Source organism: Melopsittacus undulatus, chromosome 4 (assembly GCF_012275295.1).
Source record: "Melopsittacus undulatus isolate bMelUnd1 chromosome 4, bMelUnd1.mat.Z, whole genome shotgun sequence".
Lineage (NCBI taxonomy): Eukaryota > Metazoa > Chordata > Aves > Psittaciformes > Psittaculidae > Melopsittacus > Melopsittacus undulatus.
This window is the reverse complement of record NC_047530.1, coordinates 28,854,205-28,959,539: the sequence shown is the minus strand read 5'-3', so window position 1 is coordinate 28,959,539 and position 105,335 is coordinate 28,854,205. Positions and strand designations below refer to the sequence as shown.

The 105,335-nt window shown below is 38.0% G+C and overlaps 4 protein-coding genes across 7 annotated transcripts; 1 reads left to right on the top strand and 3 right to left on the bottom strand.

Moving 5' to 3' along the window:
• Window positions 1-10,273: 10,273 nt before the first annotated feature.
• TRIP11 (thyroid hormone receptor interactor 11) lies at window positions 10,274-45,206 on the bottom strand. The gene is made up of 20 exons (XM_031049323.2): window positions 44,465-45,206; window positions 42,039-42,115; window positions 40,853-40,963; window positions 39,502-39,777; window positions 38,196-38,264; window positions 37,312-37,477; window positions 35,263-35,628; window positions 34,601-34,641; window positions 33,377-33,583; window positions 29,266-32,295; window positions 27,716-27,856; window positions 27,326-27,519; window positions 25,639-25,802; window positions 25,210-25,313; window positions 24,772-24,871; window positions 18,666-18,747; window positions 17,741-17,855; window positions 17,089-17,211; window positions 15,649-15,796; window positions 10,274-14,153 (listed from the first exon to the last, which is right to left on the bottom strand). The coding sequence occupies exons 1-20, from the start codon at window positions 44,601-44,603 to the stop codon at window positions 13,945-13,947; spliced, it is 5,862 nt and encodes a 1,953-aa protein (XP_030905183.1). The 5' UTR covers window positions 44,604-45,206; the 3' UTR covers window positions 10,274-13,944.
• Window positions 45,207-54,150: 8,944 nt separating this feature from the next.
• Window positions 54,151-73,377, bottom strand: ATXN3 (ataxin 3). 3 transcript variants are annotated; one of them, XM_005149509.3, is made up of 11 exons: window positions 73,327-73,377; window positions 70,273-70,437; window positions 69,684-69,728; window positions 68,189-68,274; window positions 67,723-67,789; window positions 65,216-65,303; window positions 64,829-64,961; window positions 63,566-63,741; window positions 63,019-63,142; window positions 60,900-60,988; window positions 54,151-60,255 (listed from the first exon to the last, which is right to left on the bottom strand). In XM_005149509.3, exons 1-11 carry the CDS (start codon window positions 73,348-73,350, stop codon window positions 60,161-60,163), a joined length of 1,092 nt encoding a protein of 363 aa, XP_005149566.1. In that variant the 5' UTR covers window positions 73,351-73,377; the 3' UTR covers window positions 54,151-60,160. The 3 variants fall into 3 exon arrangements, with proteins under 3 accessions (XP_005149566.1, XP_030905186.1, XP_030905187.1); XM_031049326.2 differs by having other exon boundaries at window positions 70,273-70,433; window positions 73,327-73,345; XM_031049327.2 differs by lacking the exons at window positions 67,723-67,789; window positions 69,684-69,728; window positions 70,273-70,437; window positions 73,327-73,377 and having other exon boundaries at window positions 68,189-68,271.
• A 494-nt stretch (window positions 73,378-73,871) lies between these two features.
• NDUFB1 (NADH:ubiquinone oxidoreductase subunit B1) lies at window positions 73,872-76,458 on the bottom strand. Of its 2 annotated transcripts, none has more exons than XM_031049298.2 (3): window positions 76,321-76,458; window positions 75,216-75,357; window positions 73,872-74,209 (listed from the first exon to the last, which is right to left on the bottom strand). In XM_031049298.2, exons 1-3 carry the CDS (start codon window positions 76,352-76,354, stop codon window positions 74,173-74,175), a joined length of 213 nt encoding a protein of 70 aa, XP_030905158.1. In that variant the 5' UTR covers window positions 76,355-76,458; the 3' UTR covers window positions 73,872-74,172. The 2 variants fall into 2 exon arrangements, with proteins under 2 accessions (XP_030905158.1, XP_005149567.1); XM_005149510.3 differs by having other exon boundaries at window positions 76,202-76,335.
• On the top strand, window positions 76,408-95,561 carry CPSF2 (cleavage and polyadenylation specific factor 2). Its single transcript, XM_031049297.2, has 15 exons — window positions 76,408-76,631; window positions 77,199-77,385; window positions 78,809-78,968; window positions 79,057-79,162; window positions 80,700-80,829; window positions 81,173-81,288; window positions 81,878-82,065; window positions 82,477-82,767; window positions 84,491-84,591; window positions 84,928-85,128; window positions 85,726-85,878; window positions 86,441-86,666; window positions 87,471-87,770; window positions 88,724-88,858; window positions 88,958-95,561. Exons 2-15 carry the CDS (start codon window positions 77,237-77,239, stop codon window positions 89,048-89,050), a joined length of 2,349 nt encoding a protein of 782 aa, XP_030905157.1. The 5' UTR covers window positions 76,408-76,631; window positions 77,199-77,236; the 3' UTR covers window positions 89,051-95,561.
• The last annotated feature ends 9,774 nt before the right edge of the window (window positions 95,562-105,335 follow it).

Below are 105,335 nucleotides of genomic sequence, written 5' to 3'. Positions count from 1 at the left end.
AAAGCAGGCAAGAAATACATAGCAAAGACTGGGCAAATTTACGTTGTGGCAAAAGGCTAACAGAGAGTGATCTCATTACTCCATAACTCCAGTGTTTCTCAATACAGTCAGTGATCTGGAGAGCTAACAAGCTGAAAAGTAGCAGGGCTTGCTCTATATTAGGTGTGTGAAGCTCAACTGAAACTATAGGAAACAGCTCTACAGCAAAACACATGCTCTGAGCATCCATTTGCGTAGATGAAGAGCTTGCTGCACATACTTGTTGATATTTCACTTGTTGATCCATTGAACATTTCTCACCATTGCATAGAAAAATCATTGTACACATGCCAGAAACACTGCAAGAATGCAGTACCAGTTTGCTCCCAAAGAATTGCCTCAGTCTAAAGATCTGTGATTCATCAGCCAACTGGCAGAGGTGTTCCAGCACTGGAATCAGAAGCTGAATCCAGACCTGACCACCTAAGGGGCTCCCTTAAGAAAGAATACTATATAAATGTTTTGATTTTTCCTGTCTCCATCTGACAGCTGGGGTGAATAAAAAGACAGAGTACAAGAAGTGTACCAAACCACAGCTTGGGCTAGTTTACAGTGTGGTGACTGGTTTTGTTCCTAAATAAAAAGATTTGATGTTATGGCTAACTCGAATTTCTGCAGCACCTTTCTGCAACTACCATCAGCCACTAAGTAATGAGATACAGCCACATCCTTCTCACAACTCTCTTTGACAGGAAGAGTTGCATAAAGGAAAAAGTTTGTGGTACATAAACCCCCTTTTGTTCACCCTATATAAACATGGACAAATCAATGTACCTTTCAGCACTATGTTCTGACACCTTCACCATTTATGCTTAAAATGTTGGATAAACTTCACTTCTAGCAGCACTCTAGCTTCAGGGATCTCAAATATCCCCCCCATGTTATAAAATCTATTACTTCATTTAGATGACCTTGACATTTTCTTTGTCTTCATGAGGAGGTGTGGAACAGTCCCCTGTATAAAAGGGGTAAAAGTAACTATGTTCTTAACCATTTGCTTTGTGCATAGCTAGGGTTGAAACTATGCCTTTAATTATGTTTAAGAGTTGGATTTCAAAAATTGTGTAATAAATAATCATAAGGGGCACATAAGCTCTGTCATGTAACCTTAACTCTACCCTCCCTGGATGATACAACTGAGTGTATGAATTGTTCTATGCTCCTGCAGATAATGCACAGTGCTGGATTAAAAAGGACCCTCAGCACTGGAGAACATAATCCAATGGCTTCTGAACGCTAAGACAAAAGCTGTATATAGGTCAGGGAACTCAGTAAGAGTTAATTACACTCGGCACTCCTGAACAAAGCAACTGTATCACAAAACCAAGTCCTCATATACTAACTTTCACAACACTTCATCTATGTTTTTTTAATTCTGATATTATACTTCTCCAGAGCTACATTGTCAAACACCTTCTTAGATGTTCTCGTCATTTTTTAAAGTTCACCCTTTCTGAACATTCTCAAGGACACTGTCAAACTGTAGGAGTGGAGTGAAATCACACAGATCTGTATGGCAGTAGGGGTACAAGCCCAAAGTTTGAGTGACAAGTCTTAGGTATCTTTTACACAGCCATACAGACTTGAATTCATTAAAGGAATTTGGCAATAACTGACACTTCAAGGCCATATATGTCCAAACTTTAGATGCTTAAAACCTCCATTCTGCTCCTCTCATACCTTATAGAATCAAATTTTCTACTAGCAAAACTGGTAAAGCACTTTGAGCAAAACTGCTGGGTATTTACTGGAATTATTGCATTTTGATAGTACCTAAGCTCCATGAGAAAGTTGGGTTTTGCTTGTGGAAAACAGTCTAAATGATCATAGAGACTGACAAATTAGCAAGCTTTTGTGTTGTCACATGCTGGTACAACACAAGGCATGCAGCAATTTGAAACACATCTCACCCTACCACCACATGAATAGCACTAAGCACATGGGAAACTTGGTCTCAAACCCTAATTCTGCCTGAAAAAGAGTAGGTCTTGTTTCTTCCACCTCCTGGGAAAGAATCTGAATTTCAAACTGCTGGTGTTTGCAGAGGGTTACCTCTCCTTTTTCAAAGGTGGACTACATAACATTATTACCTGAGGCCTGCTTCAGTTACTGTCTGAATTACAAATGCTATCTCATAACATCAATGCTATACTAACCTGTTCCAGATGGCTCAGACCAGAAATCAAAAGCACAGTCCCACACATATTTTCCTTTCCGAGCCAAACACAACACAAGCAAGAATTAACAGGAAAAATTAACATAATACATAATGGTAGAAACATCACTAGTGTTAACTAAAACATACTGGGAACGTAGAGTCTCTGAGATGGTGTGTTGATCTGCAGCTCACACTACTGTTTTAGGGAGGAGAAAGGGAACAGTTCCTGCTGTGCTGCTGTCTCCTGGGGCTTAGTTGCCTCAACATGGTACAGTTGAGGCACACATCACCTGTGTGTGATATCCATAGAAAAAAGGGCCAATACAGCATCCCTTCCTTACCTCCCAGATGGGGATGTCACCCATGTGCCTGCAGCATACATTCCCTTGAGATGACAATACTGCTGATGATATCACTGCTTCCCAAGAACTGTAAGCAAGAACCCTTGTGATGTTGTAGCAGATGGTCTCAGAGTTCCCTACCAGGTGAGCCACATAATTGAAAGTTTATATTTCACCTTATCCAACTCTACATCTTACAGGTGTTACTATCTCACAGGTCTGTGCTCACTCTGGTACTGGCTCCTAACAGCATAATTTCTTTTAGGAAAAAAGTTATCAGTGGAAAGACAGGCACTACTGGATCCATTCTGAAATATAACATCACTAAACATGGACAAATACCACTTTATTGCTTTGAAAACATATTAATCATCCTATTACATAAAGAATAGGAGAATCTAGCAAGTACTGAAAACCAAACAGCTTAAATTTATGCCAAATGAGCTGCACCTGCTGTAAGACAAAACTGTTTCAGGTGTATTACATGCAGAAGGATCAAGCTTGATGTTCATGATCACCTGCTTAGCTGTAGTATTTTCATGGAAAGTCTAGGAAACCCACCTGAGGCAAAAAACAAAAGAGTAATGTTCTTGGAAGAATGCTTCAGTATGATTCAGTTCTGGTTTTTTGCTTGCTTGGTTTTGTTTTGTTCTGTTTTTCCCCAACAAAAAAAAAGGAAAGCAAGCAAACTAAGTCTTTTTGTAAGTTTTCCAGGAAAAATACAGAATCTTTCACAGCGCTTTTGGTGCACGCAAGAACTTTCAGCAAGAACTTTCAGCAAGACCTTTCCTATTACTATTAATTTGCATCAGTATACAACATTCTTCTTGATTTGTTGATCCTTAAATGACTGGCATTTATGCTTTTAAACCTGTTTTCCTGTAAAAAGCATATGGAACACCATCCTGTACCTAAAGACAAAAGATCTCAAGAACTTACACCTTTCCCTTGGGCAGTTGTGAGTATCCAAGAACATGATGCCCCAGCCACTGTTCATACTTCTTTTTTCCTGTTGAATCTCCTCCTTGAGCATAGATCTGGTAACTGCAATTCACATTCTGCCTGAAACTAGAAAGCTCCTTTAGTCTTTGTTTATAAGATTGACATGTACATAAGCTAGGCTGAAGTCTTCTCCTCTCCATTTTTTTGTCAAATGATCGAGACAGTGTGGTTGAAAACAATGTTCTTTAATCTCATGACAAAATGTTTACCAGACTCTTTCAATAACAAACATAAATCCTTTATGGCCAGTTTGAGCTAATAATGAGCTTCCATAAAGAAAGACCTAAAACTCTTAATACTTCTGGACCAAGACTAAAGTATATTTCACCATCTGAACAAGCCAAAATTTAGTCTTCACAAGTGCCTGGGATACATAAACCACTGGTCTCCAATTATGACCAGACAGTTAGAAGTATGTACTAAGGCCTCCCTTAGAAATACTCAAGACCAATTTATTTTATGCTTAAAAGCCTCAAGGATTCAGTGTCTTTTGCAGTTTCTCAAGTTCTTTACTATCTCATACACCACTGCACCACACTGTATGCATTGGGCACATCTGGCACAACAGCATCAGGCTACATGTTACAGCAGCTTACTGGAGACAGTAGCTCACCCTTCCAAGTTAATATGGCAGCATTCCCTGTCTGCTGGGACATATGCGTAGTAAAACATCAGCTTCACCTGTGCTTCCTCCTCTCCCAGGTATTTTATTTTCATCACATGGGATTTACATTTTGGATGTTGTTTTTTTTTTTTTTTGTCCCCTTCAGATTTAGTTGAGCATCTCTTTCTCTTTTGTTAAATATTTCTTTCAGTCTGTTCAGGCAATTCACTTTGTTTTTACCCAGAGCAGATTACCCTCCATAGCATCGAGCCCATTCTGCATTTTCCATTAAAACACTTCAGGTTCCAAGCAAACCCAAACAAGTCTGTGGAAATGCCATCTCTCAGTGGGGATGTTTGAGTGTTCATAAATGTGTGTGCTATTTTTCTAGGGGCACCTGCCAGAACCCTGCTGACAAATCCAGAGTAGAAAAATATTTGATATCAGCCCTCGCCTTCCAGAGCTTCTCTCTTTCCAAGTGATGGAAAACATTCCCTTTTTCAACATGTATCACTGGATAGGTGCACATATAAGAAAAGACTTCCAGTTTCTTTGTCCAGTGACACAACCGGCAAAGATGCCCATGTTTTTGGCTCTTTATTTTATGATTTCTAGAGTTACATGTTAGACAAATATACGAATCACGGAAGGTTTCTTTATGAGGAGAGGGATCGTTTTGCCTGTTTTGTATTTAACTGTTTTCCTAACCTCAGAAGACATTTATAAACTTTTCTTCAGTTTAAAAACTACTGCACTTAATTTACTTATTCCCATAGCAGGGATTACACTGTTTCACAATTTACCTGTTTATTTTGGCAGTTCTGTAAGTTACCCATACTGTTTGGAAATAAATTGGCTATGGAAGCAGGTGATAAAAATGGAGTGTGTTGTCTGCTTGTTTTCAGAGTCAGCATTCACTGTTCTGCAGCAATGAGGGCTGCTGTAAGGAAGCAATTGAGAATGCTATAGGTATCCACGTCACTGAGCCGGGGATGTACTCCTGTTTGCTAACTGTTCTACACACACTGCAGTGCTTACAAAAGTTTTGCAAAAGGACAAAGTTTGCAGCAGAGACGGTTTCTTTCTTTTCATTTAATCAGCTAGCCTTTGCTTTGACATGCACTGGTTGTCACAGCTGAAGGGGCTGAGCAGTACCAGGGGCTCCCCCTGCAGCAGTAGCTCGACTGTTCCCAGGGCTCCAGTTCAGGTGCTGGGAGGGGAACAGAACCTTAAGCAGCCATGCAAAGACAGTGGAACTGGACCCTTCCCCCAGCAGAGGCACTCGTATTGCTAACAGAGCCCACAGCTGGAGCCTGATAAAGCCATCAGTCCCCATTTTGTCCACTGTTTCAGAGCAAAATTCAAGAAGCTGAAGTTGTTCCAGGTGAAAATACAAAGGAACAAAAACTGCCAGATGAAATGTAAAAAACAGAAAAGCAGGCCAAGAAAGTTTGAGAAACAAATTGTAAGAGGCATAAAAGCTAATAATAACACCAAGAGCAGGAAAACTGCCAGGCAGTCTGCAAAGCCAACAGATGAGCAAGGTATAAAAATAGTGCTTAGAAAAGATAAAATCACAGTAGAAAGTGAAACGATTTCTTCTTTATCTGCATTTGCTCAAGAAACTTCAACAGGCTCTCAAAGTGGGACATAAAGTAAAGAAACAAAAAGTCATACTTGAGAGGATCTGCCTCAAATTGCAGTGCCAGCAGAAGAGGCTGTAGAACAAATCAAGAAAATTAAGAGTAATAATTCATTAGAGCTCACTTGACATTTAGAAATTAAGTGTTGTAACTGAATTAAATGTGAAGGTATTTGACAGCTGAATTATTTACCTAAAGTGTAACCTCTCACAAAATTGCCTTTGTGCTGGAAGAGAAGGTATCAAATAAGATACTGTATTTAATAGGTTTCCATATAATAAAACACAGAACAATAAATCCAGGTTATGAAGCAAGTCAGTAGCACAACACTGGAGACAGTGTTGATCTTTCAGGCTTAGATTTCCTTGGAGACATCTTTAACTACTATATATGTCAGGAAACTAGCTCTGATCCATGGCATGTGGATTTATTTTTACATTTACTCTGTTACTCCATGCAACTGAAACTGGCTCCAGCCAGCCAGCTCCTAACTGACTGGCACCTGTAAATAGCAAACATGAACATTTCCCAGCAAAAACTTAAGAATTTGAGTAAAATAGTTGTAATTTCTTTCCAAATCTAGGATTTAACTTTCAGGCTTTGTAGCCACCCTTGATAGCTCAAGAGAGGGACCGTGACATGGGCACTGAAACCAAGTTCCATGTGATAAAACTCCCAAGAGGTCTTGGCATTGGAACATACTGTCAGAAGACCACGGAGAGGGGGAAAAAAGGAAGGACTCAAGAAGGTAAGTCCAACTGCTTACTGAAGTGGAACTTCTCAGCCCATCTCCTCTCCTCCACACTCTATTTTTGGCAGCTCTTGTTGCTGAATCAGCACCCTGGGCAACTGCGGCATTCAAGTGTCAAGCACAAAGATAAGACAACGTCACTGTGGCAGAGTACACATAACCTTCTTCCAGTGAGTTACAAGCATAATTCAGTCTCAGTTTGGCCTCTCACTAGGGTTATCTCCAGGAGTGAAAGAAAGGTAGGCCCTTCAGGTTTTGATCAATTGCAATGACTTCTGATGTTTCCCTATTCCATTGTAGTTTCTAATGAAAATATTTTCTTTCATGAACTAGATTTACTAACCATATTTGACCAGGGCAGTGCAGGCTTCAGATTGCCTATTAAAAGTACCAGTACAAGGAAGCTGGAGCCACTTACTGAGTTCAGAAGAACATCACAAGAGTACTGAGGGGTCCCTTGAAGTCCAAGGAGGCAGGTTCTGGGCAGTACACCATAGCCATTGATCTGTCAACAGTTCAGCAAAGACAGAGGTACTATCTACAAGACCTTGCTTGCAGATGCCTCTCTGCAGGCCCTCGCTCCTGAATACTCTGCAGACAATGTGCTATTCAGTCTGGGTTTGGGTCCAGACAGATCTGGCAAACCTAGCTATGACTCATTGGTTTTCTTTAGAATCCTGTACTCCTCAAATTTTTGTAGTTTCATAATAAGCCTCCTCTAAGCTAGCTGAAAACTGTTAAACATGTGTTCCTGTTCCTATTGTCAAAAATAAGGCAGTCTTCTGTTTGCCTTCATTATAATTGGCACCCACTACTTGGGAATACAGAACAAAGTGCAGTCTAAATATTTTCCAATTCTATTTCCAGAGAAAGTTTCAGTTTTGATCACTATTTTTCACTGCTCCAGTTCACCATTCATGCCACTTCCTTTACTATATTTTTTACTCCTGGTAAAATTTAGTGTTGCATCCATGGTATGGCAGATAAACCAAAGCATATGAATGAATCAGAATCAACTCAGTGATTTTCTTGCAATTCTGAAAACACACGTTTATTACAACCAAAGTATTGCCCAAGTATTTTAATACCTTATAACAATAAAGAAAACTGCTGCAGGAGATAAGTAAAACATTTGTGCATAAAGGTTAATTTTACAAACAACATTTCATCTGGTTGGCTCCCCCCCCCATGGCTAGCTGAACGTTCAATCTTTTATCTCCCTTTCTAAATACAGTTATCTCAGACACCCACACCTGAAAGCGTTCAGGATCACTCCCATGGTGACTATTTATTCTCCTGCAAAATGTTTGCTGCTCTCATTGTTTACATGTTTCCAATTAGTAACTAATATTTTTATTCAACTCACCTTACTTGCTTGCAACTGCTAGTACACCTTACTGTTGCACTATTTACATCCAGGGGCCCTTTGTTGCTTAGGCTAAATATATTTTTATTGGTAATACTCTACTTATGCTCAGGAAGCACATGGATTCAGGGTACCCAAGTTGTATAAATCAGGTTACCTCCAGTTGTGTAAATGCAGTTGCCTTTGCCAAACCTAACATGGGCTTCTGACTCTCTGGGCAGCAACAAAAGGTCATATTCTCAAAATCTTAGCATGTCCTTAGCTGCCTACTCCCTACTTCACAAAACTTCAATTTGAAGCATTATAACTCTTGACTTCCTGTTCTCGGTGGGTTATGTTTAGCAGTGCTTCCTGTTCCAGAGAATCAGGAGCTCCCACCCATCTGCCTTTATTAGGTCAAGATCAATCATCCAACTTTGTTTGTCTGATACAATAGCTTTTGCAGAAAGCTGCCAAAAGATAAAACATACACCATTTTTAGTGTATTATGTGCTTTTTTTCCCCGACCCCTATTAATTATTCTATCAACAAACATTAGATACAAAGTGGCTTTGCTACAGTGACGGCTATTACTAGTTTATTGGTTTAGGGCAAAATTCCAGCAAAGCAGAGCACTGCTGTAAAGCTTCCTGCAGCTGCTATCACTAGTGACCAGAAACTGCCACTGAAAAGGCAATTATCTTGGTTGCTCTCAGTTTCTGGGTCTCAGCTCAGTTGGTGTGTGGCTGATCAGTCTTGAGGCACAGCCTTAGCTGTGAAGTTCCCTCATTTGTGTATTCAGCAAAGTTCCTTTGAGCTTGAGATGATGTTGAGTTTGACCTTTTTTAGATGTGGCAAAGCTCCAATCCCTACCACCAGACACCATATCTTTAAAATAGGAATTATTCTTTCATCTTATAAGCATAATGAATGGTTTTGAATTTGTCAGGGTAATCAATGTTAAATTTGATCAAGAGGTACATGTATTAGATTTATCAGATTTTTTTCTCACTTCACCCAAAACTAAGTCTTCTGGGACCACGCTACTAGTTTAATGGTTTTCTTGACTGCTGCATTTTTCTAGTCCACCTGATAAATGACAACAGAAATACGGCAAGAGAGAGTCATCTGGCATATCCCATCCCTCTTTGTTGTTTTTTTTTTTATTACCTTGAACTTTCCATGTGAATCTGTATCTCCTTTTTAGCAGTTCAAGATTTCACTCTGTATTTAGCTTTGAACTCCACAGCTACATTGTTATCACTAGTTAGGGAATCTAGTAACACAGAAGCTCAGCTTCTCTAGCCACAAGAGCCATCCCAGCTGCGGAACTACAATATTCGCAAGAAGGTACTCTTAGATAGTGTACATTCAATAGTGTACATTACTGTGGTAATAGGAGTCAAACAGAATTGCAGAAGCAGACTGAAAAAAAAGTGGCATTTTCTTTCTGGGTGGAACATTCCACATAGCTGGACCTACCAGTAGCAAGGAGCTGCATTTTATTTCCTCAAAACAGAAAATGTCTGAGTATGGCTCCCACCAAGAACAAAACAAAAAACACCTCTCCAAAACAACCCAAGGCGTGAAAGAACTTAAATCAAAATGGCTACAATAGAGAAAATTGGGCATTTTCAGTCTGCTTAAGAGGCTTGTGAAATGTTTTTGGTGCTACTGTAGTATTTATGGGCTGACTCATCACAGACCAAGAAAGGTCAACCTTTTCAAAGGCAGTTTGTCACAGACTAATAGAAACTTGAGCACAAACAATACTGATTTTAAAATCTTACCTACAAGAAGCTGTCTAATGGATATCTTAACACAAGATTAGAGAAAGATTAATTCACTATCAGTGCTCAAGGATGATATGCAACATCTGTGAACATTTTAAAAGAAATTAGTTTTAACCAGCAATGCTACAAGCTCAGTATGAAGGCACAAAACAACATCAAATTCCTTGATACAGGCACTTACTGCATGAGAACTGTTCCATTTTATGTATGAAAAAAATTCAAGTTATCTTCCAATTGTTATCTACAACAAATAAAATAAGCTTTTAATCACTTGATACAATTTTTTCCATTTGGCAAAGAGTTTTGACTTTTTGCAGCATGGCTGAACTCCAATTGGGAATAAATTTGTCCAAATTAGCCTTTCAACAGATGTACCACCACCTGCAAACAGGCACATTTCTTGCACGCTCCCGCCGATAATATGCTTTAAGACTACTTGCTACAAAATGCCTTTGAGTTACTACAGGTGATGCTTTCAGGTACTTCTCAGCTTCTGTAAGCTCAAGATGAATCCAGCTAAGAGTCAGTGTTGCTATTGCTGTGAACAACATGCCATGTACAAATTATTTTTTCCTTTAAACAGAATGCCAGCAGTTGTGTAGTCCTCAATTTTTTTATTGAAGGCTGGTTTCCACATTAAAGCTTTGCAGGGCTGCAAATGAATTCAGCAGTATATAATGGCACAACAGAAGAGAACAAAAAACATAGGCTGGTAGTTCTTATATATTATTTTCTAAGAAAATTAATTACAAACTTTCCACCTGAAAGACACCTACTCAAGACAACAAACTATTCAATTTACTGAAAGGGGGGAAAGAAGAGCCAGAATAAAACAAATGCATGCAATGTTTTTAATTCCGTAAGCCCTACTGCTAACCACTACCAGATCTCTATTAAAACACTGACAAAAGCATATCAACACAAACACTAGTTTGGTTTGATGTCTAGATAATTGAAGACCTCTCTGAAACAATGCATGAAACTTATTTTTGTTATTTCTATGGTATAACAATGTCTCTCCATGTTAAATAAATATTTGTATTTTTTCTTCAATAAAAATTTTTTAATTTTATTCTGGTAGCATCAAGTTTACAAGTATGCCTCATTAAACAAGTTGAGAAAGTTATTCTTGATCTTTTAGATTACATGCCAGTAATCAAAACTGGCAACAAGATGACATCAAGGATTAAAATTGTGAAGCTTTCATGATGCCTGTGATAATGTTACATTCTTAAGAGGCAAGCATCTTCTATTCCATTTCTTTCACTCTATCAATCACTGCTAGATGTGTTCCAGGTAGCCTGCCTTGTTGGTAACCATTTATGCAAAATGGGTCAGGAAAATGAGTAAGAAGCAATGACAAAATGCAGGCTGGGAACTAATATTTGGTTAAAAACATTTTTTCTACACTGGTCACTATAATGTGACAAATTATATGGCTGTAGCTACCTGGTTTAATGCAAAGAGTTTAATTTCAAACACCCAAAAAATAAAACCAACACACAGCAATTGTGTGTTCTCCTACAGTAACAACTGGAAGGATTAACCAGTTACTTCCTTCTCTTTGGATAGAAGGCAGGATGAACAAAGAACAGCAAAATACAAGAGTCTAGAGAGGAGTACAGAAAATCCTAATCTTATTATTTCCCTTTATATCAAGTTTGCAAAATTAATTCCTTACTAGAATTCTGTTACCTTATCACTGAAGATAACTGACAGCTTGTTAGACCAAAACTAGGAGGACCATACTCTTTTTCCCCTGCAAAAAGCAAGGTGAAAGAGAAAAATCAAGTCAAACGAAGAACAAAGATTTTCAACTACTGCACCTGCTCAAATTCCAGAGAGAATTTCCATCCACACATAGTCTGTGTGAAAGACCCACACAATTAACAGGATAGACTACATGAGTCACATACTTAAATGTGGGAAACTGGCAAGGTAAATACATATGAAACAGTTATCAAACACAAAGTAAACACATAAGAAAAATTAGAGGAAAAAATACATCTGCTAATCTTTCAATACAAACAAATCTTGAAAGTTTAGAATAATCTGTGACACAGTCTAAGGACCAACAAGGCACTGAAGTTGTTCTACACTTTTCAATGCAAAAGTACTGCCTGGAACACAGAGCACATTTGATTTCTAACAAAGCAACAAGACCTAGCTACTTAGTTGTAACATAAGCATCCCTAGAACAGAAACCTCTTAAGCCATGGGAATTTTCCCCATAGCTCAACAGACATCCTAGGACTTAAGGAAGCAGCTTAATGAGTAACTGAAGTTCTTCAGTACCTTCCTTGGTTTTAAATTTCCCTCCTCAAACTCATAGCTTACTATATAGATGGAGCAGATTTACAGCAGGCAGAAAAAAAAAAAGGAGGTCTACGTTTCATTTATTGGCATTTCTAGAGCTTCCTGGAAGAGAAACTTGTACATATCAAATCCTCTGCAACTAAAGAAAAAACCTGCACAATAAAGATCTGCTCAGTTAGTACATTCAGAGGATAGTGAGCAGCATGAGTCCATATGTAATTCATACTGTACGTCACATAGTTCTTAAAAACTAAACATTTCCTTCTGCTTTGGCTCACCAAAAGGTGATTTTATTCTGAAGCTGTAATATATATATATATATATCTTTAAACAGACATGATTACAAAACAAGAGATACTGCACAAAAGCCATCAGATTTCAGTTTTCTTTGTATTTGTTACAGAAAAAAAAACCAACAAACAAGTACCTACACCATTCCAGTTTAAATGATGAGGTACATCTTAAGTACCAAACTGGAATGTTCTCAGCCAAGGTAATTTCAAATCTGCATTACATTTATTACATAATTCAGAACTTACTTTGGTATACCATAGGCAGCTGCTATCCTTCCAGAAATTTAACTGCCAAACTGCCTATAATGAAGTAAAAACTTTCAAATGAAAATTCAATATGGTCAATCCACTTCCAACTTCATGTAGTTTTCCGTGAAACACTTGACACACTGAAGAAAAGCAACTCAAGCAGTTCTTAAGGTAAACACAGTAATTAAAAATCTCTGCTAGATTTCAGGGCAGCAAAAGAAAACCACCATTTGACCTCTACATAAATGAAAAGACTTCCTGCATTATTTTGGTTGATTCTGTACAAGTTTCAGTAATTGATTTTATTTAAATATAACTCTTACAACTATTTAATCCAGAATCTTAATGAAAACAAGAAGTTTGACAGTTCTAATATAGAACTTGCACAACAGTTACCTTAACACTGACTGAACAAGGAATGACATATAAAAAGATTTAGAAATTACACATTTTAAATGGAAGATGGTGTATTCCAGATTCACTTTGAAGATTACTTTTATCCTTTAGTATGCAACTTAATTCTTTGCCTGCCAAACAGAGTATACAAGTGGTCACAGCAAAATTTACAGAATAATTGACTTTGGTCTTGGTCTTACAAAGACCTATTTACACATTTGAGATAAGTAAGCATCTTCTTCCCTTTAAGTTCTATATATGTGTTCAAGCTTTAAGCCTATACTTGGATTTACAAAATCCTGCAAGATAAAAAGTTTTTCAAATATACATCTCAGATTATTACAGTACAATGTCTTTATATATGTGAACCTATCTTTCGCTAAATTACCCACTCTTCATCACATGGACACCTCTAGAAAATGAAGCAGTCACTTCCACAGTTAACTCCTTGGTGCTGATGAGATTGACTGCTGAAAGCAGCCATTTGTCTGGGGTGGGGGAAAGGTGAGGAGGAATTAAATAGTTGTGCAAAAAGAGATTAAGATGTCTCAAACTGCCCTCAAATGTGACGAATTTATGTTGGATGAAGACTTTTTTTTTTAATTGTGGTCTTGAAGGCCACTGTCAGTGGCAAATCATTTTAATGGAAAAATTAATCTCAACACCAAAGAGTTAACGCTGTCTATGCGTAACTGAAAGAACTCAGAGTATAATTAAGGTTTAAATGTCCTTCTATTTGTCTTCTGACAATCTAGCAACAAGATGGATTTTTTTTTCTCATTTTAACATTTAACCCACATCCAAAATGAACTCCTACTATAAAGAAGGCAGCTAATTCATGCCACCATCAGAATTTCCAAAACACTGGTTAGTTTGTAATTAAAAGAAAAGCTAGGTACAGTTGCAAAGAAGTATGTGACTTTTTACAGAAGGCCTCATTGTGGTAAATTATATACATCATAGTGTTCTCATTTTCCTTAAAGTGCTACTATCATCATACTGGTACAAGATTATCTACTGTTTCAGGAGGTCTTTTAGTACAGCACCAGCACTGGCATCAGGGGACACTGGCAGTGGTGTGAAAGTGGGCAGTGCATCAGAAATAGGTTTCATAAGCAGATGTCCAGAACTGCTGGCAGGTGTTATGAGAGGCACTGCTGCAGATCGAGGTGCTAAAAATGGATTTGTGTCTGGTCTCCTGCCCATTACCGAGACTGCAGAATCTGAAATATAAAAACGAAACCCAACAATGAAAACACTTTGTTAGAAAGCATTCATAACTCTACCCACTTTTACAGGATTTCTTCACAAACAAACTCTAAAATTGTCTATTACTTTTGCAACAACAAAATCCTATCTTCTTGCTATAGACTGTAAGCACTCTCAAGGACTTTCATTCTCTCTATGCTCTCTTATCTTGGATCTCATCTGCCACTGCTTCTTTTACTGAAAAATTCCTATGTCTACACTTCAGGCCATGAGTTACAAGACTAACTGCATTTTTGTGTGGATATTCTACTGACATTTATGTCCAGCACTTAAAAACTGCTACCATACGGTTTATTTCCAGAAACAAAAAACTTAAAACACCCAGAAATTTAGCTCCTGTATAGACAAAAGGAACCAAGAATTTAGTTCTTCCAGACAAGGAAACTGGCTTTTTTCTTTCCTTTTTGGTTCTGCGAAGTAAACCAGGTACTTTACCTATTGTATTACTGTTACAGTACAAGGAAAAAAGAGTAAAAAGAAAATTAAACTTGATTTAGGCTTATTAAGAAAATAAATACATACTGCTTTCAGAGATGAATTAGTATTTTACACTGAAATACTAATTCATAATTCAGAAATATAACAATTCATAATAGAAATATCTAATCCACATTATGAATTAAATATTTATATTTTGTAATATACAGCTATTTTAAGCAAATTCAAAGTGGGTGTTTAGCTTATCTCTCTAGAGTTATACAACTTACAGGGTTTTGGGGTTGTAGGGTTTTGGGTTTTTTTTTTTTTTTTTCAATTCACTGGTAAAAGTTTGAATCAAAACAAACTTCTGCAAACCAGCAGGACTGCATTAAAGTCAAGTCTTAAATGCACATGAAAAATTTTAGCTCTTGCATTACTTAGACAAAAACACATTCATTTCAACAAGCATAAGAATAATTCTTCTTTGCCATAGGAAAAAGTCAAAGTTTACACTCATGCACAGATTATGGAGATTTCACATCAGGCCAGATACTTAATTGATTTTATGTCCATCCTCCCTGAGGAACCAGATTCTATGTAACAGACAGGCATTATCAGGTTGCTATTACTTGCATTCTTCACTCTGTAAGACCCAAGCTGATAAACAAGGATGCCAAAAATCAGAACTGGGTTCAGTGATACACCATATGGAGTTGTTTGCACAGCATCTGTTTGGCTCTAACAGGTGCTGTTAAAGCTTCTCCATATCAAAGGGAATTTGATCTCTATGATCTTCTGTATTGAGATTTCAGGAAGTGGGGTACAGAAAGAGTGGGAAGAAGGGATGGGGGAAGGACAAAAAGAAACAGAAGAGAAAGTATGAAACTGCAGGCAGGGAGCTGGGGGGAAGGGAGAAATCAAATTTCTAGCTCACAAGAGAAGGCACAGAATCACTGAAATGCCCCTGAAAATTCTACCTTTAGTTATTTATGTTCTGTGCACGAATTCAAGTTTTGCTTCAAATGTTACCTTGCATTTGAATGTTAGATGGAGTGCTGATAGTTTTACCAGTTCCTGCTGCTCCTAAAGGTTTCATATCATGAACAGAGAGCTTCGGTGGAGGAAGGCTTGGGCAAGATTCTGTTTCAAGGAATTTCACAAACAATTCTGAAAAAGACTACAAGAGGCTACCAGTTAGCACATTTTACTGAAGCTCTGTTGAAAAGTATGTAAGTTAAAAACACAAACATACATACACCAAGAAGGCATCAACAGCCTCCCAAAAATTTTGTGTGGGTACTTAGTACTAAGTATGTGGTACTAAGTAGTCCTTACTGAGTGACAATGAAATTTATTAACAAAATACACAGGGTTTTGTGATCTCAGGAAGTAGTATTTTTGTGAAATTGATAAAATTCTAAAGATAATACACATACTTCGACCATAGTTCCATTATGGATTTAAAGTGTTCCATGCTGCTAATGACTGATATCACAGTATTTATTTCCTGTGATCATGCTCAAGCAAGTCACTACTCCAGAAACATAAATCTGCAACTTTTCCCTCAAAACCCATTACTTTATTTGGCAAAAAGTCTTGAATAAAGAAACAATTAAGGCATCAGTAGCATCACAAAAAAAAGTTTTGGCTTAATAAAGCATTTATTTTCATCTTTTACATCTGTAGTTAATCAGACCAGAGACTTCTGGTGGCTTAAGTGCCTATATTATTCTAGTGGTCAAAAACCAACCCCTACACTTTTTATGATATTTTACAGGACTCAATTCTCAACATACTCTTCTAGCTCAGCAAGAAAAATACCTAAGGTTCATCCAAAAAGCCCAGTCCCTCAGTGTTTTATCCTTAAGTGCATTATTTACTGGTCTGCAAAATGGAAAGTTCAATGGACAAACTGCTCCCACAGATCACTCTATGAGAACTGTTGCTTTACAGTATTTGAAAGCTTAAAATATCAACTTTATAAGCTGCATGTAAAAGGGACTAGCTGCAGCAGCTATGAAAACCTTTCAAATGAAATTTCAAGCACACATGGAAACACAGTCATCAAAATAGGATGTTATGGCTGAGTATTACAGAATTCCAGACCCCCACATATATTTAACCTCCATCACTGTCAACTTGCAAGTTAAAGTACATACCGTAAGAAGTCAGTGATCCCAGGAACCAGTGGAACAGTAACTGTATTTCTGTATTAGCCCAACACTTAAAATTGTAGTTGTCATCAATGCCTATTTATTTACTTAGAAAAACAAACCACCGAACAACACCCCAAACAAACCCAAACCAAAAAACCCCAAACCCTTATGCCAAAGCAATTGTACAAAGCAAATAGTGCAAGATACAGTAACATCAGTAACTCAATATACTGATGAATCAAAGATCAGCATTAATACGCAACTGCCTCATTTTTTTCCACTCAAGCATAGAGAATGCAAAATTAATTCTTACACTGTTAAAAATGTTCTGATGAGTTGGCCTCACAGGTGTACTAGGGACGCTCTTTGACCCAGCTCCTCCACCAAGCCACCCAGTGACCCATCTTGTAACTCCTCTTTGGTCTTCAGATAATAACTAGAAAGTATTAAAAAAATAATAAAATAATTTGGAAACCAAAAATAAAGCAGCAGGTAAAGGAAACTGCAACAATGTGCTAACTATATTTATTCACCATGACTATGTGGGAATCCTACAAATAAATACTTTAATTACTGTTAAAACTTTCTTCTCTGCCTCCCGAAGACTGGCAATCTAAAACCATGGCTTTTTATTTAAAACATAAGCCCCACATTTTTCACAATACCTAGTGGTACATACAAAACTGGCTTACTTTTCTGTAACAGACATATTCCAGCTATTATACACAACAGCACAAAGTTAAATCCCTTTCTTTCTGCATTAGCATTCCTCAGCAAAATCAGATCCATTCTACCAAAATAATGTTATCAGAAGATTCCATTAAGATCAGCATGTCCCACATAAAAAAAACCCACACTTTCCCCACAGGATGTGCAGGGGCATTTAGTTTAGCAGCAAGTCATTCTATTTTCAGATAAAAATACTGCACACAAAAAAGGAAGTTTACTTTTCTGCAAAGCATTACCTGATCAAGTTCTTCCCTTTTTATTCCCAAGATGCTGCCCATTAACCTTAGCACTTCAGGACGCTTATTTTTTGGAGTATGAAAATGTCCGACAAAGAGATTTCTCATCAGGAGCCTGCAGAACAAAGGAAGGTTGGTATACAGTCTGCTCTTACATAACAGTTGATACCGTAATACTGATGCACTTATTCTTCATACTCTTGCCTAACTTACAATAATCCAAATAAACAAATCTAATACAAGGAACTAAAAGGGTAACTCACTCACTTCCCTCCCCTACAAATTACAACATTTCTTATAATATAGTAGATGTCAATTTGGACAGCACTAGAAATACTGTATGCAAAAAGATGAAACTACATTGTACATGCACTAACCTTGATGGAAGTACTACAATCAGGCAAAGAGTTTATTCTAAGATCTTGATTCAAGAGAGCATTAAAAAAAATACTTATGCATATTCACAGATCAAAATGTAAATGAAGAGGGCAGGGAAACCAACTTGCCTATTGCCCATTTCAGTTGTAATTGGTAAAGAGAAGGGAAAAAAAATTACTAAAGAGAGATTTACACAACATCCAGGTATTGCTAGCTACATGAAAGGGCTTGCTGTTCACACCTTAAACATTATAACAGATGTTTATCAAGAACTTTAATCTCCATTTGCAGAGCTCATGCTATTGAGGAGCACTTTGACTTAAGGAGCACATCAGTAATCAAAATTTACACTGCTATTTTACTAATCAAAATTACTATTTACAACCACCAAGCAATTGAAAAATGTCAAAATAATCAAAGGCTAATTACGAGGTCACACACAGAAGCACAGTATTGCGCTGTTCTTGCATCTGTGCTAGTAATGTATCTGTACACTGTGAGAAATAAAAACCAAAAGTGTATACCAAATCTTTCATTAAAGACTTACTTGTCCACTTTTCCTTCTGTGCTGTTCATAAGATTCATTAGTTTATTCTGTACATCTTCTAACATTTCCCTTCTGATCTCACCTAAAAAATGGCACACCAAATAAAACAAAAATTTAAACTCTGTTGCAAAACTTACTAATAATGATGGTGTTTTAAAAAACCAAACAAACCCCAAACCAACAAAATTAGCTTGCTTTTCTGAAAAAAAAGTCAACTTAAGCGATCATTATTTGAAATCATAAACTAAAATTTTCAGAATTTACAGGAATACACAGAAAATAGATCATTTGCAGAAGATGTGATGAACTGCTCTATTCCACCTAGATAATACAGAACTGGAAAGAAACTCTTGATCAAGGTCGATAGTGCTGTGCTGGCAATCCTTCTGACCAAACTGAATGTTGGCATCAGGTATTTTGACCTCAGTACTTAACCTCAACTATTTCCTAAACTTGCATACTCCACTATCAAGTTGCTAGAGCCTTGAAGTACTAAGAGTTCTCCAGTCTCCCAGGAGAATTACCAGCTAGCAGGGCAATATCAGTTACTTGTTGTGGTTCTCTTCTGTTAGGACCTTTCCTGCTCCTGATAAGTGATGTAAGCTCTTGAAACAGCATGCTGTGACACACTAATGCATCCTAGAATGAGTGCTGTTCTTCACGATTCAGTATGCTGGCAAGAAAGGCTTTCCTTTCTTGCCAGATTTCCTGTACATCTGGGAATACAAGCATTCAGTTAAAAATGGCACAGCTACCATGAACCAAGGACAAAACTGAGAGGAAAGTGGCAAACACTTTCAGTGAGGCATCACTGCCTGCAAATTAAGTGAATAGTCCAGTATTACAAGTTAATTAACATGAGCTTGTGTAGCAGTGTGCTGCGAGCCACTTCACAAATTTTCTGCCCTTTTTTGTTTTTGTCAAGCTGACCTCAAGTTCTGATACTATTCTGTAGTGGCTGCACTGAAATCAGTTCATCTAGGGTAACACAATACTGATCATGACATTCTTGGCCCACACAAAGGACTATACTTCCTCACAACAAACCTGAAAAAGGAACTATTAGAGGAGTTTCAATCCTGCATTCACTAGTGCTATAACTTTTCAGCTTTCTGAAATTCCTGACCTTCAACAATTTGTCTGCTATCTACATACTTGAGCCCGACATCATTCCGGAAGTCCACAGACACAAGTTACTGGTTAGGTCAAATACAAAATAGACTTAACTACCCCAGTCATTCTGTGTCAGTAACTCAGGCTTCCTCTGACTTCTCACAAAACTCAAAAATAAAGCCCATAATAAAGAAAAAAAAAAAAACAAAAAACTCCAGAAAGCTTTACTTGCTGTAAGCATTTTACAACATGCTGACTGTAAGGAAGCAAGGCACAAAAATTTCTCTTTATGAAAAATCAAATATACTAGAAACTGGATAAAAGCATCTGATGTTCAGGTCTATGTAAGCTTGTACAAAAAAAGCCAGAGCAGAAGTGCTAGAAAAACTTATTTCATTTAAATCCCTAAACACAGGATTCAAGAACACTGGCAATGTAACATTCTCAGACAAGAAAACAAATTATTACAGGATACAAAGTATCCTTAGAAGATAAACTACAAATTACCAAAAGACAGCAAAAATACAATTTTTCATCACACTGTGGTTCTGCAAAATACTCCTTTTTTTTTCCTTCTAACAGACGTGCAAAAGTACATGTATATTATAACATGGACTGCCCATGTGAAGACCAACTCTACCCTACAGTTGTATCAACAGAGTACAAAATCTCCCTCTATAAGGTTGAATTACCTTCAAATCTTATGGCAAGTGTGCTAAATTTCTCTACCATTTTAACACTTCTTGAGCTTGTGCCAATCAGAAATGCTTCATTTAAAAACAAAACCCACAAAAAGATACACTTTTCTTGGATCTATTTTGTAGTTAATTTCCACAAAGCATCAATAACTTTGTAAGAAAAGTGACTTTCATAGAATCATAGAATAGTTAGGGTTGGAAAGGACCTCAAGATTATCTAGTTCCAACCCCCTGCCATGGGCAGGGACACCTCATACTAAACCATGTCACCCAAGGCTCTGTCCAACCTGGCCTTGAACACTGCCAGGGATGGAGCATTCACTACCTCCCTGGGCGACCCATTCCAGTACCTCACCACCCTAACAGTAAAGAATTTCTTCCTCATATCCAATCTAAACCTCCCCTGTTTAAGTTTTAACCCATTACCCCTTGTCCTATCACTACAGTCCCTAATGAATAGTCCCTCCCCAGCATCCCTATAGGCCCTCTTCAGATACTGGAAGGCTGCTATGAGGTCTCCATGCAGCCTTCTCTTCCCCAGGCTGAACAGCCCCAACTTTCTCAGCCTGTCTCCATACTGTTCATAAAGTTTTATACCCTTCAAATCATCTGGGATGCATGAAAAACATTCCACTTTAGCTTCCACATGACTTTCAATTTTAATAAATGCATGCCACAACTATGCTGACGCAACATGGATCTCAACTAACACCAATAACTAAATTAGAACCTGCACAGAGTTTTCATGGGTCTACATGAAAGAGCTCAACTGTGAAATGGATACTACCTAGTTCAGATGCTCCACATCTTTATACAGACATTTTACTTCACAAATACAAATTTTAGAGAGTACGGAGTAGAACAAACTAACTAGTATCATGCTGGGAAAATTCTTATTCAAGTAACGTAAGGATTAAGCTCCTTATGCAAAACCAGTTAAAAACCAAACAAATATATACATATTATACAACAATATATATTTAACAACAACATCCACATGCACTGAAATCCATTCCAATAATATGACTGCCCTTCAGCATTCCCCTCTCTCAAAACAGCAGGGTGAGAGGCACAAGAGAATTAATCTATGCTTTCAAGGTTTCAGGTTACTTAAAATTATGCTACTTTGTAAATGTGGTTAAATAGGACCACAAAAACATTTGCAATATAATTATGGGATATTAACAGTAGTAGGAGCGTATATGGAAGTTCAGTTCTTATTTGGGTCTCCACAGGGTAAAAGTGCCTTAAAAAATTAAACTACTTATGTCTCAGAAAGATACAAAAACCAAAATCTGAAAATAAGTTTCAAGTAAATCCTGTGCTGTTGCTATTGCTGCTCTAACAAAGCAAGATAATCACAAGTTTACTTTTCAATTTTTATTCACATGATAAACTTTAGAACAAACTTATCAATAATTTAGATGAAATGTCACTGCTGTCTTCTATTTTTCTATTTTTTCCTGGCAAAAAAATTTCATAAGAGGACCAACTTTTATGGACAGCTATACAGCTATATTCCATCCACAGTGGCTACGTAACTTCATCATTAAACATATTTTTAAAATGGAATATTTCCTTCTAAAATAGAGTCTTAAGAGTTGAAAAGGACTCAAACACGTACTTCGTGTTATGTGAAAAGACTGAATAACAAAAAAGACCTGAGCCAAAATTCAGTATGGACTGCTGTAAACCAGACATTTACAACAGCCTCCAATATTTTGTTAACCATTTATGGTAATCCAGAAAACTGCATCTGGTACATCTTATACTTTTCCACTAAACTTCTCCTGCCAAAAAAATCCATAAAGAAATCCTTCAAAAGATTTGGCCAACAAAACAGTGTCTGGGAATGTGTTTGGACAATTTTCAATAAGCTATTATATGTTTTCTTGTGTAAATAGAGAAAATTGAGTGGTCTTCTTTTTCCTCAATAAAAATTATGATTTATTCTACAACTGCATTAAAGTGCTGTTTCCTTTATAAAACCATTCTGTCAACTTTTTTTTAAACAAGTAAATCACTTGCCAATACAACATAGCTTGATAAAATACTGAGATTCCATTTCCCCTTAAAGTTCAAATCCCTCCTGCTTTCATACGCAAAGGTTTGCAATCAAAATTAACCAGTAATAAAGAGCTTCCCAATTGAGAGTACTAGATTTGCCTATGCCAAAGTTAATTTCCATCCATAGTGTTTGAAAATTTCTGCTGTGAATGTCTGTGGCAAGGCAAAAAGATACAGATACATCAATTTAAAACCAAATGTGTTTAGCTGTACATTCATGCAGCAGCTTGAAATTTAATTTAGCTTGTAAAATTAATATGTGAACTCAGGAAGCATTCCTATTTGGATGCCAAATTGTACTTAGACACAACTAATTTTGAGTACTTAACTTATTCATTCAACTATATAGTAGAGAAGTCATAACTTTTTAGTAGTTTGTGCTCCAGTTGTGAAGACTTTCAAATGACTTTACACACCAATTACATGATCATAAGCAAGTATGCTTAAAAAATATTATTTCTCTCAAGAGTAAGATAAATCATTATTTAAAAATAAAAAGCAATTATTAGTTCTGTATGTTCAGGGCAAGAGCTACCACCACACCCAGCAGATACATTCCAGGTCTTGCCCCAGCAAACCTGAACTAAAGTCATCCATTCAAAATTCCCCAGACATGGAGGAAAAAACCCAAGAAAGTAAAATCTGTTAAGTAATCATAGAGAATAAGCAAATCTTTGCTCTTCAAACTCCTTTTCTAGAGATGCGTCAGGGACCAACCACAAGTTTTCCTCTGGTTTTAGACTTATCCCGTGTGCTCAGTGAAAGTCTGACCATAGCAGAGGATGCTGCAGTAATAGCAAAATATGGTGACCCACACAATAAAGAGTGAAAAACGAAGTAGAGCTCATTTGGGAAAACAGAGAAGGGAAAGATACATGAAGACAATAACAAAAAAAGAAAAAAGCCTAATATTCCTCTCAGCAGTCAGTACTGTTAATAAGTCCACCTATAGCAGAACCGTCATGGAACTAGATAAAGAGAAGTTAACTTTCTCTCTTGGTTTAATGGAACACTGCAGACAAAATTACATGTCAGAGCTAAGATGTAAGTACAGAAATCCAGAACTATTATTAGTTCTAAATCCTACTTTAGCTAATGCTATGACACTTTTCTCATGAAAACTAAAATGAATGCAGTAGTGGGAAAAAAAATTGACCTTATGTTACTCATATAACTATGTTGTCATCTCAAAGTGAATGTCTCAGTTTATAAATCTTACTGATGTTTGATATTCAAATACACTGTACAGAAGCTACCCTCCATTTTTTCCATTTGATTACACTAAATAGTGAAAGGCTATAAAAGAGAAATACACTGAAGTGGCACTGTTTTTTAGTAAAAGATTACTGTGTCTTTTTAGGCTTTCCTATAATTTTAATGCTCAACATGAAAAAACCCAAACACAAAACCATACCTCAAAATATTCACAGAATCACAAAATCAAATAAATTTATGTTGGAAGGGACCTCTAGTCTGAAACCCTCTGCTCAAGAAGGATCATCTACAGCAGCCTGTCCTGGACCATGGCCAGTTGCATTTTGAGTATCTTTCTGGATAGACAGTCCATGACTCTGGGTAACCTAGTCTAACATTTGACCACCCTCACTATAAATACTCTTCAAAACTTTCTTCAGGCAAACTCCGCCATCTAGCCAAATTTTGTAATGACATTCACCAAATATTAGAGTACAGAGAGCAATGCAGAAGGTATCTTTCAAAATATCAGAAATGAGGAAGTTTATTTTGAAAGAGAGCTAAAAATACAATCTAAAGATATGTCCAAGATCTTCCACATAATCTCTTCAGTCTCACATCTGTGCAAGAACTGCTCCCTCTACATCTCTTGCCAACAGCACACCCTTTCTCTCTACCCGATTGTATTCCCGTGTCTACGTCAAACAAGGTAGTTAGTTACTGGGGAAAGTCTGGCAACATTTGGTACTATACACATATTAAAATGACATTTTTTTCATTGCTATATTAAGGGTGTTAGTACTGGGGAGGAGGAGACAGGAGAGGAACAAAAAACCCCACAACTATATGGGACTTTTGTTTGAGAAAGGTCCCTAACAAGGTAAACGTTCTTCTTCAACTTTGCTTTATAACCAGCGAAAACCTCTAAAGATGGCACAGAATTACTCTTTTCCTCATAGGAGATGAATTTCAGTAAGTTTCTAGAAATACTATACTGTCACCAGAGCTGACTGGAATGTAAAAGAAGTAGTTACCTTCTTTCTTAAGTTCTTCGATCTCCTCCTCTTTGATGTCAAGCTGCTCAGTAAGCCTTGATGCTGCATCCAGTGCAGCATTTGCCTCTCCTAAACTTTCCTGAATAGAGGTCAGGAAAGAGACAAAAAGAGAAACAAGGGAGTCCATTACCACAATTATGCTAATACAACATAGATCAAACATAACAGATGTAGAGACTTACATCATCTGTTCTTTAGAATAACTGGGTTGTAAATATCCTTAGTAAACTGATGGTCAGCAGAGGAATGTTACTTAGCTAACCTTTTAGTGCCCCCCTCTCTTCCAAGGAAGAGAGAATAATTACGTAACTTAATGCATTCTTAGACAGTTACACTCAACACAGTGGTTAAAAACAAAAAATTCATTCAAGAATTACCATTCAGTTTCATACAGTTCAATTTCATTATTCAGCCCACCTGTAGTGATACAACTTTTTCTTCTAAGTTCTCCGCTTTTTTCCTCCATTCTTCAGCCTGTTTTTTGTGTTTCTCCAGCTCTGCTGAATACATAGCTTTTTCTTCTAAGGGTTAAAAATACAAAGCCAAACAAAACCTTAATTCACAGCACATAACTCCGAGACACATGACTGCAAAAACCTCAGAATTATCAAATCTGGCCTTCATGAGGTAGAAGTGGAACTCAAATTTCTTAAATGGGACATTGAACATCAGTTTTGACAGGGCCAGAATTGTTTCCTTATAATTTTTTGACAGACATCAGATTCTGAAATTCAAGATACCAAAAAGGAAACCAGATAACTAATATTTAAAAAGCACCACAATATGGTAACTATGCCAGCTGAAAAATACTTGCTGCAATCTTTGCTATTTCTTGTCAAAACTTACCCTGTTGGAATTGCTCTAGTACCATCTGCAGGTTGCCTAGTGACAATGCATACTGCTTCACTTGGTCTTGTGAGATGGTGAGCTGTAGCATAGTTTCATCTCTCTGCTTGGAAACCAGGTTTAATTGCTCTTGCAAAGATTCAACTTGCAGACTAGCTTGATGACTTCATGAAAATAAAATATTTATTTAATAAAATATTTATTAAGACAACAGAAGTAGTCACAGAGAAAATTAAATCCCAGCAAAAATACCCTACCTTTAATTTTTCAGCTCAATTTATAAAAACGAAGGCAAATTTTGTTCACCAGTCCCTCTTTGGAACAAAGCGAAAAAACAACCACAAAATCAAACCAACCAAAAGATAAAAATCCCACCTACTAACAAAAGATTTTAAGTAAGTCTGATAATAAATTTTTTTTACAATAAAGCCCCCCTAGTTTTGTTCGAAGTGCATTAGAAAAAGAAAAACCTACTCTTTGTTATTCATTATTGTAACATTATCTTAAATAAAAAAACCCTTTGTATCTTGCCAATTATCTGCTTCAATTTCTAGATGAATCAATAGGTATTTCTACCATTTTTTACTTTTAAAGCCAGGCTCCAAGAACTCAGTATATTTTGCTCCATACTGACCACTGAATGCTCCATTTCACTTCCTCTTATGCAAAAGTATTATGAACCTGACTTACTCCTATGCCAGTCTTTTGAAAGAGTACCTACCAGGTGGCACACAGGCTATTTTTCTTAAAAGTTATTTGACAAGTTTGATGAAGAATTAAGAAACCTTCTGATGCACGGTTTTTACACAGCCTTCTCTCAACTCTTCCATTTCTCCACAATTTTTCACAACAAATTCTACACAACTCAGAATCTCTTTACTGAGAATGTTAAGAGTGGAATCCATCTTTAGTACATGAAGACTTCAGCTACATACATACTTTTTTTTACTTTTTGATTAAAAAAACTGTTCATTTTGACAAGATCAAAAAAGCATTCTAGCGCCTGAAGTAACCAACAGTCTGTTAAATAAAATAGTATTAAAACAGTCAAGATAAGCATTCGTGAATTTTAATACCTGGGTTTTCATTGTTCTGGATGAAAATTCTGGTGTTTTACTTATTTACCATAATCACAATTGGCTCTAGCCTCCCAGGTTTTACCTGTGAGAACTTCAATGCATCTTACTTTACACAGGCTAAAAAGAAAAAATCTTACAGCAGTATATACCTTCCATGGTATCAGGTATAAAGTATGTGTACTTGTCTCAAAAGCAATTCACAAACCATGACAGTCATATCTGTGCACTGAAGTGCATAAAATAAAACTAGTTCAAATTGAATGAAGCCTTGACTTGAAAAAGAAAGTTAAGTTCATCTTCTTTAACAGACAACTGGATTGATGGGTTGAGGAATTTTTGCTGTTTCTAGTTCTAAGCACAGTCATACATGTGAGATTTCAATAGTTGCTACTAAAAGGACAAGTATTTCCTTAAATTCTCAATTGCAGTCAAGTAGATTTCATATCACCTTTCTGATTTAGAGTAATGAAAGTTCTTATCTTTTTGTTTTCTCAAGTATTTAGCATGCTATAGAATGGTAATTCTGTAAAAAAACAGCCATCAAGTACCAGTCTAGCTAACTGCGGTATCTAGAGCTAATGCTACTGCTGTACAAATTAGAAAACTACCTGGCATTCTCCACTGCAGTAGATGAGGACACAAGTTTTTCTTCCAAAGTCAAAACTTTCTTTCTTAGCTTGACCTCTCTGTCTTCCGCAGCTAAAGCTTCTCGCGTGTAGGAGTCTTCCATCTCTAGAAGGTGATTGCGTAACCTCTCCAGCTCCTGATTTAGGCGCTGCTCTTTCTCACGCAAATGCTGTAACTGTGCACAACATACCTTAAGTTGCTTGTACTATCACCTTTCATAACAGTAATTTAAGGAAATTTAAAACATGTTAATGGAAGCACACTGCACGTGGATAGATTTTAAATTATTTTTACAAGTGATTGTTATCAAAAATAATACGGAAAATATTTTTCTTTTATTTCTTGCAACTGTAAATTATTTGGTGTTGTACCTCACTCTGCAGGGCACTGCTCTCCATTTGCTTCTGTTTGAGTGCTACCATAACTTGGTCTCTTTCTTGCTGAAAAGTAACAGCCTTTTCCTGCATTGATTTAACTTCATTTAACAGTTGATTCAGTTCTCCCGTCTTGCCCTGTTGAAGACACAATATGCATTTCAAGCATGGCAAACAGTTTTACCAAAGGAGATACAGTCTTTGCCCAAAAGAGCTTAAAGACAATACTGATCTAACAAGGAAAAGGGCAAGACGCTCATGGCCTTACAACACAAAACAACATCTGGGGAAAATATTATTTTGAAGTTATTTCACATATTACAAGACAAAGTTATCATTAAAAGACACTATACAGAAGCATTGTCTTAACTGACTGCTGCAAACAAATGGATACCTATCTTTAGATGAGATATGTATTATGTACATAGTGTTTCAGCCACTTGTATACTTGAAAACTTCACTTTTCCCCCTGGTGTTTGAAATCTCTTAGTTGTGATAGCCATTTATTAGGCCATGCATATGTAAAGCATCAGGCTAGGCAGGTCAACTTGCCTGTACTTAACACAACTTAACACATAAAGAAATCTTAAAAAAATAAACTATAGGGTGACCTCACTCCTGAAGATTAGCTTTTAATGAATCACAACAAAAAAAAAAAAGAAAATTATGTGTTTGGAATTAATTACCAGAAAAGTCTCCCACCAAGACATACTCACTCTCAGAGCACCTACATCCTGGAGTTCTGCTGTCAAGTGTTTGTTAAACTATAGAAAGACTTTGGCACTGTACTTAATACCTATTTCTCAAAAAGAAATGGCAATTGACAAATTACTTGTTAACTCCAGCAGCAGTAAATCATACAACATGCTGTTGACCTGTGTATCAATGATGCCACATAATTCTTGCCTCTTTTAAAACTGATGCTTCTTCAAATTACATACAAGGTAATTTACAAGCCACTGCAACTTTTCTCTGAATACACATTTTGAAAAAAGTGGCAATATTTCCATTTGTCAAATTGTATAGAAGAAACCACGAATTGAGCTTATCCGATCTTTCATCTTTTTTTTTTTTTTTTCTCTGGAGTTTCTGTAACTATAAAAGTAAGACACGGAAGTCCATTCACCTCACAGTGATGTTGTGAAGCAACCACATTGGAATAGCAAACACTAGAGGAAAGCACACTGGAAAATCAGTTCTGCTGGACAACTCTGCAGAAGTTTGAGCACCATATAGTAAAAATAATATAAGGCACTTCATGAACAGGGCCAAAGCATAATATTAAGCAGCTGCATAGTAAATGAGCAATTACCAAGCAAATGAAATAAAAGTTGTTTATAGCTGCACAATTAACAGGTAACATTGTAAACCACTCACCTGCGGACTTTTAATTTCTTAACTTTGCAGAGGTAGGATTTTTGTTGTAGTGTAACGCAGTAGGGAGTCACAAACAGATTTCAGGCAAATACTTGATGACTACATATACACAAAAATGCATTACCATGTCACTAATTTTGAAAAACATTCATAAATATGAAGGCACATACCTGTTCTTTTTCTTTCAGCAGCTTCTCAAAAGCAAGAGCTTTTTCCTTCATTGAGTGAGACTCAAACTCTTTCTCTTTCAGCATCATTGAAAATTGCATATTAGTCTCCTGAAGTGCTCGGAATTCTGTTTCTTTTTCCCTAGACTGTGTAACTATTTTTTCATTTTCTTCTTTCAGTTTTCTAATATCCATTTCTAAAATCAAATTTCGTTCTTTAAGATTAGTTACAGCTTGCTTCAAAAGCTCATTTTCATTCTCTTTATTACTAAGATTTTCACTGACAGAAAGTAACTGGTCACTTTTAGATTTAATTAATATGTCTTTTTCCCTAAGTGATTTCTGTAAGATATCATGTTTTTCTTTGATCTGCTTCATCTCCGACTCAGTTCCTTCTTGATTCTTTCTTTCAATCTCTGATGCTGTAGCCACAGAGTCAGATAGTCTTTGATTGTTTTCTTGAAGAGTTCTAATAGTTGAATCTTTCTCTTGCAGCTTTTTTTTCAGTTGTTCCAACTCATTTTGAAGGAGTTTAGCCTCGTCACTGAGTAGTTCCGGAGCACTGTGCTGTATGCCTGAAAGCTGTGAAACAGTGGAAGCCATCGTCACAGATGGTGTTACCAGATCAAGTTTACTCAAGAGAAGATCCTTGGTGTTATAAAGCTGTCCTATGCTGTGTTGAACTTGTGCTAATTCCTGACTAAAACTTTTCAGCTTTTTCTCATTCTGTTCATAACTCTGAATTAAGCCATTATAATCCACCTGCAACTTTGAATTACTGTCACTTTCAACTGAAATTTGTGCTTGAAGCTTGTGTAACTCTTCTTGGAGATGAGCTGACTCATGCTGCATGTTCTGAACTGTGGTTATTACTTGTTGCTTCCACTCCTCCATCTTCTTTACTTGCTGCTTTAAATTATCACGTTCTTGTAAAAGTTCCTCAAACTGGTTACTGTTAACACCTCCTGGTCCGTTATCAGTACCTGTACTGGATGTCTGCAAGACAGTCAATAAGGTTTGACATTTTTGACTTAGAGCATCTATTTCAATATCTTTTTCTCGAATGATACGGGATAAATTCTGAATAGTTTCTCTAGACATGTCTTGACTGCTGTTTTCAGATCTATCAGACAACTTTTTATTCTCCTCTTGCAACCTTACCAACGCTGCTTCTTTAGCAGCAACCATATCCATGATATTACGATACTCTGTTTTTAACTGGCTGTTTTCTCTTGTCTTTTCACTTAGAACCGCTAGTACTTGTTCTCTTTCCAGAACATAAGCTTGCAGCTGCTGCTGAAGACAAAGAACATCCTGTCTAGAGGAAGCTGAGGAAACTCTAGCATTGAGAGCTTGTATTTCCAAATCTTTCTCTTGAATGATACGAGTAAGTTTGCCAACTTCATCCTTAGACAACTGATCAATTCGTTGACTTAGAGAAACATTCTTTTCATTTAGAAGCTTAATCTCCATCTCCCTTTCTTTGATACCTTTTACCAGTCTTTCAATTTCAGCTTTAGATAAGTCATGCTTTTCATTTCCATTTTCTCCATTAAGAGTCTGAACTTTGGTTTCCTGAAAGAGATCAGAGGAATCAGTCTGAATAATTTGTCTCTCTTTGTGCAACTGAGTTCTAATTTGTTCAATTGTTTTCTGTAAATTTTTAATTTCCTCATCTTTCTCTAAAGAAAGCCTTTCGTGTGTGACATTCATTTGCTCACACTGAAATTTAGACTCATCTATTTCCTTTCTTTGCTCCTGCAAAGACTCCTGAAGTTGCACTGTTGTTTGATTCTGATCTTCTATTGTTTTTTTGAGAATTTCTATTTCTTCTTCAAGATTATTCTTTATTACTTTTAACTGTGTTACCTCACTTTCAAGTTCAATAATAATATCTAAAGTTTTAGGCTCAACCACAGGCATAGATCTGCTTTGCTGATCCTTAAGGCGTTCAAGTTCTTCTTTCAAATGGTTATTTTCCTCCTTCATGACTGCAAGACTTCTGTCTTTTTCCTCCAAGTTGTGTTTTAAGACATCCTGCTTTTTTGAAACTTTCATACATTCCTCAAGTTCCTGCTTCACTTGTAAGGCTTGATTTTTTAATTTTTCAATAAATATCTCCTTTTCTTTAAGGAGTTCTGTCAACTGCTTTTGTCCTCCTAAACTAGTAGTCAACATTTCTTTTGTTTCTTGATGGTCAATTTCCATCTGCTCAATGCTCCTTTTAAGTTCAGCAATCTTGAAGTCTTTCTCTTGATTGCATTTAACTAGGCGCTCATGTTCAAGCTGCAAGGAACTGGTATCCATACTCCGTGCTTGTGATAATTCCTCAATAGTCTGCTTATACTTATGTGCTTGTTCCAAAAGCCTCTTCTCTGCCTGGTTTAATTCACTCTCCAACTGTCTTTTTTCCATTTTCAAAGCCTCCACAACAGTGTCTTTTTCCAAGTAAACTTTATTTTTCTCAGAAATGGCACTATTTAACTCCTGTTTTAGCTCTTCAGTGGCTGCCATAAGCTTTCCATTTTCTGCTCTGAGATCTGACAGAGATTTCTTTAATTCTTCATTCAGTTGTTTATTTTCTGAAATGTCACTCTGTAGTTTTGCAATTTCTACTTCTCTTTCTTTCAGAATCAGATCTTGACAAGTGTAGTTGGATTCCTGATTCCTTTTTTCTGTTAACTTGCTCAAGGATACAGAAAGTTCCTCCTCTCTTTCTTTTAGTCTCTGCTGCAATTCTCCGACCTCTTTTTTGTGATGAAAATTACAGTCCTGGGCTTTCCTTAATTGTTCCTGAAGATCTTTAATATTATCTTGAAGCTGCTGCTTACTTATATGCAAATCATTAAGTGCATATGAACATTGGCTTAGTTTTTCTTTCTGAATATCCAGCTCCTTAATAGTTTCCATCTTCTCCATTTCTAATACTGATAATTTATTTCTCTCAAATTCTAAGTCAAATTTCAGCTGGTTGATGACACTATCAGTTTCCATGTGGTGCTTTGACAGCTGCTCTTTCAGTGTAATCACATGCTGAAATGTACATAAACAAGAATTCATTAGGAAAGGAGAACCAGCTGAAGCATGTATGCATTTTTATCCTCTGAACAATAAAAGAAAAAAAACAGACCTAAACCAACCCTCGAGCAACAACAACAACAAAAAAAACCAAACCCAAAACAAAAAACCCACACCTGAGAGGAAGCAAAACTGTTTCCTAGTTGCCAAGGTCAGGTGGCAAGTATGATCAACTAGTCTATGCTAACTTAATTCAAAACACATATCAAATAATCAAATAGGAATAGATTACACTTCGAGAATAAAAATCATAACTACTTAAATCAAGGAACAAAAAGACAGTTACCTAAGAAAAAGAACCATCAGAATTTGCCAGGACAGTTGGAATGGGTATACATCATATATCCATTCCTTAAAACCAGGGTGGCACTAAATTTAAAATAACAAATTATGGAAGAGAATGCCTATTCCTATATTCCATTTTCAATTTCTTATTCATGCTTAATTTTAAACACATTTGCTGAGATACATTTCATAGGAAAAAAAATTTACGTTTAATTCCCTAAAGTAAACCAGTACTAAAACACATGGCTTGCAACTGGATGTTTACAGATCCTATATATCAGAAGAGTGACAAAAAGGTTATCATCCATTTTGGTTATAGTCAGTGACCTTTTTTGCCCCACACATGCTCGTATTTGAAAGAACCTGTAATAAAGCAACTTAATTATTCAATATGATTAAAAATAATACAAGGAAAAAGTTTTAAAAAATAACTCATGCACAATGTCATAAGACGGAGGTCTAAATATTAGCAGGATAAGATCTGTCAAAAGTGTCAAGGAGTAAAAAATTAAGTAATATTTAACTGGACTTCAGGAAGCGACATCCGTTATGAACAGCCGACACAACATATTATTTCTTCATCCATAATAAGTGGGTGTCCTGCACTTTAGAATTTTGCACTAAGATGGTCCCAATATTTTTTTTGAGCCTCGGAGGATAACTTCTATTTCCCTGTTATCTACATTCAAAGATCAACATGCACAAATCTAAATATTTTAGCAGTTCAATAAATAGTTGCAGTGTTTATTACCTGAGTAGCTTCTTGATTCTGCTTGTCTAGTTCTTCCAGCTCGACTATTAATGTTTCTCTTTCAGCAATACTTTCATTTAATTCATGTTCTTTCCTTTCCAAATCTTGTCTTAACTGACTTAATTCTGAATTCTGATCGTCAGCATATGCAGAAAGAATATTCTCATTTTTATGTTGTGAACTTGTCAGCTCCTTCTCAAGTCCTTCCTTAAGTTAAAAAAAAAAATCTAAATATTAGACTTTATCTTGGTGAAACTTATAACCTCTTCAGATCTGAAATAGTTTATTTCCCCCCTTCAACAATTAAAAGTAAAATATGCCCTTTTTTTGTTAGAATCTTTAGACCTACATTAATATTATGCCACTTAAAAATTCTTCATCAGGAAGTATTTGTCTCTACCATTCACACATAGACATTTATTTTCTCATCACTAAGTACAGGACTGTAATTTACAAGCCTCTGCACAAAAAGCCACCATGTGGCAAACAAGGTTATATCCACCCCTGAGGCATGGATCCACAGCTGGGATAAATTATTATGCATCCAAGAGATACTCTAAACGTGTAGTATGCTGCATAGTGAGACAGGAAGTTTTTATAAAGGACACCTGAATAACAGGCTTATGAAAAATGCCATGGGAACTCTTCAACAGATGCAAAACACAAGACCCCAGCCGAGAAATGCTACTGGATACAAAGTAAACTAAGCCAAATCTCTCAAGCCTGAGTTTATAAAACACAAAGTCAATGTTGCCAGGCTCTAAAGGTGTGCTCCAGAGACTGTTCCACTCATTAACTTGATCAGTAAAACTGAATGTACTATTATTAGAGTACTACATGTAAGGAGAGAAGTATTTTACAGCTGACAACAGCTTTTTAAAGCTGATAGTATCAAAACTGAATGGGCCAAACAGGTCAAAAGTGACAAATTTTACAGAATATACTATTAATACTTTCAAAATTTATGTTACAGCAGCTTAAGTATCAATGGATATGTGGAAATCTAGTTCTTTAACAGAGAAACTATGGCGTTTCAGAAGTCAAAACGTGTCATTTGTCTCAATTCCACATGTAATTCCAGAATTAATCTACAATTATTTCCTTGATTACAAGGTTATTAATGTAGAAGTGTATATGCTCCCAAAAATGTAGAGTGCCAGAACATGCTTTCCATCAGTTACTGTTTACACAAACTTTATTGGCTTAATTTAGAAATTGCTTTACCTGATTTAAACTTGAAAGTCTTGCTATTTCATTTTCTGCTTCTATAAAGGAAAAAAAAAAAACAGAATTTTACCACTTTCCAAATAACAACAAAAATAATTCTCCCACTTTGCTCCAGCAACACTCTGCTGCTCAGAAGGAAATAGTTTCATAGTATTTTGAGATTATACTCATCAGTGCTGTAGACTGAAATGCACCATCAACCACCACCACAAAGTAGAGCATTGCTTTTACTACTGAGTCCACATTAGGAAGACTTTGGCACTACAGTGTTATCAATTATGCAATATTAAAAGATTTTCTACATACAGATACACTTCTTAAACAGGGAAGTTTGTGTTACTTTAGGGAGAAGATATTAGCAATAGATTGTATTTACCAAAATTGTACTTCTAGAATTTAAACAAGAAACTTCTTATTGTTACTTACCTAATCAGAAAGCCCTATGATAATCAATCATGCTAGTTCCAGTTATGTCTCCTTTTCAGCTTAGCCTTACCTCAACAGAAAACCCTGTTCTAAAGCAGTAACTTTCAAAAGATATGCATTCTCATACTAAGTTCCAAATTCTTAAAGTAAAATCTGAGCTTTAAAAGTGAAAACCTGTGAAGGTTTACTAAAAATTATTAAATTAAAAAATAAAATAATCATCATCTTAGTACCTAACAGTGCTTGCTGTAGTCTGACAATATCCTCTGGTAATGATGTTTTTGATTGGAGCTTCTTGTTCTGTTCTTTCAGGAGGGCATCTTGCTCTGCAACAGCACTTTGAAGCTTGCTAAATTCAGACTTAAGATTTTCATATTCTTGCATTATTTGGATCTTTTCTACTTTTGCCAATTCTTGCTCTTTCAGAAGAATTTTGTTTTCTTCTTTAGCAGAAGACAATTTGTGATTTAAGTTTCTTATTTCATCCTCTTGGTCCTTTACAACCTCCAACTCTTCTATTTTCCCTCCTCCTAAACTCCGAGCATTTTTTTTCTGTTCACTAATTTTAGAGCCACCCATGGCATTACTGCTCACACCATCTAAAAAGCAAAAAAAGATTGTTAGCAATTTTAACTATTAACCAAAATGGGCAGCACTGCAGATCTTTTGCTTGAGTTTCTTCTTCTACCCCTTCTTCTGACAGAGGGAGATATCTAAACCAAAGACTTGATAATCATCATCAACAGAAAGCTTACATAAATAGAATTAAAATTTGAAGCAGGGCTATACATACAACTGGCTTGATATGCAGCTTTTCAAATACTTACACATCCTTGTGCAGTATTTATTGCTGAAATAATTTTAAAACTGAAAGTGTTGTGAACAGTGTATGTTTTGACATTTAAATAAAATAAACTTGACCCCTATCCCTCTGGTGGGGAGATGACGCAATCTAGTATACCATGATTCGGAATCCCTTAATTTTCTAAGAATAATTTAATCAAACCCCATCTAATTCAGCCCGATGCAAAATCTCTGTTAAAATTTTAATTAAATTTCAAAGGTCTGTTGAATGGTTGTTATAGAGAACTATTTGCTACATATTAGTATATCATTTGCTAAATGAACACAGAGGTATTTATTTAAAAAAAAAAATCTCATTTTGCAGAATTGATGTTTTCAGTCATCTACCATATTATCACAATGTAACTTCTAGAAAAGTCGGGAGTATAAAAAGGCATAATCAGAAATTACAGGAAAAAAAAAGCTAAATGAAAGCATGCTGCTTATGAATTCACTTCAGCACAAGTTCAAACATTTCCTCCTGACCCAGTCTGTATAATGTTGTCAAAGAGACAAACAAAAAAAAAAATTAAATACTCTTAAGTCTTCAAAAGCTTTAAGCAGTATTTATTTTACAGATTACTTGTAATGAAAAAGATACAGGATTCCTCCCTTTAACTTCACTAAATTAGTTCTGCTGGTGTATGTACATACAGTAAAAGATTACATCTTAACAGGCACCTGATTTTAAGAAATAAATTCTCTAACAGTACTACTTTAGGGATTAAGAGGCTGTGAAAATATTTCCCTTCTTTCCAAGAAGGGAATGGATCTCTCTTTCCAAAATGAGAATATATACTCTTTAGAATTCCAATTTTTAACACATAATAAAACAGATGTTTCCAGGAAAACCTTACATATTCATGCAAGGAAGCCTCTAAAGGAAATCTTACATAACTATTTTTATAGAATATGAAATTACCTACAAGACAATAAAAAGCATATTGTGAGAACTACTAAGCTTCTCCTACAATCTAGTTACACTGCAGACTGAAGTGTGGTCCTTATGTCAATCTTGAACTTTTGTCAATTAACTGAATTGGCATATAGTACTTCCCATCAAAATTACTCCTGTGCTAAGATTTTCTTATTTTCAACTTTGTCTGTCTTGTCCACATATACATTCAAGTGTAAGGTTAAAAAATAACAAAAACCCAAAACAGGAAGTGTAGGATTTGGAGCACATTTGATATGTATAGAAAATGACCCTCTAGACTGGTATATATCAGAAGATAAAATGCCATCATTCCAGTGTTCAAGCCAGCAAGAGTGAATATAAGATACTAGGACACATGCCTTAAACATCAAGATGAAATCAAGTTGAAAATCAAATTCCTGAACATCTTGTATTTGATACCTATTACACCATTACATACATATGTGACGCTTTAACCAAAATTCACTGTACATTATAAAAGAAAGTATGTGGTAAGAAAGACCTTGCTGTAACTGATTCTCAAGTTCCTCAATTCGCTCTTCATATTCACTTAGCTCTTCTCGGTGTCGACGAGTTATGTCTACTAGCTTTTGCTTGTGTGCATCCTGCAACACTGAAAGTTCATGTTGATGTTCATCTATTTCTTGACTTAAATTCCGTTTGAGCTCCTAAAAGTATAATTAGAAAAACAGAATAGTAAAATACAGTACAGAAGCTTAAAAAAGAAAAACAAATTTAAAGAAATAAAAACATTTTCCATAGTAAAATTAAAGATTTATTAAAGTATTCCTCATAGAAGTCACATTTCTTGTCTTTCGACATGTTAAAAAAAAAAAACAAACCAACAAAACATTCCCTTTAAAAACACATTTACACAACAGTATGCTCCACACAACAGCATGCTCCACACCACAGCAAATACTAAAGTAGAGAGATTACAACTGTGGATACAGTAGGACACATTTCTAGCAACTTTTAAGGATGACAGGCAAATGCATATTCTGCATCTTCAATGATAAAAAGTAAGATGTTTCTGAGAACGGAGAAGAAATTATTTTGTGTATCTAAAATTCAGTCTCATAAGTCAGTCATCAACAGCTTCCAAAAGTGATTTGCCCTCATAAATACCAATGTAATTCTTTTACGCTTACGTACTACATTGAACAAGTTCACATAAATACCCTTTCTCAGAATAACTTTTTAAATATTGTATTGCTGACTGAAATATTACTGTGATATTACAAGCCCACAGATGTTTTTAATTGAGAAAATTTAAGTGCGCATGTTGTAAACATTTTAACTGTATTCGTAAGTCATGTGATCATATGCAAAACCATCAAGAATAAAGTGTAAGAGGAGACTAGCTTGTCAAAGTTGTCATATTACCTTAACAATATTTTGCAGTTTGCATATTTCACTTTGTTCAGCATCATTTGTCCCTTGCACTTTGGAAGACTGAGAAAAGAAGAAAACCACATATCCATGTGAAAATTGTGATAAAGAGGTGTATTTTTCATGTGTTTCCTCTATTGATACTCGAAGTAGAAAAACAAAGGGAATGTGAAGAAAAATTAAAATTTACTATAAATTTGATTTAAAAAAGACATTTTAATTGAAAGGTTTTTATTTTCCACTGATTTTTTAAAATTATTATTATATGGAAAAATGTGAGAGTTTGTGGTAGTGGGTGTTATTGCACGTAATAATACAACAGGGTTTCTTAATTTTACTTGAATATTTCTAATTGAGAAAAGTATACCTCTGAAATCAGGCTATAGCTTGAAAAACAATGACTCATACGAACAACAGCTTGAAAGACTATTATTTCTTGTCTCAGCAGATCATGAAACAACTGACATAACAAGGACTAAGAGAAGAGTAAGTAAAACCAGTATGCAAATATTCAACTATCACAGTATTATACTGTCAATAAACAGTCAGCATCAGAGCCAGGGAGAAGAAAATTATTTTCTGAAAGGCTGCATGGAAATTAAACCCTGAAGTAGCACAGGCTAATGTTTATAAAGCCCTTTCCCTAATGTGTGAATTCTTAAAGAGCCAAGGCCACGTAGTGAGCGATCCCGATACCCTGAGCCTTGTTACTGTAATGTAAGAAGATTTTTGGCAGGCATAAGCAACGTCAATTGTCTTGTTAGGCCTCTGTAATTTTCCACTGAAAACGTGCAGAGAATGATCTCTGACAAGGTTGTAGTTTCCCACTGTATTTTTAGAGTAAGGTATTTAACCGCAATTATAACAAGTTATAAACATTAGCTTTGTAAACATTAGTAACCTTTAGACTAACCAATTAGAGCTCAGTATCCAAGGCTGTTACATAAGGGTGTAAGGGTATAAGAAGAGCACTGTATCTAATAAAGTTTGGCAATCGTTTGATCACATTGATCGTCTCCGCGTTGTCCGTGACTCCTGCGTTGACACCCTAACTTGACAAATTATGCATAAAAGCATCATGAAGCACTTGGAAGTTAGTCAGTGGATGTTATTAACTGAATGTTAGTCATATGACAGCATCAAAATGATGAAAACGTAATTAAGTTTCAGCTTTTTCATCAAATCATGTTGCTTCTAGACATTGTACAACATGAACTTTCAGAAGACCCATTCCAAACCCACCAAATTCAATGAAAACACTAGTTTGGAGTGGAGAGTAAGAAAAAGAGGAAATACTCACTAGTGCAATCTGCTTCCAGTGGTCAACCTCAGATTCAAGCCTAGAAACTTCATTGGACAATCTGTTTATTTCTTGCTGTGACCAGATTATATCTCCAAAATCCATGTCATATCCTTCAAACCCTGAGGAATGTCTGGCCACTGGAACAAACGAAGCTGAGGTAGTGGCTGGTGGTACAACACCAGCTCCTGACTGTGCAGACTGAGCAGCCGTCTGTACTTTCTGCAGCTGCTCCTGCAGCACATTCTGTCTAGCTTTTAGATGGCTGATTTCCACCTGAAAATACAGAATAAAACGTATCGTTTCAGGAAGAACAACAATAAACACTCTGTCTCTTGTAATCTTATGAAATATGAACAAACCAGACAATTTGTCTCCAGCACAAATAACTGACTGCTTCCACTAAAGCAAAAATGAAAAAAACAAAACCAAACTCTCTCCTAAAGGAGAAGTCTTAGCTGATGTTTACAAAGTATCCCCCACATGGATACATACTACAAGTTTTAACAGTTAAGTGAGGTTTCAGTAAAAGTGATGATTTTTTTTTTCAGCAGCCAAGGTACTTCGGTACTATAGCAAGAGTCAGGCTGAAAAAAAAATTAACGAGGTTATTCAAATATGAAAATTAACCAATATATGATGCTCCCACATTTATATTACATTCAATTTCTTTTACACTTAATGTTTTGGAAAATTTAGTTATTTACAACAAACTGAAATTAGCTGCATGCAATTTTCTCGTAACAACTCTGCTACTGTATTTAATATGCAGAATTCTATACATCTCAGAATTCTTCTTCCTCTAGTTCCCACACGCATTTATAAATACAGCAGAAATAAAACTTTTTTTGTGTAATTCTAGGCATACTGGCAACTGTCTTCATTTAAAATGTTATGAAATCTCACGGTACACAATAGACTATACAGCTGATGTTTCCATCACACAGGGACACTTCTCAGATCATGAAACTGTATACATTAAGATAAATAAATATGGTATCTACAGACAATATAACTGCTTCAAATAAGAATTTGCTCCTATTGCCTTCCTTAAAGATAACTAAATCAGAAATACAAAGTAGTTTAAGTGTTCTTTCTCACATAAAAAAACCCAGAAATTGATACATGCATGACATTCCTGGAGTTTCCTCATCTCAACTTTCTCCTGGCAGCTCTGCTTACATTACAGAAGTCAACAATATATGTCTTAAATATCCCAGTGTCTACATTAACAAACCAAGAAACTGAAACTGTGACCAATACTTCCACTGAAAGAGAACAGATATCATAACAAAGAGATTAAACAAGTTTATTTGGCATATTTACTCAAATATTTCACTCTGTATCCTACCTCTTTCTGTTGAAGCTGATTTCGGTACTCTATAGATAGCTGCTTTATTTGAAGTTCTGCTGCTTCATGCTTTTCTTCTAAATCACTACAAACTTTTTTCAATCTCTCATTCTAGCAAAGATGAGAAATTAATGTTGGTAAATTTGGAACAGTTGTTACAGAATAAGAAAAGCACGAATCTGCTGGACAGTAAAGAAATCAAATTATACACATTTCTCATGTTATTTTACTCAAACCACACAACAAACAACAGTAACTTCCAAGTGTGGTCCAAAATCACATTCATGACAAAGCTTTCCATTTTTATACGGCATTTCAGAAAAAGGTTTTTGGTAAATGCAAGAAAAATTCAAGGCTGAATTACATCTTAGCATGACGCATCAGTAGAATTTAAGAACAACCACAAACACAAATCAGAGCTAATATCCACACAATCATGTATTCTCTCTCTGACACTCTTCAAGAGCAGATGGCAAGAATCTAAAAAAGGACAAGTAGGAACAGTTACTTCCCCAAAACATTATCTTAACTTCTCAATGCTCTTGAGGGCTGAGGATATACATGGAAGTTGTTGGTCTTACGACTTTATTTATGGCTGTAAACCAACAAGTCATTTGTAAAAGTACACTAAGTCGCTTTCCTCAAGGGCACATGGGATTTTTAAGCAGTTTTGGGAGAGCACATGCATCCACAGTTACGTCAAAACCAACATACAGTAGGGCAACACAGGCATAGAACTGCATCAGAGAGCACACATGGTCTGTCTTCTGCCTGCTGCAGGAGACATGCTGTCCAGCATAACCAGGCATTCTAGATCTGATTTTATATATGATCACCTATAAAATGCCAAAATTTATGGAAACTTAAGACTATCACATTTACAAGCTTTTCAGAGCCAAGACTATTGCTGCAGTCCAAGCCCATGTGGTAAGTAGGCACAGCTGCAGGACACAGCACTTAGTGAAAAATGAAAACATGCACCACACACATACTCCAATAAACAAATGTGCCCCCAACTGTGATGTCTCCCCCCACCCACAAAAAAAAGTAAATAAAAAGCCACATTCTAACACTGACATTCTTCTAGATTTACCCAGACAAGCACATTCAGTGCTATATTTCAACTTTACAAGGAACAAATTTTATTTATTGTTTTTAATTACAGTAGTGTTCCAAAATTTCTTACTTCAAGCTTTTGTGCTGCATTAATACTTTCTATTTCTCTGAGTCTAGAATTGGACACATGGAGTTCTGTTGCTGCATCTGAAAGAAAGTGAACATTTTCATTTTTATTAAACTACTTTTAGTCTGTTAAATAGATATCAATTAAGACCACAGTTATTAACAAGTGTCTTACTTTACACTGCTTTGATGTTCATTCTTAGGTAAATATCAAAAGCTGCTCTTATCAGAACACCGTCAGAATTATTTTTCACAAGCCCAAGTCTTTTTGAGTGTAATTTAGTTCTCTCTTACCTAGACTTTAAGTCAGATCACAAGGATATAGAAAAACAGAGTTAAGCTTTAAAAGAAGGGAAATTAAAAGTCTTTGCTTGACTATTTCATGTCACCGAACTGTTTTTCACATAGGACTTTGCTCCTGATATGACAGTTGTGTATTTCCCAGTATTCTCATGTGAAGTTTCAAAACAAGAATTAGTTCCACAAAACAGACACAACAGTAACTAAATTTTCAGAAAACAAAACAAAAAGAAAATCAAAAAACTGTAATACCCAATCCCAAACCTAACAAAATCTACAAAACAACCTACACAACAAAACACCCTCCCTGCCTCCCTCATGAAGGCACAAACCCCCCACAGGACTCACTTTCATTTACAGAGGTGACACTATCTATCATATCAGTGTGCCTAACTAAAAAACCACATAATTCTGTCCTGGGACACTCTCCCGTTAATGATCAACAATCCTCAAATAGGAAATGTTTACTTCTCCCATGCACATCTTTCAATGCCTAGAAACACTACATTTCATTTTCTTAAAGAGAAATCACCCTTGACTGACTATAAAACAAGCTTGACAGTTACTTGAAATAAATATAATTTTCAAGTAAATACAGTATTTCATAATTTCCTACATGCTACTTAAAACTGATGCAGCTCAAGTGCTGCAGAAGCAACAATCCCCCCATGAAAACTGCTAAATGGAAGATGTTAAAAGCCTATAACCAACAAACACTATCATCAGTTCAGATGGCAGTCAAAGCAGTGGATGTAAGGGATAATATTAAAAAATAGGAAACATTAGAAAATTAAAACTAAGAATGTAAGGAACTGCTTGAAGTGCTCTCTAGGCCACACAATATGTAAAGGTCTTTATGGAAGAGCACTTAAATGCCACTAGATTTTTACACCTTAAAGGCTAGTAGCCCATAAAAATGTACTACTCTAAAATTTTTAGTAAACAGAAGTCATTTACAGCAGTATCTAGCAGTCAAGTACATCTGGAAGTAACTAATGAACATCAGCATATGCCTCTTAAACAAACTAAAGCACAAATGTGTGTATCAGAATCTCAATTTCTCTTTTAAAAGGGCAAAGTAAACACAATAGATGACTACACAGCTTCCAAACTAAACTAATATGGAATTTTGAAGTTTAAAACAATTCTCAGCAAGTATTTCAGAAAAGTGGAAAAAAGATAACCTTGCAGTTATCCAAAAAAATATCTCCCTTTGTATCATTTCACCTGTACACCAAAAAACCCTATCAATAAGACCAGTAGCATCAGCTTGCCAACAAGACTGCTACAATACTTGGGCAATCATAGAATAGTTAGGGTTGGAAAGGACCTTAAGATTATCTAGTTCCAACCTCCCTGCCATGGGCAGGGACACCTCACACTAAACCATACCACCCAAGGCTTTGTCCAACTTGGCTTGAACACTGCCAGGGATGGAGCATTCACAACCTCCCTGGGCAACCCATTCCAGTGCCTCAGCACCTTAACAGTAAAGAATTTCTTCCTTATATTCAATCTAAACCTCCCCTGTTTAAGTTTTAACCTATTATCCCTTGTCCTATCACTGCAGTCCCTAATGAATTCCCTCCCCAGCATCCCTATGGGCCCCCTTCAGATACTGGAGAGCTGCTATGACGTCTCCACACAGCCTTCTCTTCTTCATAGTTGTGAATCATAGAATGGTTAAGGATGGAAAGGACCTTAAGATCATCTAGTTTTATTCAACAACTTGTAACAAAAAAGTTTCTTTTTTGAAACTTCCAAATAATAAACCTAGGAAAGGTTAACCTTTGCTATTATAGGCTGGGAATATGTTTGTCTATTCACCAGATCCTGAGATCAACAGGAACTGACTAAGAACGAAAACACAGCCAGCAAAACCAGCAACTCTCCCGTAAAGAGCCAAGCCGCGTACCGGGACGGCTCAGTTCGCTCCCGGCAGGACGTCAGGTGCAGGCTCCGCCACTGCCGAGCCCTGGGCAAACCGGCGGCCGGAGCAAAAGCTCCCTCCAGAAACCGGGCCTGTCCTAGCGAGTATACACTAAACAGGGCCTGCCCCAGCAACCACACACAAACACACGGACACCCCCCGCCCCACTGCTCCCTGGCCCACACCTCAGCCGCACTTACCGCCCACCTCCTCGGCGCCCTCCAGAAGAATGTCCTTGGTGAAGCTGGAGATCTGGCCGGTGAGCGAAGACAGGCTGCCCCCCACCTGCCCCAGGGACTGACCAAGCCCCGAACCCAGCCCGCCGAACCACGACGCCATCACCACCGCTCAGTTAGCCCCGCGCCGGGCAGGCGGCCCTCACAGCTAGCAGCTGGCTCCCGCGGAAACAGGGGCGATCACCTCCTCCTGTTCCCTTCTCCTCTCTAGGGAGGGTCAAGGCTCCTGCTGCCAACTCAGCAAAGTGGTCTCATTGACACCTCCGCAGCGCCGCAAGCATCCTCCCAGCACTAGCCGGCTCAGGGGCTCGTTCCCCCGGCTCCTGTTTTTGCCACCTCGGCGGCAGCCATGACACCCCCACCAGAACACCATCAAAAGCGACAGCCGGCTAGAGCGCCCGCGCGCCTGCGATGACGCTTGCGAGGCAGCGGAGGATGCCGGGATAGAGGTGGAGTAGCTGCGGTGTTTTCTCTCTGGTAGGCGGAGGGGGAGGCTGGGTCGCCGGCGTGTAGAGGGGCTGGCGACGGGTGGGGTTGGAGCGTGTCTGCTTTTAGAGGGACAAACACAGAGCCGTGTGGTTGAGTTCGAGCTTATGCCGCTGGGCTCACCCTTCCAACAGGCACGGCCGGCGCGACTTTTGCGCGTAGTAGATCAGTCAATCCTCGTATGTGTAAAAGGCTGGGAGAACCGCGGAGCTACCGCCGGGCTCTGTGCCGGTTTGTCCTGTGGAAGGACACGTCAGCCGAGCTTGGAGCTCGGCTTGCAACGCCCTGTGACTAACACAAACACTAATGTACACATACTTGGGCCATGTGTCATTAACAAAATACAATACTCAACTGCTACTGATACGCGGATAGACTCCACAACTAGTTAAAGTTGTAAAGTAGGTATGCTTTTATTCAGCGCTGAGGTGCATGGGGATAGCTCCTGCAAAGCATGCACACCTCAGGGTTGTTGTCCCTTTACATTTATTCTCTTAAGGTATACATAGACATGAGGTTGCTCAATCCGCCTATACATATGTATTATCTACCCCCGCTTCGTATTATAATGAGCCAGAAGGTCCTTTGCACTTGCGCAGTGCCCCTTCTGGTCATGGGCAGGGGTCTCAGGATGAAGTAAATGAGTCTTCCTCCTGTGGGCAGGGGTCTTCAAGATGAAGTAAATGAGTCTTCCTCTTCTTAACCTTTACACCTTTTAATCTTCAGACATGGACTTAGGGTTAGTTGGCGCCCAGTCTGCTTCTCCTGCCGCTTATCAGTAGGAACAAACATCTGTGTTTTTGTCATGGTCTTAAGGCTTGGTCACCCAGTCTGCCTCTCCTGCCGCCTATCAGCAGGACCTTTCATCTGCTTTTGTCAGTAGAATTAGCATCTGTTTCTTCCCCTCCAGCAGTAATCACTGCCTTGGCAAGATGGCAATGGCAGGTACTTAAGACAGACAACACTTTTGTTTAAGCAAAGGAATTCCTTTAACTCCCTTGTACAATTTTTCTGTATTACCCCCCTGTACATTGGTTACCCGTGTATCAGTCCCCCCTTTTTCTATAAAGTGAGTAAATTCTTTTACTCTATTATTTAGGACAGACCTATCTATGTTAAAATTATACCTGGAGAAGGCCTTGGTTAAGTATATCTCTGAACCATTCAGTAACTCCTCATCCAATCCACTTCCAACAATTTTAAGCTTTTGCATATTCCCCTGCAGTTTTCCCAGCTTAGCATGGATTGATTCAGAATGGTCAGATTACATTCATGCAGCACATACCTTTGAAATCCTCAAAACCTTTTCTACAAGACACCCACTGTATCTTGCAGGACTCAAACCACCAGATGCCTGCTGCCTAAAAAACAAAACTTTTTCTACAAGACACCCACTGTGTCTTGCAGGACCCTAACCACAAGATGCCCACTGCCTCCTGTGATTGTAAACCATAGGACGCCCGCTGCCTCTTGTTTTACACCTAAAACCTTTTTGTACAAGACATCCACTGTGTCTTGCAGGACCCTAACCACAAGATGCCCACTGCCTCCTGTGATTGTAAACCATAGGACGCCCGCTGCCTCTCGTGCGTAAAACCTTTTGTACAAGACATCCACTGTGTCTTGCGGACCCAAACCACAAGATGCTCACTGTCCCCTGTGACTGTAAACCACAGGATGCCTGTTGCCTCTTGTGGGTGTACACCAAACGGACACTAGCAGCCGGGTATACACCTAATTAGGCCAAGCTTCATGTAGTATGTGCAGCACTTGTACTGCCCTTCTGTTATTACCGTTCGATGTGATTTTCCAGGGAGCTTTTGGAGCCTTTTTGAATCCAGACGCTTTGTTCTCTAATTTTGATAGTAGTGAAAGTTGTGAGTAATACTTGGAACGGCCCCTTCTACCTTGGTTCGAGATCTTCTTCCTCTGTGGTCTGAAAGATTTTATGTATACATAATCTCCAGGTTGTATATTATGTACTGGACTCTCCAGTCCTCTGCTTCGAGTTCCAGCCACATGGTTTTCTTCTCCCACTTGGAGAGGCACTCCCTGTTGGACCCCATATGGTCTTCCATATAAAATTTTACATGGTCTAGCCTTTTCTTTCGACCGAGGTTTAGTTCAAAGCCTTAATAGAGCCAGTGGTAAGGCTTGGTATCAATATTAATTTATTTCCTGACATATTTTACCAGTCTGATGTTTTGATCAGATGAATCATCTTTTCTACTTGCCCACTGACCTGGGGCCTGTATGGTACATGTAGTTGCCAATCAGCTTCTAATTTTTGCTAGTTTCTTGTAACTATTTTGCTCTAAAGTGCGAGCCTCGGTCGGAAGAAATTGCCTCTGGTACTCCAAAACAAGGTATATCATACAACGATGTTCCAATTACTTGTCTTACATTATTTATTCTACAAGGGAATGCTTCTGACCACCCTGAAAAAGTATCGGTTAACACCAACAAATATTGGTAACCTGTTCTCGGTAACTCAGGAAAATTTATTTGCCCTCCTGAAGTATCTTCCAGAATTGATTACAGGGAATTAAAATTCGCCCATCATGTATCTGAACCCAACCCCCTTTTTCCTGTCCTTTGAGATCTTCAATCAATTTTCTATCCTCCTTTGAATATCTAGGTTTAGATTTCTCAATTGTTAGTTTGCCATCAGGGATTCAGCTTCTTGTTTGGCTTCAATATTGGCCAAATTATTTCCAGTTTCCTGATCAGAGTCACCAGCTTAAATTTAAAAACCAAAAAAAAAACCATGAAGGAGATAACCAGTGGGCTTCTTTCTGTTCCAGAACTGCTAATACAACATGAGACACTAGTACAGTAATCTTTTGTCCCAAGGTAAATTTGCAAGCCTCTTCAATGTTCATGACAACTGTAGCCACAGCTCTTGGGCATCTGGGCTATCCTTTGCTTGCTTCATCCAGCTGTTTTGAAAAATGCACCACTGTCTTCTTATAGGGTCCTAGTTTCTGAGCAAGGACCAAAGCTATTCCCTCTTCATAGGAATATAGCCAAAATGATTTAGTCACATCTGGAAGTCACAGAGCTGCAGTTCTCATTAGCTCTGTTTTAAAGCCCTCCTCTACAGAATCAGTCTATTCCAAAGAGAGAGGTTTCTTTTAACAGTTCATATAGTGGTCTTACCAGAACACCATAATCATGTATCCATGTCTGCATCATCCAGTCATTCCCAGGTACGTACTCCTTGATGGCTGATGGTCGTGGTGTTTGATAAATGGCTTCTTTTCTAGCAGTTCCAACTTCTATGTTCTCCTGTTGTTTCATATCCTAGGTAGGAAACTCAGGTTTGAATTAGTTTGGCCTTTTGTCTGGATACCTGATAATCATTCAGTCCCAGAAAATTCAACAATCCCACCATTAACGAGACATATTCTTCCTTTGTTCCTGTAGCAATTAATAGGTCATTCACATATTGTAAGAGAGTCCCTCTGAGTGGTGGATTCCATGTTTCTAGTTCCAGTGTTAACTGATTTCAAAACTCGTCGGACTGGTTTTAAACCCTTCAGGTAATACTGTCCAAATTAGTTGAGTTTTCCTTACAGTGCCAGGATTTTCCTTATTCAAAAGCCAATAAATTCTGGTTTTCTTTGGCCAATATTAAGCAAAGAAAGAGTCCTTTAAATCCAAGACAGCAAACCATTTGATTATTATTCAATTTAGTAACAAATGCCTGTACCCCCCTTCCTTGGCAGTTCTGTAAAGTCAATCTGCCATTGTTGGCCTGGTCCATTTGTTCCCTTTTAGATTTTTCCAGACTGCAGGGTCACTTATATTACTCTCCATTGCCTCCCAGGGCCATCTCTCTCCCCGGTTAGTTCCCCCAAAAACACAACAGTTATATTCAATGCTTTACAAAGAGATTTTTTTAGCAACTGTGGGAATTTCATATTGGACTCCAGTTTAATACATGATGTTGTATTGACTCTTTATATTTTTCTTTGATCCTAATACTAATAATCACATTTGGGTCTTCTCCAGTTTAAGTCCAATTTTAGTTACTTTTTTTTTTCTGTTTCCAATTTTTCAGTTAAATTTCAGTTAAATTTACTGGCTTGCAGGCACGGGTTGTACAGCTATTCCTGCTATTAAATTTCATAGAGTCTTACATTGATAGTCATATCTCCAGCCTGCAGTATTCCAGCATACACAAGACCATCCTTTTCTTCCACAGAGGTGTGATGACTGATATCTAGCCGTTTGACTAGGTACATCATCAGGATTTATGTGACATTGGTATCCACCTGGGCAAATATATTTTGGTTGGCTACTATAGTACCACCTCCACTCTAAACTTCCACAATTAGTATCTAAATTATCATCTATAATATCACATGCATCAAAAATTATTGACAGTGAGGTACTCAAATTGGCTATAACTTCATTATAACTTATTCCAATTAACCTTCTTTCTTCTGAATTTGTTCTCACTGAGTTTGATTATATATGCAACTGCCTATCTTTGTTCCTTTGCATTCAATAAACAGTGTGATAGACCAAGGTTTTAGAGGTTATCCTCCTTCTTCTAGTTGTGGTAATGCATTCAACTACAGTTGTTGTGAATGTTTTTAAAAGCCACGGCATTTTCCCATATGGTTCCTATCAGAACCGACACCAAAAGAGGTCCAGTCAGGATCATAGTGCTCAGCGGTCACAGCCCCAGGGGTTGCAGCCCTCGGCAGACCTTTTCAGCTGCAGCACCGACTCCCTCCGGTCTTGCCCTCTCTGGTAGGTTAAAGGTATACCCCACAACAACTATTCCAACGAGGTGGTAATTTCACACCGAATGCAAAAAGAACTGTAATTGATTTCTCAAAAACTATTCGTGGTCTCCCCTACCAGTAATAATATACTTCAAACAACTGTGACACTTGGCTCTTAAAATAATTTCAACTATATCTGCATTTCCCATATCAAATTTACAGGAGTCAATATGAATTCTCTCAGTTACTTATCCAAGTCCTCTTGAGGGTCAGCTTGGTGTCTCCGGGTTCAGTCACAACTTTCCATTCTTTTATGGATCCTTTTATCCATGACGCATGTGTCCACCTTTTTCAGCAGTTCTTATCGCCGTTTCTGTAGTTAAAAGAACAAGAAATGGTCCCTCCCAATGAGGGGGTAAACTCTCTTCTTTCCAGCTTTTATGTCATTCTTGTTCTACTTCATTCACTGGAGCTGCCCCATGGCATCCCCCTCCAGGGCAGTCTCACTTCCAGGGTCCAAACTCCCCATAGCACACACACAGATCCGGTTCCACAGAAGAGCCTACTCCCCCACCTCTGCTCAACATTCCTTCTCCACCAGTTTCAAAGCAACCGCTTTCTTTTTATCCACTTTCCATGCGTCCTCCTTTACTCCCAGTCCGCATTTATCAACATGTCTGTTTCCACTTGTTTGTCAATCCCGGCACCCATCCCATACTCAAACACAGGAGCTGCTCGAGCTCCCTCCTTAACTTTAAACATCTTTCCCCAGTATCACAATCTGAACAACATTTCTTTAGCTTTTAGTTTTTCCTGTTCTTTTCCAAAGCAAAAATTAAGGGATCAGGAAGAGGTATATTAATTTTGCACTGTCACATCTGCATACATTCCATTTTCCTTGTCACCTCAAAACAACATTAATTATAACAATGTATCATAATTCAAAGTTCCATTTTTGGGCCATTTTCCTTCATCTTCCAAAGTATATGAAGGTCAGCATTGGTTACAATATTTTACCAACGTTTTCTTGTTTACAGAGGCCCCAGAAGATCCTCTCAGTTCTTTCTAATGAGCCAAAATGTAACCCAATGGGCTTTTCCTCAGAATTTCCTTGTTTTGACCGGCTCCCATTTCAGTCAATCTTTTACAGATCTCTATAGCTTCTCAGTGCTCTGCAAATGCACTTATGAAAATATGAGAGCACCTACACAAGTTTCAGTTACAGAAAACCTTTGCAATCATGCCTCTTAAATTTTTTTTTTTTTACATTTTTTTACAATTTTTTTTTCCAGTTTGTGTTTTTTCTCTCTTTTTTTTTCTTTTAATCTTATACACAGGACAGAGACAGGACCACAAAACACAGACACTTCGTCCGTCTCCGGCCGCTCTCCTCGCGGAGACACGGAACCGCGGATTGGGACTCCACACTCGCTTCGTAGCTATGCTACGTCTCAGTCACACAGAAACACAAAGTTACACATGGGATCCCCCACTCATACTATGGTTCCGCTTACCATCCTCACGGTTCTCAGAATTTGAGATACAGCAGAAACCTGGTGGGTTCGCTTACCCTTCACCTGCCCCCCTAGCAGGTCCGTCCTGGCTCCCAAAACTTGGGATACAGCGAAAACCCGGGCTCACCCGATCCGCTCCCAGGATCGCTAGCAGCCGCTCTATCGGTCGGCGAGCCCCCTGCTTGCAAGCCATACCAACCAAGGGGAACTTCGCTGTGCGCCAGACGTCTCTGCGCGCCTTACCAGCCGCCCCGGGCCACGCGTACGCCTTACAGGCCACCTAAATTACCAAAACCTAAATTACCAAAACCCAAATTACCAAAACCCAAGCATACCGTTTCTCCGCAGCCGGCACAGGTTGTTGTCTGTCCCCGCAGTGAGCAGACGAGAAGTGGAGGTCCTCCAGGCAAACAGCCTGTGGCGCCGAGGATGTCCACCCCTTGGCCGATCCTGCAGCCGGACAGAGGCCTCCTGCCTGGCTCGCCAAATTGATACGCGGATAGACTCCACAACTAGTTAAAGTTGTAAAGTAGGTATGCTTTTATTCAGCGCTGAGGTGCATGGGGATAGCTCCTGCAAAGCATGCACACCTCAGGGTTGTTGTCCCTTTACATTTATTCTCTTAAGGTATACATAGACATGAGGTTGCTCAATCCGCCTATACATATGTATTATCTACCCCCGCTTCGTATTATAATGAGCCAGAAGGTCCTTTGCACTTGCGCAGTGCCCCTTCTGGTCATGGGCAGGGGTCTCAGGATGAAGTAAATGAGTCTTCCTCCTGTGGGCAGGGGTCTTCAAGATGAAGTAAATGAGTCTTCCTCTTCTTAACCTTTACACCTTTTAATCTTCAGACATGGACTTAGGGTTAGTTGGCGCCCAGTCTGCTTCTCCTGCCGCTTATCAGTAGGAACAAACATCTGTGTTTTTGTCATGGTCTTAAGGCTTGGTCACCCAGTCTGCCTCTCCTGCCGCCTATCAGCAGGACCTTTCATCTGCTTTTGTCAGTAGAATTAGCATCTGTTTCTTCCCCTCCAGCAGTAATCACTGCCTTGGCAAGATGGCAATGGCAGGTACTTAAGACAGACAACACTTTTGTTTAAGCAAAGGAATTCCTTTAACTCCCTTGTACAATTTTTCTGTATTACCCCCCTGTACATTGGTTACCCGTGTATCACTACAAGAGTAGAGATGTGTTTGAACATGTGTTTTAGGCAAGTTCCTGAGATACCCGGCCCCTGCTACTTTGGATTAGAACAAACTTCCAGCCACAACCCCGACACTGGTTTGATTCAAAATTCCTTTCCCTGTGAAGTTTTTCCATCAGGTTTATACATTACCAAATGTTAGATAGTATACTTACTGCCCTTAAAATTATCAGTGATAAAATCATACACTACTTCAAGTCCATTCCTAGCTCAAAAAAGAAACTCTAACAAACAACAAATCAAAACCAATCCAACCAAACCCTTCCAAAACCCAAAACAAAAATCCATGCAGGACAATTACAGGAAATACTAGTGCTGTGATACAGCACAGAATGTAAATGTGCATCTTCAATGATTTTGTTAATTTCAAACATTGGGTTTAATGGAGAGGAAAAGTTTACAATGCTTCAAACACCCTATTCCATGGTGTCCTGGTTTGAGCAGTAGCAGTCATTTATCTCCTTCTTGGTAGCTGGTGCAGTGCTGTGTTTTGACTTTCGGGCTGGGAACGGTTGCTGATAGCAAGTATGTTTTGAGTTACTGCTCAAATGTTTGGTTTTGTCCAAGGCCTTTTCTGAGCTCATGCTCTGCCAGGGAGGAGGGGAGGTCGGGAGGAAGGAGAGACAGGACACCTGACCCAGGCTAGCCAAAGAGGTATTCCATACCATAGCACGTCATAACCAGGATGTAATGGGGAGAAACCCGGAAGGGCTGGAGCTCTGGAGGGATGGAGGAGGTATCGCTCGGTGCTCGGTTGGGCAGGGTGGGGTGAGTTATGGGTCGGTGGCTGGTGAGGTGTTGTATTCTCTTCACTTGTTACTGGCTTTATCATTATTATTTGTAGTAGTAGTAGTGATTTATGTTATACCTTAGCTATTAAAACGTTCTTATCGCAACCCATGGGGGCTACATTCTTTGGATTCTCCTTCCTAACTCTCTGGGAGTCGGGGGAGCAAGGGGGGGGAGTGAGTGAATGAGCTGTGCAGTTTGGTTTTAAACCACGACACATGGCTTAACATAGGAGATAAAAGACAAGTCATCTTTTCCAATAGTGTTTGATTAATTCATTTATATGGGAAACATGTCTTAACATTTTCAAGTAAGATCAGGGATCTCTAATATATAGAAATTATAAAAATGTCTCATATTGTGGTTCATTTTATAATGCCAAGTAAGACAAGAAGTTAATAGAGTAGCACAGAAAGCTTTCTTTCCCTACTTTAATTAGTCCTCTTGAAAAATGAAAATCCAACTATTTAGCATTGCAGCTCTTTTTTAGTGGACTGACTTCATCACTGTTAATAAAGGTACACAGAGATCATCCAGTCTAGTCTGTGGATTGACAAAGCTACAAAACCAGTGCATTGTGTCACAAAAAGAATGTGTATTCTGGTAGCAAAACAGGAAACACTAACTTATTTTAAAATAGAAAGCATACAATTTGTAAAGATGTAGGATAACTATAATTGGCACCAACTCCCTCACAAGACTGTCTTTTACATAAATTCTGGAGTATCAACAGATCAAGTGATATCAGAGATGATAAAATGTCAGTTATTAGCAACAGAAAATTGCTCCACTGCTCATGTGTGTACACATGCGGTGCAAGGCCCATTGTTAGCAAAAATGCAGTTTTAATGTTTGACGGTTCTGTGCCAAATTCACACATAAGGGAAAGCACATACATAAATGTCAAGAGAGAAATGTTAGAAGCTATAATAATATTTATTAAAAAAAGTGATATCAAATACAACCATATATATTCATGCCTATTTCGAAAGCATTTTCAAAATATCAGACAGCACTGCCATTTTCCAGTCAAAACAGTGACAAAGCATTTCAGCTTTCCCTTTTTTAATCTTCCCAGTGTTATATGCTTTATATACACAAAATAGAGACAAAATTGTTTAGGAATCCAGAGCTGAAGGCATGATACCAAAAGCAGAGTCTCAAGATGAAAAATTTGTTACTGAAAATGATTTCTAAAGTACACAGCCATTAGGCAAGAGATGAAAAATAAAATATTCTCTGACAAAATCGTAACTCTACACTGTTCTGTACATGTAGAATTTCATGTAGCAAAAAATAAAGTTTTATCAGTGCTTGCATGCTTTGAAGACAATATCAAGGGTTTTATCCTTTTTTTGCTCAGTGGCATTTAAATATTACATCCCTTTCTGTCCAAACCGTTTTACAAGTTTCCTTTCCTGAATTCACACAGTGGCTACAAATGGGGGGAAGGGGGTATTAGGAATAAAAAAAAAAAATCCTCTAAGTGTAGTAACAATTATTTGCTTTTCTTAACCAAGAAAATAAAGGAAAAATATTTTGTTTTGATAAAAGCAGATGAAAAGTCAAATGTACTTCACTATTGTGAAGAACTGCAGTTGAGGAAGGAGGTGACTATAGCAGGCTAAATACTGAAGCATTCCCTCCATGTCCAAAATACAAATAAGGCAAAATGTGTGTATGCAGGTTAAAAGTTTATTGCAAAAGAGCTCATGCTTTTCAGATGCGAACCTGGATACAACACAAAGAAGCTACTAATTTGAAGAATCAAGTATTGGAATAGGGCCAGTTTGTAAATATTATATTAAGCATTGTTCCCACTTGGACAACTAATTATGTGGGAAATTAGTTTGTATCATTTATATCTATTACCTGTAGGGTTTTTTTGTTTGTTTGGGGTTTTTTTAATGATTTTTAAGTAACTATGAAGATTTTCCAGGCGTTAAGTTTGGTTTAGTCAAGACAGTAATGGCTTACTCAGTGAGAAACACAATTTTATACCTAACCCCTTAAAGTCTCCTCTTCAAATTTTCTTTTCCTTGGATTTTTTTTTTTTTTTATTCTGTTAAAAGTATGCCCTGGTAAAATGAGTTGTACAATCATACGCCTTTGTAAGTCTGAGTAACTAGAGCTCTCCAATCCCATTCCCCAATAAAAAGGCCACCATTTGTATGTTTTCATCAATTTTTGAAACAGTAAATTCTAGGAAATTTCACAGACATTTTAGAACTGTAACATGTTGTTGGTAATTTTTAAAAGCCTAATTTTCAGTTTTGTAATAAAGCAGGTTGCAAATAATAATATTAGTCTTGAGATACAGAGATACAATTCTTTACTAGACATGTGCAGAAGACATTTTAAACTGCCCACAATTTTACAGATTTGCAATAGTAATAATAGTCCAACATTAAAACACATTGGAAATTTAACTTTTTATGGTTATTTTTAAGTAGTCTGCAAAGTAATGAAGTATGAAAAATAGTACCTTATCTGAAAATTAATTTAAACTCTCTGAAGCTATTTAAAGGGCACAAGGAGCCTGAATGTTGGAGAGTAAGCCAGTATTGTACCAGATTACTTTCAAGACCAGAAAAATTAGAATTTTTAAATAACTCATACCTGCTGTGCCATCAAGAATTGCATTCAAGCATGATTACATTACAAATGAATGCATTTATGTTCCATCCCTGGTGGTGTTCAAGGCCAGGTTGGACAGAGCCTTGGGTGACATGGTTAAGTGTGAGATGTCCCTGCCCATAGCAGGGGGGTTGGACCTAGATGATCTTAAGGTACTTTCCAACCGTAACTATTCTATGATTCTATGACTCTACAACACTTTTTCTTCCCATCCTCATTACAAGACCATGAAAACAGTTTACAGCTTATACTTACAGAAGTAATTCTGAAAGATATTTAATATATGTATCACTCATTTTGCCTACCCCTTCGGTGTCTATAGGCAGGAAAACATGAATTACACAGCAGTCACATAGACCGCTCACTGCGAGGAAGACAGTAAAATGTGTTGGCTGAAAGAAGTCTAAAATTCCCTCATATGTCATACTGTAATTTAAAAAAAAAAATCAGTTTCTACTCCTTTACAATGGACTTTGGCCTAAAGCTACAACATGCAAAAAATACTTCAGCTTGACAGAACAGATAACAGTAGGAATAGGCTCTATATTAGTAAATGCTTTATGAGCATAGTTCAGCCACGTTGAGAACTGTTTATCACCACAAGAATGCACACCAAAAAATGAAACTGGCTTTTTATTGACAGCTTCTTGGCACGTCCACACATTTTGAACTTTAGGTCTGGGTTATAAAATGTATACTGTAACCAATTAGTATTAGTCTTTTCCTTTGGTGCAATTAATGCATGTAGCTTAAATTGCCACCCTACTAGCTACTTGACTAGGCTGATACACCTACTTAATGAAACTTGACATACCTCTGAAAATTAAATTGGTATTTGCAGAGTGAGAGTGTTTCTGCACATAAAGGAATATGGTTAGCCCTGTAACGATTGACACAGATGTGCTTTTCAGGCGTTGTTTATATTCCTTACATATTAAAACACTTGGGTGATAAAGTAATTTACGAAGTGGCATGAAAGTTCAAATGCAAACCTGCATGCTTTAGTGATTATAAAAACCATGTAATTGTCACAGGTTACAGTTACTGCAATTCAAGGGGCTTTTTTTTTCTTATATATTTAATATAAGGCTGCCACACTAAGAGCTATAGAAATAATATATTTTTATATAATAGGGAATAAAAGGTCCAGGGTCCAAGTACTGGTATCAAATTGTCAGCCTATACCTATTTATAAAACTGAGAGTCTTATTTCAGAATCAGTTCATGGCACAACAAAAGACAGGAAATTAAAGCTGTGGATTTACAGACAAGCAAGGAAACAATTCAGTGCTTTAGAGACTTCTTTCCTGTTTTCAGTTTCATGTCAATTTTAAACTGAAAGCAGAAATTTTCATCCTGAAAAACATACACAGCATTTCAAAATGGCATATGCACACATGGACTTTTAAAGCCATTGTTTAGATGTATTAATTTGAGACATTGCAGCTATTAATTATAATGTGCATGACAGGGTTGTTTAAAAAAAGACAAAATTTAAAATGAGCTTTTAAAAAGTAGCTCTGTAGCATGCCAAAATCCATACTGTCTAGCACATACAGTGGTTCTGGTGACATTGGTGGAAATTCAGCACACAGCTAAGAAAAACAGAATTAGGTCCAATTATGTGTAACATAATAATATCCTAAGATATCAAGAAAGCAATGTTGTAAACAAATCTTTACTGAGAGGTAAAAGCCCTTTCATGTACAGTACCACTTGATGCTGAATGTGTATTTCCATCTAGATACCATTAATTTCATATTAATTTTAATTAAATGTTACTATTGTGCAATGATCTAACTTTAGAATATTTTGATAATGAAATTTAGGGTTATCTTCAAAAGATTCTCAGAATGCCTGTGCTAACAATGCATTACGTGGACTACAGCTTACATACTCTATCTACAACATACTTCCATTTAATTTATACGTAAACAGAATTTGTGTTTCAAGCACCATTTACGAAAATGTAACATATTTCAATTGCTGCACTGAAGTTGAAAGTCAGGTTTGGTCACCCTCTTACACATTCATCCTGGATATCAAAGCAACTGTCTTACAACCAATAGCTTAAGCTACTCACATACTTTGCTCCCCAGTTTTTCTCAGGATCAGAAAAAGCATGATAAAAAATTGTAAGGTGCATGAATAAAGGCCATTCCTGAAAAGGCTGCAACATTCTGACAGACACTCATGAAAAGCATTTCAGAAAGAACATCCACACAGATATAAATATTCATTCTTAAATGAGTGATTTGCACAGGGGTCATTTCAGACTGCAAGAATGCACCTTATTTGTGTGGCACTGACTTCATGGCACATAAATCCCCTCCTCCTTTCTCCTAGACTCAGTTGCACCTATTCCCTAATGAAAGACTGGAAAAGTTGAGCTTGGAGAGGAAAAAAAAGGATTACAGAAGAGGTAGAAAATAAAACTTGTTTAACCCAACTGATTATATGCTACTTTTGTAGTAAAGACAGTGGCATAACTGGAAAGAACCTAAGAAAACAAAAAGAAATTAAAAACCAAAAACAAACCCAAAAAACCCAAAAAAACAAAGGTGTCAAGTGTACCTGCTAAAAGATAATAGGGCAATGCAAAAATCCTACTTTAATCATGGATCTGAAAATTTTAGAGTTGTAACTCAAAGTAAAACCAGAAAGTGTTAAAAGGCTAGAGGTCACTGACTCAGGAGTAACATCATTATCAACAACACACTGATGACTATCTCTTGCAGAACTCATGTTCTCAGGGGTCTGTACGGGGACCAGTACTCTAGAATCTTCATCAGCCACACACACTGTGGGACTGAATGCATCACCATCAAGTCTGCAGACAACACAAAGCTGCATGGTACAGCTGACACACCTGAGCGATAGGAAGCTATTCAGAGGGATTTGGACAGGCTTGAGAGGTGGGCCTGTACAAACCTCATGAGGTTCAATGGGGCCAAGTGCAGGGTCCTACACCTAGTTCAGAACAACCCCTGGTATCAATACAGCCTGGGGGATAAGGGACTGAGAGTACCCCAGGACTTGGACTGGGAGTTACCCAGGACTTGGGGGTAGTTGTGGATTAAAGATTGGATATGAGATAGCAATGTGCACTTGCAGCCCAGGCCAATCATATCTTGGACTTCATTCAAAGGAGCATGGCCAGCAGGTCAAGGGAGGTGATTCTGCCTCTCCACTCTGCCCTGGTGAGATCCCACCTGGATTGTTGTGTCCAGCTTTGGAGTCCTCGGTACAGGAAAGATATGAACCTGTTAGAGAGGGTCCATGGAAGGGCCACAAAAGTGGTCAGAGGGATGGAGCATCTCTGCTTTGCGGAACAGCTAAAAAAAATCGGGGTTGTTCAGCCTGGAGAAGACTGGGGAGACCTTACTGCAGTCTTTCAGTACTTAAAAAGGGCCTATAAGAAAGATGGGGAGAGAATTCTTAGCAGGACCTCTTGTGATGAGGAGTAATGGTTTAAACTAAAGGAGGGGAGATTCAGACTCAATATAAAGAAAAAATTCTTAACAATGAGGGTGGTAAAATACTGGCACAGGTTGCCCAGAGAGGTGGTGGATGTGCCATCTCCGGAGACATGGAAGGCCAGACACAACGTGGTTCTGGGCAGCCTGATCTAGTTGAAGATATCCCAGCTCATTGCAGGGGGATTGGACTACATGACTTTTGAAGGTCCCTTCTAACCCAAACTATTCTATGATTCTATGTCTCTCCTGCAAAATGGGTCATTTCAGAAGTGGACAGCAGGATTAAAAAGTTGACATTAAGTCATCCACAATAAACAATCACAAAACAAATTATCTAAGATAAACATAATTCTTTTTCCCATTTTAAGGGATTCCTTACAAAGGAATTTGTCATTTATGAGTACAGTTTATTACTTGTATCTGTTTTTCCATTGATACTGAAGGAAATCAGTTGATGGCTACCTTTCAGTACCTTCTGTATTTCTTTAAAATTTTTCAATACAATTTAAACTTGCTTTTTAAATGCAAGTTCCTTCTGCTACACATGTCTAACTTGGTTCCTGTGAACAGTTTAAGTAATTTTAATACAGCTACTCTTGCGAACAAAGGTTCTGTAGTAGGAGTGCTAAAGTTTTGTAAATTAGTGCAATCTTTTTTGTAACTGCAGATTCCCTCCACACCAACTTCCAGTCCCCCTTTCAATTCCTGCTTCCAGAACTCTAAAATGAACCCTGCTTGTGCAACATCCACACAGAAAAATTATAATGGAGACTTAAGTGTTTTGACAATAAGAGGAAAAAAAATAGCTAATTCATTTCTCCTCTTCTGTATTCAAGTTGTTTCTAACAGATTCCAGAGACATATTCATAGCTGCCTGAAGCATGTCTTCTTCACTCATATCACCTCCTAAAGAAAACAAATGCATGTAAGTTGTAATAAATGCACAGAGCTGATTCTCAACTGTAGTTAAATGCTACCATTGTTCCCTTTGTCCACACTCTCCTGTTTCCTCCCCACTCCTAAGAGTGGCTTTGTTATGTAAAATCATTGAACATTTTGCACTTCGCTTTCTATCCACAACCGTTTGTAAGAAGCAATACATATTAATTTTGGATCACCAATACTTGACATTAGTAAGGCCTACACACTTACATTCTACTGAAAACTGGTTCCAGTAATTTTGTCAGATATTACTCCAAGTTTATAACATTATCATACAACTTTAAAAATACTTTAGAAAACAAATTATTGGTACAAATCCCATAGAAGGGTACAATTTTTAATACTCAAGCTAAACAAAACAACAAAAAGCCAGAACTAATATGGTCTGATAATAATGCTCTTCACTCTGAAACAGGATATTGACACTCAAAGCTGAACAGCCTTTTCAAGAAAGTAATCCTTCACTGCCAAAAAGAGTAATGGCTCTGATCCATCATCTGAATGGGTGCTGGAGTGAAGAAGTAGGCAGTCAAGGAAAGTTAGAAACAGAGCGCAAAAGCAGGAAAGACAAATATTTCAGTGTTGAAAATAAGCTTAAAAAACAATACCTGGGTCAGCTTCCAGAGTGCTTGAGCTTAGAGCTGGTTTATTGTGCAGGTTTTGGGTCCGATCTTGCTGCTGTTGCTGTTGTTGCTGCCTGAAAGTGTTATAAATTTATAACAGAATAAGATTAACATCCATGTAAGACCTGTATCAAGTCTAATTCATTGTAAGGAAGGCCGAGAGTGAGAAGTGGAAGTCTAATACACTAACAGCCCTGCACCTAAAATCTCAATTGTTTCACACTGCTACCCCTCAGACATCATACCACCCCAGCATTATGTGCCCAAGCCACATGACTGTTTTCCTAGAACCCGAATGTTCTGCATTCTTACCCTCTCATGCAAAGTCCAACTCCTCACATCCATAGCATTTCTATTTCCTTCATCACTAGGAGACAGAGAGAAGGAAAAGCTACAATACCCCAACGATGTATCCCCAAGGTACTCAGTTCCCTGAGTTGGATGGCAGAGATAGGGAGCTGACTGAAGTCCCCATAATTCAGGAAGAAATGGTTAGTGACCTCCTGCTCCACTTAGATGTATGTAAACAGGTGTATGGGGCTGGACTAGTTAAACCCAAGAGTACTGAAGGAGCTGGCAGAGGAGCTTGCCAAGCCACTGTCCATCGTCTATCAGCGGTCCTGGTCTAGTGGGCAGGTCCCAGAGGATTGGAGGTTGGCCACTGCAACGCCACTCTACAAAATGGGCAGGAAGGATGACACAGGGAGCTGCAGGCCTCTCAGCCTGACATCAGTGCCAGGGAGTGTCATAAGTGTCACGGAGATGATCCTAAGTCAAATCACAAAGCACGTGCAGGAAAACAGGGGGATCAGGCCCAGTCAGCATGGATTCATGAAGGGCAGGTCCTGCCTGACCAACCTGATCTCCTTCTGCAATAAGGTGACCTGCCTGGTTGATGAGGGAAAGGCCGTGGACATTGTCTATTTGGACCTAAAGCCTTTGACACTACTTCCCACAGCGTTCTCATGGAGAAACTGGCTGCTTATGGCCTGGATAGGTGTATTCTTTGCTGGGCTGGAAACTGGCTGGATGGCAGAGCTCAAAGTGGTGGTAAACGGTATCACATCTAGCTGGCAACTGGTCAACAGAGGCTCATTATTAGGGCCAGTGAGGATGAGGGGATTGAGTGCACCCTCAGTAAATTTGTGGACAACACCAAGGACAGGAAGGCTCTGCAGAGGGATCTGGACAGGTTGGATTGATGGGCTGAAGCCAGTGGTATGAGGTTCAACAAGGCAAAATGCTGGGTACTGCACTTGTGCCACAATCACCATCTGTGGAAGTGTTCAAAAATGTGTAGATGAGGCCCTCAGTGACATAGTTTAGTGGTGGACTTGGCAATCTTGGGGTAATGGTTGGACTTGATGATCTTAAAGGTCTTTTCCAACCTAGCTGACTCTATGATTCTGTGTATTAAGAAGGTATTCCTGAACAGCAATATAAAATATCATCTAGAACACTTTCATGTGATGCACATTAGAGGCATCAATACCAGAAGCAGTCTTTGAGACAGAATGCTTTTCTTCAGAAAACTCATTACAGAAATTTATAGGATTTCATTTAAAATACATCTGAATGGGGCCTACAAGGAAGCTGGAAAGGGACTCTTCATCAGGGACTGTAGCAATAGGAAAAGAAGTAATGGGTTTAAAATCTAACAGAGGAAGTTCAGGTTAGATACAGGGAAGTTCTTTACTGTGAGGGTAGTGAGGCACTGGAACAAATGCCCAAAAAAGTGTTAAATGCTCCATCCATGGCAGTTTTCAAGGCCAGGTTGGACGGAGCCTTGGGTAACATGGTCTACTGTGAGGCATCTCTGCCCTTGGCAGGGAGGTTGGAATTAGATGATCTTAAGGTCCTTTCCAGCCCAACACGTATATTTTTTTTTCATCCCCCACAAGACTGATGCTGCACTACCAACAGAACCCCCATTATTTACAAGTTTCTTCATAAGGAGCCACCTGGGAATAGCAAAATTCAGGTACTGGTAGGAAAACATGTTAAGAGAGAAAAATTGGGTCTCTGTGAGAAACTCATCCACACACCAAAAGCACTGTAAAATAGGACATGTACTTCCAGATGTAGTTTGTATCAACTACTTTACTTTTCAAAATACGCTTGTCTTCTCCTTCGCAGTTCTTCTGAAGAAAGGGAGCCTGTATGACTGGTGTGAGGCAACTGAGGAACATTCTGAGGTGATGAGTCTGAGCTCTCACTTCGACGACTACCTAAAACCAGAACATACAATATCCTGCTAATTACTGTAAAATGAAGTTAGTAAATGAAATACAGCTTCAGAAAATGTCTTCAAAATTCAGAGGAAGAAATACACTTATTGCAGAAATAAGCGCCTAGGCTAACTTTTCTTGATACTGTCTCCTCATTAGGACTGCTTCCCTTCCTTCCTGCCACCCTTTGCCAATTTGTTCTTGCTTCCTAATGATCAATGCTAACATGCAAGTTTCAACTTTTCACAAGCAGAAAGGAGATAGCTACAGGGAATTCTGAACTGTCCTTCCATGCCTCAAAGCCAGTCTTTTCAGAGAGCTTGATGCATGCTGGAAGAAGTGTCTGACTGAAACCAATTTCAGTAGCTGCCTAAAACATAAGCAACATGAACACTGTAAGAAAAATTTAGATGAGCACTGCACCTTGCATGCTGAGTTGAATGGCTCTGCGAAGATCAGCTTCTTCATCTTCCATATCCATTTCCTGCCTACTTAGAGCCAGGGCTTTCTGAAAATTCTCTTCATCTTCATCTAGCATGCCTGTTCCATCAAAAGGATGGTTAACATCTATTGCTTGGTCCATATCACTTCTGGGTAGCCTGTGAAATTGATATGGCAGAATTCAGGCAGAAACAGTAACTTACTATGAAATTTACAGTCAGTATTTTCTACTAATTTGACTTTTAAGTTTGGGAAAAACATTTCTGTTGTGAAAACCTGTTCTATAAACAATTATTTTCATTTCTAAATGAAATGTGAAGCAACACAAAAGGGCTGCAAGAAGAGCTTGCAGCTGTAAAAAAAATACTGAAAATCTAAACCCATGTACATGTTTAATGGGGAAAACTTCAAAGACAATAAGCCTACAAAAAGCAGTAATACATGTTACTTAAAACAATTGCTACTTAAACAGTTACAACAGCAGAAAACAGTGCATGTGAGCTCTTTCTTGGGAAACTCTCATGACCACACTAGAGCAATAGGTCCTCTGTAAACTATACACACTTTCTATGTTACCACCAAGTCGTTTGGTTTTATTCCATCAATTTACAACACCAATTTACCTTTATAAAGTGGAAGAAATCATAACAAATGAATTCCTCCAAAAAGCCTTAAGCAATTGACTTACTGCAATTCATTCACTATGAAAATGTGATAAAATTATTGCAGAAGTAGCACTTTATATGCTTTCAAGGATGTTTCATACTATCAGTATGTTTCACAAAAGAGCAGCACTACAACATTTTCAGTGAAATTATTCCAAAAGGGAATGCTGTATGACTTATACGATGTCAAATTCAGGTATGGATTTCTTGTTTTCTACTTATGACAGAATGCACTAAGCAGTCTTAATTACAGATTGATTACTATTAACCACAGTTTAGTAAAATTTGCTTACCCATTTTACAGGAAGTAGAAAAATACTGTAATCATTAAGTTGAAAAACTGCACTATACAACACCTGTACACATGGAAAGACTGACTCCTTATTCAGGTAATTTTTGTCCACTTACAAATACACCATTTGTATTCACCAGCTTACTGTTACTTTATGCAATAGTAGTAAGCATATTGCACTAAAAGTACTTCTTATTAATTCTTAAGGAGGTTGTCTCCATGGAGATATTAATCATGGAAACCAATCATACTTTAACATTATTAAAATGAAATCTCTGTTTATCTTACCTCTGATCTCTTGATTGTGCTGTCTCTTCTCCAATTAGTTTTGGTCGCTGTATCTGCTGTACCCGAATCATCTGCAATAGCTGATCAGCCTCACAGTCTGGCAGGTCACCTTTTACTACAAATATGGAATAACCTGAGGAAAATAAATCGTAAGTCTACAGCATTAAAGTGTATGTAAAAACACCCTAAAATGCACGCTATATGGAACACAATAATGTGCAGTTTATTACAATGTAGGGCTCTACCTTTCATTATATAGGACTTAGGTTAATTCACTATTTCAATCATAAAACTAAGAATAATTAACTGAATACATAAGTTCTAATTAATTAATTATTATTACCTATTTTTAATTAATGAGATTTAACATCTGCAAGTTACTATTACCTTCCTGTTGTAATTGAGCCAAGAAAAGTGCAAGATATGTATCTGATATTAGTTCTGGACCCATCAAGAGAGAGTTCAAGTTAAACCACTGTAATTAAGAAAAAAAAAGGTTTGAGAGAACAAATTAGCATAAAGATTACTCGGTAACCCATTTCTGTACATCGTGGTCATTTTCTATGATGGAATATCTGAATAAATCTAGTAAATTACCAAATTAAAAGTCTTGAAGCACAATACCTCTAATGCTGAAGGTTACCCTTCAAATACTCTTCAGCTAACAGGAGGTATGAAGTGAGGAAATTACTGCATGCTCTCTCCCATTACCGAACATTTGAATCAAACAAACTGAGTAAAACAGGCAAGTCAAAATATAATTGTAGAAGAGTTATTTTAGACAGCATCTAAAATTCTGCTTAATCAGAGTTTTAAGTCTGTTCAGAGACTAATGAGGGAAGAAAACCTTCATGAGTTAACACTGTATCTTTAAGAAATTAACAGATACAGGAAACAGAAGTTGAATTCTTTACATAAAATACCTTTATTAAACATTCTGCCTTTAATAGCTGGTAAAGCTGAAAACTACTGCTTACTTCTAAGATTTTTAATTTAAAAAGAAAAACTAACTAAAATTTAGAGCATAATGTTATAATATGACATAAATATATACACAGATTACTTATAGTTCCCTGAAGATGGCAAGTAGTCATTAATAACACTTCTACAGAAAAAATATATACAATATGGATGTCAAAATATTCTATCTTTAAAACCCCATATATATTGCAATTAACCTGAAGAACCTTTTTATACCATACTCGTTCAATACTACCCATTTTAATCAGGAAGCATCACTGAAGATAGTAGGAGAACTCTTATCTCCATTCTCACAAAAATGCATTTATCTATATCCAAACTTCCATATTGCAGTTACACACTTGCAGTTGGGCCCATACTATAATTCACGTGGAATAGAGGTGTCTCTCTGGCAATCTCATTCAGTCACTGAATTTGTTAAAAACACCCTTTGCCACTGCAAGAGGGTAAGATAACCAACAATGCAGGAAGGGGCAATAAAGTTACATAAACACACGTGATGGACAGATTACAAACAAACTTTTAAAGGGAACACAGAGGAGGAAGGTTTGGTAAACTGCTTTTGCTTTAACTGTAACATAAGCAAGTCAAATCTGAGTCTATTTTTTTTCATTCCTCTCTAGGTAACACACACCTAGCATTGTTTTCATGTGGTTACAAGCTGCATGTACAAATAGAAAACATTACCCTTCCAACTAAGAACATTTTGGGCTAGAATACTATCACACAAAATTCCACCCAACATGGTTGCATATATAATAAAACAACATTCCCATACTTTCAAAGAGACCATTCAGCCTTTTTGATATTAAATACACAAAAATGGCCTGTAACATTACCCATACTTTCAAATTGAAGCAGAACAGCAGTGTTTAATGTGTTTACTCACAGTTGGATTTTATTTAGTTTGTTGTTTTCTGGTTTGTTTTTTTCTTGTTTGTTTTTTGTTTGTTTGGGGTTTTAGTTTTGTTTTGGGTTGGTTTTTGGTTTTTCACTGGTAGGGTTTTTTTTGTTGTTGCTTTTTGTTGGGGTTTTTAATCTGGATGACAAGATAGGTAGTCACAGCATGCAAAATGAACCAAATGCATGAAGGGACTCCTGTGCATTATTGTAGACATAAAAGCCATTTCACAAACATTTTCTATGGAAAAAAAAAGAAAAACAAACAAACAAACAAAAAACCAAACCTGAAAACGCCAAACCAGCTTATGTCACATAAAACTTATGCAGTGTGATCCAGAACAATGATTGGCTACTGAAATAAAAACTGCATTGGTGTTACAATGGATATGGATATGACTTGAGTTATTATATGTATGTACCATATACTTGTATGGCCACCCCTTACCTTTAGTAACTACTTCCTGCTTATAAAACAATTGTTTCTGAAAGTTTTCTAAAATAGCGGAAAGTTGTGATTCTACTTTCCCCAACCTTATCCTGATGGATACTCTTAAACACTAGCAACCATAAATATTAATAACTTTGAAATTTGAACTTTTCCTTATACCTTCGGTCCATTAAATGAGCATAATTATTTTTACAATGTCAATAAATCTATACATTAAAATTAGTCTGCATTCTATACAGATGCTGATCTTTGTCCTCTCACCCTCTTTTCATGCAGAAAAGAGCTAAAGATGTCACACAGACTCTACAAGAACTGCAGCTCCCTAAAGGGCAGGTTCACTAAGCAATTGATCCTAGGGTATTTCTCCAGGCTAATATTCATAAAAAGTTCCCTGGTATTTTTGTGATATTACAAACATTTAACATATACTCTTTTTTTTTTTAATATAGAATACTACTAAACTGCAGGCAAAGCTTGCAAAAGGCCAACACATGGTCTAGTTGCAACCACTTTTCCACCCCCATTCTGAAGTCAATTTTTAAGTAAAAAGAGACAATGTCACCTGTTTTCCTAACTTTCGAACTGTAAACCAGTGTTCCTTATAATTACAAATAAATGATTTTTCATTTCTGTAAAAAAAAAACAAAAGGTATAGATAAAATTAAATACTCTACTATTGGAGTGCATATTAATGTTCAAGTTCTTTGCTACCACTAATTTAAACTTACATAATAAAATTTCAGTAATACAACCATACTCATACTACTTTTGTAACATTTAGGAAGTTGTCAGCATTACTGAAATCTCCATATATCTATGATGCCACAGATATTGAGATATAAAGGCAGAGAGGACAGATACTCATATATACCCCCAAATAGAAAAAATTAAAGACAGAGGGGATAATAAAACCATCAGAATGCAACAGAGCTTGAAATAGTAATTTTAAAGAAAGATTTAAGTCATAGATTAAGAGTATTATTTTTCTGTAAAATACAAGCAGGGTGCTAAGAAAAATAATGTCTTACATAGGGTCGATCCCAAGCCTCTGATACTCTGGGCTGTTGAAGAGGACTAGTTCTAAACCCCAAACTTTCAAGGCATTGCTTATAACCTGTCAAAAAACAGCACTTTTCATTAATCAAACCAGTCAAATCTCAATTTAAGCAATACAACCGTCTTAACTGCTAGAAACAAATACACTAGTTTCATAAAACTCAGGATTTCAAAACACTGCTAGGAAACCTAGAAATTACATTATTCAAAACACAACTGTCATGGATCTACATGCAAACGTAACATGCATGCTATATCTAAGGGGAAATAAAAAAACTACTAGGATTTAACTGAGTTGTATTAATAAGCTTATTCCCCCAGACAAAGCTGTAACTCAAAGTAAACTTCTCACAGACACTTGATGTTATCTCTCTGCTCTCAATGCACTGTTCTGCCATCCCCATCCCCCCAGTACAGTATCATCCTTCCCCACAGTAACTATTGGAAATTTTTCACCACTAGACTGTCACAGGATCAGCCAGGTGCATTAGCACATCTCTATTACAGTAACTCTTTAGCACTAACCAAAACGATGCTGTAAGAAATTTAAATTAACATTCACTGCCCTTTCAGCCAGGCAACTGCACAGCAAGTAAGCAGAGCAGTGACAGGGCAAAAAAAGTAGAGTGTAAGGAAGCTTTTTTTTTCAGCTTCAATATTGACGAAGCACAATGAAGGAATACAAGAAATGCCAAATCATCAATAGCTTTTCACTGACTGGAACAGCACTGCCCTGCCATTAAAAAAAACAAAAACCAGAAAAACAAACACACACACCCCCCAAAACAAACAAAGCAACCAACCAAAACAAACAGAGGCTCTTGAGGTATCTTTCATCGCCCAAAGCTTGGGAGGCAGCCAAAGGTGCAAAGCACCATAGAACTTAGAATAGTTAGGGTTGGAAAGGAGCTCAAGATCATATAGCTCCAACCCCCCTGCCATGGGCAGGGATACCTCACACTAAACCATGTTGCCATCCTCACCTTCACCTAGATACAACACGCAGTTCGGTGTTCAATAACTTTTGCTGTTGTTTTGTGTGCGTTATAAAAACAGACATCTAGATATAGCAGCTTTTTCCATTTGTTATAATAACCCTGAAACCATTGCCAAGGGCTTTACAGTCTATATTTGAGAAAACAATCTCAAGTCTGCTTTTTCACCAGCAGTATATGGGAGCCAAGATCTACACGTGAAGTGCCTGTAAGAATTAACTTAGAATCAAGCTTATTGCCAGCATGTGTCATTTCACAGTTCAAGATGTCCATGCTCCTACCATGTGTTTAAGGGCCTATGAACTGAAGAACTGCAAGTCACTTAGTGGAAAACCCTCTGAAGATTTAGAAGTCCAGTACTTAATTACATTAAGCTTATGAACTGCAAACTAGGTAAAAAGCTCAATGCTACTTAAATTACATGAGACACTGCATAAATAGAAAAGTTCTGTCAGTATAAAGCCATGCTTACTTGAATTGAGAAGAATCCGCTATCATCCATATTTACAGAAGGCTGCTGCTTAGTATGAGGTCGGGAGGGAGAGAAGGGAAAAATGGTGTAAGCATAAAAGATCAGAAATAAGTTTTGAAAATAAATATAACTACACATACTTAAAGGAAACAACTCAGTATGCTCTAGTATGTAGAGCTAATTACAATACCTAACTAACCAAATAATTAAAATCCCCAAACTTTTAAATTAGAAATGCTCAATGCTTAAAGGACAGGCAGGCACAGGAACTTCTGCTTCTACCGCTGCCACTAGCTTACAAAAAAACAACCCAAAAAATGGCAAATTGCTGATCCTCCACCTCATGATGCTTGATCCCTCTACCTGCAAGATGAAGATAATGTAGCTTTTTGGAGAAGTTTTGTAAAGCTGTACTAGTAACATTTGAGAATGCCAAATTTAAGATGTGTGAATGAAAAGACATATAAAATTAAGAAGTTTCAGCACTAGGGAATTAACCTTTTCTAGCTATGCAAGAATAGTGGGTCTGTGGTACAAAATATTAAACTTCAGGCAAATATCAAGTACCCTCAAATTAAGATTATTTTACCTGTAAAAATGTTCTATATTCTTCACTAGACACTCCTCCTTCTGCCATTCTCATTCTTTCTTCCTCATCCAACTGCTGTGCAATAGAGGATAACTCAACAGGACTAAAATATTCCCCTTGTAGCAAATTATTCAGACAGTGCTGAGCACACAACGAGCCTTCTTGCTAAATTGGAAGAGAAAAAAAAACCAAAGACAACAAAAAATAACAGTAATGTTTCACTCTGTAAAATGACTCAACCATTTAATTCAGGCATCCTGCCCTTGCTACTCACACAGAATGCCATATATTCTTTGGACGTATTACACTGCAAGCTATAGAATACAACCCTCCCATCAATTTGATGAAAACAAACCAACATGCATGCTACTTTATTTCCTCAAAGGAAATAAATTAATGTCAAAATGTTATTTTTTAAAACGTTAAAAATTGCCTGTCACCATCACACAAAGACTGCAACTATCGGTACGCTTCCAAGTCACAACCACAGGAAAATCAAACAGTTTAGATTTTTACTTCTCAATAAGAAAAGAAAAAATATCTCTCTTGCACTCTTAAAAGTTTTTCTTCCCTACCAAGTGTTGCTATTAGCAATCTGCTTTCCACATGTGGGAAAAGAAAAGCAGACCTTTAGGACTTTGGACAGATTAAAAATTATGTATCTGCAAAATTTATTTCCAGTTCAGGTTAGAACCACTGAAAGTTCCCTCTATTGCAAATCACAGAAACTTCTTAGGACTTCATCACTTAATTGAGCAATGATTTATTAAGGCTAGACAGCCCAGCTGCAACAGAAACCAGAAACCTCCTTCAGCTCAGGTCCTTCCCTCAGCAAGGATCTCAAGACTTGACAGCAGCTCCCATCCCCTTGATATTACATCCCTGCTGCTGGTCGTATTATAAAACAGTAACAGAAGAACCTGTTCAAGAATCACACCAGAATTATATGAAACTCATTCAGCAATAAAAAGATATTAAAACACCTTTGAAAATTAGTTGTATTACAGTCTTCGATCTTAATTTTCCTAAAAGTGTTTTTCACTTTCTGTGTTTGTACAGTTTTATCTTAAAGCAATAAACATTAATTTTCATATGCAAAATTTGTACACAGTAAGTGCAAAATGCAGAAGAGAAAACTGATCTTAGTTCTTAACAGACATTAACTTCAGGTTTGTTTGTTGTTGTGTGTTTTTTTTAATGCAGACAATACTGTATCTTCCCATAATCTGAAATTTCCTCCTTGAAATCTATCTGGATATAAACTGCTGCCCTACTTTTCAGTGTGTTCAAACACTAATATCAAAGAAATTACCAACTTCTAAGTTAGTGCTTCCTTCTAGTAGTAGTTAGTCCTACTTTCTGCAACTGTCATTCCCTTGTTAAAAGTGTCCCATTGCTTAGGTCTTTGTTTTAATAAATTTCCTTTATAAAGACCATATTTTCATGCCTTTTTATTGGAACATCCAAGGTGTACAGATTGAAGTGTAAGGACATGTGTGTGCACATACAGCACTTTAAATATTTTGACATAGCTTGATGAGGGAAAAATACCCCTTAAGAGACAGAATTTCAGTTAAATTTTTTGTAGACTAATAATGATAACAAGATAAAGTAGTTGGTACTCCAGTTTAAAACAGGCATTCAGATTTAATTTTGTAACAGTGTAGCTGACTTGTCAAGGAGCAATCCAAGGCTGCCCCCCTCCCACATCCCAAAACCTGTAGCAACTACAATCAGCTTGTGACTTTAAATGTATTGTGCTCTATGAATTAAATTTCAGCAGTTTTACTATTAAATTAGAAAGCAACTTAGTCATTAAAAAAAGTTATCACTTCATTATGCAATAAGCTAGACCAGGTAAGGAAAAGGTATACTTGTTTTGAACATATTTTCAGATCTAGACTGGAACTCAAGGTCATTGTAACAGAGACCATAATGGTTGAAATCCAACACTCATCCTATGGGCAGCTGCTCTTGTAACACCACAGTGACTGCTAAGTTTTGTGATAGAGACCTAGTTTGAAAGAACACTGCTCACACTCCACAGATTTCAGAGCAGTTTTGTTGTTTGGGTTTTTTCTGGGGGGAGGGGGGTGGGGTGGTGGTGTTTGGTTGTTTTTTTGTTGTTTTTGTTTTTAAGTTATACTGCTATTTTGCTTTATTTGCTAATTAAACCAAGCAATATATGACAGCAGTGTATAAAAACTAACATTAATCTTAAGACAAGAAAGGTGCAGACACTGGGAAAGCAGATGAAAAAAAGACAATTATATTTTAATAGCATTAAAGCATAAATAGCTCATATTTGGGAAACTGGATATCCACAGCAGTTCATAGAAGCATTTGTCCTCCAAAACAGGAAACACTGTTCAGCACACAAAAGCACAGTACATTAATTAGAACTTCCTTAACAGCTCTCCCTTTCCCTGCTGGTAACACAAGCCCAACCAAGCCAGCGTAGGTGAAGGGCTGTGTCCGTGAGCACAGAAACAGCCCTGCCTGCGGCTGCTCACCCTCATGCTCATCTCTCAGTCAAGCGAGTTTTCTCACAGCAACATAAGCAGCTGCAGCCTGTACCTTCCCATACTCGAGGCCTATTTTTAAAAGCCTAAGAAAAGCAGTCACCATGCGAGAGGGAGCACTGGGGCTGAGGCCTGACCCTCTTTGATCTTCACTAACTGCACTTCCTTTCCCCGCGGAGCCGGCAGGCCTCGCAGAGCCACGCTGGGCCAGCCCACAGGCACCGGGAAGAGCTCGGCTCTATCCCAGGAGAGAAAGAGAGCCGCTGCCTCATCCTGCTCCCGGAAGGATAGCGGGAAGGGGCACGACACAGGCGAAGTATACCTCCTCGGACCGAGAGCTGCCCCAGGGCTATCACAGAGTCAGGAGACCCAGCCGCCACTCCGAGCAGATCCTCAGAGAAGACACTCCCGTCCCGAAGACCAACCGGTGGCATAACATCCCCTACAGCGGCCGAGTGGCCCGGCCGCCCCCCCCCCCAAAAAAAAAAACCCAAAAAAAGCCCGCAGAACCATACCACAAACCCTCACTCACCCTCTCGTGAAAGATCGACTCCATGTTTATTGTCAACGGCCACAGCCTCCGCCTCACGTGACGTCTCCCCCAGCCAATCCAACCTTCTCTTGCTCGGCCACCCTCGTCAGCCAATCCGCGCAGATTCCTGCTGAGCTAGGCTGCCTGCGTGAGGCGGCCGTGCCAGCGCCCCCTGTCGGCAAGGAGGCCGGTGGGCTGAGCAGTGCCGCAGGGAGAGTAAACATGTACCTCGAGTTCACTCTATAAGCGTCAACACCTGAGCACCACAGTGCCCGGGCTCCTCACGCCACCGAGTTCAGCGGTAACAGCTCGCCTCTCCTTTCTGTCCCTTCCATCTCCCTCTGCCGACACGCGCTCACAAAGCTCCCACTGGCTGGCATTTCAAACAAACCTGCCGAAGAAATCTGAAGACAAACTTGTTCAGATCCAGCTAAAGAAATGCCAAACCACTGACAACCGCATCCTGGGTTTCTGTTGTTTCTCTAAAGGCTATTTCATAAATGAGCTATAAATACATAAATTCTACAACCACACCACAACATGAATAATTTTTGCATAGTTTTTCTTTATTACGTAATTCTTCCTTTCCCCTCCAGAACACAACTTCTGAGGATAAATGTTTCTCAACATTTATGAACTAAGGGAACCCCTGGACACATACTAGTCATGTAATCAAATCATCTTCCAAAAGGTCAGATTTAAAATTAAGCTAGCACAGATGAACTGTAGTTGTCTTTTGCAACTTTACATATTCTCCCATGGTAAAAACCATAACCCTATGCTTTCAACGAGTAAGATAAGATGATGAATCAAAAAAAAAAAAGTTTTCAATTTCATCTGCAGCCTTTATTTCCATGTTGTTTCTTCACCAGGCTTCAACTCTCTGTGTAGAAATAAAAAAACAAAGGAAAGAAACGAAAATTAGGATAATTTTTGTAGAACATTTACTAATAGATGTGATTATTCTACAATTTTGAAAGTGATGTATGAATTTAACTTTCCTTGCAATTGCTGTCAGTTAAAAACTGTTCAATATTGATACAGTTTCTCTTTTCTTTCCAAAGCTTCAAGGGATTGAGTCCTCTTAACTCCCGTTCATTTAAATGAAAGCTTGATGCTGAATTCTAACATGTTAAGACTTTCTACAAAATGGGATCCAAAAGGAAATAAATCTACTTCTTTTAAATACAAAAATTCATTACTTTAGTGGGAAGAGAACTAGGGTGTGAAAGAGGAGATTTTTGCCAGAAGCTGAAATACCAGCCTCATTTCACCAGTAACTGCAGTAAGAAAAGTGCCATGGGGTGGATAATGTGATAAACTTACTTCCTCAACTAACTATAAAAGTAAGTTTATAACTTTCTTTATGACTCTGGTCTACCTAAATTAGGCGAGATCAGAGTTAAAAAAAAAACAAACACAAAAAATCCACCTGTAAATTGATACTAACATTCTTTTAGTTCATGTTGTTTTGTTAACGCTACAGTCTAATACAGAATTATAAGTGATAGAGCTGAGGCAATGCATTAAATTATCTAAATTCTTCCCCAGAGGTTGTCCAGCAAGTCCAAACTCATCAGTGTCTATAATCACATCCTTCAGTGCAGATACAGAAGCTGATGACATAAATGTATTAATTTTCAAAACCCTGGTTATTATTTTCAAATGACAGATTTCCACAAATACCTAGTGATCCTTTCTTTCATTACTAAGATGGCTTCTAAAGCCCCAATTTTCAGGGGGCATTAGTAATTTAAACCCTTCATGAATGCTTGCTGAAATTTTTAGGGCTTTCTTCCCTTTAACATTTTGACACTGATGGTTTCTTTCTCATACTTAAGACCCTCAAGAAGAGCAGAGAAGCATTTTGCATACAACATAAAGCAGACCTTCTATATAATAAGCTCTTGTTTCTGAAGGTAGACAGTTTTTCATCATTCAGTCTGTCCAAATAGCATCCAACCACAAATCCTAAGGGAACAAGGATGTGAACCCAGTGATCGCGCAGAGCTTGGGCAAAATTCACCATGGCTGCCAGAGAGAAAAGCATAACAGAGAAGCGTTACTGATAAATCTGTACATGGAAAGTGTTGCATACCTGGCATGGTTTATCTCACTGTGAGAAACATGCTGTTCTCAAATCCTTATAGTTTTCCTAGAAAGATTCCTAACTTATGGCCCTGGAGAAGAGAGTTTTAACCTGAAATGTGAGAGAAACACAAAATGTCTTTTAAGATATCCCTAGTGAAATAGTTCTATTTAAATGTTCTAGAGTAATTTATCCATTAAAGTAACTGTAACAAATGCATTTACTACCTAAACTCCTGGAAACAGACACTTTATTACCTGTAACAAGGTTGAAGTTAATCTGTACGTTCAGTAGGAAACTGACAATGAAGAAAGGGCATTTCTAAAATCCAGCCAGCTCTTACAACCTAAGCAAAGCTAAGATTAGCGTCTTGTTGTAAATTTTAAGAGACACCACGGAAGTCACAGCTGTGAGCTCAAAGCCACATATTAGTTACAGAGGACGGACAGAACGGACGCCGTTGCTCTCACATCCCAAACAGCAGGCGATCGCCATGGCGGCTGGGGCCGGTGCTCACGGTAGTGACCCAGGAGAGGACCCTGCCAACCACCCAGCTCCGCTGCTCCTAGCCTGCCCGGGGACCCCGCCGTTCCCCGAACGCCCGTGCCCACAGGGACAAGACGAAATAACACCACGGGGCTGAAGGTCTCTCCGGCCCGGCCCCCCGACCCTGTGTTTCTGCCGAACGGACAAGGGACAGGGGACAGGGCACAGGGCGAGGCTAACGCCGGGACCACGGAAACTGCCCACCAGCGGCTCCCGCCCCCCTGCGAGCCCCGCCGTTACCGTTCGTCGCTGTCGCTAGGCCCTAAGCAGCGGCCACACCAAGGACAACGGGCAGCAGGCGGCGCGAGCAGGCTGGGAGAGCCCACCGGCTGCGCAGGGAGAAGGGGAGGAGAACTCACCCCCCCCGAGAACCCTCGCGGTGGTGTCTTCCATTACCCTTCCACCTTTCCTCCTTCTCCACCCCTTCCGCGAGGTGGTGGAGGCTGTTTCGCGGGGCGGAAGCGTTGGCAGGGCGCGCCGGTGGGCCTGAGGGAGGCCGGCGCGCAGGCGGTCCCAGGGCGGGTGGCGGCGGCGGCAGCGGGAGTGGCTGCTCGGCAGGCAGCGAGAGTGGCTGCTCGGCAGGCAGCGGGAGTGGCTGCTCGGCAGGCAGCGGGAGTGGCTGCTCGGCAGGCAGCGGTGTGGGCCACGCTGCGGCCGGGCCCGGGGCTCGGTGAGGAGCGGTCTGCTCTCCACTGCGGGGAGCCGGTCTCTGCCTGGGGCTGAGGCGTGAAGTGCTCGGCTTTGTCCTCGCCGAGCTCGCACTTGTCCTCCTTTTCCTCTTCTTTTGGGGAGTGAAGTGGGCGCAGGGTTTGCTCCCTTAATGTTGGTCCCGGGCGGCGAGGCTCACTTCGTCAGGGTTAGGCCGCTGCGTCGGCGGCGGGACGGTGGAGCCGCTGTGTGGAGCCCCCGGCACGCCCTGTGCTGGATTCCAGCTCTGGCTGGACACCTCCTGTGACAGTCGTTGGGTTTGAGGGGACACAGCCTTGAATGTGCCCTGTCCGGCCCTCGGCGGGGAGCTGCTGCTGCTAACTGCGCTGTTCCTAGTGATTCTTTTTATTATAGGAGTAAAAATATCCTCTTTATAATAACCAAACACCTATGAGGTTCAAGTTAATATCTGAGGCCTAATTAATATCTAGTAGGTGTTACCCTGATTGTTCGCAGAAGCTAATTAAGTTAGGTATAAATGGACTTTTGCGTTGGCTTAGGCAATGAAATATTTCCTTCCTCCGTTCAGATTAGCTCTGTTGGAGATTAAACACTTGGGAGAGGAAAATGACATCGATTATCAAGTTGACTACACTTTCAGGGGTGCAAGAGGAATCTGCCCTTTGCTATCTGTTGCAAGTAGATGAGTTTCGTTTTCTTTTGGACTGTGGCTGGGATGAAAACTTTTCTATGGATATTATTGATTCTCTGAAAAAGTAAGTAGTTCAGTTAATGTACTCTTTTTTTGATAGGTCTCTGTCTGAAATACCATGCAATGGTATGTGTGTGGTGATGTAAAATCCAAAGTTGTTTTGTTAGTTATGGTTTATATGAAGGGAATTATGCTGCTGAAATATTTGCAGTAAAAACGTATTTTTTTATGAGTCTTAACGAGTTACATCTACTAACTGCAATTCTCAAACTGGTTTCTGTTTGACTTGGATGTTTGTGGATTTTGTTTGGTTTTTTTTCCCTAAACATGACATACAACAGAGTTTATGGGAGACTGACCTTGGCTTTAAACTGATTTAGAATGGTTCACTAAGTTTTAAATGAAAAACTCCTTAAAATATATAGGCTCAATACAAAGTGGTACAACTCTCTTTTTGTTTCAAAGAAGTTGAATAAACAGTCAGTAAAACAGCTTCTGTAAATTATCTAAGCCTTGCAAAGAAATATACGTGTCTAGGCTTTAATATTGAACCTTCTACAGGTTTACAGCAAGGAGCTTTAATGCAAGCATTGATTACATGAACCATGGCAATTCCTGGAAGAAATTAAGCTTAGTCATGTATTTTCTAGCATTAACACATTTGTAGTCTTTGAAATTTTAGTAAGAATTATTGTGTACTTAGGATAATTTGTACATTTTTTCAAGTCTTATCTGTGAAACAATTACATAAAATCCCTTTTTTAGTAAAAGCCACGGAGAAGAATGTGTGTGTCCCAGTTACAATGTGAGGGAATGAAAAACTTTCAGCCATACTTGTGTTTTCACTTGTTGCATATGTTTTATGCCCTTAAGTTTTTTAATTTTGCTAGGTAGTGAACTTCTAGTCTGATTTTTATTTTGTGCAACACCTTTCAAGGAAAAAATACTCTAAATGAATACTCTCCACAAAATTTATGTGTCCTTTTTCCTAAATCATGTTTTTGACTTCTATGTTTTTAAAGAAATATGTTTAGATTTTATTCTTATCAATTGAAGTATTGTTGTGTCTTTGTTCTGTGGGTTTTTTTTTCATCAGCAGAAAAGTTGTAATCTGTTTTGGGTTTTAAGTGTATAAACAATTTGTAACATGTCTGCACTGGTAATATTTTTGACCCCTCAGTTAATGTACTTTCTGGTGTCCAAGTATATATTAAGGTCTTTCTAATCAAGAATTTGATGTGAAATGTATGTCTTCCAGACCTTGAAATCATGTTTTCAGTATTCGCTTGCAGTTCTAGTACTTGAACATTTGGAAATATCTGTAGCTTTTAAATGGTGATTTTAAAACTTCATTCTGTACTTGGAAGGATTTAAGTTTTCTTGTTTGGCTTTCAGGCTGTGTATGTATTCTCAAAATAGCTGTAGTAAGGGGTGTATAACACCATACAGAACTTTTCTCACCAACTCCTGTTGTCCTCTTTGTGTAGACATGTACACCAAGTTGATGCTGTTCTTCTTTCTCATCCTGATCCTCTACACCTTGGTGCACTTCCATACGCAGTTGGAAAAATGGGGTTGAATTGTGCCATTTATGCAACTATTCCTGTATATAAAATGGGACAGATGTTCATGTATGATCTCTACCAGGTATGTTTAAGTTGGTACTTTTGTACCCAACATCTATATGGTAGAGTGCTCAGGTTCTTGAATTTTTCATGCTTCTTATTTGTTTTAGTCCCGCCATAATACCGAAGATTTCACACTCTTTACATTGGATGATGTAGATGCAGCCTTTGATAAGATACAACAGCTGAAGTTTTCTCAGATTGTGAACTTGAAAGGTAAAGTTGTCTCCCAAGTTTCACTAAATGACTTTCAATGACTGTTGTCTTTCATTAAGAGTTAAAGTATACGTGTATATATATATATATATATATATATACACATATACATTTAATTTAAAAAGGGAGCAAGCTTTGACATGTAGTGCATTTTGCAGGACTGATATCAGTAGCCCTGTATCAGTCTATAGCAGCTGAATGTTTGCCTCAGTAGTTGTATGTGGAAATGGGTAGAATTTCCATTTAATGAGAAGGGAGTCATGCCAAAGCATATTTAGACATGGTTTTGCTTGTATGTTTTTGTAACTTTTCCTGCTATTGTCTCTCAAAAGCGTATACTTATGCCTAGTGGTAGATAACTCTGAACTCTTCAATAACTGGTAACACAAAGGAAGGCTTTCTAGGGAATGAATAGTTTGCAGATGTTAAGTTACACCATGTGAGTGGCTTAGGAGGTATTCACTGGCTCTCTATGATACTCAGTGTAGCTTATTGCTGGGAACTGTGGATCAGCAGCTTCTCACTCACTCTTTAAGTCAAAGATGAGAATGAATCAGAAACCCTGTTCTTGAACAGTCACATACAAGCTAACCACCAGCAGCTAGTCTCAGGTGTAGTATCTCCTAGTTCCTGAATGCTGCTTGCCAAATACTTGCCCTGTAATTTGGAAAACAGAAACGGGATGTCATCCTTGAAAGGCTGCTGACCCTTTTTTAAGATAATATGTAGCAAGGCTATGTATGTGCTGCCAACTTTTCCATCTTAAAAATAATTTTAGTGAACAACTTTTTCTGGTTTCTTAAAAACTCTTTAATATTTAATGTGATTTGAAAAGTCTCGGTGGATGCATATAAGAAGATAATGTTTGTTTTAATTATTATTAAAGCTGTGCACTTCTGTTCAAGTTGGTGGTGTGCAGTGAATTCAGTGAGTAATGGTCATGAGTAGTCTCATCTTACTCTGGCAACAATACAGGTTAGCAGCCACATCAGGGAGCAGCAATGCATTAAGAAAGGCATCAGGTACTGAAAAGATCGATTATCCCTGGCTGATACACTTAAACACTTTCCCCATTTGTTTGATTTGCGTATTTGTCATTCTGAAAAACTTCCCAGTTTGTGTAATATGTATGTGGTTTTGTAAGTACTCAGGCAGCCAGTGATGCAGTGAGCATCTTGTGTTGCCCTAGAGAGGGGTCTGTTTTGCACCAGAGTCCCTGCTTTCATGCGAGACTTTTATTATGTAATTTGCTGTCATTTAGGTCTATAGAGCAGCTCTCAGGGCCTCTCAGTATCAGTGCGGGAAAGAAGTGATCTTCACTTTAGTTTCTTTTTCTGGAGGCTGAATAGAAGTATACTGCAAAAAAATTTGAAGTTACTGGCTAGATGGGAAGGACAGATGTTACTGCTTTTTTTTCATACGTCATTTGACTTTTTTCCACCAGTAATAATTTTGGCCTGTCATTGTTCAGAATTACTCACTTATTCAGAATAATGGATGTTAATACATGCATCTAAGATATTGAAAACTTCTGTAGGCAAAGGACATGGTTTGTCAATCACGCCACTGCCAGCTGGACACATGATAGGAGGCACAATCTGGAAGATTGTCAAGGATGGGGAGGAAGAAATTGTTTATGCAGTTGATTTCAACCACAAGAGGGAGATGTAAGTATAATATGGCAATATGTATTAAAAGTTGCGTTAGGTATTCATCATTCGGTGTGTAGTAAGCAGATATGGAAGTAGCAGTGCCTTTCCAGCTGTAATGAGAGCACTAATTTCACCTGTTTTCAGATTAATCAGTTTGGAATAAGCAGTAGCTCTGGGTTTCCTTATTCCACTCAATATTATTTATTTGTAAGATTGAAGCAGGAAACATTCAGCTCCTGAGGGGTTTGATTTCTGTACGTGCAGGTATCTGGAAGCTAGTTGCTTTTTTTTCCCCCCCCCTTATAAAATAGCAATGCAATAAAGTGAGATTTTGCCTTTTTTTTTTTTTTTCCCACAGTCATCTGAATGGATGTTCCTTGGAAATGCTGAGCAGGCCTTCATTGCTTATTACAGATTCATTTAATGCTACTTATGTACAACCCAGAAGGAAGCAAAGGGATGAACAGCTACTGAGTATGTGTTCTGTTTGTGCTTGAAAAAAACAGTAATGTGATTTCTAAGCTACTGTCAGTTGTTTTTCTATGAGAAATTCCTCAGCATCCAACTAATAACTTTTATTAAAATGTAACAAATTCTGAATTGCTCTTTTCTGATTGTACTGATCCTTTGGGTTAAATATTTTTCTGAAAACAAGGAAGCATACTTGAAAACAGTGTATTTCACCCAGTATGTCCTTTGTCAGCAAATTCTTATTTTAAATGTTGTTTTACTCTTGGTTTTGTTTGTTTGGGGTTTTTTTTGTTTATTTGGTTTGAGGGATGGTGTTATTTTTGCTTGCCTTTTTTATTTATTTTTTTTTTTTAGTGAGAAATAAAAGGTAGCATCAAGACAGGGAGATTGTTAGAGCTACCAAGAAAACTCCACTTCCCTTTAATGTTGGTAGAAATGTGGCTTTGGATCTCTTGAATATTAATTTAATTCTGTGTTCGTTATGCTTTGTTTATGATTGCTGATGGATATAACAAACAAAAACAAGCTACAAACATTGTCATTTTGGTTCAAAGTATAAGTAGGCTTTTGTTTTGTTTTTAATTCTTCTTAGCTAATGTTTTGGAGACATTGCGAGGTGATGGAAATGTGTTAATAGCGGTGGATACAGCAGGTAGAGTTCTGGAGCTTGCTCAACTCCTTGATCAGATCTGGAGAACTAAGGATGCAGGATTAGGAGTCTACTCCCTAGCACTTCTGAATAATGTCAGCTACAATGTAGTGGAGTTTTCTAAATCACAGGTTTGTTCTGATTTTAAAATGCATTTATGATGAGAGTAATAGAACATGTATGCAAAAACATTTTATTCTTTAATAGTAAAGAATGAGTAAATACTGGACGTTGTCCTCTTTTCATAGCGCGTGTTTGTGTCTCAGATCTTTCAATCAAGTAAGAGAGAGTGCAGTCATGGCTATGACCATGTTTCTTGATACTCATTTTTGGTTTTATCACAATACTAATTAGCATAGTTTATGACTTTAAGAAGAGGACTTAAAGTACTTGCTTCTGTGTTGTTTATGCTCAGCATTATTTCTGCACTTGCTGAGAGGCATATTTCAAGTGCATATTGCATCCTGTACTTCTTATCAGGTTTGTACTTTCTTGTAGGACTTGCATTCTTATAAGTAACTTTCTCTTAATACCTATTTTAGGTTGAATGGATGAGTGACAAGTTGATGAGGTGCTTTGAGGACAAGAGAAACAATCCTTTTCAGTTCCGCCATCTCTCCTTATGTCATAGTTTGTCTGATCTGGCACGAGTGCCGAGTCCAAAAGTTGTTCTTGCCAGTCAGCCTGACTTAGAGTGTGGGTTTTCTAGAGATCTTTTTATTCAGTGGTGCCAGGACTCCAAAAACTCTATAATTTTAACTTACCGGACTACACCTGGAACATTAGCACGATTCCTGATTGATAATCCTTCTGAGAAGGTTATTGATATTGAGGTAAGTGGTGTTTTTATAACCCAATAATTTTTATTGTGGGCCATCTGAGGGAATTAGGGTAAAGCTAAACTTAGTTTCCTTTTTGGCCTACTGAAAACACTTCTAGCAGCAGGGGGAAATCTGAAATCAGTATGTTGCATGCATAACTGATTGTGCATAGACTTGGATAAAAATAGGTCTCATACTAAAACCAGCAAAATGCTTTTTGGTGTGCGGCAAAACTGATGCTTCATAGAGATGAGCATGAAATTGCTTTTAAATATTTATCTTTAGAAAACACTCTGGTTTTGTTATAATAGATGAAATTCTGCTTGCAATTGACATACAGATCACAATATACGATGGGTTATTCTTGGCAGAAAAACATAGATCAGTTAGGTTGGAAAAGACCTTCAAGACTGAGTCCAGCCATAAACCCACATGGGCTTCTGCCCCCCATGTAGCCACCAATCTGCAGCTCCCTGGCTGCCCTCTCCAGAATAAGATTCAGTTTTATAGTCAGATTTGCAACCTATAGTCCTTCTATGGTTGCTGTTGCACCATGAAATTGCACATACACCAGCTCCTCTACCCTGGCAGGATCTGGCTACTTGTTGAAAAAAGAGGTCAGATCCTCAACTGGCTTTAGATCATGCTAGCAGCATGAACTTTAATGGCGGATGTCTTAGTCCAGCAGAATTTCTGGCTTATTACTTTTCCAGAGGAAAAAAAAAATTATAATGGGGGGAAAAATGTCCCTGACCATTTGTATGTTCCAGTTCCTACACTGGTTTTGGATGAGGGAAAAATCAAGTCAAATTATAATCTATTCCCCCTGAAGTGGAAAGATAAGTTAGGAATTAGGACAGACTTAATTGTTATTCTTACTTTAAAATTATAGTTTTTAGTAATTTTATACCTGTGTCTACTTCTGTCAGTGTAAACATTGTTAATTTGAGTCCCTTGTGATCACCATGATAATTTCAGTCCTCATGATGCAGTTTGGTTTAGTTTTAGATTGGAAGCATTGAATTACAGTATTAGACTATTACTAGAATTCAGCATTATTCAAAGTGGCCTGTATTCAAATTTTATTTTCAGAAAGCAAGAAATAAAATTTACTGTTATTTTGCCTGCTAGTATGACTTTGCCAGGTTCTTCTGGTTTGATGAGGATAGATTTAGATTAGATATTAGGAAGAAGTTCTTTACTGTGAAGCCCTGACATAGGTTGCCAGAAGTTGAGGCTGCCCCATCCCTGGAAGTGTTCAAGGGCAGGTTGGATGGTTCTTCGAGCGACCAGGTCTAGTGGAAGATATCCCTGCCCATGGCAGGGGTTTGGAGCTAGATGATGTTTGAAGTCCTTTCCAACCTATGATTCTATGTTGTTAGTGACACAAAAAGTAAACACTGCTCATGTGGGAGTATTTGCATTCCCTTGTTGGAGAGAGATTTCACAAAGATGTTTTAAAAAAATTTTGTAAATTTGAGAAAAAATAGTAAATTTTTTATTTTAATACATTTTGAAATGCTTTTGTGTTGAAGTAGAATCTACTAATAGGTAACATTGTCATGATTTTGCCATGCCAAGGTGTCACACATTTGCATAATCTTGTGTTGTATGTAACATACAAGTTGTACTTGCCCTTGGTACTTAAGTATGAATATTCTTGTCAGCAGTGTGTAGGAAGGGTATTAAAGTTATGTCAGCTGCTCACAATAATACTAATTTTAATCCTATTCAGTTGAGGAAACGTGTCAAGTTGGAAGGAAAAGAACTTGAAGAATACCTAGAAAAGGAGAAACTAAAGAAAGAAGCAGCTAAGAAGTTAGAACAGTCTAAAGAGTAAGTATACTGGCAGTTCTTGTATTTGCTGTTAGGGTCAGAGCTGAGATTTCTGTGTGAACATTCTGCTCTTCAGCTGTTCACAAGGATAAATGAAAAACATAGTTTTGATAGACTTGTCTAAAGGCACAGAGGAATTGGGAGTAGTTATCTTTAATCTGGTGTTATGATAGACCTGTTTCCTTTGCCCCTTGACTGTGAGCTCTTTCTCAGATATAGAAACTGCTCTTGTCCTTGGTTAGTGTTTATGTTAACTGTTATTTTCCAGTTAAGAGTGTTTATGTAATATTAAACCTGAATGAAAAAAATGCTAGCTTTTTTGGAATGTCATTTCAGGGCAGATATCGATTCCAGCGATGAGAGTGATGCTGAAGAGGATATTGATCAGCCAACTGTACATAAGACCAAACATGATTTGATGATGAAAGGTGAAGGTAGCCGGAAAGGCAGCTTCTTCAAGCAAGCAAAGAAGTCTTATCCAATGTTTCCAGCCCCTGAAGAAAGAATTAAATGGGATGAATATGGCGAGATTATCAAGTATGTGGTGGGAATGCATACTGACATGTAGCAGCTACATAATACTTCAGAAATAAAAGTAACAAAAATGTCAGTTTTGTCTCTTTTGCAGCACTCTTGCGTGCTCTTTTAACCACAGTTAGAACAGTTTGCACTAAGTCTGACAGGAAGCTCATGATTGGTTTGAAGTGTTTCCACTCCAGTTTTTTGTTTGTTGTTTTTTGGGTTTTTTTTTTAATCTTGAGATAGAAGTTTTTGTTTTGGTTTGGTTTTTGACTCTCTGCTTTAAATTACACATAATTTTGATAAATTTGTGATTATGGGAAAGAATATTATTAATCCTAGAAAAATCTAGTGATTTTTTGTTCTTTTTGTGTAAGGGATACTTGCTAGAAAACCTCAGTTTTGCATGATTTCCCATGATGTCAAGGTTGTTTAAGATAGGAGAGTGGTATTTTCCAAATGACCTCTGCTCAAATACGGAAATAGTGGAGGCAGTTGTTGGCTATAAAAATTCTAAAACATCTCAGTAGTAACAGCATTATTTGTTTTTTACATCATGTAGTGCTTTGGTTTCACTGTGAGACTGTTAAAAGCAAAATGCCTTTCTTTCTTTAGACCTGAGGATTTTCTAGTTCCAGAACTTCAAGCAACAGAAGAAGAAAAAAGCAAATTAGAATCTGGTCTGACAAATGGAGAAGAGCCTATGGACCAGGATTTATCAGATGTTCCTACCAAATGTATTTCTGCAACAGAATCAATGGAAATTAAGTGAGTGGCTTTGTTCTTTTCAGTTCTGCTGGAATGGTGGTATTGATACAGTGCAAATTGGGTAAAAAGCTAGTTTGGAATTAAAAAAGTGGGAAAGGGCTTGGTCTTTGGTTTGTTTTGTTGTTTCGGTTTTGGTGTGCCTCCATCTCTCTTCCCTCAAGCTAAGTTAGCTTTTTGCTAGTCTTTCCTGGGGTGTGGTACAGGGTTTTATGGTTCCCCACTCTTAAGAAGTTCTGTTTGTTCCCTGTCTGATGGAGACAAGTGAAAGAGGCAGAATAATACATTAGCATAGATACTCAAATGTTCAGTTATCTATTTTTAAATAAGAACTTATTCAAATAAGCTTATCTCATGTTTTGGGTAACTGTGAGTGAATTTTGAGAATTTATAGTGTTAAATGCACATGCATACTGATTGATAATATACCTTGTACTGGCAGCTTTTGCTGATGTAGAATAATTTCAATATATCTTCTATTTTTTAATTAAGTATTTTGGATCACTTGAAGATTAAATCTTTTAAACTAAAAAATGTTGTTCTTGGGCTTTTGAATTCAAATTAGAGCCAGAGTTACATATATTGACTATGAAGGACGCTCAGATGGTGACTCAATTAAAAAAATTATTAACCAAATGAAACCAAGACAACTGATCATTGTCCATGGACCACCTGAGGCCAGTCAGGACCTTGCAGAATGTTGCAGAGCTTTTGGTGGAAAAGATATTAAAGTTTATATGCCAAAACTACATGAAACTGTAGATGCAACCAGCGAAACTCACATTTACCAGGTAAGGTAGTGGAATATGTTAGTTTTGTAACTACTAGTTTGTTTTTCTGTTTGAAGCTTTCTAAACAAATGAAGTGGCCTTGAGACACTGAATTAGAAAATAATAGGTACAAGTGGGACATCAGAATCCCAGTGTCTTTTGATCAGGCTGTGCTGCAAATGGGTAGTTGTAGTATCCCAGATACAGCTTCATTCTGCTATGGGGATCATGCACAACCTCATGTGGATAACAGTCTTTCAGAGTAGGGCTTTGATGGATTAAAGTCCTGGAATGCACTAGAGTACTCAGGGCAAGGTAGTGTTTTGGTCACTTTAGAATCTGATATTTATGACATCCCTTCTTACTATAAAATATTAGTTGCTTTTTTGGAGGGTTGAAATTTGGAACTGCTGCATATGTGTATGTATCTATGGGAACTTCCCTTCAGTTTACTATAGCCAGCTGAGGAACTTTTTGGCTACAAAAAAAGTTTCTGATGTTTTAAAAGGAATTGATTGCTCTTACTTTAACTCAAGTTTGCAATTGCATAGGTTCTTTAAAGATACTGATCTTCACTGCTTTTGAGTAACAACATGAGGGTTATACAAATTACATTCTGCAAGTATAGACCATCTTGCCTTGCTGATACCAGTTCCTTCCTTCCTTTCCTGCCCCAAAAGAGTATGAATCAAACCTATGTGGAGAGACAATAAAAGGAAGACCGACTTTTTTTTGTGGGTTTTTTGTTTGTTTGTTTTAAAGCTTGAAATGAGAATTCTGTGTTTTCCATCAAACTAATAGCATTCCTAATTTTGTGCAAACCAGGTCAGGTTAAAAGATTCTCTTGTCAGCTCCCTTCAGTTCTGTAAAGCCAAGGATGCCGAGTTGGCTTGGATAGATGGTGTTCTGGACATGCGGGTTTCAAAAGTGGATACTGGAGTTATTTTGGAAGAGGGGGAGCTGAGGGAAGATGAAGAACTGGAGATGCAAGTGGATGTGCCTTCTTCAGACTCTAGTGTTATTGCACAACAGAAGGCCATGAAAAGCCTCTTTGGTGATGATGACAAGGAGATGTGTGAGGAGAGCGAGATTATTCCTACTTTGGAACCTCTGCCACCCCATGAGGTACAGAAATTATGGTGATTTGGGCTTCTTTTTCAAGAGCTCTGTATTCATTTGGCTTTTTCTGGTGATTAGAGGTTGATGCTGTGATCTGATTCAAATGAAAGCCTAACAAAAACTGAATTTTCATGTTTGGTTTTCTCTTTAAACCTGGTACTGTTCATTGTTCATATTTTATGCTTGTAGGCGAGGATGATCTCTTGCATCCAGTAACACTGCCCAGTATACAGTACCATCTATTTATGAAGATAAAGATTTTTAATTAACATGTTTCATATTTGTAGTTAGTACTTGCAGATTTGGAAACTAGTTGATGTTTAGTCACTTCTGTATTTCATTATGTTTTATTGATGCTCTGGAAACTACTTCATGTACTTGAGATACAGATCTTCTGAAATTCATGTCTCCTTTAGTAGTGATTTGAGACTTCTATAAGTTTCTTTGCTCTTAAAGTACTTTGCGTATAAGTAGATACAATTTTTGTCTCTTTCCATTTAATGATTACAATGCCTTCTAATCCTAGAATTGTTTATTAAAATACTCTTGCGAAGTGTAGTCTGTTCTAGGAGCTAGATAAATGAGACAACTCTAAAGTCTGTTCAGATTCATGATGACTATCATAAAAGTATGTACTGATAAACAGTACAGCTTACTTGCAGCTCTTTATCTGGCATAACATGGCCTGGGAGAGGGATCTTCAGTGACAGCTTTCCATTTGTCTTCAATATGTGAACAGAGAAATAAACCTTTTTTTTTTTTTTTGTCTTGACGGATAACTTCTGAGTTTTTCCTGTTCTGAAAATGTCTTGTTGCAAGTGAACAGAAACCGAACCTGTCTTCTCATCTATAGTCCTGTAGTTGGCCACACTGCTGCCAACACAATGATAAGGAGATCTTGGGGAAAAATGGGAGGTATTCGGTAGCAGAAGCATTAATTGTGTGTGTGTTGTTTAAAGGTTCTTGGACATCAGTCTGTGTTTATGAATGAGCCAAGGCTGTCTGACTTCAAGCAAGTTCTCTTGCGAGAAGGTATTCAAGCTGAATTTGTAGGAGGAGTGCTTGTGTGCAACAACATGGTGGCCGTTCGCAGGGTAGGTGTTCCGTGTATTAAACTCTTTGGTAAATAATATTCTAAATTACACTAATGAGAAAATTTTAAAAGTAATAAATTTAAACATTTTTTGTTTCAGACTGAAACAGGGCGCATTGGATTGGAAGGCTGTCTCTGTCAGGACTTCTACAGGATAAGAGACCTTTTATATGAACAGTACGCTATCGTCTAAGGAAAGTGCTGCAAAGATGGTTTTATTTGAACTTTTAAAGACAATGGGGACTTCTCTCAATTTTGACTTTTTGTAGCTTTCTAATTTATACAGATGAAACCTAATTCCTAAAGAACAATTAACTACCCTGAACATGTAAATAATTGCTACTCATCTTCTTCATAAATCTGTTGGTACATTCCATGTTGTTGACTTTCAAACTGTTGCTGTCTCCCACATAACACATTGTAAATGAATTTATGATTATCCTTCTTAGGAAAGTTTCAAATTGTCAGAATGTGTCTTGGTTTCACAGATTCCCTGCCAAAGAATACAAAATAGAGCAAAGTTATTCTTCTATTTTAAAATAACATTAGATGGGGAACCATGAGTTGCTTTGGTTTTGTTCTTTTTGGTTCTTGTGTAGTTGGGGTTTTTGGTTTGATTTCCTTTTGTTTGGTTGGTTTTATAAATAACTCTGATTAGCAGGACAGTCAAGTGTGATTTGTTTGTTTTGTTTGGTTTTTGTTCATTTAAATGAAGATTAGCTAAAGTACATTTTTAATAGCCATTTAAAGCTAGACTTATCTAACATCTCCCCGGTGTTAATCTGACTGCATCTTGGTCTTGCATCTGCTGTGTCTTACTGATTTGTTCCAAAACAGCATTTCACATTCTATATCAAAAAATGTACTTTGGAAAGGTACTGCAAGATGACTGGATAATACTGTCAGGCAGTTTAGAATCCAGTGATTGTGTGCTTCAGTGTAATTTCTGTGCCAGCATACAGAATTTGCAACTTCAAGCTTTTGCAAAATTATGCCAACTGGAAAATCTTTTTGAGTTCTGACTTTAATCCTTCCAAAACCTAAAGCCTTTATCTATGCAGTGCTGTTTTTTTGGAGTGGTGTGAGTCAAGTTCAGGAAGATCCTTTATCTTGAAATACGACTCGTGATGTGTTTGATGGTTTTGTGCCATGTTTCATTCTACTTGCATGTGTTGTGCCATTTTTCATTCTAGTTGACAGTGGGACTTACTGTAGCTGCTGATGCTGGGAATTGACCTTTTTAGGTGAAAATGAGCAGTTTTGGGTGCCTTAATTTCTCAGAAATTAACTTACTCAAATGGCCTCTAGAGAGTTTATTTAATACTTCTTTTCCCTGTCCACATATGAACCACCAGCTTTGGCAGCGGAGAGTTGCTTGCTTGTTTTTACATACAGCAGCAATGTAATTCATACTTTCTGTGTGTCTGTTTAAATAAAACACTTTTTAAAAAGTGGCAAAAATAGCCCTGTGGGCTCTCAGTGAAAAGATAACTTACTTTGCAGTTTATTGCTGAGAAATAGTTTTCTATCTGATCTACAGACTATATTCTGTTTTAAATAGTAACTTAAAACTAAAGACCGTGTTAAAGCAAAACAAAAACAAAACAAGCACTTGTTAGAACTATATGCTAAAAATGTAGAAACCTTGAAAACTGAATACTCAGTGACAATGTATTTTGTTACACAAAGCAAACCATAGCTAGGAATGGCTTCAATGTGCTGCTTTGCTTTTTTATTATTATTTTTATTTATTTTCTATTTTATTGACAGCCACAACTTCATAGAAATGCTCTGGGTTTGTAGCTGGTTTGTAGCAATGCTGTCTAAATCTACATGATACTGGGTGCTTGTTGGTTAATACTATTGTATTGTTGCTTATATTAATGAACTTTCATAAAGTGAACTTCTTGGTGCATGATGATTTTGGCCTTAGGACTTGAGGGCTTAGCGTGGGCAGAGATCACACATGCCTGCATGCAATATGCTAATAAAGGAAAAATCCCTTAGGAAATCAAACTAAAAATAGTGCTGTTCTTAAAGGATAAAGACAGGACAGTCTGATAATAAATCTATCAGTTTTGTTTTTTTAACCTATTGATTCAAATTCTGCACAGTTAAACAAAAGATTAGGTTACTGTTTGCTAAATTCCTGTGTTCTGTTATAGGAGAACCCCAAATTAGTGCCATCACTATGGAAGAGGTTCAAGCCTTGGTATGAGCAAACCAGCTAAATGTTCTTTTTCAGTCTATTTAGCATAAGTGTGGCTTGAAATCAGACCTAGAAAGCTGATACTCAAAGGCTTTTCAGTCATCTGAGGACTGGGACTAGGGAAAGCTGTTTTTTTTGTGGACAATTCTAGTAGTGAGATGGGTGAAGGGGAATACAGGATGTCTGTACTAAACACATGACATGCTGCATCTGCACTGTGGGGCAGGTGTGCTCCTTGGCTATGTATTCACTTGTGGAACTGAAGAGCATTCTCATAAATTTTGCAGTCCTCTGTTAGCTCTCATATTATTATTGTTCTATTTTATTTTTTTCCTTAAGTGTGATTAACTTTAAACAATAATTGAACTTCTCTGTAATTTTCAAGGTTTCTAATCAAATTCTTGTTTGTATCTGAAATGAAAGATTCATTTCCCCTTACCTCCACAAAATGTCAGTGCTGCCATGGACTGTAAGCTGTATTTTCTGACTTCTATTTCTTCGCTAGCACTAAAAATTTGATACAGTGTATCACTTTTTACTCTCTGCTGTATTGCTTTTGAGGCCAAGAATATTAACTTCAAGTTAAGAAAAAAACCCAGTTTTGGTACTTACTTTGACCATTCAGAAGTATTTCAGTCCAAGGGCCTTCGATAATGTGAATTCCACAGCTAATAAGACCCAGTAAAGAGGGGGTAAAAGAGACTAGAAAGGCAGAAACTTGGCTTCTTCAAGTAGTTGTAGGTAAATCCCAGCTATCTGTATTTTCTTCTTCCTGTGCCTATATAATAGAATATGAAGATGTATTCCAAAAGATTAAAGGAATGTAGAGGCAGAACTCTTTAATAATAAAAGAAAAAATTCTAGGATTGTTAAGCAGTTCCCATTGTCTAAACATAGCTTTAACCTGAAGCTAAATGGCTTTGTGGGCGACAGTCTCATTTTTAATCATTTTACTTTGACAGTATGTGCTGGAGCTGAAAATCTGTTGTCTTCTCCTTCCCTGAGCAGTGTTTAGACTTAACCAGATCCACTTTTCAAAATAACGGAAAGGTGGTATGCCCTGCATTCAGTCAGAGACTGAAGCAGTTTCATAAAAGCATTTGAGATATGTTTGGTAGAATTTCCTTGGAAATGTAGGAGTTCTTCTGTGTGTGTACTGGCTTTTAATTGCAGTCAAACGCTATTAATCTGGAATAAACAAGCAAAAAAGATACCCTACCAACACACAGACACCACTCCCCCTCCCCAAATAATTGTTATAGATGTTTGTACCCTAAAACACTTACATAGTACATATTTCATTGATAAGGCATATGACATGTATTAATGTTTTGTTTAGGAGAAGGGAGTGTGTTGCCTGGGGAAAACATTTAAACCACTAAAATTTTTGAGACTTTATCAAAAGAAATCTTACTGTCAGGATCTGAACATGGCACAATATTCTGTTTGATAGCTTTTCCAGATATTTTCATAGTTTTAAAAAGCGTGCTGGGGAAGATACTGCATTCAAATCTGATTAAGTATCTAGTAAACAATTTTAGGTCTTAGTCTGAAAACTATGTAAGGAACTGATGGTAGTTCAAAACGGGTTAATGAATCTAGATCAAATAGTCTTTAAAACTGCCTGGTGAAATTTCTTTTTAAAAATGCTTTAAATAGTCTGAAGTCTTCTCTGATTGGAACAGGGGTATGACATAAAAGATCACAATTTGTATCATTAGGATTTATTTTGTAAATGGGAGTCCATAGCATGGCTTGTTTCCTGCAAGTAGAGAATAGAGTAGGTAGCCAAAGTTTATGTGAGCAGCATCCATCAAAAAAAAAAAAAAAGTCCTTTTTTGTCTTCCCGTAGAGTTGAAAGCTTCCGTTACAATAGCACGATCTTTTACAGAAAATCATCTTCCAGGAAATATGCCAGCAGAGCAAATATTTCACTGGATATTTTAAATGGTCTAAAATTTCACCGTCACTTCATGATAAGTAATGTATGTTATGAACTATTAGTGAACTGTTACTGCTTGACCGGTATTAATCAGGGATGAAAAAGCACATTGTTTTAGGGTTTCTAAATTATTTACACTAGTAAAATTCTTCATTTCTTGTCCTAAAAGGTGTCTTACTGTTTCTGACAGAGAAATTCTGAGGCATGGTTGCAGTTCACTGGTAAGTGAACTGATCACTCCTTTCAGCTCACTAATGCTTGCTCAACATGGTAGGAGGACAGAAGTAGTAATTAAAAGTCTGTTAGCTGACTAGTATGTTTTCTTACGTGTAGTGAGAGTGCAGAGGTTGAATAAGTATGGGAGATACTAAAATATGAGAGAACTAAGTTGTTCTGTGCTGTGCATCTTACATTTTACTCTTCTTGATATATATTACCACTGTGATAGGAAGTAAATATAAAAGCCTTTTTTTGTTTGTTTGTTTTTTAGTAGAACTTCAGTAATGCACATGGCAGTTTTTCAGGTGGCGAAGTATCCATAGAAACTCAAAACGTTATGAAGAAGCAAGTTTGGTATATGAGCTTTAAGCGGTAATAACCTGCCTGTTGTTGTGTAAGCCTCTTAGTTGGTGCAAGCTGGATCTGTGGTTCAACAGCTGAATGATAATGAGTTAAGCATCTGCCAGAAAGTATAGTTTCTAATCTGGTAATCTCAATCTTTTGATAACGAGCAAGTACACAATTTCAGTTGTGTAAATATTTTTATTTTCAGTGTAGTTTTTCTAAAGTGCTAAAAACTTCTCTAGAAAGTATTTTTGACAAATGGTTCCAAAGAAATTCACAATGATGGTGATTTTCGGTTAAAAAGAAAAAAAATGCAAACCAGAAACCTTTTATCCATCTCAGTTTAAGGCTGATACCAGTTTTTGTAAAATCGACTTTGGAAAAGTTTGGAAATCCAATTGAAAGAGTTTGTCATGTGGTAGTAACTGCGGTGCCCTTGCTAGTATTTAAGGTGTAGAAAATAAAGTACAATTAATAACAAGTAGCAATGTCAGAAATTCTGCAGCTAAGTAACTTCCATCTCCAGTGTGTTACAAGGTTTTCTTAGATAAAACCAGATTGGTTTACTTCGTTTATGCCTAATCAGTTTATAGGAATATTTAAGTGTCAATTATGAACAAACTCTTAGCAACAGAGCTCTTAAGCAGCAGTACTTGGGAGTGATCAGTTTCTCAAGCTGGTGGCTTCATCAGTGCCTTCTTAGAGTTGTCATTTAACTCTGTTGCCTTGTCTGCAAGGAGTCTGGTTTAGTTGTCTTGCCAGTTGTGAACCATAGTGTCGTGACACAAAGCACAGTCATTTTCTAGACTGCTTTACAGCTATGTAAATTGGAACAAGAACTCTAATCTAGCGTGAGCCAGCTTAGATCACTGAGAATTGGTTCCTGCGAAGAAAAAAAGATTAATAGCTTAGAAGTTGAAAGCTAACATTGTACTGGGGTTTAAGATTGCAGTTTTATGTAAAAAAATTGCAGTTACTCTAATCTGGAGACACTACTGCTTTCTCCCCCGATTTTTATATTTTTGTAGAAAGAACAACTGGCTTCAGCAGTGATTGGCCATGTATCAGTGGTAATACTTGCCTGAGCTTATATTTTACAGTAATTGCTGCAAAGTTAACTGGGTTTCTTGGTTTGGTTATTGGGTTTTTCCCCCTCTTTTAGATATATCTGGATAAGTTTTATGGTACCCGCATTTTAGCTGTTACTACCAGCATTTCTTAGAAATAGTTCTGAAGGGGATAGGTAATAAGTCTTTATCAGTAGCAACACTTAAATTACATAGAAAAATTGTATGGGGTTTTGAGGATTTTGAAAGATCCTTGACAATAAAAAATAGAACTTGGTCATCACTAAAATTCAGTAGGACTGTCAGCTCTTGCATTTCTGTATTAGCTAGTGCATGGAGACAGAAACATGCTTTTGAGGGATACTTTTGTGATGCCATTGTGCAATGAAGTTCAAGTTAGCTAAATGTGAGTAGCTTTTTGTTTTCTTAACTGGCCTGTTGCTTATGCTTCAAAATGTGAACCTGAAAATGTTTTCACGGTGTAGTTCAAACAGCAAAGAGTGATGGGTGTATGATAATATTGCTACCCATTGTGCAATTGTACCATATGCCTGGGGCAACAGTTGTAGTTTAACCAAATAATTATATATATTAGGACGATATTGTTGTCTTCTGTTGTTTTCTGGGAACTTGTTTAGCCACTATGAAGAAAAACCCCTGAGCACAATGTGATCAATACTTCATAATTAGTGGCAGGTGCTCTGCAGGCCATAATGATGAACTGTCCTTGAAAATCATCAGGGAATTATTTTTTGCCATTTTGCAGCTCCTTCAGGAGTTGCACAGCTGGCAGAGCATATTGCCCATCACCACGCCAGACTTGGCATTTGAAAGCCTGCCAGATTGCTCTGTGCTGTTGCGCTAGCCATGGGTCAGTGATTTTCAACAGTATGAAGATAGTAAATGTTCTATTTTTTTTTTTGCCCTTTGTAGGATCAGATGAGTTAACACTACATTTATGGAGAGTCCAATCTGTTTTCTGAATCTACCAGGTACTTGTGCTGTGTTTCCTGGGTAGGTTAGCCCCCTGCAGGAGTCTAAAGAGGCACTACCAGCTGGATGTATTCTGCTAAAATTTCTATTAGTATCCAAGTTTGAAGTCACTCTGCTTTTCATGTTTTACGTAATTTTATTATGCTTCAGCATTTCTTTCATAATCTCCCTGATTTTACTAATGCACAATATTGCAAAAGCAGTATAGCACTAGCCCAACAGACTAAATCATTTGTGCATCTCTAAACCTCTTATGCTGATTAAAAGTGTTAAGGCTATTAGTATTTTTTTTTTATGTAACTGGGTCTAAATTTAGTTTCTGTTGCAGTCAAAAACCACACTGGTATTGCAAGCTGTGATCCTAATCTGCTTTCATGTGGAGTCGATGGCAGCAGTTCTTCAGCCCAGCTTTTGTGTTTCTGTGCACTGATGACTTGAATAGTTAACATTGTGTTTATCATAGACATTCAGTAGTGACTTCATAGTTCTGATTATGTTTCCAGAGGTGTCCACACCTTCCAAACTGAACAGTTCTAAGATACCTGCATGATGGTCTCATCCTGCAGTCATCATTCTGTGTAGCCTGTTCTGACTATGTTAATTATTATGAAAAAGCCATAAAGCATATGTAATGACTTAATTTCTTGCAATATTGTGCATTGCATTTGGTCAGTCCAGATGCATGGTCTTAATTTCGCATGCTCACAAGTTCTATGTCATAGCTGACAGCTTGCTGTAAAAAAAACAGCTTTGAATGAAAATAAAGACTGCATGGGTAATTGAGGTATTAAAATATATAGTGAAAGAAGTCATTGGCTTTGTGTTCAAGGAACACGTAGGAAAGATTGAATATTTGACTGCTAGCCTTGCTGCTATTTATATGTACAAATGAGTGCCTTTAAGCTGATGTACGGAAATGTGTAATTTACACTTTTTTAATATGACATTGAAACTTATTTTTTCTAATGCATGTGCGGAAGAGCTCAAAACCAGCTACTAGAGGCTGCATTGCATGAGCTGTATATTTGAGCTAATATACCTAAGCGTCAGAGTTTGAGTGCTGCACAGTTCTGGTAATTTGACTCATACATTTGAAGGACTATTGAGCTAATTGTTTTGTAAGAAGGAAATAGCTTCCAAATTATGGAGTTATTCATCTGTGAGTGGAATTTTTCTTTTGCTTGTCTGAACATGTGCTCTAACAGTTCTGAAATTGTTCTAACAGAACCCTCTAACTGGGGGGGGGGGAAATACGATCTTTAAAGTTGAGCTGCCTAAAGAAACTAATCCTCCCCTTGAGACTGGGGAAGGATATCTGCCGTGGTATTCTTGGTCTGGAAATAAAGCATGGGTGAAGAAAGAGCTTTAGACGTGTTCTGCTTTGCTCAAGAGTCTTGTCAACTGCTCCCTGTAGAATTAGGCGTATAGTTTAAGATTTGGGAGGTGAACTGGAGAGTTTTACTTGCAGATCTTTTGGTGTCTGTAAGCCTGTCATGTGAGAAGAACAGTATGTTTTTCTACAGGATAAAATTAGGTTAGAATTATGAATAGCATCAGAGAGAGTTACACTTACTCATGGATCACACAGCAGGGTGTGTAGGTCTACAAGTGGTTTATGAAATGTTTTCTGATGGGTGGTTTGACTGACTTGATCTATAGTTTAGATAATTACTTACTTAAGAACAGAATTAGGGGCACCAGAGTTACAAATCTAAATTTGTTTTGAGTCTCATGGTGAGAGAAGCTAGAATGCAGGTTTTGTTTCATTGTGTTGATAATATCATTCTGATTCTTAATAATTCATAAGATAGTTCAGTCATATGCAATGTAATTCTATGAAATCCAGAATTAAAGGGAGTTTTTATAGTGGGGTTTCTAAATGTTGCAAGGTCTTCCTAGCATTCAGTGTTTTCATTATGATATTGACCTTTATATTTCTTGAGCTTTCTAAAGTCTTGTTTAAAACAATACTAATTTCTTAAAGATGTACTTATGCAAGCTGTGATTTCTTGTTGCAGATGCTCTGCCACGCTTCTGTGGATTGTGGCTATAAAAGGGCAGATGCATGGAAGTTTTTAACAGTATTGCACTTTGAAAGTCCATAAGTACGAGTATAAAATCTCTCTTCTTTCAGCAAGGCAGAACACTGCTTTATTCACAGGGCTTTGACTTCCTTCATGTGACTGATGAGAACTGCTGAAGTACAGCATTATTTTGAAAACTCAAGTCCACTGCGTGGCTTTTACTCCAAGGTCTCTTTTTCATTGTCTGGCAGATTTGTAGCCCTGGAGTTGGCAACTAGCTAACGGCTGTATGCAAGCAGCTGAGATTTAGCTAGCAAGGCACTTCTAATGTCTAGTCTCATTGGATGTCTGTCTATGCTGATAAAATTATATGCTTCAAGGAAGACAAGGGAGAAAAGATGCAAGTGGTGAAGGCAGGCAGATTCCTCCTTCGTTGTCCAGTTCTACTTCTGTAGAAGTATATTCTGTAGAATATGCCCAAGAATTACTTCGTGTATCCTCAGCTTTGCCTTATTTGTGGTTTATGTTTGTAGTTACGCTAAAGAGGAATATTGTCTCCTTAAGGACAGGAAATTTTTCTCTTTCCTAAACTGAATCTGTGGAAATGCTCCACTCCTATCTGCTAAAGCCTGTTTGCAGAAAAGCAGTTAATCTGCTAACACCAGGTATGTCATTTAGGTGAGTAGGAGTCTGGAATTTCCATGCTGCTTATGGAAACTGGAGAATGTGATTCAGAATATGAGAACCTGAGATCTTCCGTTGGTATTGGCTGGGCTTCAGCACCAGTTCTCCCTAGTTTTGTACATTTCTTCCCTTTAGGACTCCCTGTTCATTTGTGGATGCAGTGGGTGTAAATGTTTTGGGTTTAGGTTCTTTGTTATCTTTTTTAATAGAGGAAGTATGTTAAAGCAGCATACTTGAATTTCTGCAGAGATTAAAAGTACATTCTCTTGTACAGTCAAATGAAAATAACTGAAGAATTTGAGTGCAAACACCTCCTCTGTGCTTTTCCTATGTTTGAAAGAAATCCCACTGTAAATGACTGCAAGTGCAAGTCATCTTGATCTGAAAAAAACAACCCAAAGGAAGGGGTGGGCAGGGGCAGGTGTGATACCAACTCTAGAGTTGGCCAGAAGGAAATCTGTGTGGCCAGTGTTAGTGAAGACCAGTCCTTTGTCATATAAACCCAACATATGCCATGACTGGGTATTATGTCTTCGCCTGCCATCTTCATCTCCCAGTTTTGGGTACATGGAACATCCTAATGCAAAGCCTGTCCTTGCATCCTGGGGGCATCTGTTGTATCTCAGCAGTGGGCTGAGTCTTCAGCTTTGAGGGCCAAAGCAGGGCTTTGATGGTGCAGTTCAGTGTATTCATAAAGAAACTTCTTTGGAAAAGCAGGATGTATGTGTGTCTGTGCCCAAAGTCTCTTTTTGGGAAAGTATATAATTGGAACCAATGATACTTTTGTGTTTGAAATAGCACTCTGTGCCTGAACAAACTCCTCCATTCGAATCTTCAAGTAACTTAAAAAGCCTCACTTCTGATCCTCCACTTAAAAGGGTGGGTTTTTTTTTCCTTTTTTAACTTTCTTTTGTACAGATACTTGAAACCTCCTACAGAAAACACTAATTTATTTTCAATATGTATATTTTTAAAGATTGAATTCCTTAGTGAGTTCTGCAGGTCTTTGAAACAAAAGCAACTATAAAGACATCTGAATAAAACAATTTGCATAGCAATAGCAGTCCAGTTTTGGTATATATGCTAAAACAAATGGAAACCCTCAGCCATTAGTGTCTGATTAGCAATGCTACAGACCTCATCAAACATCCTATTTGCTATGGACATTTTTAAAAGGCTTATGTAGTGTATGTTTTTCCACAAGATAAGTAAATCACATGGACTATGGAATCTTTTGGAACTATACTGCTTTTGGGTTAGTCGTGTTGCTTGCAGTATGGTTAGGCAGGCATGAGCCAGCTAGCATCAAAGCAGCAGATAAACCTGTCATTTAAGAACAGACGCACACTAAGTGTGAGCTGCAGCCATATGTGAAACAAACATCTTTACGGTATCAGTCGTGACTTTCTCTTCGCTCTTGTCAAGCTGAGTACTGTGGTGCATTGTGTGCTCTGGAGGAGGCAAGTGGAGAGGTCCTGTCTGGGATAAGCTGTTAGAACAAGGCACTGAAAGTTGACAGTGCTGAAATTTTGGGAGATACAGGATTTCTGATAGAGTTACAAGTAAAAGACCTTTTTGTTTCAGCCGGTACTTAGCCTCAGGTATAAGGGGTCCACTTGCATCTCTGTGTGCCTAAATTTGTATTATAGTGTCTTACTGAGTTTTTAGAATGGCATTGACTAACGAACTGCTAAACATTGGAATACATTTAGCTAAGAATCTTCTGTATCTTTTGTGATACTGATGTATCTCTTGGGTACTATTGTACCCTTTGCAGTTGTGCTACTATTAAACCTGTTGCAGAAAGGCCTAATGGTTTCCTGGGTTGGTAAACAGGGGAGAAGAGTATGTCAGCATGGGGTGGGAAATGTTAATCTGGCTGCTGGAAAGCTAGAGCCTGCCCCAGAGAGACTGCTGCTAGCTATGACAGAATCCCTCCTTCTACCCTATCTCTGGTCTGAACAAAACTCTTCCTTTACATTTTCTCAGAGCAGTCACATCTATTTAGCATTTTGCTGAAGAAAGGGAAGAATGCCACCTATTCAGGGAGAGAAAAGAGGGATAAGGCTCACTGTTAGGCTACTAATTTCTGCCTATAGTGGTATCCTAGCTTAGGAGGAGGGTATCAGACTTCTTGGGCAAGGTAACACAAATTTAGATACTGTGATATCATCACAAGCTCATCATTTTGGTACTGTGTATGCTTAGGCTTGAGTTACTGCTGGTCTAGTAGAGTATTGCCTATTGGTTGTGATTTAAGATACAGACCTGTTGGAGAGGGTCCAGAGAAGGGCCACAAAAATTATTAGAGTGATAGAGCACCTCTGCTGTGAAGAACAGCAGACACAGCTGGGGTTGTTCAGCCAGGAGAAGACTGGAGAGACCTTATTGCAGCCTTTCAGTTCTTAAAAGGGGCCTATAGGAAAGATGGGGAGAGAATTCTTAGCAGGACCTGTTGCGGTGAGGAGTAATGGTTTAAACTAAAGGAGGGGAGATTCGGGGTGGGTAAGAGGAAAAATTTCTTAACAATGAGGGTGGTAAAATACTGGCACAGGTTGCCCAGAGAGGTGGTGGATGTGCCATTCCTGGAGACACTGAAGGCCAGGCACAATATGGCTCTGGGCAGCCTGATCTAGTTGAAGATGTCCTAACTCATTGCAGGGGGGTTGAACTAGATGGCTTTTGAAGGTCCCTTCCAATCCAAACTATTCTATGATCCTGTGAATTACCTGATGAGAATCCACAGATGTTCTTCTCTGTTGCTGCAGCTGGTGTTTTAAACTAGTCAGTCTGGGAGGCCAGGGCTGGATCCTGTAGCCCAGTGTTTATAAACCTTTCTGGATTCATTTTCCAGCCTCTGAGTTGTGTTCTGCATTAAAATTCTTACTTGGGTGCAAGGCAACTGCTTTTAAGACTAGTTGGCTGCAGTCATTAAGGTAACAACTAGTGATGGTCCATGCTGCTGTGAATGCGGTCAGCTGTCTGTCACGCAATATGTGTCACTATGATGCATAAGATGGTATGATCAACATCTATGAGTGAATGTCAGCTTTAATGTAAGCAGGCTGGACAGGCACTGCGGACTTGTAGTGGGTTTGTGATTAAAATAGGTTGTATTGGCAGAAAGGGCCTGCTTGCTGCTGCAGTTTATATTGGCAGGACAGTACATGTCAAAGGGTTTAATCTAGCTTTCACAGTCTGGAGCTGTTTAACTTCGTTTTTATCTTGGGGTATAATCAGGGCTTATATGGCCCAGGCTTGTGGAAGTGTAAAGGTGACTCTAAGTGCCAGAAAGGCCAAGAAACAGGATCTGGAGTGAGGAAAGAGCAGCATTTTCTGTTTGATTTGGTGGTTTTTATCTGGTTTTGGTTTTCTTTCATTTTATTAAGTGTCCATGGACATGCTTGCAGATCCAAAGTTCCTTCTGGGATATGTTCTGAATTTGCTTGGATAGAAATGGGGAAAATAAGTTACTAGAACAATTGCATATACAATGTACTTCTTTGGCTGACTTTCACATGAGTAAGAGATGCTGTTATACAAGATGTGATTCCTAGCTACTCTTTAAATCTTACTAGCATGGGACTTCAGGACACTTCTGACATACACTGCCCTAATAGTTACCTGACTTAGACTCCAAGTTACATGTTACTCCAAGCATGAGTTACAGTCACTCATGCATTAGGGTAGGGCATATAGAGAAACTGAATTTTTAGAGTATGTTGAATTGTGTAGCTATGGCCTTTGTAAATGGCCTTCATAAATCAGTGGTTTGATTGTGCAGTATAAATAAAACTGCTTGTAGTGTTCATGGAAAAAATACTAGATGATGAAAATTAGCCTGACCAAACTGATTACAGTAACGAGAGACAAGCATTTTTTGCTGGGGTTTTTTTTAGCTTGTAAATGGACTGTCTTCTCTGTTCTTTCCTTACTTTTCTTTCCACAAGACTTTGAAATCAGATATTCATTCTGATGGAGCAAGTTATCAAACCTCATTACAGTGGCTGTGTAGCAAATCATTCACTGGGGACCTTGTGGTGGATGAGTTACAGTAAGGTTTGAGTATTCCTGTTGTACCTGATTCCTCCTGTCATTGGAGGGAATTAAAATTAGGTTTGATAAGTAAGTTCTAAGGGACAGCCTCTGGCAAAGCACACATCTCACTGCAACTTATGGCTAGAGCCAAACATGTAGACAAGATGAAGAACAGTTGTAAGAACTGGGAATGTGAGCCCTTTCCCTAATAAACTGTCAGGTGGTGGTGGCTCATATGTTAATCATAGAATGGTTTGGGTTGAAAAGGACCTTAAGATCATCTAGTTCCAACCCCCCTGATAAGGGCAGGGATGCCTCTCCTTAGACCATGTCGCCCAAGGCTCTGTCTGACCTGGCCTTGAACACTGCCGGGGATGGGGCATTTATCACTTCTTTGGGCAACCCATTCCAGTACCTCACCACCCTAACAGTAAAGAACTTCTTCCATATATCCAATCTAAACCTCTGCTATTTAAGTTTTATCCCATTACCCCTTGTCCTGTCACTACAGTCCCTAATGAATAGTTCCTCACCAGCATCGCTGAAGGCCCCCTTCAGATACTGGAAGGCTGCTATGAGGTCTCCAGGCAGCTTTCTCTGCTCCAGGCTGAACAGCCCCAACTTTCTCAGCCTGTCTTCATATGGGAGGTGCTCGAGTCCCCTGATCATCCTCGTGGCCCTCCTCTGGACTTGTTCCAACAGTTCCATGTCCTTTTTATGTTGAGGACACCAGAACTGCACACAATACTGCAAGTGAGGCCTCACAAGAGCAGAGTGGAAGGGCAGGATAATAACACCAATTCAAGTTGTTGATGTGTGAAACAATTGTTTTACAGGTGAGCCTGAATTTTCTTTTAAGTGTTAGGAGATACTTGTAGAGAGCAGAAAAGGTCATCTGGCCAAACTTCCCTGGTGCTTTAAAACTAGGATGGCCACACAGGGGTATTGATGTCAGACCACTTCCTCAGCAGAAACCAAACACTTGTCTGTTCATCTCCAAGGGGACAAGGGAAGTTGTTAGAAAAAAGAAATAATGGAAATTTGAAAAAACAAGGCCATGCAGTGTGCAGGGAGTGGACTTAATTGGTTGCATTGGGAAATCATCAAGAAAAGTCACTTCTTTTGATTGGACTAGGTCCAAACTGTCTTTATCAAGTTCTCACTTCTGTGTGCAGTAGATTAAAGGCATCTGTTTCGTTTTGCTATAGAAGTATGCCTGAACATACAAAGTGTTTCATTGAACACATTTATTTTTTTCCTAGCACAATGTCTCCAGGGGATCATCCAATAAAAACTGTTAGAAATAAGAGCAGAGCCCTTGAAATTAAGTGAAGTTTCCATGTAATTATAAAACCCACACAGAGATGGGAAACCAATGCCAATTAGCAAATGGTATAATTTGTTTCTCTCTGGGATTTTTGGCTTTCAGTCTTCACTCTTTGCTAATACCAAACATGAATGTAGAATTGACTGACAGTAATGCTATCCTGCTTTCCCTTAAGAAGTAAAACGCTGCATGCTTCCATGTGCCTAGTTTGGAGACAGGTTTTGCATATCCTGGTGTGGTGGGTTAACCCTGGCCAGCAGTTAAGCACCCACACAGCTGCTTGATCACTGCCTCCCCAGTGGGGTGAGGAGGGAATGGGAAAAACAGAGGCAAGAAAATGCCTGGATCAAGGTAAAGATGGTTTAAAAGTGAAGAAAAGAGGGTAGGGCAGGGAAGTGCTTCAAAGGTGCACTTGCCATCTCTCATGGTCAGGCCAATGCCCAGCCAGTCTGTGAGCAATGGCTTCCTTGGAAGGTGATCCACCTCCTGCTATCACTCAGCATTATGTCATACATTATGGAATATCCCTTTGGCTTTTTTGGGTCAGCTGTCCTGGCTGTGTCACCTCCCAGAATCCTTGCTTACCCCTGGCCCATGGGGTGACAAACCAAAGATTTGATGCTCTGCAGGTGCTGTGCAAGCACTGTTCAGCAGCAGCCAAAACCATAGGTGTGTTACCAGTGCTGGTTTAGTCATACCCAAAACAACACGGGGCATGCTCTGCTCTGAAGAAGGTGAACTCCATTCCAGCCAGACCTGGCATGCCACATTTGCATAACACATCTCAAAATGAAGCAGTCTTTCCTTGTAAGATCAATTAGGTGTTGCAGGTCTGACATTTTTTGCTTTCTAAAGCAAGGTAAAATAAGGATAGTGGGTAAAGTACCAAAAAAAGACTCAAAAAAAATTAGGTAAACCTTTACCTAAACTTAGGTTAGAAGTTTCATTTTTTTATTTTATTTTTTTTTTCCTCTCAGTGCTTAACAGTTTCGTGGAAATAGCTCAGAAATGAACCTTAATCAAATGTTGTGATGATTAATAAGAGACTTTTTGATATGTTTCTGAAGATAAACTCTGAAGAGATGGGGAAATGCGAACACTGAGAAGAGGGAAGGACTCTCTGTTTATTGCTTAAAAATTGAACAGGAGGCAAAAGGAGAAAAGAAGGTGAGAGGGAGAAGGGAAAAAGGTATTTTCTGATTAAATCTCACTAAGCTTTCAGCAAGTGTGATAAATTATCTAATAATAAAACCGTGTGGGAAGGAAACAGCTCACTTTGAGAGATCTAATACTATTTTTCATCCAAAGGTGGCACTAGTCTTTTGCAGATAGAGGTTTTATTCAGAGATGGGAAATACAGATAGCAAGAAGCCCTCAACTAATCCAACGCTTACCATTAATCCCAAACAAACCATCATTAGTATCTGGTTTTATCCTGCTTAGTACTTGCTGGACAGTGAATTACGTAACCTTTGTTTTATTAATGTTTAATGGAAGCTTATTATCACATAGGTTACCTCTGAAAAATGGGGGGGGGGGGGAGTTTTGCTGCTTTCTGTTCTTTATTGTTTGAGGGATTTTTAAGGACTTCTTGAAGTAAGTGGATATTTCATGATAGTTCCATAAATAA

Excerpts from the sequence above, each read along its gene's own strand:
- TRIP11 (XM_031049323.2), bottom strand. The coding sequence starts at position 44,603 with ATGGCGTCGTGGTTCGGCGGGCTGGGTTCGGGGCTTGGTCAGTCCCTG. Across the intron at positions 34,642-35,262 it reads ACTACAGCAAGCACTGTTAG|AAGCAGAAAATGAAATAGCA; the intron begins GTACTAAGATGA and ends TTTCCTTTATAG. Across the intron at positions 32,296-33,376 it reads AGAATCAAGAAGCTACTCAG|CATGTGATTACACTGAAAGA; the intron begins GTAATAAACACT and ends TGTACATTTCAG.
- ATXN3 (XM_005149509.3), bottom strand. The coding sequence starts at position 73,350 with ATGGAGTCGATCTTTCACGAGAGG. Across the intron at positions 68,275-69,683 it reads GCGGATTCTTCTCAATTCAA|GTTATAAGCAATGCCTTGAA; the intron begins GTAAGCATGGCT and ends GTTTTTTGACAG. Across the intron at positions 65,304-67,722 it reads TTCGAAAGTTAGGAAAACAG|TGGTTTAACTTGAACTCTCT; the intron begins GTGACATTGTCT and ends TCTTAATTACAG.
- NDUFB1 (XM_031049298.2), bottom strand. The coding sequence starts at position 76,354 with ATGGAAGACACCACCGCGAGGGTTCTCGGGGGGG. Across the intron at positions 75,358-76,320 it reads CGCGAGGGTTCTCGGGGGGG|CCATGGTGAATTTTGCCCAA; the intron begins GTGAGTTCTCCT and ends TCTCTCTGGCAG. Across the intron at positions 74,210-75,215 it reads AAGAGCTTATTATATAGAAG|AGAGTTGAAGCCTGGTGAAG; the intron begins GTCTGCTTTATG and ends ATTTCTACACAG.
- CPSF2 (XM_031049297.2), top strand. The coding sequence starts at position 77,237 with ATGACATCGATTATCAAGTTGACTACACTTTCAGGGGTGCAAGAGGAA. Across the intron at positions 79,163-80,699 it reads TCAGATTGTGAACTTGAAAG|GCAAAGGACATGGTTTGTCA; the intron begins GTAAAGTTGTCT and ends AAACTTCTGTAG. Across the intron at positions 88,859-88,957 it reads ACATGGTGGCCGTTCGCAGG|ACTGAAACAGGGCGCATTGG; the intron begins GTAGGTGTTCCG and ends TTTTTGTTTCAG.